The sequence below is a fragment of the Takifugu rubripes genome, chromosome 7 (assembly GCF_901000725.2).
Source record: "Takifugu rubripes chromosome 7, fTakRub1.2, whole genome shotgun sequence".
Lineage (NCBI taxonomy): Eukaryota > Metazoa > Chordata > Actinopteri > Tetraodontiformes > Tetraodontidae > Takifugu > Takifugu rubripes.
In genome coordinates, this window is record NC_042291.1 from 16,552,478 (window position 1) to 16,674,361 (window position 121,884).

The window sequence follows — 121,884 nt, forward strand, 5'->3', positions numbered from 1 at the left end:
TTATCCTCCTGCAGCAGGAAGCTTTCACATCTCGGGTTCTTTCAGTGTGCCGGGTCCACTGGCCGCTATGCTGGCACATCGCTCTTAATCATCTGTGCCGCCTGGCGCATGCGTTGGCAAATTCATTAACATGCACAGGCGCGTGTGCGCACAGACACTTTTATGTGTTAGACTGTGAAAGTGTTAATCCCAAATCTGGACACCGGCGCCAGTGTTTGTTAAAGCATGTGCACTTTCATTCACACTCAATTTGTGTGAGTTAATAGCCTTGCACACACACACACACACACACACACACACACACACACACACACACGCACACACACACACACACAGACTCCCTCCACCTCCTGGCAGCAGGTTTGATCGCCTGGAAAATGAATACTAAATGCAGGGCCAAAAGGCTGGCAGGGATCACCTTGGCTTGCAGCTCTATACAGGCATGAAACTGGAACACCTCAGTGCGTATATCCCCGCTCTGATATTCTGCGGCGAGGTCAGGGTGTCTGTGTTCACTGATATGGTGTTAAAGTGGAAGATAAGAGTGTTTTCACCCCATCTTTCCCCACAGCCTGCTGTTCCTGCTCGCCCATGCAAACACCAGCGTACGATAAAAGCTGGGAATGGCTGAGGTAGAGCCGATGGAGCAGACCGCTATGGACGGGGACAACGGGCACCAAGAATGATGAGCGATGACACTTTTACATCCTGTGGTGATGGTGTGTGAGCTCACAATCATCGTGTTCACTTCCTTTTACCAGTTTCCACTACACACACCTGTTACACACCCTGCGCTGGTCACCGCCCCATCAATCGACCACAGATACCAAAATATACCACGACTTGTGGGTGATGTGTGACGACAACACGAGTGAAAAATGATTTATTGTCTCCGACCGCATGTATTCGTGGGGGATTGTGCGTTTCCCTCTGACTCTGTCAGCAGCCCTTCGCACCACGGGGAAAACACCAACGCACAACTCGCCACTTTAGGTCTCTTCTGTCCTCTCTGGGTTCGTGTGTTTCATGTCGCCGCTAGTAACAGGCACACTGGCGCCGAGTCTTTGGTAGCGGCGCATCTTTAATTTTCCAATTTTCCAAATCTCCTTTTCCACGCGTGTGAGATGAGTCGGAGGCACAGCAGGAGTGTGTTTGTGTCCGGGCGCTGGTGTCTGTCTCTGGCTTTTCTGTTTGCTTCCCTTATCAATCCGTGCCAGATGACAGAAGCTCTTTAGTAGGGAGTTAGTTCAGTTCAGCATGAAGATGAGGTTTGCTTTCCCGTGCACGCTGGAGTGTGTGTGGCCTCCGCGAGGGTGTGTGCGTTGCCTGATGTCAGCTGGTGGCTGTGCGAGTGTGAGCATTAGGTAATCCCATAGCACAATCACTCTGATCTATTCCTGAACCTGTCATTATATATAGCCGTCTCCTCGTCCGCCCACAGCCTCTCCCCATGTCACACATGCTCTGCTTTCTCTCTTTCCCTTTATTTTCCGTCTCTCCTCTCCGGGCCGCTCCTCATCCCTGTCCTCCATCTCCCACTCCCACACTCACTCGCTGGGTTATTATGTGTTCCTGCTTTCTCTTGTTGCTCTCTGATCGCTCAACATTTTCCTTGTCAGCTCTCTCTTTCCCCTCTTCCCTAACCCTCTGCCCCCAAGCCCGACACTCGCCGACATTCCCCTCCTCCCTAGCTGTGCTCTGCCTCTCCCTCCGACGTGTTCATCCTTGCCCTCTTCCTCCTCCTCCTCCTCCTCCTCCTCCTTTTCTGCCCTCAATCACATGCGTGCATGCTGTCAGAGGGGGAGTATTGATTCCACGCTTGGCTGACAGGCACAGTAATGGACGACTTGGTCTGTGTGACAGTGTGTGTGTGTTGATACGTGTGTGCACGTGTTTGTGTGTATGTGCATGCCTGATTGTGTGTTGGTCGGCTGTTTAAAGAACAGTCACGGCAATAATTCATCTGGCCGACTGGATGTCTGCTGGGCGGGCGGGTCAGAGGGCAGGTGGGTCAGAGGGCAGGTGGGTTGGAGGGCAGGTGGGCCTGAGGGCAGGTGGGTCGGAGGGCAGGCGGGTCGGAGGGCAGGTGGGTCGGAGGGCAGGTGGGCAGGTGGGCAAGTGGGCCTCCATTCGTGTGTATTATATATGGCATATGCAGGACAACCGTCATCTTATTGTAGTGAAAAGGAAATCAAATAACATATTGTTACTATATATATAGTAAGTAGTGCATTTGGAGACAAAAAGCCACTGTCTTTACTGCCAACACTCACAGTACACGACACAATGAAATCCAGATAAATAATCAAATGAATGAAATTTAAATTCTCATACATAATTTAGTCCAACTTGCCCTTGATTGAACAACTTGAATGAATGAATCCAAATATAGATGCAAGTTGCGAGACTTTTAAAAAATAGATGCCAACGGTTCTGTGGTAAATTTTAGGCTAAAGCACCAGGATTACTAAATGTATTATGGATGATTCACCAGTGCCTGTTACTCAACACTGGAACAAACAAATGTTAATCTTGTATTAAACGCATAAATATTCCCACAGACGTTGTTTTTAGCGCACGCCGTCTATTATCATAGCGCACGGGGATAGCAGCAACTTAGCATGAGAACGCTGACGGTTCAGATCACCGAATCACTTCATTAAGCTCATCAAGGTTAGACTGTGATCATAAATGTGCACACGCACGCACGCACACACGCACGCGCACACACAGAAACACACTTTGCAGCTGGATCGGTTACAGATGTTTGAAGATCTGCTTTTCTCATGAGGAAGTTCTTTTTATTCTAATTATTGTAATTGTAGTTGTGATTGTTGTGCGCTTGTGTCACACAGTGGCTGTTGGTTGTGTTGTAGCTGCAACAGGAGGCAGCGACCGGGGATGAAGACGCAGGTGAAGCTGCTCAGGTGACGCTCGAGCTTTCCCATAAGATCCGGCATCATTGGGAAAAGCTCCTAAAATATACAAGTAGTGTTCAACCAAAGGTTCCTTCATTTGTCTGGAGCTGAGAGACAGAAGGAACCTGTGGGAGCAGGTTAACAATAATGTCAGAAACACAATTAGCCCAGATGGACACACAAGTGAAATTCTTTTTCACTCAAAAGTGAGGGACGTAAAAGCATATTTCTCTGTTTTCCGACTCTTCCGGCTGCTCCTTCTCCCCCCTCGAGTCATTTGATCACACTGCTAATAGTCTCCTGTTGAGATGAGCGTTTGCAGAGTCACTCGTGTGTGAGGGAATTACACAACACCACCACGAGACATGGAGCATATTCCAGCAGTCAAATGATTTTTACTGAATCTATTTGAATGACACAGTAACTATAAGCCATTAGTTTCTGTGCCATACATCTAAACTGTAATTACCTCCTCAGTTTGAGCTGATTATTATGGGATCCACTTGGCTTAGCAGGGCCAGCAATTCTCAGTTATCAGGCAATTGATAAAACATGAAATGCTGATGTTGGGCTCCGTTTTAAGGGTTTGAGATGTCAGCTGATGTGTGTGAACGAATCTGAATCAAAATAGAGAAAATACACTAAAGAAATCAAAACATTTGACAAAATGGCTCCAAAATGGCTCCAAAATGGCTCCAAGGGTCATTTTTGCAGCCCTTCATGCTTCTGTGCTGCGAACCAGGAGACAAATAGTGAAAACCTTTTTTTTTGTTTTACTTTGAAGCCACGAAATTAAAACCCCGGGGAGAAGAAGGTGTGCTCCCACGTGTTTGGAGCTGTGGCGGGTAAACGTGATGAAATTATTGGATTTACGGTTTATTTCACGCCTCCACACCACAGTGTCGGCTGTTCTACGAGCTAATTCTTAATACGGTCGAGAACATTATTCAAGATTCGTCTTCTGGCTTTTGCAGTTTTGCAGTCGAGCGACTCCCAACCCCCCCCCCATAATAATACCCCCCCCCCCCATCATAAATTACTCCTAAAATTTGGGATCAGTTATGTAACCCAGTGGAATCCAGGATCAGGAACTCTGCTGGACCTTGGAAGCCTTGACATGGTTTAGTTCTTCAAACATGAATCGTATCGAATCACATTTTTGACAACAGATGTTCTTTCCCGGCATCACGAGGGACGAACTCCAATTTGTTGCTTCATTACTGCTGACGCTTGCTGTCATATCGGCACCATCTGGGAGCCGCTTTAAAGTCATTGTTTCCAGAACATTTTCAAGCCTTTTTACCCAAAGGCAGGGGTTCTTCTGTGTGACACCCTCTACCTCTCGCCCATGGGAGACCGGTGAGGGTGAGCGGAGACACTCGGAGCACCTTTTATGTCTGGAACCAGGGAAGCAGCAACCACTTTACTCCTTCTCTACGTGCATAAATTTACTGGCACTTTTGCTGCAGCGTTCCCAGCGATCCAGCGGAGGAACGCCGAACGGTGTCCAGCTCCGCATCCCCGACCCTGAATCTCCGCAGCACTTTTCATTGGCACTAAGCAGGTTTATTTTTATTTGTCTTTGGCTTTTGGGGGTTTTAGTGTTTTTGAGCTTGATCTTCACCTTTACTTCTTCTTGTGGGAACAGGCTTTTCCTGCCACCTCGTTGTTTGTGTTTAGACGTCTTATTTCAAAGTGGTCCAGATCAGTGGTTCATGTCCAATTACGATCCAATCGTGCCCTTGCACTCGCAAAGTTCTTACGCTCTACAAGACTAAAAGTTGAAACAAACTTCACGGACACACTTAAATGTTCTATATGTTCAGCTCTTCGGCGTTCTAACCTCTCTCTGCTCTCAGGCTGCTTTATTCTCCACTCTGCTTTGCTCTTTTCTTTGGAAAAAAAAAAAGAAAAGAAAAACATTTAATAGTCTCCAACCCCCAGAAGCTGAAGTGAGTGTTGTTACTGTGTTATTACAGTGTTATTACTGCACTGTCCTGGTTTGGGTCCAGCCTTGTCTCCATGTTGCTTTGATGGCTGGAAATGATCTCTGAGATGAGTAAAAAAAAAACAATATACCATAAAAAACCCAAGTAAGTGACGACGTTCTGCACGTTTGGACAAAATTTGAATCCAGCTTTGAAGACTCAAACACAACTCTGTCCGATCTTTAGTGGACAATAACAACAATGTCTTGACCTACATATTGAGTTCAGCGCATCGTCACTTTGCATCGTTTGCAGTCGCACAATCGGAGTCTCGCCCGGAGCCGCTGCAGAAGACCGAGCTTTCTGCTGAGCAAATGAATAGAGATGAAAGCAGCGAAACCACGGCGCTAACGCGAGCTCACAAGAGCACTTTGGTGTTTGGAGTGTGTGCTCGTCGTCTTCTCCAAAAACACTCTCTCCATTAACGTGAATGTGTTGGTCTAGTCTCATTACAAGAGGCCAATTTTAGGACTGACTGCTGATTATGAGAGCAGTCAGACATAAACCATCGCCAGGTCATCGCACCCTGGGCCTCCAACAGGAGGGCGCCAGGTCATCGCACCATGGGCCTCCAACAGGAGGGCGCCAGGTCATCGCACCCTGGGCCTCCAACAGGACGGCGCCAGGTCATCGCACCATGGGCCTCCAACAGGACGGCACCAGGTCATCGCACCCTGGGCCTCCAACAGGATGGCGCCAGGTCATCGCACGCTGGGCCTCCAACAGGATGGCGCCAGGTCATCGTACCATGGGCCTCCAACAGGACGGCGCCAGGTCATCGCACCCTGGGCCTCCAACAGGACGGCGCCAGGTCATCGTACCATGGGCCTCCAACAGGATGGCGCCAGGTCATCGAACCATGGGCCTCCACCAGGACGGCACCAGGTCATCGCACGCTGGGCCTCCAACAGGATGGCGCCAGGTCATCGCACCCTGGGCCTCCGACAGGACGGCGCCAGGTCATCGCACCCTGGGCCTCCGACAGGACGGGGCCAGGTCATCGCACCCTGGGCCTCCGACAGGACGGCGCCAGGTCATCGCACCCTGGGCCTCCGACAGGAGGGCGCCAGGTCATCGCACCCTGGGCCTCTGACAGGAGGGCGCCAGGTCATCGCACCCTGGGCCTCTGACAGGAGGGCGCCAGGTCATCGCACCCTGGGCCTCCGACAGGAGGGCGCCAGGTCATCGCACCCTGGGCCTCCGACAGGAGGGCGCCAGGTCATCGCACCCTGGGCCTCCGACAGGAGGGCGCCAGGTCATCGCACCCTGGGCCTCTGACAGGAGGGTGCCAGGTCATCGTACCACTCCACTCCACATGTCACTGCTGCTCCTGCGTCATGACACCAGTCGGTTCCAAATGGCCAAAAGCTTTTTTTAATTCGTCTCCTTTTCTCTCTTCTCAACCTCCTAAATTCCTGGACTCTGTTGCCACGGCAGCAAACCCGGAATATGAGACAGGGAGAGACCAGAGCTCCTGTTGCGTGTGGCTGCATGTGGACGAGCGTGCGGGTGCACAGCAGCAGACGGGCCGGACCCGTCTATTTGTGTCTGTTTTGTTTGTGTGTTGTGTTGTGGGTTGTTGTGTGGGTGTAAGTGGGAGGGCGGCGGAGTCACTACGGAGTCATCGTGCACCAGCAAACGCTCACACGCGCGATTAACGAATATCTTTATGTTGGGAGGCTGAACCGAAAACACCCGATAGCAGCAGTCGTGTTCCATCACTGGAGCGGAACCACGTCAGAGCCGTTGCTAAACGTTAGCGGTCCTTTCCTGGCGCTCAGTAAGAAGCCAAGTTAAGTCCCACAACTGTTCAAAGGTTGAAAAGCTGGGGGGGGAGTAACAATAACACTATTCATAATCTAATTATGTCTGCACGACCACCGTTCTGGGCTCTAAGTTAACCGGTAGTTTGGGTTCATGATGGAAACGAGCTAGCACGCTGTGAGCTGCCAATGTTCCATTCTCATGCACTTGTCGTCCTCTTTGTGTCGTGTGTGCGACGATCTTGCCGCTGCATTTTTGAAGGCATTGTTCTGAATGCAAATTTAAGCTCTTCCAACCAGCCACGGGCGAGAGAGTTCAGGGAGAGCTCCCTAATTGTGATTAAACTGCTGCGCTAACATTAGCCACAGCTGTAACAAATGGGCCCTGCCTCAACAGCAAGTGACACTCAGCACTTAGCTCGTCGTTTTTGAACACCTCCTGCTGATTTATTTCACTTCATTTCATTACACAGTTGCAAACAAAAAAGATACAAAGCAATTCATACGGGACAAAATGAATAAGTAACACTTTTATCGCACCATAAAGATGAGAAATATCAGCGTTGGGGTGTTTAGTCCTCATTGAGTCACCGCATTTTAACAGAGGAGCCGCAACTGGCGTTAAGAATGGCTCTTCAGCACGTTGGCTCTGGAGGAGGCAACCAGCCCGATCAGCTGGTCACGAGATGACTGGGGGGGGGGGGGAGGGGGGTGGGGGGGTTACAGAGAAATGACAGCTGACAGTAGCAGAGAGACAGATTTTCAATTTGACAACACTGATACGGATGGTTGATTAAAATCATTGATCTGTATCATTAAACTGAAGGAATAACTGGTGGGGAGAGGGGGGGAGGGGAGAGAGGGGGAGGGGAGGGAAGGGGGGAGGGAGGAAGGAAGGGAGGGAGAGGGAGAGGGAGAGGGGGGGGGAGAGAAAATGACGGAAGGAGGGAGGGAGGAAGGAAGGGAGGGAGAGGGGGAGGGTCGTAGAAGATAGTTTTCATCCTCATCGAACTTCATTTCATGTTTTATATAACTCTCTGGTCCCTCCACCCTGGTCCCTCCTCCCTGGTCCCTCCACCCTGGTCCTCCACCCTGGTCCCTCCACCCTGGTCCTCCACCCTGGTCCTCCACCCTGGTCCTCCACCCTGGTCCCTCCACCCTGGTCCTCCACCCTGGTCCCTCCACCCTGGTCCTCCACCCTGGTCCTCCACCCTGGTCCCTCCACCCTGGTCCTCCACCCTGGTCCCTCCTCCCTGGTCCTCCACCCTGGTCCCTCCACCCTGGTCCCTCCACCCTGGTTCTCCACCCTGGTCCCTCCTCCCTGGTCCTCCACCCTGGTTCTCCACCCTGGGTCCTCCACCCTGGTCCTCCACCCTGGTCCCTCCACCCTGGTCCCTCCACCCTGGTTCTCCACCCTGGTCCCTCCACCCTGGTCCTCCACCCTGGTCCTCCAACCTGGGTCCTCCACCCTGGTCCTCCACCCTGGTCCCTCCACCCTGGTCCTCCACCCTGGTCCCTCCACCCTGGTCCTCCACCCTGGTTCTCCAACCTGGGTCCTCCACCCTGGTCCTCCACCCTGGTCCCTCCACCCTGGTCCTCCACCCTGGTCCCTCCACCCTGGTCCTCCACCCTGGTCCTCCAACCTGGGTCCTCCACCCTGGTCCTCCACCCTGGTCCCTCCACCCTGGTCCCTCCACCCTGGTCCTCCACCCTGGTCCCTCCACCCTGGGCCCTCCACCCTGGTCCCTCCACCCTGGTCCTCCACCCTGGTCCTCCACCCTGGTCCCTCCACCCTGGTCCCTCCACCCTGGTTCTCCACCCTGGTCCCTCCACCCTCGCTGTGGCCATGTTTATGTCCCTTCTGTCTTTTGGTCTTTTAAAAGACTCGAGGATTGTCGTTCAGGATAAAACTCCTTTTAATCTTGGTTGTGTGGGTTGTGTTGGAGATGTTGTTTTAACATCTTCGTTTGTAGGGTCAGGGTCCGGGTTAGGGTGAGGGTCAGGGTCAGGGTTAGGGTCCGGGTTAGGGTTAGGGTCAGGGTCAGGGTTAGGGTGAGGGTCAGGGTCCGGGTCAGGGTCAGGGTCAGTGTTAGGGTGAGGATCCGGGTCAGGGTTAGGGTCAGTGTTAGGGTCAGGGTTAGGGGTCAGGATTAGGGTCAGGGTCAGTGTTAGGGTCAGGGTCAGGGTCAGGGTTAGGGTCAGGGTCAGTGTTAGGGTCAGTGTTAGGGTTAGGGTTAGGGTGAGGGTCAGGGTTAGGGTCAGGGTCAGGGTCAGTGTTAGGGTCAGGGTCAGTGTTAGGGTCAGGGTTAGGGTCAGGGTCAGTGTCGGGTCAGTGTTAGGGTCAGGGTTAGGGGTCAGGGTTAGGGTCAGGGTCAGTGTTAGGGTGAGGATCCGGGTCAGGGTTAGGGTCAGGGTTAGGGGTCAGGATTAGGGTCAGGGTCAGTGTTAGGGTCAGGGTGAGGGTCAGGGTCAGTGTTAGGGTCAGTGTTAGGGTCAGGGTGAGGGTCAGGGTTAGGGTCAGGGTCAGTGTTAGGGTCAGGATTAGGGGTCAGGATTAGGGTCAGGGTCAGGGTCAGGGTCAGGGTCAGGGTCAGGGTCCCCTGTTGTTGTCTGCACGTGTTGATTGTGTGTTTGTGTGTGACGTTCTCACATGTGTCGATGTCAGGAGCCGTAATCCCCCGAGGAGTCACTGAGGGCCTCTTTGTCAAGGAGAACACTTGGATGAATTTACCCATGACCGGAGGATTGGGGTGGGGAGGGTTAACAAAGTGCACTGTTGAGACTGAAGAGACCTGGGGGGGGGGGGGGGGGGGGGGGTCTGGGCTGTGGAGAGTAGCCCAGAAAGAGAGTCAAAATAGATGGAGGCTGAGAAGACACCCAGAGGAGAGATGAGCTGCCTGACGGACAGGAAGAGGACTTGTTGTGCTCCTGGGAGGCCGTGGTGAACTCCACCCAGACCCAGACCCAGGCTGCACTCGCAGGAACTCCGACGTGCACTTTCACACGTGTAAACAGCCCGCGTGCTTTAAAATAATCAATAAAAGCACGCCAACGTGCACCGTGGATCGTTTGTGGTGCCTTAATTACAGCCCTGTGTGACGGCGTCACGGATTATATTATAGTACATGTTTCAGGAAGTTAGCATGGAGCACGCTTAGCTTAGCTTAGCTTACCGTAGTTTAGCTTAGTTTAGCTGGGAGTCTGTTAAATGTTTCAGTTGTGTTGATAATCAGAGCAGTCTGGAAATGCTGTGTCACACAGTTCATTAAAGATGGGCCCAAACGGTCTCAGAATCTGTAGCAATCCTGCGTCTGTTGCTCAGCTGCGTCTGTGGTCGTCTGTTGCTCTTCCTGAGCCACAGCTGCACTAACGTTGTGAAGCCATGTTGCGTAATTTACGTCATTCAGAAAGGAGCTGCAGCGGTCGGTGCAAAGGAACCCTCCCAATTAACAGTTCCTGGGCGTCACCTTTAAACCTGTTTCTGTTCCGTCTCACGAATTTAACACGCTTTGATTTGGTGTGTAAATGACACGAGTCCACTTATAAAGTTGTCGGTTTTTTCCCCTCCATGGTGTGTGACCATCACCACGTGAAGTTCTCTTCACCAGGAGAGGACGAACAGCTGATTTTACATGCTGATGCAGAACTCCGTTACTCCAAAAATGACCTGGCTCAGTTCCACATCTGGATGCTATTGTTTGACCTTGCTAAACTAAATTAATGAAAATCCTCTGCTTTCACGTTCATGGTCTTTTTTTATTTAGTAATACTGTAAATTATGGTGCATAAAAAAGACATGGATGTGCTAAAAAGGACAAAAGTGTGATTTTCATTAGAGTTTTCGAAGCATCATGGACGTAATGAAAGAGTCTGTCCTCTAAAAATGGGAGAACGGGTCACTTGTGTCAGGCTATATATTATATATATATATATATATATATAATATTATATTATATATATAATATAGTGTATAAGGCTGTTAGAGAAGCTAATCAAGATTAAAGCAGCTCCTGTAGCCCTGCTGCACCCAGCAAAACCATCACACACGAGGCTAAAGAAACATGAGACATTCAAAGTGTTTGTTGTGTTTGTTGTGTTTGCTGTGTTTGTTGTGTTTGTTGTGTTTGCTGTGTTTGTTGTGTTTGTTGTGTTTGTTGTGTTTGCTGTTTCCCTGGGATGATGCCTTTGAGCTCCTTCCACACTCTCTTGGTAGCATTCCTGGAAGTTCCTGTTGTGTCTGTTGGGATGTTCCTTGTCACCTCTTGACCTTTCAGGAGAGTCAAATTTTGAACCTTGAATTCCCTGTTGCGTCCCAGCTGGCGCTGACCCGTTAATCCGAGGTATCGAGGTATCGAGGTATCGAGTGCCGCGGTATCGCGAGTGGGCAGAAAACGGTGGAGGAGACGGTGCGTTTGTGGGAGCTGGGAAAAGGAGAGAGCGGCACAAAATGCAAACGGAGCAAACAGGAAGTGCTGAGTCAGTGCGACCGAGATCACGTGTCGCCGCTGTGATGTTGGATGCGGATATAAAGTCGTCGAGCTTAATCCTGCAAACTGCCACGATTTCCCACTCCCAGCGACGCCGCGCTGATACAAACAGGCGCTCCCGCCGGAATGATCCGGAATGATCCCGCTGACACGTTCAGGGCCGGAGCCCAGCTGTTGCCAGTTGGCCGCTCAAGTCAACAATGACTAATAATAGAGCGACGGATGAGAAGAATAACGCTCTTGACTCATAATGGCCGCCGCTCCGCTCAATCACGAAGCCGCTCCGCTCAATCACGAAGCCGCTCCGCTCAATCGCCAAAGCAAACCCAATTCTGGGAATGAGTTTTCCTAGATGACTGTCAGACTTCCCACTAGCCTACAATAAGGTCAGAAAGGGAAAAAACAACAAACGCAAACATACACAGACGTACACACACACCCCCCCCCCACACACACACCCTCAAGCTACATTTCACCATCCCGATCTTGTTTTGTCATTCACAGCATCCCTCTGTTCCTCCACTCTTCTGCCCTCATCCTGTTTCCTTCGCCTTAGTCTCTGCTCATCCCCCTTGTTTTGTTTTCATTTCCAGCCCCCCTCCCTCCCCCCTCCTGCCCCCCCTCCCGCTCCCTCCCCCCTCCTGCCCCCCCTCTCCCGCTCCCTCCCCCCTCCTGCCCCCCCCTCCCTCCGCTCTTCCTCAGTTTCTCCAGATAATTAAGATCTCGTATTTTACGGTTTTCTCTTTCATAATAGGCGCTGCAGACACTACGAGCAAGCTGCCAAGTCTCTCTCTCTCTCTCTCTCTCTCTCTCTCTCTCACATACGCACACACACACACACACACACACACACACATACACGCTTGCACTAAGATGAATGCAACCACCACGAACAGCTAAATCTCCCAATGAAATGACTGCCCCCCCTCTTTTATATTCTCTATTGCACACACACACACACACACACACACACACACACACACACACACATGGGTACACACGCTGGTTATTTGTCTCTGCTTTTGCATTTTTCTTGGTGGTGCCAGCATGCGGGGTGACTTACAGCGGGGTTCATAAAGGAGCAGGGGGGGGGGGGTCCACTCAGCTCAGACTGACTCCCGACTGCTACGAGGACTCGGCCACGTGTTACTACGGCAACAGTGGTTGTGTCGCCCCTACCCTCACGTCCACATTAAGCCGTATGTAGCAGGACATCAAATGTTAACATACATAAAAAGGTGATAAAAACGCAACAACTGCGTAACAATCTGGTCTTTATTGAGGATAAATCAGGGCAACTTCAGATCTTTGTTATGAAGAAGCACCTAGAATCTTAAAATAGGAAAGATGGGGCCGTATTTATGATGCTGTTAGTCTTCATACGACAACAACTGTTTTTATGCAGCGTTGGAGTAAATGGCCGCTGTTGTTTCCCTCTCAGCTGCGTCTCTCTGCAGAAGCACTTTCCAATCTCTTCTCTCCGTATTCCGTTTTGTTCCTTTATTCCTCGTCCCATTCCCCGTCCCAGTCCCCGTCCCATTCCCCGTCCCAGTCCCCGTCCCAGTCCCCGTCCCATTCCCCGTCCCAGTCCCCGTCCCATTCCCCGTCCCATTCCCCGTCCCAGTCCCCGTCCCATTCCCCGTCCCAGTCCCCGTCCCAGTCCCCGTCCCATTCCCCGTCCCAGTCCCCGTCCCAGTCCCCGTCCCATTCCCCGTCCCAGTCCCCGTCCCATTCCCCGTCCCAGTCCCCGTCCCATTCCCCGTCCCATTCCCCCGTCCCATTCCCCCGTCCCATTCCCCGTCCCAGTCCCCGTCCCATTCCCCCGTCCCATTCCCCCGTCCCATTCCCCGTCCCAGTCCCCGTCCCATTCCCCCGTCCCATTCCCCGTCCCAGTCCCCGTCCCATTCCCCGTCCCAGTCCCCGTCCCATTCCCCCGTCCCATTCCCCGTCCCAGTCCCCGTCCCATTCCCCCGTCCCATTCCCCCGTCCTATTCCCCGTCCCAGTCCCCGTCCCATTCCCCGTCCCAGTCCCCGTCCCATTCCCCGTCCCAGTCCCCGTCCCATTCCCCTCTGCTTCACTTTCCCGCCTCCATTTTTCCGTCCACCTTTCCACCTCCCTGCCTCCTCTTGGAGGATTCATGGATGCTGTCTAATGCCGTCAAAGCTCTCAGTAACACTGGAGCAGCGCCGCTTCCATCCCGCCATCGGTGGCGGCGAACATTCAGTTGGGATCGTATTTGTCATCATGAGGATCGGGTCCTCGGTAGTAGCCAATCAGAAAGGTCCGCGGTGGCTCCTTTCTTTTGCTTGATCCAGCCGGGCCTGATCGATCTGCCAGAGCGTTCATGTGGAGTAAATGTATCAGCGTACATTCCTGGACATCAGCGCACGTACCACGCTCACAAACTGAGTTAATAAGGAGAGGAGCGGTGCTGGGTCCAGCAGGGTCCAGCAGGGTCCAGCAGGGTCCAGCACCAGCACCGGTCCTGACGACTGCCCCCTCCCACAGCTGCTGCTCCATAATACATGTGCAACATCCGCCGCCCTGGCAGCCGCAGCCACCTTTTGATGCACCTCTTCTTCATTGGCACCGTCTGTGGAACATAATGTTGTAAAAACGAGGACTGTCTGATGAAACAATGACTGTGTTCACAGCGACTCCCACCGCGCGCCTGTTATTTTGTGTTGTGTCACACCCGCAGATGGCCCGAGCTGTGGTAACCGTAATGAGAAAAACACCGCCATCTGCACAGCAGGGTCCATGTTGCTGGCGCCGCGTCATTGGCAACGGGCACCAGCACACGCTTGCCACAGCGTCTTCAAAGGAAGACTAATGGGGGGGGGGGGGGGGTACGTGGAGACAGGCAGGGTGTCAGGCGCTTCACCAGCAGGGCAAACAGAAGGAATGTTGATTTATGGGATGTTGGATTCAGAGGTTCGTGCTTGAAACATGGAATAACGATAAACGCTGTAAAATCAAATAAAGTTCCACCAAATATGGTTTTCAAAATAAAGACAAATGGAACGAGTGACAGCAGGCCAAAGAGGTTTCCTCCCAAATATGCTGGCTGGGGTCAAAGGTCGGCCTCCTCCACCTGTTTACAGCTGCGTGGGTCAATTAAAAGGCCCGACTTGGTCTCCAGCTGTCCGTCAGGCTCAGACAGGCTAGCCTTAGAAACAGTGGTGGGTCAGTGGCCCCCGCCACCCCAGCCCCCCCAGCCCCCCCAGTCTCAGCACCCGTCTTCTACACAGCTCCTCACTCCTCACGCTGCGTTCGCCGGTCAAGGCACAAAGACACTTGTTTGGGTGGGAGATAATAACCCACGGCGAGAGTTGTGGAATCCTTTACAGGCGTCTTTGTGGCTGTTTACACGAACAGGTGCAACACAGACGTGATCTGTGATCTGAAGCAAAAATGCTGACACATTCCAGGAAGATGCAACAGCTGTGGGTGACTTTAACAGAAGTGTCTTGTTCTAGGAGAACGTCTGGGTCACGTGCTGTTTGTTCTCCGCTCCTGTAGGTGGCGGTACTGGCGGCCAGCAGACCATTCTCCATGAGGAGCAGTAGAAGATGCCGGCTCTGCCAGCACTGCTGCTGTCAGTACACTTCCTGTCTTTCCTCCTAGTCACCATGGCGCCACGCTCCCTCAGTCAGGCACCTTTACTCTCGTCTGTCCGCATGGGTAAGTGGCCTTTGACCTTCGTCCACAGCTGCATCTGGAGCGGAGAGTTCTACAACTGTAGGTTGTAGCAAACAGAATCAAACTCATTCCTTTGCTGTTCAGACCTGAACTCTCTTCTCACCACATTGTCACCTTTCAGTTAAACAGCATAACAGCAGAACATCAGTGGGTGAAGTTAGAGTGACACGAAACGATCGGCCACAGAAACATCATCCATTAAGACCGGGTCAACGGGACACTTAATGAAGCTTGAAGGTGTTTCGCCTCTCATCTCAGGACAGCAGTGTCAGTTTTAGCCAGAAGAACCTTTGTCAGGTTAGACCATCCATCCTCGGGGGGGGGGGGGGGGGGCTTCAGCAGGCTTCAGCGTAGTCTGTCTGCAATGAGAACGCCTTTCCTCTGCAGATGGGGTCATTTCTACTGTTGTCCGCTTCGCTATGCATCTTCCTGCCGTAACAGTAGGGGGCACAGCATTTTTAGCAGCCTGTTCAGAGGGGCAGCGTTCAGTATTCATATTAATTAGAAAATATACGGCTAGCAAAGACGCAACAGGACATCGCTCAGACAGAGAGTCAGGAAGCACGAGCGGAACAAATCAAACAGACCCAATCTTCCATTTGGTGTTTAACGGGCCTCTATGAGGCTGTTCACTCGGGTGTTGGCGACTCTTCTGACTGGCGGCCTCCTCCAGAGGAATCACTGATGACCCTGAGTTAATGACAGCTATGCCTGAACTAAACTCCTCCACAGCAACCTTCCCCCAGCTGGTCAAACTTAAGCCCCTTGGTTGAGAGGCCAAACATCTCCCAGTTTCTTTCAACAGCCCTGTTGGCTCCTCACTAGCCCATCTGTAGAAACTGGGCCTTCAAGCCTTAATATAAATTTAGGACTTTTACTCTCTGTCACATTCTTTATTTTGAATTCATCTGCGTGCTGAATTTCACCCGATGATGTCACAGCACCTACAAAGCTGATGGGAACCGTGCGTGGTTCCTTTCCTGCTAAAATCGGGTCTCCTCCTGTTTAATGACATACAGCGAATGCTTCATATTCAGTTCATCCAAACTTCTGGATGAACTCTGCTGTTGATATTTCAAGAGACCCGATGAATCAAGCAGTTACGACCCTGCTTGTTTCCACCATCTTCGGACTCTGTCCTCCTCCTTTCCCCGCTTTCACCTGCCTCTTCTTCCATATTTAGCGGCCATCCTAGACGACCAGTCGGTGTGTGGGCGTGGTGAGAGGCTGGCGCTGGCCCTGGCCAGGGAAAACATCAACAGCGTGATGGAGGGCCCGGCCCGGGCCAGAGTGGAGGTGGACATATATGAGCTGCAGAAAGACTCCCAGTACGACACTACTGACACCAGTGAGTGCTGCTGAGACCATAAACACATTATTCACCTTGTCGCTAAAGTCCGGCTCACCGGCCACGCCACCGTACGTAACCGCTGCTGACGTAGAAGAAAAACGCCATATTAGCATTTTCTAAAGAGCCTTTTGATGACTTGAATTCTAAAAACACCAATTAGGAACCAGTAAGGTCTTTTTCTGATTAGTTTACATGTCAGTGGAGAGGAGTAATGGGCCAGTAAGCCCGTCTCATTAAAATTAGTGGTCCAGCGCGCGCTGTAACAGCTCGGCCTGCCTGCTCGGCAGACTTTGACAAAAACAAATCACCAACTTCTCCGTGAATACAGAACAGAGACAACATCACACCACAGAGACGGCGGCGAGATGATTTGTGTTGATAGTGTGGAACGAAGTCGGACCGTTTGTGATGTTCTGATGAGCGCTGAGTTCTGACAGAGGCTCCCTGCTCCAATAGGTCAATGAACCCGCCACAGGCTACTGGCAGAATGTCTACTGTACGTACGCCTGTGACGCGCTGCGCACATATGCGTACACTTTTGTTTCAGGCACTTTGTGTGTCTTTGTGTGTGATTGTCCTTGACCAATGGGCAGGAGACTCTGACAGCTCACAGGGTTTCGGTTTGGAGTTTCTTTTTTCTTTTTTGGTCACTGGACTGGGGAGCTTATCATCTCACAGCTACAGCTGTCGGAGGCATGTTAGCACACACGCTCACACACACACACACACACACACGCTCACACACACACACACGCACACACACACACACAGCCATTCATATGTATTCATATGCACACTAATCCCCTTCACAAGCATAGAGGGCGCTGAACGAGGCCCAAACGGACCTTAAGCACATTTTTTAAATGTGGATTTGATTCACTTTAATGAAAAAGAAAATACCCAAATCTGCCCTTTGTCTTTTAGGATCTATGATCATATTGCATTTGGAGGGGGGGGGGCATGGTTACAAAAAACCCCAAATCAGTGATTAAACCAATAGAACATCATAAATCAACAGATGTACAGTCGTGTCAAATAAATTTGTCCCATTTTCCTGTTTGCACACAGGCTGTCCTGTTTACACAGTGTGCAAACATTGGCTGTAATGGCAGCGCGCTGGTGAACCACAATCACCTGTTAGCAAGAAGCTTTTGCATTTTTCCATGTGGATTTTAGATTCTCGACACGTCTGAGTGTTTTTTCCTTCCACAAAATGCCTCAGTGATACGTGTCTACGTGACTAACTGGTGTGTGTGTCCTGTGTGTGTCCTGTGTGTGTCCTGTGTGTGTCCTGTGTGTGTCCTGTGACGGTGAGCTGTGTGTGTCCTGTGTGTGTCCTGTGTGTGTCCTGTGACGGTGAGCTGTGTGTGTCCTGTGTGTGTCCTGTGTGTGTCCTGTGACGGTGAGCTGTGTGTGTCCTGTGTGTGTCCTGTGTGTGTCCTGTGTGTGTCCTGTGTGTGTCCTGTGACGGTGAGCTGTGTGTGTCCTGTGTGTGTCCTGTGTGTGTCCTGTGACGGTGAGCTGTGTGTGTCCTGTGTGTGTCCTGTGTGTGTCCTGTGACGGTGAGCTGTGTGTGTCCTGTGTGTGTCCTGTGTGTGTCCTGTGTGTGTCCTGTGTGTGTCCTGTGACGGTGAGCTGTGTGTGTCCTGTGACGGTGAGCTGTGTGTGTCCTGTGTGTGTCCTGTGTGTGTCCTGTGACGGTGAGCTGTGTGTGTCCTGTGTGTGTCCTGTGTGTGTCCTGTGACGGTGAGCTGTGTGTGTTTTCTGTTTGTTTTCATTGGACCAGAGGAAAAAAGATTTACAATAATGTAGTTCGAGCTCAACCTGCATGTCTTAAATAACATAAGGTGTCCTGTTCTCCGTGTTCAGTAACTTGCTGTTCTTGCATATGAAATGTCTTCCTGAAATGTCTTCCTCTTCCCTGAGCCGTGCTCTCCGCCAGCTAGCGATGAGGCAGTGTCCAAGTGTGCATCTCTGTAGTCGCTGTTTGTCTCTCTATTCTTTCAGTGTGTCAGATTTTACCCAAAGGCGTCGTCTCGGTGATCGGTCCTGCCTCCAGCCCCGCCTCTGGCTCAACTGTCAGTCACATATGTGGAGAGAAAGAGGTGAGTCTGAGGGATAAAACAGCGCAGACGTGAGATACAAACATCCCTGGGATGTGTGCACGAGGCATCTAGTGCTGCTGCCTCTCTGAAGCTTCTCGGATCATCCCCATGATGAATGAATGCAGAGATTTGCTTTTTTTCTCGCCCATTAAATGAACTCATATCCATTTCTTCACTTTTATCCCCCCTCTTCCAGTAAGTTTTTGTCATTAGTTCTGTTTTCCTCCTCTGTCTTCCTCCTTATCTGCCTGCTCTGCCTGTAGCTGCTGTAATGAATCTTTCTTATTCACTTTTTTCTGTGTGAATTGCTGAAGTGGAGATGAATCATAATGCAGTTATTCTTTTGTTGTTAAATATCTGCATCTCTTCTGCCAGATCCCTCATATAAAAATTGGCCCCGAGGAAACTCCCCGTTTGCCGTACCTGCGCTTCGCCTCTGTCACTCTGTACCCGAGCAACGAAGACCTGAGCCTGGCCATCGGGGCCATTTTACGCTCCTTCAGCTACCCCTCCGCCAGCCTGGTCTGTGCAAAGGCTGAGTGTGAGTACAAATTGTGTTAGAGAGCTACAGTGTGTGTTGGTGTACGCTCAACACTCGGGCTGCAGTTTCACAAGCCAGTTCACATTTGGCTCACTGCATTGAACACCGGAGCTATAAATTTCTCCCTGCTGTCTAGAGTTCGGAAGATGACTTATGCCGTCGCATTCTCCGACGTTCCGCATGTTCTCGTGCACTATCTCAAGCAGTTTTCGAAAGCTTTCCAATACTGGAGGACCCAAGAGGGACATGTGATAGAACTATGCAGGCCCTCACGTATTGTTACACAGGGATTCAGGAGTAGCCACTCGCACACCTTATTTTAATTTTCTGCTGTTGATTTGTGATTGAGATGCAGGAATTACCGAGGTTTAATCACACGACCACTGAAGCTTTGCTAAAAAGAGGAGCCGGGCTGTGCTGTCAAATCTCCATGATTGATTGAATGAATGGTTGATAATGACGTCTGGTGCCGCCGTACGAGCAGCAGTGACACTTCTTTGAACGCTCAGAGCAGAAGAGGGTCGAGAAACGTTCCAGATCATAGAAAATTGATTGTGCCTCAGAGATGCTTTCATGATCACCGCAGCCGTTAAACAACCTCCCTGCGGATCGCTGATAAAAAAGTTGAATTCCTTGTGGCTATCGCTGAGTTACGGAGCTTTGAAAGGGATCAGAGCTCTTCTTTCTTTCTCTGTTTTCATCATTACTTGAATGGGCAGTGAAGAGCCTTGTTGGAATGACAGGAAAAGGCACATCTGCATATCCAGACCAAACAGTGCTGCCAGGCACACATGCACATATGCAGCTGCGCACGTATGTAATATACTTGGTTGAAGGTGATCTATACAAGGTTATCACACTCACAGTCTCTGACCCACTTGGCTGCGCTATCTCTTGCCGTGGAGCTGGTTGCCATGGCTGCAGAATAGTTGCTAACTGCCACTCAACAGGCTTGTTCCACACTCTGAATGACTGTGTGGGTGTGTGATGAATGTGTGTGTATGACAACCTTTTTCTCTGTGCTCAGTTCACTCTATGTGAATGTTTGTGCACTTAGCTGTGTGTGTGTGTGTGTGTGTGTGTGTGTGTGAGAGTACTGCAGCCAGAGTGCACTGTGAGTGGGCACTTGTATTATTTGCTGCAGAGGTTCGACATCAGACGATATTTACCATCGCTGCACTTGTTTTATTCATCCTGTTTCCCCCAGTGTAGAGGTCCTATGTCCAGATAATGCAGACATGCTTTCTTTTTAACAACATGCCAAGTGACGTGTGAAGTCAGGCGCGTTTTATCGACGCACACACACACACTGCACACACACACACCTTTATTAAGTAACACGCAGCATGCAGAGAGCGGTCATTTCTGCTGTTTGCTCTGCAGCTGCGCTCGCTGTGGTGGTTTGCTAAAGGAGAATCAGACAGTTCTCAGGCCTCTCCTGCAACACGTCTTTCTCTACTACGTCTGGGTTAAAACATGCTATCTGAGCTGGACTCCATTATGCAGTTTTCATGAGATGGATGAGGCTAAGGATGGCAAGAGGGAACGACTGATCACAGGCGGGCAGGAGATGGTGGCAGCACGAGAGGGAGATAGAACTCAGGGAGGTAAGTGGGCCACAGGTCTAAAAAGAGACTCAGAGGTTTCAGCTTCTAGGCGAGAAAGAGAGAATGTGTGAAGGAAGCAGACTGAGGAGGAAGAGGAAGCTGTAAAGTGCATTGATCCCCCCCCCACCCTTCCTCAAACTAATTAAAGTTTGGGCCTGCTTCAGTGATTACCCCACTGCTTACAGAGGCTTTCTGCTGCTGAAGGGCTCTATGCACTGCCTCCTCCTCTCTCTCTCTACCCCCCCCCCTTCCGGTCCCCAGATGCTTGCCCCTCCATATATGTACATAGCTGGGGGTGATTTAGCATGGAATTACAATTAGGAAGCAGTGGGGTAAACTTTCTAGGAAAAAGCTCATTACAAATTCCATGTCAAGTGAGTCTCGGCCGCCATTGGTCAGACTCATTTTGAGGTGTGAGGTTTTTTATTTTTGATGCTGATGTTTTTTTATCCCCGTTCTATGTGTGTGTCTTTTCTCCCAAGGCCATTGCAATGCTGCACATGTACTTTATTTTTAATTCTGTTGCATGATGAATAGAAGAACAGATGGTGGAGTAGCATTATACAAGTCTGCAGGATTCTTTTAATGACAAGCCCCAACTGCTCATATCTTTCCCGTCTGTGAAATAAAGACATGAAGATATAACTGGATGTTAACACAGGCCCTAAAAAGACACTCAGAAGAGCTCAGCATCTTCTGGACCTGTCTGACTTTGTCTATGTTTGTGTAGGTGGACTAAAAAAGATCAATGGAGTTTAGTATCAAGTATTCAGGAGGACTTCTGCTCTGCTTTGCTGTATAAGAGCAACAGTGTCCGGACCAGGTTGTGCTGCCTGTGCACGGAGGAGTTCAGTATGCACGGAGCAACCTGTGCACCTCTCTGAGCACTGTGTTCAAACTTCAAGTTATTTCCACTTTGATCGTGGTTCCTGCTGACTTTTCTAGTACAACCGATGACGTGAGGAGTGGACAGGTGACTCACGGAAACGTCGACCCCTCCTGATGCACCTGAATGCAACACACTCCTGCCCTTTACTCAAAGATTTTAACTGTGTAACTGTGCATGAATGTGCTTCTGAAAGACAGACACAATGCCTGAAATACACCAGATCGCCAAGGAAGTGGTGCATTTTAACGCTGAAGGAGCTGGAAGGCTTCACACTGGCACAGATGTGAAGTGACACATCCAGATGTGTTCAGGAACTCGTTGTGGCCTAAACACATCAACCCAGTCTGCGTTTTTTTGGGATGTTTGGAACAGCTGTCAGGAGAAGGTGCAGGAATATGGATGACATCAATGCAGACTTTCTACTTTAGGCTGAAGCTCGATCATCTTTATGACTGTTATTAGCAGCATGCGGTCACACGTCGCCGTGGTTGTTAATAACACATTATTAATATGTAGATCACCTCGGCTAACACTCTCTAGTAGATTCCATCTTGGCGTTAGAGAGCGTGAGAACAGACAGCACGAGAGACTTGGTATGAAATTATTTTTCTTATCAGATGGGATGTGACAAACCACTGATTTATTTTGGTCAAAATGGCTCCAAATATATTGCAATTCAAGGGAAAATCGAGATACGCCACCGGTTCTGCAGCGTAGGGTTTGAAAATATGAGCTGTGTCTTCAGATACAGACGGTGATACGCGGCTCTGCTCTGCTCTGACTCTGCCTCAGGCCTGCTGAGATTGGAGGAACTGGTGCGCCGCTTTCTCATCTCCAGGGAGACGCTGTCAGTCAGGATGCTGGATGACAACCTGGACCCGACGCCACTGCTGAAGGAGATCCGCGATGACAAAGTGGCGACCATCATCATTGACGCCAACGCTTCTGTCTCCTATCTCATCCTGAAGAAGGTCAGCTCTCGCACATGCATGCACGCGTCGGAGCCGCCCACACGTGCACACGTTCTGCAGACGCAGAAACACTTTGGGATTTACACTTTTCGCTTTCATGGGCCCGTTTGGGAAATCAGGATTGTAGCCATGAAGGGCACGGGGAGCTTAACATCTGTAAAATGATCAAACAACTGGCCCAGAGTCCCAGAGGCTGCTCGCCTGTTGTTGCAACACAATCGGGCCTTTTTCAACCTGCTCTGCCCATGAGAGAAGCATGGTGATATTTCATGACTGCCAGTAACAATCACTTAAACTGGAGAAAAGCACATTTGACAAAAAGGTTCCTTGTTTTTCTTTTGGGGGGGGCACATGTTGTTCATCTTGTTGAGGGTTGTTCTGATTCATCACGTGGCCCCCGGTGCCCACAGCGGACGCCGTGACTCACAGTCCGAGAGCATATAGGAGGCGTTCTGGGAGCACTCCGGAGCGCCTTGGTGCCTTTAGCCAAATGTCTGAGCGTTTGCCCGATGATGTAAAACTGGGATTAACATATGCTCCCGCTTGCTCCTGCTCCTCCACGTTCTCTTCTTCCTTGTCCCCCAACTGTCTCTCTGTCTTTCACTAACACTCCTTGTTTGCCCTTTCTTCCTCTCCATCTATTAAGTTTTCACTTTTCCCTTTTTTGTATTCATCCTGTCTACGTTCTCTTTGTCCTGTAGGCATCTGAGCTGGGGATGACATCAGCGTTTTACAAGTACATCCTCACCACCATGGTAAGAGCTACTCCTTCCTCTCTCCCATCCATTTTCTATCGCTCTTCTTTCCTTTTGGAGGTGCACAATGTGAGATGAGGACAAAAGTGACAAAAATAAGGAGAAAGGGGATGATGGATAAGAGGAGGAAAGGGGGAAAAATATGAATCAAGTGTGAAGGAAAAGCAAACAAATGATGATGAAAATAAGCTCCAAGGTAAAGGTGCAGACAGATGACGGCCGTCTTCATCCGTCACCTGACCTGCAGGTTCTTTAGGTTTTTATCTGGTGCTTTGATATGTGTCGCCCACTCCGCTTCTCCTCTTCCTTTGAATTAATGTATCACTTTGTGCTCCAAACTCCAAATCTTTCTCTTCGTTTTCGACCTCGGTGCCAGATTCTCTCTGGTTCTTCAGATGTCTGCTTGCATATTTCCATGCAAGCCTCTTGGAGATTTGACAGCTTCATTTAGAGTGTAATTACAACATTTGACAATCTTTTGTTTATGGACCCCTTAAAACGAAGTCACGATGTTTCCTGTACCTCCGTCACATCCATCAGAGCTTCCCAACTGTCTCACCTCTTCATCTCAGACGTGCACAGTATTTCCCCACATGTGTTGCACAGCCAACATCGTCTCACCCGGACTTCCTGTTTAGGATTTCCCGCTGCTGAGACTGGAGGATATAGTGGATGATCAGTCCAACATTGTTGGCTTTTCCATGTTTAACACCACCCATCCGTTCTACCTGGAGTTCATCCGGAGCCTGAACCTTTCCTGGAGGGAAGGCTGTGATCTGACGTACCCCGGCCCTGCGGTCAGTCTCCCAGACGGCTCATGCTTCATGTTTTGTTGCACTCTGTTTTATTCGCCGCCCTGGATTAACGGGCCAGTTAATGTTTATCAGCCAGTCTTTTTCTTGGATTTAATGGTTATTGATGTGTCCATGTGTGCCCCCACAACCCGCTTTCCCCTCAAAATCTATTCTCCTTCTCCTCTCTTTCTTGACCTCCTTTCTCCATCCCTGCTAACCATCAATCTCCCTGCATCCCTTTTCCCATGACTCTTTGCCTTCCTCCACTTTACCTCCATCTCTCCCCGCTCCTTATCTCTCTGGGGCCCAACGCAGCTGTCGTCGGCGCTGATGTTTGATGCGGTGCATGTGGTGGTGGGGGCAGTGCGGGAATTAAACCGCAGTCAAGAAATCGGAGTGAAGCCGCTCAGCTGTACGTCGCCTCAGATCTGGCAGCACGGGACAAGTCTCATGAACTACCTGCGCATGGTAAACCCCCCTTTGTTGGCACGCTCGCGCAACATTGACACTCATTCATGCATGATTTATATTTGCACTTGATCAAAACTTACGCTGTCCTCTATAAGTCTTTATCATTCAATAATATGGTTATTAAAGGACTGCTAATTAGAAAAGCAAATACATTTGTTAAAAATGAGTTGTCTTCATCTTAAAGTGGAACGGAATGGCCCAAGTACAGAACCCTGAGGAACCCCATGACTCTGTTTATGAAGGGAGAACTAGCGTAGGACTGCTCCCAAAGACATGCTCCGGTCTCCGTAACAACCATCTCCATGGCTGCACTAACATCCAGCAGAAGGAGACATTTCATGATCGTATTCTTAGAACTTGGGTTGATCAGAAACAGAACACACTCAAGAGTGTTAACATGTTGCTCAGAAACCCAGTAATGCATTATTTATATTTTTAGATCATTTAATAGATGGTTTCAGACCTGTTATTCATTTTATTTGTCTTTGCTCTGACATATAAAAAGGAAAGATCTTAAGTATGAGCATTTAAAAATGACATGTTGAAGTTCTCACCCCCTCATCTCACGTCACATGACATTGATTTCTTGTCATCTCCCATCTCTGCTCATCTGCGTCTCATGGCTCCACCACGACCCGTTGAGGAGTCCGCTCCGGTCCCATCCCTCATTGCCATCGGCCCACCAGCCCGACATCCGCCTTTGTTAACCAGCATCACCATGTGCTCCATCTTCTGCTCTGTGCCATTCATCATACAGTTGTGAACCAGCGCCCAAGTTCTGGCGGAGCGTTGGGCCACGAGGTGCATGTGGGAGTCTGGTCAGGAAGCCTTTCCTGCTTCTCTGCCTGAGCCTTTGTCTCGCTCTCATCACCCAATCATTCTAGAGCTTATTAGATTGTCTCAGCATGAAAGGCCCAGAAGATGGACTTCATCTCTTTCTTCATCCATGTTTTTTTAACAAACCTCCCAGGTGGAGTACGATGGTCTGACGGGGCGAGTGGAGTTTAACAGCAAAGGTCAGAGGACCAACTACACCCTGCGGATCCTGGAAAAACACAGAGGAGGCCACAAAGAGGTCAGAGGTCACAGGCTATGATACAGTAGCCAAGGTCATGCTAGCGTAGCCTTTTGATTAGAAATAGTCACTTTACGTCCACGCTCCCCACTGTTCGTCATGGACTAGATTTATTCCTGCAGGATCATGTTTGCATCATTTTCAAAAATTCTGTTTTATTAATGTTTTTTCAAAACCCACATTTATTTGCTAGAATCTGTGACTGGAAATGTCCTGGAGCCGAGAGAACGTAAAGCTGCTGCGTCTGGGCTCGGCTGCATCTCACATTTGGCTCTGTGTGACCGTATATCGTAGTGATTTAGTGGAGCGGATTGTTGTCTGGGAGTCTTTTTATGTCCTTTTAAATGTGTGTGCAGAAGCAAGAAAGCCGACAAAATCTCAGCAGTGGTTAAAGATTGCTGGCCAACATGGAAAAATGCTGAATTTGCATCAATCCTGGCACTTTATGAAGAACAAAACAGTTTCTTTCTTTCTTTTTTTATTATTATTTATTTTGTGTACTTTGTATAGAAATTTGGAGTTTTCCAAAAGAGTCATGAAAATGAAAGAAATCCAGAACTGTAATGAAGATGGCTACAGATCCCTGCTGAGGGTTCAGGGCTCAGCAGCTGTGATGTGATGGTTATTGGTTCTGCTCCAACCACCACAGCAAAGATCAGATGTTCCCCAGCGACTCTTAAGTGTTTAAATTCATGGTCAGGCAGTTTTCAATGTTATCATAAAGATTTTTAAATTTTAAATTAAGGACAATTATTCATTAGAAGAAGGAGGACTTTTGTCATTTCCACCTTGAATTACTGCACTTTTAACATTTTATCTGTCTCCTTTATTGCTTTCTTACCTGATCTATATGGTTGAGATTTAAACATTTTGTCCAGAGGTTTTAGACAGAAATGACTTTTATAACGTTTTATTCTTGACTTCTGTGTATGAACAGTGTTTGCTGATGGTGAATGAAAGGTGAACAGAAGCTTTTCACATAAACTTTGAGTTAATCTAGCTGAAGTGGGAAGTAACGGGCAGAAGGGTGGAATGGTGGTGGACTGAGGAACCTTTCCGCTCTCCCTTCCTCCACTTCCTCTGAAAGCCAAAAGCCTCGCTGACGTACTTTAGTGGCCGTAATCGCTGCAGAAGCGCTTGGAAACCCTCCGACAGTGTTTGTGCAGTGTCACTGTCACAAACCTCACGTCTGAAGAGAAAAGAGGGCCGATCCTGTGGCTCCATCAGAGGATCATTACCTCCTCTCTGACCTGTAGAAGATGCACAGCAATAAAGGAAAAGCCTGTGTGAGCGCCGCTTCCGTGCCAGCGCGTTGCTTTGGTCATGATCACACACTTAAGAGCCTCAGCCACTTTATTGTCTCCATAAAATGGAAATTAGATGTGCAAGCTCTTTCTTTATGCAATTTAGAAAATGTATTAGTGAAGGGAAATAGATCTGGCCATGAAACTTTGATCAGGATTACTTTTTCGCCTTGTCCTGGCTCTTGTCGCGCTTGTAACAGCATTTTATTTTTGCACATTACTACAGCTTTGGCAATTAAAAATCGCACTTTTACAAGGCCCGTGTGGAAGAATGTGGAGACCAAAGCAAAGCTGTGAATGGCGTCTGTAAAATACACCAACAGTGTTAATGGGCTCACATAAATACTCGTGTACTACACAGACTGTCTGTGCCGCAGTAAAGAAGAAGAAATCAATACTCCGTTTATCCCGCTGCAGCTCACGATGGGCTCCTGTGTTGTTTCTCCTGTTAGATTGGGATCTGGTACTCCAACAACACCTTGGCCATGAACTCCACCAGTCTGGACATTAATGTCTCAGAGACGCTGGCCAACAAAACGCTCATCGTCACCACCATCCTGGTAAGCTGCTCGGGTCTGAGAGTTCTGGGCTGGGTTGGTGACACAGCTCCGGCTGTGTTGGGATCTGTCTCTGCCGGTTCTGCTGTGACTGTAGCTGTCATAGCAACTGACAGAACACCGGATTGGGCGCCATTTGATTCTGGCTTTCTTCAAAAGGCACGTGCCTTCCAAGCCTTTTTGAGAGCCTCCAAATCAACCATGAATTCACAATATCTGGGCAGGTCAGATGAGTAAGAAGCCGTATTTTCATCTGTCCTGGTGGAGAGATGCTGCTGCCATTAAACAGCTTCATCCTCTGCCTCTCTCTACCCACCCATCGTAAACACACCCGACTCCTGCCGTGCACGCTGCCCCTCTCTTTTCACACCTCCAGTTCACACTTGTGAGGCAGCAGAATTAAATCTACAGTAACGTTTCTTCTCGCTAATGAATAAATAAAATAAAATGAGGGTTACGGTACCAACTGTGATAGGGGCCTTCACAACATGGCTCAAATAGCTCTAAACACCATCAGAACTATTGTTAAATCCCCCCAGTCTTTCATTTCCATGCATGTGACGTGCGCGGCATGTGAATATGAAAGGTAGATGTCTCTCACTCACTTGTTTAAACTGCAGGCTTTTAGGAGTGGATGCACCAAATTACAGGCTTTGTGACTGCAGTCAGCTGCTTGGAGAGGAAGCCGCTCTGCATACAAATAAACTGTGATTCATGTGCAAATCTGGAGGATTTCTTTAAAGCCGTTGTGTTTATCTTGAGCCGAATACACTCTACAAGCACTAGCATAGCAGAGTAATATTTGGAAGTCCATGTACACGCATCTGCACTGCAGGTGAGACAGTGGTGTTAGCATTCAACAGATTAGCCCTCCCATATTAGCATCTTCTTGGCTAGCCCTGCAGGCAAACGTGTGTTCTTGGTTCAATCTCCCCCATGTGCAGGAGAACCCGTATGTGATGCGCAAAGACAACTACCAGGACTTTCAGGGCAACGACCAATACGAGGGCTTCTGCGTGGACATGCTGAGAGAGGTGGCAGACATCTTGAAATTCTCCTTCAGGATTAAGCTGGTGGATGATGGGCTGTACGGGGCTCCGGAACCGAACGGATCTTGGACCGGCATGGTTGGAGAGCTGATCAACAGGGTGAGAAAACTCCCTCAGCCTGTGTCTGTCTCACCGTTGACGCGCTACAAAATGCTGCAATGATCTGCAGGCAGAGGAATCCTCCCAAAAACACCAACCAGGAGGCTGCTGCAACCTCCAGGATCTCAAATTGCCCTCAGAGGGGAGTAAAACTGTTATCTGGGACAAAAGCTGAATTTGTGCCTAAAATATTCAGCCTTTTCTGGCAGTAGCCCCTGTCCTTCCCTACCCGCTCACAGCCCACTGCCCCACGCTCCCTGTCCAGACATCGTGCTCCTCTGACAGACACTTTGGTTGAGGCAGGCTAATGAGAGCCCCTTTTAGCTTAATTACCATACGGTATACTTCAATTACTAGAATGTGGTCCCTGTGTGGGGCCTGCCACACTGTTGCTCCCCAAGCTCTCCACACCCCCTCTCCCCCCTCACCCTCCACATTGCCTGATCACTCAGCTCTAATTAGCAGTCCATGTTCATCAATTAGCTTTTAATGGAAGAGACGGAGGGAAGCAGAGCGACCAGAGACCCGATGGTCTTTACACAGGTGGGAAAACCAGCCACCCAGTGCTTAATTGTAATTAGCCTCATTTGGATAGTGGCTAAAGTGTGAAAAGTGGGCCGAGTGCACAAGTGTACGTTTTTGCACATGTTGTGCCTCGTCCAACGTTTCATTTTTGAATAAGAGTCTGCATTTTATGCAAACACTCTCCCTGTGGCAGCCTCAGGCGTCCCCATTTTAGCAAAGCTACTTGACCACATGACTTTTTTTTCAGTTCTGCAACTATTTCCAGACCTATCCTCTCGATCCTACAGAAAGCAGACCTGGCCGCAGCAGCCTTCACCATCACCTCGGAGCGAGAGAAAGTCATCGACTTCTCTAAGCCGTTCATGACCCTTGGGATCAGCATCTTATACAGAGTTCAACTGGTGAGGCTTTTAAATGGGCTTGTGGGCAACTGATTCCAGTTCTTGCACTGCTGTTAATGTTGGCAGACTTGTTATCCGAATCTCAAAGAATCAGATGTAATATTACGCAACACATTAGCAGCAGGGTCGTGTTTGTGTAGCTGCACGGTGCTGTAGCCACAGGGAAATGGAGAGGTGCAGTTTAAACTGCTCAATAACTCAGGGGTGTGTCGCCAGCTAACAGTTAATGTGATAATTAGGCTTTGAGACTCTGCCAGGTATGATTCAGCCATAGTCATTGTGAAACGCAGCATTTATGGATCGTGGCGTTAGAGTCAAAGCACTGCAGAGCCAGACTACAGCGAGGGACACTGCCCCCCTGTGGTGAACAGGGGTCATAGCATCTCTGCTCAGACATGACACCTTGTTCTTTAACGCCCTCCTGTCTGTCTGTCTGTCTGTCTGTCTGTCTGTCTGTCTGTGTCCATCTGCCGCGTTGCTCCATGTCTGCTCCAGGGCCGGAAGCCGGGCTACTTCTCCTTCCTCGACCCCTTCTCTCCAGCTGTCTGGCTCTTCATGCTGCTCGCCTACCTGGCTGTCAGCTGTGTTCTCTTCCTGGCTGCAAGGTCCATACATTACATCACACACTGTAATGATAGTCCGCCGCTCGCATCCATGTTCGGTCGCCATTTATCTTGTCGAGCACGCGTCACCTGTCACATGACTTGCACAAGCTGCTGCTGACAGTTTGACACGGACCCGGTGACTGATCTGTGGTGACTAGGATAATATGACACGAGTAAATGACGACGCAGCAGTTTGACCTCAAAGTCAAATCGTTGTTGTTTCCCCGCCAGGCTGAGCCCGTATGAGTGGTATAACCCTCACCCGTGTCTGCGGGAGAACAGGGACATGTTGGAAAACCAGTACACCCTGGGAAACAGCCTGTGGTTCCCTGTGGGGGGCTTCATGCAGCAAGGGTCCGAGATAATGCCCAGAGCCTTGTCCACCAGATGTGTTAGCGGTGTGTGGTAAGTTAGAAATCTGTGTGTGTGACATCAAAGTCTTCAAAACAGACATTTTTTAAAAAGCATCATTGCTGCAATATTTTCCATGTAGAATTTTAAATGCATGAAATGATGAACCAACTGTGAACCTCCAGCTCAGCCAGCCATTACGCAGAATTTCCATGTATTTATTATTCATGTTGACGTAAGGCGCCACATTAGCTGCAGCTCCCTTCTTTAGACATGTGTTCCAGGCTAATTTCCTCCCCGAGAAAACCTTTTTTTTGCCTTTGTCCTTTCTTTTCCTGCTTGTCTGCCATGTGAGATAATGACATTTACATTTTCAATTTTGAAGCGTGCTGCAGTTCCTGCCCCTGAGCTCAGGCATTTCCACACAACAATAAAGAAATGCTAAAGTTCCACTGTGGACTACAATAGCCTCCTGATATTCCTGGCCCCAAAAAAATGTCATTGCTGAGAGCTAAAGTGATAAAGAGGAAGGCAGGGGGAGGAAATGACATCGGGTTCAGCAATGAAGGGGATGGGGACCGGTATTAAGTGTAATAGGTGAATGAGATCCCTCTTAGAGGAATCTTTTAGATAGGAGAGCCAATCCCTGCGTTTGAGTCAGGACTATTGTCTGGGAAAGGATTACGGATTTCTGGATGATGGAAGAGCTTGCCTGAATTTTCTCTCCGATGTTTCCTTCCTCGCAGGTGGGCCTTCACCCTCATCATCATCTCCTCCTACACGGCGAACCTGGCAGCTTTCCTGACCGTCCAGAGGATGGAGGTTCCCATCGAGTCTCCGGACGACCTCGCCGACCAGACCAACATTGAGTACGGCACCATCCACGGGGGGAGCACCATGACCTTCTTCATGGTGGGTCACGGTGGGGCGGGCTCAGCCTGCAGCCGCGTCGCCTCTGTGTCGCCCACTTTGCACGCGTCATCCCGTGCGTTGTTTTCCAGGGTTGCCGGTGAGGGCTGGTCCCTGTATCTGCCGCCGTGTCTCCGAGACCCGCTGTCACTTCCTTTATGGCTGTTTGTGTTGGCGTTAAGTGGCCGACTGCCCGTGTTTGCGTATGAGAGTGCTGCCGGCATCTGTGTCGGCATCTGTGTTTGTCATAGCGCATGTGTGTGCGCGCATGTTTCCGTGTGGAGGTGCGTTTGCATGTCGCGCAGCGCTCGGCGGCGTCTCAAATGGCTTCATGCCAAAGTGTAAGTGCTTTAGTTTGTTTCTATATTGAATATATAATAGAGAGGAACGTTGTTTTACCAGCAAATGACTTTAATCAGGGTGTAATCTGTGCACACACACACACACACACACGTGCACGCTGCTGGTTTCCACACATACGCATGTTGATCTAAACTGTAACCGCCTCATCTTGAAGCTCCTCTGTGCGATTTACTGTCGACATGAAAGCAGCTGCAGCGGCGCCGCTCTGGGCCGATGATCCGCTGCCTCCTCACATCACGTTTCTTCACTCGCCTTTTCCCTCCACTTATCCCGTATTTTCCATTGATCTTTCACTCCGCTTGTAATTATTCACATGGGACTTCCACCTCCAATGTTTGTCGAAGCTGCGTCTCTCTCTCTTCTGCCCCCCCCCCCCGAGTTTCTAGCAACCTCCATTTGATTTTGCTTCAAAGACAGATGCTGAACATCTGCAGTCGGTGTTTCATCCCCACCGTTCTGTCTGCTGCTCTGCAGAACTCCCGCTACCAGACCTACCAGCGGATGTGGAACTACATGAAATCCAAGCAGCCCGGTGTTTTTGTGAAAAGCACCGAGGAGGGCATCGCCCGGGTGGTGAACTCCAAGTACGCCTTCCTGATGGAGAGCACCATGAACGAGTACCACCGAGGGCTCAACTGTAACCTGACACAGATCGGAGGCCTGCTGGACACCAAGGGCTACGGCATCGGCATGCCTCTGGGTAAGAACGACCACGGGCAAGAATACAAAGGAAATGAGTAAAGCCTGAAGGTTGTGAGGAACCTTGATCTCCACAGACCTGGAGGTCCGGCCTTTTTATACGGACGGTGGCAGAAATGCTGTGAACGACTTCGGGATTCTGAAAACGATCCTGCAGATGCTGCGGATCCCAAATCAGATCCTGTCTAATTTCTGTGGTTCGAGCTCGTTATTAAAATGTTTATTGATTGTTTATCGTACTTCACTTCAAGCAGTGTTTAATGTCCCCCCCAAATTCTTCTGCCACAAATATGCAGAGCAGAAAAAGCAGCAGGAAACGGGCGAATGGAGTCGACATCAATAGTGATGCGATGAGTCAAAAGTCTGCAGATACGTTCAGCCTCCACAGGGGTGAAAGGTCATTCCACATCAAAGGCATCTCCGACCATCCTGTGATTGGATGAAACATTAGAGAAGGATGGATTAAAAATCACAGTCCACAGGGATGAAGAACAAACTAGATTTACAACAGATTAAAACAGATTTCATAATTAAAATCACGTGATTTCAAACTCAGGACAAGAACATTCTAAAGCGTTTCCTAAGTTCCTCTAAAATGGGTTTAAAGGTTTCGAGACAGAAATGAAGCAGCTTCATATTAACCACCAGTGACACTCGCTCATTATTTATCTGCCGCTTTAGAGATAAAAAAAAGAAAAAACCAATTAGCCAGTTTTTCACACCTCAAAAACATTATCTCCTTTCCCCCCCAAACTTTGTGGAACACCTGCGTGAGATCAATTATGCTAAAGAGAATCATGTCGTACCACCAGTGGACAGATTAGATCTTAAAAACGTCTTGTACGGCTGACTTATTTTGATCTGGGGGATTAGCTTTTCAACTGGAAGCTAAGAACAAGCAGCTAATTGCTTTTCCACACGTGTGCCTGCTCGGCTGAGCACCTTCTCCAGCACCAGGAGATGGTGTCAGCCGATCGGACAGGAGGAGGAGGCGGCTTCATCCTCCTCCGTGCACAGCTGTGGCGCCGTATATTTGATAAGGACGAACGACTTGTGCAGCGTCCTGATTCACACCGTTGGAAGCAGAGATCCTCAGATCCTGACGTGCAGGAGCTCACCAGTGACCATTTCTGGTTCATCTACTCTTACAGAGTCAACTACGGGTAGTTGGAGTTGTGGCCCTTTAAATCCTTTGATTCTTTCCAGTTGTATTACACTTGCAACAATCCTTGAAGGTTCTCTGCAGCAGACGTCCCACCAGCTCGGTCTGGGTTTAATCTCACTCTTCATCACTCGCTAATCCTCTCGTTATTCCCACAGTAATCACTCGTAGCCATCTCAGGACGACAGTGGCCAGTTTCTTCCTTTCATGTGTGCCTTCTCTTGTCCTTTTCTCACATCACATGGTCTGATCTTGTTTGGGGCTCTCCTGCTGCCCTGTTTTCTGTCCTCCACCAGCTGATTTTTATCCGGTCCTCCTTGTCAGGGTCTCCGTTCCGAGATGAGATCACGCTGGCCGTCCTCCAGCTGCAGGAGAATAACAGACTGGAAATATTGAAGAGGAGGTGGTGGGAGGGAGGCCAGTGTCCCAAAGAGGAGGACCACCGTGCCAAAGGTGAGCTGAGTGCAGCAGTCGGTCTCCTCTCGCTCCTTTTCTTTAATGTCCCCAGTAATCGTCCAGCTGTTGCCTGATGCTGAAGCTAATGTCCTTGTGGAGGCTGCTAAGCACAATCGACGTCCCCAGTTGTCATTGTGTTTGTCTCAGGGAGTCAATAATGGGATTTTTATTCGAGCGAGTGGCCTTCTCCTGAGTCTGTGTGGGACAGATGCCTGTTCGTAAATGTCCCGTCAGTTAGTCCCTCTTAAAAAAGATGTTCCGAGATGAACACAAGGATTTCACGTCCTGAGAATTATACCGCTGCTCGTTTCGAGGGTCTATAAATCTGCCATTAGCTCAGCCATTTTATCACCATTGATTTTCCCCGTTATTCCACTGAGAGCGAACAGTGATAGATTGTCTTTATTACGTAAGAGGAAATGTCAGAAATGTTGTAGACGTAGAGAAAATCTAAAATTTCAGTCTCAGCTTCTGAATCCGCCCAGCAGGTTGTTAAAAAGCTGCTCAATGCACGAGACTCAATGCACCCTAACCCTAACACTGGAAGAAGAAACATGTCACTGTTTTTGTTCTTCTAATGTTAAAGATTAAAGCTGGATCGTATATTATTGTATTGCTGCATTAACTCCAGGTTGCTGCGTGTAATTAGCATTTTTCCTTCTTAGCTGCTACATCTGGAAGCAGTGGCTTCACTTTCTAGCCTCTCGTTTGTCTAATCTCATCTGACACACACACACACACACACACACACACACACACACACACACACACACACACCTCCCCACAGTGCTGGACATCGCTGCCCTGACTTGAGCGGGTCCATAAAGGGGTGTTTTTGTTTTCAGGTCTGGGCATGGAGAACATCGGAGGCATCTTTGTGGTCCTCATCTGCGGCCTCATTATTGCCGTGTTTGTGGCCATTATGGAGTTTGTGTGGTCCACACGTCGCTCAGCAGAGCCCGATGAGGTGTGCCCTCATACCTGCCCTCGCCGGACCCACAGACACACCCCAGTAGGTTCCCGTGGCCTCCGGCCATCCCTTTTGATGGTGTTTTGTGTGTGTCCGTGTGTGTGTCCGTGTGTGTGTCCGCGTGTGTGTCCGCGTGTGTGTCCGCGTGTGTGTCCGCGTGTGTGTCCGCGTGTGTGTCCGTGTGTGTGTCCGTGTGTGTGTCCGTGTGTGGGAGTGGTGGATGTTCCGCTTGTGCCTTCCTTCTGTGTGCAGGAACACCGGTACTTGCATGCAGGATGACAGGAATGTTTACCAAATGTGGCACTGAGCTGATGTCCCGTCCAGAATTAGAACAAACGAGAGGATTTGATTTCACTCTGCACGTTTTGCCTGTTTTATTGGTGTTTTTTTTAAATCTCTGTGCCCTTTTTTATTGTTTGGTGTCTAATAGAAATGCATTAAGTGTTTGTGAGCTAAATTTGATGGTCCGTAGAAGCAATATTGAGAAATGGCAATATTTGCTTGCATTAAAAAGGAGCGTGATCTTATTCCCTGGCATTAAACGTCACGATATATCTTCTTTTACATGCCTCACATGTACGCTGGTATTCTTCGTTTCCATTCTGGGATCTCTCCTCATCTGTCGTGCCGTGTGCCTCCTCTCTCTGTCTCTGTCCAACACTCACGCGTCCTCTCATCAGTGTCTGCCCTCTGAGAATGAGTCCTGTTTCTGTCTGTGTGAGCACTTGACTTTGATTATGATTACACCAACAATGTCCTTTTGTCTGACCATCTTGCATTTTCTCCGTCGTCCTGCGTGCAACCTGTAGTGGCCGTGCTAGAATGGTCCAATTGAGGGTCGCTATTGTGTGTGCAGATGTGCGCAGCTGCTCTGCGTGTGTGAGTGTGCTGCTGTGTCTGTGCAGGGCTGTGCTGCCTGCTCATTTGTGCATAGTTCCATACTGAGGTGCCCATGAACTAAACAGCATTTGGTGTTTTGTGTGTTGGGATTGTAATAACTCTCTCTGCTCCTTGGATATTCTCCTGTGTCTGTCCGTCTCCTCGTCCTCTCCCATCTCCTTTTCCTTCTCCTTTCCAACCATTCTGTGCCCTCCTCTTTCTTCCATCTTCCATGCATCTCTGTGCTTTTCCTTAACCGTCCTCCTCTGTTGCCTTTTTTTGTTCAAATTCCTTGGTTTTTTCCGCTCTCCTGTTTATGTACCACTGTCTTGTTTTGCTGCCTGCCTCCTTTGGGTCTGCCTCCTTCCCTTCTGTCCTCCCTCTTTCCTTCCTCCTCCCCTCTGTCCTTTAGGCATCTGTCTGTCAGGAGATGATCACAGAGTTCCGAAACGCCGTCTCCTGTAAGAAGAGCTCCCGTATACGTCGACGCCGTCCCCTCAGTGGCTCTGGAGCCCTGCGCCACCCCCCTCGCATCGCTCTGGGGGCCCCGCGGCCGCTGCGTCTGGTGCGGGAGATGCGCCTCAGCAATGGAAAGCTCTACAGTGGATCTGGCCCCCTGACGTGTGGAGTTGGAGGAACAGGGGGTTCAGATCTGGGCCCTGGGCCGCAGCGGATCCTAGATGATTCCCTGGGGGCCAACACCACCCCTCCTCCACCAGCTCCGACCCCCGTGATGCTTCCCAGCCGCAGCTGCACCCACGTGAGGATCTGCCAGGAGTGTCGGAGGATCCAGAACCTGAAACCAGCCAGCAGTATAGGATCAACTACAACCAGAATTCCGCCATCCTCGGCCCCCCTGCCCAGGCTCCCCCCACCTCCACCACCATCTTCATCCAACACAGACAGTGAGGGCGGAGGGGGGCCCAGCCCGAGGCGGAAGCACCACAGCCCTCCGCCTCATACTTCCCGATCCATCCCACCACCACAGAGCAAAACAGACCTACTGGGCAGCCAGGAATGAAACAGAAGATCGGGGGGGGGGCAAACTTGTTTATAGCTGTGACTTTCTTTAACTAAAAGAGAGATAAAACGTGCTGGAATGACGAGAACTTGGATCCTGTTTTTCAGCTGAGAACAGGTGAGGAGCCCACGGTTCAAACTCAGAGGAAACGGCTCCAGTTTGGACCAACCTGAGCAGACCTGAAGAGCGGTTCTGCTGGGCCTCGTTCCTCGCTCCCGTTTCACCACCTGGCCAGAGGGGGCAGTTTTCCTTCCCTGTCCCTGGAAGTAAACTTCTGCACCCTTCCTCAGTGTGGGAGGACAAAGTATGTGTTTTAAAATAAGGATCTTAAAGACGTTGAGATAATTATTTCCTGTCGGTTCCTTATTTCTTTTGTTGTCTTTCTTGTTTTGTTACTATTGATCATGGTGGGTATTATTAAATACAGACTACATGTGACATTATGGTGGACTTTAACACACTGAGAACCTTGACTGTGGATAATCGCTTGTTCAGAGTTTTGTGTCCCTCCCTGCAGGTGACAGCTGATGTTGGGGTGGAATCAGGGAAAAACCAAGATAATGCAAACAGTAGCAGGAAGTTGTTAGTCTGCCTTTTATTTTGTGTTAAGTGTGTGTTGACACCAAGAGAGAGAGAGAGAGAGAGAGAGAGATCCACAGCAACAGCAGCCTTTCCTCCAACATTTCCTAGCCAGAGAACCACGAGATGAGTGAGAGCTTAGAAATGTGAAATTAATGCCCCTTGTTATCCAGGCTAAAGCTCGCCCAGCTTTTCCTCCTTCCTCACCTCTATTCACACGACTGGAAGAGACAGAGAGAACAGATGAGGCCGAGACGGGGACGGGAGATAGAGACAAGCGGAAGAGACAGATCTGGGATGAGAGAGAAAATGATACTGCTGAATTTGAATGAGAAATCCCTCACTGAACTGGTTCCATTATTAGATCTGCCCTGATCTGTTAATTCCAGGCATCTTTTAAGGGGCTCGTTAATGTGCCAGCAGGCTGGAGCTGCGGCTTCCTCCCGTCTTCCATTTTAACAGACAGATTTGGCTGAGCGCAGTTGAGGCGCCTGCCAGAGTGATAGACTCAGCACAGCCTCGTCAATACTGTCTCAATCTTTTGATCGGCTAATTACTACCCTTGTGGTTGGGGGACTCGCTGAGGGAGGTGTTGAACCTGCGAAAACATGCTGATAAATAGGTTTAAATAAGACGCGTGAGTGGCAGTTCCAGCCATGCTGCCGTCCTCAGGTCCCTTCAAATCTGGAGTAACGAGGCTGCACAGAGAAGAAGGGAAAATCTGCCTGTTTCTCTCATTTTTGGAATCGATATTTTACTTGATGGAGTTCATTAATTCATTAATAAATTGAAATTTGCAGCAGCTTTGCTGAATATTACTCCCGATTTTTATATGGAGTAACTGTGGGCGAAGGGAGGATGTGGCTGGTCCCAGTTCTGTCGTTTTGTTCTTTTTCTCCACTGATTTCAGAAACGCATAAAAAAAACACGCAGATTTATGTCACTTCCTGTTTACATGAACACAGCAAACGTTTCTACGGCAACCATCCCAGAGGACGAGCTGCTAGGCAGGAGGAAGGAGTTCTGTTTACTTGACTCTTAAATGAAGTGTGATTACAGTGATGCGGAGTAATGCTGCAGCCACACGCCACCGCGGCGAGGGCGAGGGCGGGCGAGGGCAGGCGAGGGCGGGCGAGGGCAGGCGAGGGCGAGGGCGGGCGAGGGCAGGCGAGGGCAGGCGAGGGCGAGGGCGGGCGAGGGCAGGCGAGGGCGGGCGAGGGCGGGCGCGTCCTCACAGTAAATGTTACGAATAACAATGTCTAGCAGTCGGTTCTGAATTCTGCTGAAACCAGTGTTTCACAGCTACTTACACTGTGGTCATGAGACCCGGGGACGATGGGCGAAATCAAGCGCCACTGTTGCAGAATATGGTGCTAACCAGCAAGTGCGAGTTCTCCATTTTCTCCAGAGGTCCAGACATCGGCCCGTCAGTTCCTCTTCCTGCATTTCCTCCTTTTGACCACAGGCCGTTGGGCACTAACCAGTAGAGGAAGACTGGGACTGGCAGTTATTGGAGTTAGTTCTAATAGTTCCTGAAAAAACAACCCGTTCCTGTCATCTAACCCACCAACAAAGGTTATTCTGAAAAGCTGGTTCAGTTTAAAATGTCAGTTTCCTCATTTCCAGGACAGACCATAATTGTCTCACATCTGATGTGAGCAGGTGGCAGCTCGCCACCACGATTCCTCCCTTCACATTCAGCAGTGTCAGAGCTGTTTGAATCGTAGCGCTGTCGTGGACGTTTCTGGGGTCACCAAATTAAGCCGGAGGAGCTTTTGATGTCTTTTCCTACAGTTTTCATCACCATGGCGACGCGCCAGGAGCCAAACCCTGCAAAGTGTCACCGCCACGGGACAGAAGCGTCTGCAGGGTCTCTTCTATGTCTGTTTACCAGTTCTTGGAGCGTCCACACACCTTCAACCCCTAAATAGAAGAGGGGAGAGGGGGGGGGGGGGGTCACAAAACAGGGTGTTGGATGGTGGATCCACAAAACAAACCTTCATGTTACCTTTTATGTTCTTTTCTTTGTTCTTTTTTCATATTTCTATACTAGTGCTCAATGGAGTATTGAAACTGATGAATATTATGATTAAACTTGTTATTATTCCGACTGAAGAGCAGAATGTTCTGTAGCGTGATCGCTGGTGAGGCTGGAGGAGGCAGGTGGAGGTGATGGTGCTCAGAGATCGCCCTGTTGTTCAAACTGACAGAAAAAAACAACTTTTGGAATAAAAAATATCCAGAATGTCTTGCAAAAACCTGTTTCTTGTTTCTTGGTCTCCCTCCCCCTCTCTCTTGCCCCCCCCCTCTCCTCCCTCTCTCCCCTCCCCTCCTCCCTCTCTCTCCCTCTCCTCTCCCCCCTTTCTCGCCCCCCTCTCCTCCCTCCCTCCTCTCCCTCCCTCCTCTCCCTCTCGCTCTCCTCCCTCCCTCTCTCCCTCTCTCTCTCCTCCCTCCCTCTCTCCCTCTCTCTCTCCTCCCTCTCTCCTCCCTCCTCTCCCTCTCTCTCTCCTCCCTCCCTCCCTCCCTCCTCTCCCCGTCCTCTCCCTCCTCCCTCCCTCCCTCTCTCTTCTCCCTCTCTCTCTCCTCCCTCTCTCCATCCTCTCCCTCCCTCTCTCCATCCTCTCCCTCCTCCCTCTCTCCTCCCTCTCCCTCCCTCTCTCCTCCCTCCTCCCTCCCTCTCTCTCTCCTCCCTCCCTCCCTCCTCCCTCCCTCCCTCCCTCCTCTCCCTCTCTTCCCTCCCTCCCTCCCTCTCTCCGTCCTCTCCCTCCTCCCTCCCTCTCTCCTCTCCTCTCCCTCTCTCTCTCCTCCCTCTCTCCTCCCTCCCTCCCTCTCTCCATCCTCTCCCTCCTCCCTCCCTCCCTCCTCTCCCTCTCTTCCCTCCCTCTCTCCGTCCTCTCCCTCCTCCCTCCCTCTCTCCTCTCCTCTCCCTCTCTCTCTCCTCCCTCTCTCCTCCCTCCCTCCCTCTCTCCATCCTCTCCCTCCTCCCTCCCTCTCTCCCCCCTCTCCCTCCTCTCTCTCCTCCCTCCTCCATGGCTGTCTGGCTATGTGGGAACTTCAACATTTTCATTTGAAGTATCATTTGATAGATTTGTAGCAGATTTAATGCATTGACCCATTCCTCTGGTTCCCCTGGTTCCCTTGGTTCCCCTGGTTCCCCTGGTTCCCCTGGTTCCTCTGGTTCCCCTGGTTCCCCTGGTTCCTCTGGTTCCCCTGGTTCCCCTGGTTCCTCTGGTTCCCCTGGTTCCCCTGGTTCCTTGGAGTCTGTAAACTGAGCATTAATTCTCCGTTTAAACAGAGACTTAAATGATGAAAAGGGTCTGTTGGGGTGAACCTGCACTGAATCACATGTTAAGCTGCTGCTTTTGTTGGATTTTATATAAAGACATTTGAAGAATAAGGTGTAATGTGACACTTGTGAGGAAGTGCGGCCCGGTTGGTGCCAGATGAGAACTTAAATGAATCCGATTTATTAAACATGTCTCGTGTTGACACGAGTGCAGCAGGTGTTCGGCAGCTGTAAAAGATTTTAGGGAACATTCGCTGCTCAGACTCGAGTCTGGTAAAAAAAAAAGCCAGAACTCTGACTCAACACGGTTCTGACAGTAAGAAATGTGTTATTTTGAATAGTTTTACTTTGTCACCAACTTCAAACACACACCTTCACTTACACACTCCTTCTCTTTTCTTAAGGTCATTAAGTTACTTGATACACTGTAAAACAAAATGATGCGTCGCACATTAAAACGTGAGACGATGGAGAGAAATACGGATGTGAAAAAATGGGGCAATAATGTGATGCAAGAGGAAAAGGAGCAGCCTGCAAACGGAGCGCCGTGACTGTTCCAAGGCTCCATATTTCCTGCTGGGAGGGAGCGGCGATCCGCCCGGAAACGGCCGTTTCCGGCCGGGACGGCGCTCCCACAACTCTTCATCCGTGACAAACACATTTCTGATGTCATTAGGCTTTATTAGACCATCAAGTTCTGCTCTGAAGCCAAGTTAGGTGAATTTGTTTAAGATTATATTCCGTGTTTTAATCCAACTTCTTTGGCTGCTGATAAAAGAGCCACAGGAAGGAAATATCTCAGGCATTCCAGTGATTGTAATCAAGATGGACCTTAATTTTAAAATAAGCAAACCCGAGCCCGTTAGAAATGAGGCAGTCGTTCTGTGTACAGATGTGGAGAAAGAAGCTCCTAAACCACCTCACAAATCACCTCAAAAACCATTTCTGCTAGACAGTTTTTCAGGGATGCTCCCTGCCGTCCCTGGGCTGGACTCCTGCGCCACAGTTTGACAGGTGCGGCGCCGCCGCCGCCGCCCTCCGCCCGCCACTGTGGTCACCTCACAGCATGAAGGTCGGCCTTCCATCCAGCCCCAGCTCAGACCTCCATATGTTGAATTAGTGTGTAGCCTTAAAGGAAGGGAGATGATGGAAGAGAGGGTGGATTTGTGATTTCAGTGTCTCCGTGTCGGTGCTGCAGAAACGCCAAGCGAGCGTTTCCGTGACAACAAGCATGGAATCGTATCGGTCACCTTGTTCGCTTCCTTCCCTGATGACAGCATAATAACATTCACCTCGCTCTCTGCTCCGCTTTTGTGGGATTTTAGCGACGCCGCTGAACATGGTTCTTCACCTCAGAAGCTTTAAGGATTTAAACCTCTGACACTTATTTTTCCACTGCTGCAAGATTACAATCAATTGAGGCAGAGGCCAGCGTGCTGCCTTCAGGACGCGCAGTAATCCCCAATCATAGCCCAACATAAAGGCTGCAACTGGAGCTTCGTTTCACCAGAGGTGTTTATTGATTTGAGTCCTGCTAATTGTCCGGATCACATTGCTGCCTCAGCTTCTTTGGACCACATGAACACGCTCCAGGTTATAAGCCCAGTCACAAGAGGATATTCTTTATTCTGGAATAGGTTTATTAGGAGTTGGATTGCTGCTGCAAAACCAAAACCTCGGCGTATGTGACGTCCTCGGAAGCTGCCGTGTCGGCACATTTGTGACTGGAGGACGATGGAGCATCTGCAGACCGTTTGATCTTGATGTCAGAATAAACCAGGTCCGGAGGGGAAACTGCTGCTGGTCCACGTGTATCTGAAACACCGATCAGCTTTAGCTCAGGTGACTGAAGCACTCAGCCAAATATCAACATTTTTAAAGCGGAAAAAAGAGGAAATGTTGTTCTTCTCACCGACTTGGAGGCAGCACCTGGCTGAAGACTCAAGCCTGAGCAGAGTGACAACAGTGTTGGACTGAAGTTGGATAGAAATAGCTGTTCTTTCTAGGTTGGTTTCACACTTTCTATTATTATTTAAGTGTCAGTTCCTCTGACTGAAAATCACATCTGTCTGCAAACACATATTCAGATTCTGATGTTTTCGTTTTACCCTATTTTAATCGTTATTTAGTGAACACTAGGATATGGCCTAACCCTAACTTTAACCCTAACCCTAACCCAACCCTAACCCTAACCCTAACCCTGACCCTGACCCTAACCCTAACCCTGACCCTGACCCTGACCCTAACCCAACCCTAACCCTGACCCTGACCCTAACCCAACCCTAACCCTGACCCTGACCCTAACCCTAACCCTAACCCTGACCCTAACCCTAACCCCAACCCTGACCCTGACCCTGACCCTAACCCAACCCTAACCCTAACCCTAACCCTAACCCTGACCCTGACCCTAACCCAACCCTAACCCTAACCCCAACCCTGACCCTGACCCTGACCCTAACCCAACCCTAACCCTAACCCTAACCCTAACCCTGACCCTAACCCTAACCCTGACCCTGACCCTAACCCAACCCTATCCCTAACCCTATAACCACCATAACCAGGGGATCTGATCAAACCCACCAAAAAGACCAACATGGAACCCAGGCAGCTCGTCGAGGGAAAAGAAGTAAACTGATGTAACTATTTCTTAAGACTGAAAACCAAAATAGCAGAAAAGGCTCTCATGCATATTTATATATTATATATATGATAAAACCTGTATCTAAATAAGCAGCTTGAGTGATTCTGAACGTTAATATGATCATCACACACCTTCTGAAGAACATGAAGTACACAACGGTTGCCATGAGCAACAGTAACAAGACAGCAATGACAATAGCGGAAACCTCGGCCGATGACAACAGCAGCTGCTCTGCTTGAGGAAACATGACACAATCGCCTCGTTATTTGCACATTCGTCTCACCGGCGCACGATCAGCTGTCACAGCTGAGAGCTGAAGGTGCTGCTCACCTTCAACGAGGAGCTGGATGGATGCTCCAAACGAGCCGCCTGGAAAGGCAGAGATCCTGCAGGTGTACGCGCCCGCGTCTCGCTCTTCAAGGTGGCTGATGATCAAAGCCTGTTCTTTGATTGCCACTTTGTCCTTCAGGAACGTGTCGTGAATTTTGATTCCTAACTCCTGATTAGAAACGAGGATGATGGTTTCATTCCGTTCATTCTCTTTGAATCCCCACTGAACTTGGTTGATTTGGTCGTTCGTTGGTCCCGGGATGAATTTGCATGGCAAGGAGACGTTTTGCCGGAGGTATCCAGTCACAACGGCCGGAGACACGATTCTCTGGGCCGGAGAAACTGCCCAGAAACGTAGGCATCAAAATCACCTTCAAAGGGTCCAAAGTGATGAACAATTTTCAAATTTTGCACAGAGCTACAAAGTTCTTTAGATCATAATTTTAAGGATCTTTGTGTCACCTGGGAGTAAAGAGATGTACATCAAGTTCAGCAACATCAGCGGTCGTCTGCGTGTTCTCTCAACACAAACCTGCAGCTGGGACGAAAAGAGAAGAGAACCCAAGAAAATCCGAACTTGCAACTTGTGATACGATTTCCAAGGATTCAAAAAAGGCTGCATTGTTTACGTTATCAGTGTAAACATATTAAAGTCACATAAGAAAGTTCCTGATACAATCCCATCAATAACTTCACTTTATTCAGCCAATAGTGCAGATATGTATGCAAGATAAAGGTATTTTCCACATTCACCCACCCACCACAAGATTTCTAGATAAGAAAGAATTTTAGGGCTTTAGGGAATTTTAAGCAAACTATGACCACTAACAGAAAAGATTTCATGAATTACTTTTGAGTCTAAAACAAACTTATTTTACACAAACCTTAAGAACATAATTGAAGAAGCATTTTTGCACTGAAATAATGAACTTACCAAAGAAAATGGAGATGCTGTCAGAAGCATAATTAATATCATAAAATACTTTTAAATACTTTTTACCCAAAGTGTCCCTTATGCCCGCGTCTCTGGCTCCAGAATGAAGCATGAAGACTGAAGAATGAAGAATGTTCTCCCATGGGTCTTCCGGAGTCGGAGCCTGCGGCGTCGACTCTAGCGCGACCCCTGGTGGTCATGTTGAGAATGACCGAAATACTCCATCCATTCATCCATCCATCCATCATCCGTGAGACCAGACACAGAAGTGGAACACTTGCATTATCTGCTCCCCCCCGAACTGCATCTACAAATGGTGACATAATTGTCTTTGATCTAAAGCATCCTCAGGTCCATCAGGGTACAGACGCTACTCTTTGCCTGTTCTACTTGGTTGAACACAGCTGGTTGTCTGCATATAAATCACTGGTCTGCAGGAGTAATAACTCAAAGATGTCTCGCCTCTCATCCAAGAGGCTTTAGAACTGAAGATGCCTCTTGGATAAGAGGCGAGACGTCTTTGAAAGGCAGAAGTCCAGTTAAATTCTCTTAAACCCGGATTCTCTTTGACCTGCAACATTTCCAGACAGCAGCAGAAATGGAATTAGCCTTTCAAAGAGATGAAAGACGGTGCAGCGGTTTATGTTGCAGCCTTATTTGAGGCTTCTTCATAGGCAGAAGTGAAAATAAATGGTGGTGAAACAGCTGTGTTTGTGACCTTTGAGATGTTGGAAGTATTTATTTTTTTAAAAGTATTTTAAACGCGATGGATTAGAAACTGAAAGTTCTAGTTTCAGGACACACACCTTTGATGCTAAGTAGGTCTCTTCTTCACAGAATCTTTATTCATCACATCTTTATGTCACTGCTGTCACACTTGTTGGTCATTACAGTAACTTTAGGTTCATGATTTTATCAGATTCTGGCCTTGACTTTACATGGATTACAAAGGTGTAATTACAAAGAATTACAAAGGTGTGGATGGGGACACATGAGACAGGAAGTCATCACACAACTGACCAACAATTCAATTAAAAAAAGAAAAAAGTCACCATGAACGTCACAACAATGTTATTTCCTCTTCATTTTTCATACATGGAGCATGAGTTAAAATGCAAACAAGCAAATTTGATTCATTCTCCTAATTTACAAAATAAAAGCATCTATGTCATATGCTTTTATTTTGTCTATAAATTTGCGCTTTGGGAATTTTCTGTACTGCAAAGTCCCGCGTTTCTACTGCATCTTCAACTCTAGCGAACACATTATGTTAATCTTAAATTACTCCTGTATGAGCGGCGGCGTTAAATATCTTCATCTTCCATTTAACGTGGGTTCAGCTGGTCAGTTTAGCGATGACACCCCTGTTATTTAAAATGTCACATGGTCCAAAAGGCTTTTGATCGTCCAACATTCAGCATTTGATGCCAGAGTTCTGCGTTATGAAGAAAACAGCAAAGACAAAGAAGACAATTTAACCCCAACATGAGTAATAACTGATGTAAAAGAAGTAATACCTGATGTAAAAGCAGTAATAACTAATGTAAAAGCAATAATAACTGATGTAAGAGCAGTAATAACTGATGTAAAAGCAGTAATAACTGATGTAAAAGCAGTAATAACTGATGTAAGAGCAGTAATAACTGATGTAAAAGCAGTAATAACTGATGTAAAAGCAGTAATAACTGATGTAAAAGCAGTAATAACTGATGTAAAATAAGTAATAACTGATTTAAAAGCAGTAATAACTGATGTAAGAGCAGTAATACCTGATGTAAAAGCAGTAATAACTGATGTAAAAGCAGTAATAACTGATGTAAGAGCAGTAATAACTGATGTAAAAGCAGTAATAACTGATGTAAAAGCAGTAATAACTGATGTAAAATAAGTAATAACTGATTTAAAAGCAGTAATAACTGATGTAAGAGCAGTAATAACTGATGTAAAAGAATCACCTGTTCACATGAGCCCTCTGAGCATCAGGGTGCAGGTCAGTAGTGCCCCACCTGACCAGGTGAGGGCGGTGCAGGAAGCTTCAATGGGATTTTTTAAAACAAGGAATGATTATTTTTAAATGCTCAGGGAAACGATACAAATTTTGCTTGGTCTCTTCTTCACCTCTTAAGTTAAAAACGGTGGCGTTTTCCTTCATCGTCACCATGTTTGTGGCGGTGCAGGTGTAGTTCCCCAGGTCCTCGGCCTCCATCCTCTCGATGACGTAGACGGAGTCATGGACCTGCGTCACATTGTTGTTGACGGTCCAGCTGACGTTTGCTGCTGGCACAGAGTCCATCCTGCACTGCAGCGCCACCCGCTGGCCCGGCGCCGCTGCCGCTGGGCCCAGGATGCTCATGTCGTGTGGCCCGTCTGCTCGCAGGAGAGATCAGAAACAAACTCAGGCAGAGTGAGGAACGTCTGCGAGTTCGGTCGACTTTACGCACAGTTGACGGTCAGATTGTAGACGGCCGTCATGGCGCTGACGGGGTTGCTGACCCGGCACTGGTAGGTGCCGTGGTTGGACCTGTGGACGGGCCGTATGGACACGCTCCCGTTGCCCACAGAGAAGGTGGTCCTGTTGTCCTCCCGCAGGAGCCGCCCCCCCTTCAGCCACTCCCTGCTGACGATGGAGCCCGAGGCCTCGCAGCGGAGGTCGGTGGAGCTCAGGTCTTCGATCAGGACGGCCGCGGGGCCGCGGATGACGGCGCCGGATATCGATGCTGGAGCGGCAATTCGGTGGCAACCGCACAAACACAGAGGGAGGAAGGAAAGTGTGAAGCTATTTTTGTTGGACACGACCAGATGTGTGTTTCGCTTGAACGACCAGGAGAAGTGAAAGCAGGTTTGGAGAGCGGCAGGAGTTTCGTGCACGTTCCGAACATCCTGTGTGTGTGTGTGTGTGTGTGTGTCTGTGTGTGTGTGTGTGTGTGTGTGTGTGTGTGTGTGTGTGTTCACATGTAACAAAAGCCAAGCAGCATGAATATATATGATAAGCCTTAACAGAATCTATACATCGACGCACCGTACACGTCCAGCTTGACGGCTCCGTGCTTCTGCAGGTCCCGGTCCGGAATGATGGTGATGGAATACTCCCCGCTGTCAGCCAGCACCAGGTTCCTGAGCTCCAGGGAGCCTGTGGCCCGGTCCAGTGTGATTCTGCTGCTGTAGGCAGGGTTGGTGACGTTCACGCTGGTGGACGTGATGATGTTGGTGCCTTTGAAGCTCCAGCTGACCGACAGGAAGGACACCTGTGTGGGAGCGAGGCTGGAGGTGAACCTCACGGTGCCTCCCAAGGCTCCGCTCAGGGGCCCCGTGGGCAGAACGCCCTCGCCCGCACACACGCCTGGTTACAGAGGAAAGTTAGACATTCCTGTGGGGACCGCAGCCGCACAGAAGCTTTCTAGAGTGGTTTCCTTTACCTGCCAAGGCCAGAATCCAGACGGCAGCTGTCCTGAGCATCATCTCACCTGTGACGGGGTCTCAGGGAGCAGCGGGCGCTTCGGCGCTTTTATGGCCCCCACGTGCGTAAAGCTCCAGCCTCACCCAGTAACGAGGGGCCGCGGATGTTTGCGCTGCCACTGTGTACACAGCTGAAGAATGCCGGCGTGGATCTGATCACCTGGGCTCGTTTAGGCCTCATGGCACAGGTGATCGGATCCACGTGGGCTCGTTTGGCCGTGCGACGAGGCCGTTTAGACACCTTTAAAACACCGATACAGGCAACTTTGGAAAAAAGAGCCTTTGGAGCGCACGTCACCAGCGTCCACAGGTGGACGCACATTTACAGCGTGGCGGTTTTATGGGCGCCTCTTCTGGAGCGCTCTGGGATGGTGCGAGGATCAAAGGACTCCAGGGAACACTCAACCTGCCGGCGCCACGGTCCGCTGGACCACTAAAAGGAAACCGCCCACGATGGTTGCGAAAGCTCGACGTCAGTTTCCCAGGTCGTGTGAGAGGAGCAGAAATTCCATAACGTGATGTTTCCTAAAGTTGTGATAAAAGTGACGATCCGAAGCTCCCGGCCGTCGTCTGTTGAAACTCATTTCATAGTTTGGCTGCTTCGGGGAGCAAATGTTGTGACTCGGGAATGAAAGAGTGAGGTTCGGACCGCAGACAGGCGCCGACGCCGCGTGTCTGAAACCAGTTTAATGGAGGAACCAAAGGGGTCGTTGACACAAGGTCGGCGGTTCTAACGCGACTTACTGTAAAAACAGGCGGGTTCAGTCGGCCGAACCCTCTTGTTCAACATTTGCCACATTTAATTGCATGAACGAGGTCAGGGAAACAGGAAAGAAGCTAAAATGGGATGTTGACTGTTAGCATCTTGATCTCTCGTCCATGCTGACCCCCCCCCCCCACCCCCCCCATTCTAAAGCATTTACGAGTTGTTAATATTTGACATCTCAGGGAACCACTGACTCGCGGCTCACAAAATCTTTACACTTTACTCATTTTAAACATGTTTCTTGACAGAATCATCTTTATTTTTTTTCCTCAAACAAACATATTTGTTTGTTTGTTTGTTTCAAGTGTGATTTCACATCCAGATATTTGGAATCTGAGCAATAAAAGGTTTCATGAAAATGTGAAATCTTTCCCAGTAAAGCTAATTTTGCTCTTTTACCAGCTGGAGCTGCTTTGGGTCAGGACGGACCGGTTCAGCTCGTTAACAAATGAAAGGCAGGAAACCTTTTGGGCCAAGCGGAGCGCAGCTACGGCGGTTGCTGAGGCAACGACCCGGGCATGGGAAGAGCTCAGTGAGGCCATGGAGAACGACTTTCGGACGGTTCTGGACCACCATCCGGCGTCGGGGGGGGGGGGGCAGTGCACTGTCAGCGCTGTATAGTGGTGATGGTCACCTGACCTCAACTCGGGATGTTGTGGATCGGTGAAGGAATACTTCAAGGACCTCCTCAATCCCACCAAGGCGCAGGGCCTGGGGACCTGGGGGCCTGGGGGCCTGGGGACCTGGGGACCTGGGGGCCTGGGGGCCTGGGGACCTGGGGACAGGCTCTCGTATCTCCGGGGCTGAAGTTGCCGAGGTTGTCAAAAAACTCCTCGGTGGCAAAGCCCCGGTGGTGGATGAGATCCACCTGGAGTTCCTTAAGGTTCTGGATGTTGTAGGGCTGTCGTGGTGGTGGTGGATGGATGGATGATGGATGGATGATGGATGGATGATGGATGGATGGATGGGTGGGTGGATGGATGGATGGATGGATGATGGATGGATGGATGGATGGGTGGATGGATGGATGGATGGATGATGGATGGATGGATGATGGATGGATGATGGATGGATGATGGATGGATGGATGGATGGATGATGGATGGATGGATGGATGGGTGGATGGATGGATGGATGATGGATGGATGGATGGATGGATGATGGATGGATGGATGGATGGATGGATGGATGGATGGATGGATGGATGATGGATGGGTGGATGGATGATGGATGGATGATGGATGGGTGGATGGATGATGGATGGATGATGGATGATGGATGGATGGATGATGGATGGAAGAGTGGAGCAACTGAGCAGCTACTCTCTCTGTTTATTAATGCTCATTACTGTGATATCACAACATGTAATATTGATTAAAAGCATTAAAACCTGCCTTAATTACTCCTGACTGGGCCAAAGAGTCCTGGCAGCATTATTTGTGCTGTTGGATGATCCAATGATGCTCTAAATATGAGGAGAACCGAGATCAGGATGATAAAAGGCTTGAAAGGGTCACGAAGCACAAATGGAGACAAAACAGATACAAACGTTGATAAAGCAGCCAAAACGGAGACGGCAGCTGCAGCACTCCTCCTCTTCCTCCTCCTCTTCCTCCTCCTCCTCTTCCTCCTCCTCTTCCTCCTCCTCCTCTTCCTCCTCCTCTCAGGACTTCCAATACCTCTATATACCTTTATAAAGGTTCCCGTATTCTGCATCTGCATTCTGGGGTCCTCAACAAACATCGTCTTTCTGACCGCTAGCAGTTGCTAGCACTAACCCTTGTAGCTAGCACTAACCCTTGTAGCTAGCACTAACCCTTGTTGCCAGCACTAACCCTTGTTGCTAGCTCTAACCCTTGTTGCCAGCACTAACCCTTGTTGCTAGCACTAACCCTTGTTGCTAGCTCTAACCCTTGTTGCCAGCACTAACCCTTGTTGCCAGCACTAACCCTTGTTGCTAGCACTAACCCTTGTAGCTAGCACTAACCCTTGTTGCCAGCACTAACCCTTGTAGCTAGCACTAACCCTTGTTGCTAGCACTAACCCTTGTAGCCAGCACTAACCCTTGTTGCTAGCACTAACCCTTGTTGCTAGCACTAACCCTTGTAGCTAGCACTAACCCTTGTTGCTAGCACTAACCCTTGTAGCCAGCACTAACCCTTGTAGCCAGCACTAACCCTTGTTGCTAGCACTAACCCTTGTAGCCAGCACTAACCCTTGTAGCTAGCACTAACCCTTGTTGCTAGCACTAACCCTTGTTGCCAGCACTAACCCTTGTTGCTAGCACTAACCCTTGTAGCTAGCACTAACCCTTGTTGCCAGCACTAACCCTTGTAGCTAGCACTAACCCTTGTAGCTAGCACTAACCCTTGTAGCTAGCACTAACCCTTGTTGCTAGCACTAACCCTTGTTGCTAGCACTAACCCTTGTAGCTAGCACTAACCCTTGTCTCCCAAACACAATGTGTATAATGATCGCTAGGATTTGACTTCATCAACAGCTTTTCTTATCTATCAGTTCTCTACTGTGATTATTTTATTAGCCCCACAGATCACATTTTTGAGATATAACCCACCATTAAGTGATATAGGATCCCATTATCTCTGCTCACACTTGAGCAGCTTGGACGACTTCTGCAGATGTTTGTAACCTCGTCGGAGATCTGGGATCTGAACCCTCCCACAACTGTTTTATTGGGCACCATGTGGACGTTACATCCAGAAATGACTTCAAACTCCACCGACGCCTCGAGTGATCGTCGAACTGACATGAGGACACGTTTGAAAACAGATTACATAATCAATAAATGACCAAAAGCGAATGTTTTATCGCTTTCTGGTGAATATTCGAGGAATGATCAGCAGAACTGGCCCCATGTAGGATCTATGGCTGGATCACAGTGGCCTTTTTTAGCCATTCTGACAACTCTTTTATGCCTAAATGGGTCAGGATTCTTTCAAATGTTCATCCAGAAACGTCAGGTCAACCATTCCCATGAGCTCAAACCTGAACTAGATTTCAGTTCTGGCACCAACAGTTTGAGTTAAAAACAAGCAAGAAAAACCACACAAAAGATTTCTTAAATAGAAAATGTGGTACGAGCAAAGACAACATTTTCTTTTATCTTTAATTCTACTCGAAAGAACACTAAAAACATTTTGATCCTGAAACTATTCGGTTACTCGAGGTTACTCATCAGTTTGAACACAGCAGACAAATTAAAACAGAACCAAAGGGATCAGAATTTTTCGGACTGAAAATCCTGCAGCTTCCTCGAGGTTTCAGCCTCCTTCTGGTAGTTACTGTAATTACTGACTGCATGAGATGAAAGAAACAAAAGGTTAAAACCTGTCTTTGATCATTATAGAAGTCACCTGCCCACCTGTTTGACTGGGCCGGTTCATTTAACCCACCTTCATAGGGGTACAGCTGCTTCTGTGCTGCCTCTGAGATCTTATATATGTCAGACTGGTTCCGCTTCACACCGCCTTTGTCTTTTTTAAGGGGGTCAAAAGATCCTTTTGTTAGCGTTTTACACTTTTGTGATCCAAAATAGTCTTTGTATGAGGGAGAATCTGATGAAAACCAACCTTTGAGCTGCGTTGCATATGTCTGATTCACTCTGGGAAAGTCATAAAAGGCCATCATTTAGTTGTCTCCTGCCTTTATGTCTCATTATCCAAACTCACAGTGAGTTTTTACCTTTTCCGCCGCCGTATCAGGCAAAACGAAAGGACCACACTTGTGACAACAATGAAAATACAACATCCAGCTGTTGTGATGATCGCCATGGCAACAATATCAGAGCAGTGACACTCAGGGACGTCTGGAGAAGAAGAGAATCTATAGAAAGTATCTGGTTGAGCTGTGTGTTTGGTGCCTGGTTTCCTCACATACCTGCAACAGCTACGGCGTGGCTGGCGCTGCGGTGGCGCCCTGTAGCCGCGTTGACAGCCGTGCAGCCGTACGTGCCCCCGTCAGACGGGCTGACACGGGGCAGCACCAGCACGGCCTCGGACACCTCGGTCGCTTCCCCTTCAAACGTCCACAGGATTGTTGCCGGCGGTGCAGACGGAGCAGAGCAATGGAGCACGGCGAAGTCCCCAGGGTGTAACGCTGGAGGTGCTGTGATGATGGTCTGGTCTGGTCCATCTATGGCACAAATATCAGACTCACCTGGTGGTTCTGCTCTTCTTTAATGGGGATCACCCACAAGCATCTCAATTATAGTGGCTGTTTTAGGCACAATGTCAGTTCCTTCAGCTGAGGGGGTCGAAGAGCTGCTCACGATAAGAGGAGGCATGTTGTGCGTGCACGTGCACTCACACAGTATGTTGAGACTGAAGGGCCGACTGATCTCACTGTTAACACCGTTGGACACGCGGCACCTGAAGGGTCCCTGGTCGTAGCGGGTCACGTTGCTGATGACCAGGGTGGATCCTCCATCAGTGGTGTGGACTCTGTCACTGGCTGTGACCTCAGAGCTGCTGTTGAGCCAGAGGAAGGAGAGGGAGGAACCGGAGGAGGAGCAGGACAGCCGGACCGAGCTGCTGGACTCCACCAGGTCTGTGGCGTTGGGGGTGATGACGACGTTGGAGACCGCAGCTGCGAGAAGGTGCGAGAACAGTCAAGAGTCAAAGTACAACATGAAACGCCTTCTAATTAGAATCAAACACAAAAGAGAACATTGACTCCTGAAACAAACTCGTTAGAGCTTTATTATGTATAATGATGTCTTTAAATGTGCTCGGACTTAAAACTTTTTATATGCATTTTTAATAAAATGCCTCAAAAATATTCAGCGCAACTTCTTTTCTATCACAATAAAACTGGAAATATCTCAGAAAGTGGAGCTGCAGGTCCTGACTAGACCCACAAGCAAGTCTTTCTCTCCTCTCGGACTCAGTCTAGGACACTGCAGAGAAATGTTGGATTATAAATTCCAGCGCTTTAAAACGGACCTCTCACGACCACAACTGCTGCGGACTCTGATGTCTGATGTCTCAGAGTTCTGTTGTTGAAGGCCCGGCAGCTGTAGTTTCCAGTCTGACTCGTGCGAATGTCCGTCAGTCGGAGTTCTGCTCCGGTTCCCGACAGCTGGACTCCACTGAGAAACCACAGGATCAGTGCAGGAGGTCCAGAGTCCGCCGAGCAGGCCAGCGTCAGGTCGGACCCTTCATCGTAGTGTTCTTGTGATGGAGATATGGTCAGGTTGATGTTTTCAGGCCCATCTGTGAGAAGAAACACCAAAAGAATGATCAGAACCAAGTAAAGATCAGATAAAGAGATCAAGAATGATCAATACAAACAATAAGCTCACAGAGGACTGAGAGGTCGACCGGATCGCTGGTGCCGGTACTGACGGGGTTGGACACGCGGCACCTGAAGGGTCCCTGGTCGTAGCGGGTCACGTTCCTGATGACCAGGGTGGATCCTCCATCAGTGGTGTGGACTCGGTCACTGGCTGTGACCTCAGAGCTGCTGTTGAGCCAGAGGAAGGAGAGGGAGGAACCGGAGGAGGAGCAGGACAGCCGGACCGAGCTGTTGGACTCAAACACGTCTGCCGTGCTCACGTTCACCTTCACTCCAGAAACTGGTGCTGTTGGACATGAAAAGAGATGCAAATACGCATCATTCGGAGGATTTGGTCCAATCACGTCCCCCTCGTTCTTCTTTTGGAGCCACCTCCACCTCTTTAGAAGTTACATCGGGAGATCAAGCAGTAGATTTACTGTGGTGATCTCCCCCCTGACCGTGGTGATCTCCCCCCGACCGTGGTGATCTCCCCCCTGACCGTGGTGATCTCCCCCCTGACCATCTCCCCCCTGTCCGTGGTGATCTCCCCCCTGACCGTGGTGATCTCCCCCTTGACCGTGGTGATCTCCCCCCTGACTGTGGTGATCTCCCCCCTGACCGTGGTGATCTCCCCCCCGACCGTGGTGATCTCCCCCCTGACTGTGGTGATCTCCCCCTGACCGTAGTGATCTCCCCCTGACCGTGGTGATCTCCCCCCTGTCCGTGGTGATCTCCCCCCTGACCGATCTCCCCCCTGACCGTGGTGATCTCCCCCCTGACCGTGGTGATCTCCCCCCTGGCCGTGGTGATCTCCCCCCTGACCGTGGTGATCTCCCCCCTGACCATCTCCCCCCTGACCGTGGTGATCTCCCCCCTGACCGTGGTGATCTCCCCCCTGACTGTGGTGATCTCCCCCCTGTCAGGATCAGGTGACGATCGACTGGTATTCTACAGTTTCTTTCAGATACTACTGCAGGAGGAGGGAGCCGGGAACAGGCCTAGACTGGAGCGGTCCTATTTTGTGTCACCACTTCCTTCCCAACCTACCCAGAACATTTACGGCTGCACTCTGAGACGCTTCGTATCTCAGAGTTCTGTTGTTGAAGGCCTGACAGCTGTAGTTTCCACTCTGATTCATCTGAATGTCCATCAGCCTGAGTTCTGCTCCAGTTCCAGGATGCACGGCTCCATTGTGAAACCAGTGGAACGAGGCGGCAGGTCTGGAGCTGGCGGAGCAGGTAAGGACGACCTCTGACCCTTCCGCGTAGTATCCTTGCAAAGGAGACGTCAGATTCACTTTCTCAGGTCCATCTGCAATTAGACGACACCAATAAGAGGAAAAGTAAAAGACCTTGAAATAAAGCTGACGTCAGAGTAGCTCACAGTTGATGGTCAGGTCGACCGGACCGCTGGTGCCGTTACTGACGGGGTTGGACACGCGGCACCTGAAGGGTCCCTGGTCGTAGCGGGTCACGTTGCTGATGACCAGGGTGGATCCTCCATCAGTGGTGTGGACTCGGTCACTGGCTGTGACCTCAGAGCTGCTGTTGAGCCAGAGGAAGGAGAGGGAGGAACCGGAGGAGGAGCAGGACAGCCGGACCGAGCTGCTGGACTCCACCAGGTCCAAGCTGTGAGATGTTACCACCACTCCAGAAACAGGTTCTGGAGGTTGGAACAATGAACTGTATCACAGAAATGTAGTGATTGGACCACAAACAAGCGGGTGTCACAAAGACAGAGAGCAACAGAATAGTTATCGATTTATCGATTTCAAAAACCCACTGTTAATTGTTAATGGCTCCCTGTTTATCAGCTTTTATTGAGCTGATAACGATGTTAAGAAGAGGCTGTTAGGATTCCATATACTTGTGATATGACCTGGTACACATAAACTAACAAGGGAGACGGTGAATCTTCTGTCTGTGCTGTTTTATTTATATACTGTCGCCGAGGCCTGAAATTCATGCTGGAACTGAAAGAGTCCAACGATGCCCAACGATGGGGTAAATCTCCGGTGTGTCCCAAGGTCACCTCAGTAGGTCGGGACGAGGGTTCAGCACGGCCCCTCATGTATTAAAGCTGCTGTGCAGATTCGAGCATCCCCACAGATATTTCTGAAGCACCCAGGCGTCAGTGGTGCCGAGAGCTTCACCTTCAACGTGAGGCCACATTAACGAAGCGACTTTTATGGCATTAAGTTGCACGTCAGCTCACCGTGGACGCTCAGTACGCAGCTTCCTGTCAGCGCTGCGGCTCCATCTGGTATAATCGTGACTGTGTATTTTCCACCGTCAGCAAGCGTCAGATTTCTGAGCTCCAGAGATCCAGTGGATCTGAGCAGGGTGATCCTGCCTGCATAGGTCGCGCCCGTTGTGTCCACGTCACCAGATGTTATGATATTATTCCCTGCGAAGCTCCATGCTACGACCACAAACGGTCTTTCTGGGGGCGCCAGTGTAGTGGTGAAGGTCGTTGTCCCAGCAGCAGCTGCAGTAAGACGGTCTGGAAGCACGCCGTCGCCACGGCCGGAACCTGAGGAGAACGTTGCAAATGTGGTTACTTCCAGGCATTTGAGCGTGGCTGGAGCTGAGCTACAGGAGCTGACCTGCGATGGCTCCCAGGACGACCAGCAGGATCACTGATGTCTCCATCATGTCCCCGCGTGTCCACAGGATCAGGCGTTTTCAGAGAGGAGGCGTTGGGACGCCGGCGTGCGCTCCCAGGGCGGCGCTGTGCACTTGCTCACCCCGGCCTTTACTGCTCCTGGTGACCCTCGCTCTCACCAATCAGACCCACGGCTGCTGCGGTTGGAACCAGGCCAAGCTCAGACGCTCTCAGCCCCACGCTGCAAGAAAGGATGACAAATCAAAACATTTAAATGTTTACACTCAAATTACAGACGTCATTGCTTATTGGAGAATATGTAAATATAAATATATATATCCTATATATATATCCTATAAATATGTGCATTAGAACTAGCATGTTTAATGGACACCTTTAATCTGTACCAACATTGGTTTTTCTTTTGATTTGATTTTCCATATATTTACATCGATTAGCTCTCATGCTTTCATGAAAGGTCCACCCCAATCAAGGTCTTGTCATGTGAAGTATTAAATCTATTAATACATACCTGTAGGTACCTGTAGGTACCTGTACATACCTCTACGTACCTGTAGGTACCTGTGTGTAGCAGCAGATCAGTATAAACGAGAGGAATTTAAGTTTACTCCATGAGGCTCAGTATCAGCATCAGCTGCCTTATCACGTGCACGGCCTGATACTCTTATCATTCACATTTATCATCTAAAGAAACTTGATAAGACGTTTGTAATGGCCTGTGTGACTGAAGACAGAAGTGGAGCCACGCGGCCCCGTGGAGCGAGCGTTTATGGCCGCCACCATCCGATAAGAGCGTCAACACACTGAATTATGTCATAAAGACAGGATCAAAGCAAAGGTTGGTTCTGGAGGGTGAAGAGACGAACTGGAATTCATGACTTATGTTTGATATTTAACATGTTCTGACCTCCAGGTGACCTTCAGGAAAGGAAAATCTATCGCTTCTTTTTCTTTAATTACAACTTTAATACAAGTGCATCTTTAAATGTGTTTATTTTTCATTAACACAGAAATCTTTTGATTTATGGATGATTGATTTTTCACTTGTTTTACCTTTTCAAGAACATATAAAAGTATCATTTAATCTGCTTTTATGTCCATCCAGTCTTAATTAAAGTTCATTTAACCTGATTTATCTGGGGGCGGGTTTGACTTTTACTGAAGTCATTTTTCACTCGGCTGCTGCTTCACTTTTTGTTTCCTTCTGAACAACGATGACGGCCCAGTGGCTCGTTAGCAGCCACAAACTTGGTGAGGATTTGATTAGATCCCATCTATCGAAGCATTTTAACGGATTTATGGTCTGATTTCATTAATGATCAATACTTTCCAGAAAAGGGAGCTGCAGGGCAACAGGTGCATCACAGTCGTTAGGGTTAGGGTTAGTTAAGGTTAGGGTTAGGGTTTGGTTAGGTCAGGGTTAGGGTTAGGGTTAGGGTTAGTTAAGGTTAGGGTTAGATTAGGGTTAGTTGGGGTTGGGAGGGTTAAATTAGGTTAGGTTAGGGTTAGGGTTAGGTTAGGTTAGGGTTAGGTTAGGTTAGGTTAGGGTTAGGGTTAGGGTTAGAGTTAGGGTTAGTTAGGTTAGGGTTAGGTTAGGGTTAGGGTTAGGGTTAAATTAGGTTAGGTTAGGGTTCGGGTTAGGGTTAGGGTTAGGTTAGATTAGGTTAGGTTAGGGTTAGGGTTAGGGTTAGGTTAGGTTAGGTTAGGGTTAGGGTTAGGGTTAGGTTAGGTTAGGGTTAGGGTTAGGGTTAGAGTTAGGGTTAGTTAGGTTAGGGTTAGGTTAGGGTTAGGGTTAGGGTTAAATTAGGTTAGGTTAGGGTTCGGGTTAGGGTTAGGGTTAGGTTAGATTAGGTTAGGGTTCGGGTTAGGGTTAGGGTTAGGTTAGATTAGGTTAGGGTTAGGGTTAGGGTTAGGTTAGGTTAGGTTAGGGTTAGGGTTAGGGTTAGTTAACCCTTTTTCCTGCGGTTTTGTGCAGGTTCCCTGTTCTCCATGAGTCGACGTGGCCCAAGAACATGAACATTTGGTTGCTTAGAGACTCTAAATGGGCCCGACCTCCGCCCGGTTCACCTGGTGCATTCTGGGATATGCTCGTCTGTTGGCTTCTTGCCTTCACCCGTCTCCTCCTCATGTTCTGTTCTTCTGTTTTATTACGACTGCTTGGATTATTGACCCGATTCTCTGCTGGACTGGACTTGTGGTCCTTCGCGCCTTCAAACCTTTGTGTCTAAACCTTGAAACCTTAAGAGCGTCTGTCCTGCATCTGCAGTGGGGAGATCTAATTAAATGTGAGGCCCATTATGTTGTTCATTAACACAACCAGCTCCTGATAGTGTGTTTTATTAAACTTTATCTGCTTGATAGGATATCAGACTTCATTTCTCCTCTCTTTGAACAGCAGGTCACACAGGTGTCAGCGGTACCTGGTCCCAATGAACCTTATTAATTAAAGCAAAATATTTAAGAAATGATGGACACAAAAACAAATGCTTTGTGATTTCATTATATGTCGGTAGTTTTATTTTTCGTAAAGATGACATATGCGTTAATGATTTTAAAATGCGCCTGGCTATTCTAGTATTTAGTATTTAGCCCCATCTGACTCCCAGCAAGGTGAGGAGCGTGCAAACCAACATGGCCATAGAAGCACTGATGGAAGCAGACGAGTCTGGATCAGAAGAAAAGAACAATTATTCTGTCTTTCCTGCACTAATCTTTAATTACCAGCTGGGATGGAGAAAGGGAGCTCATCTACCACGCAGCCTGTGGGACACCAAGGCTTCCCGGCCCGTGACAGCATTTCTGGCGGTGCAGGTGTACCTCCCCAGGTGTTCCTCTTCCAGCTCATCAATGTGATAGACGTGACTGCGTATTGTTGTGGACTTGAAGGTCCAGTAGAATGTTGCTTCAGGCAGGGAGTCTGCAGAACAGATGAGCCTGACTCGCTCTTCCAACTCTGCCTTGGCGGGCAGCTGGAGGACAGTGGGGGTGTCAGGTCCATCTTAAAGGAGAAGCAGAGGCTGATGTGGTTAAATGTCCCATATTAAAGAGTGTAGCGGCAGACGGGCGCACTAACAATAGATGTGCAGGTTGCATTTGTCTGACTCGGAGCTTAAATCGTTGCTGACGGAGCAGGTGAACTCTCCCGAGTCTCTGCGGTCCAGAGGACTGATGGACAACACTCTGTTGCCGTCGTGGAAGCTGAACCTGTCTCCAGACACCACGGCTTTGCCATCTTTTGTCCACACTCTGGACACAAAGCTGTCCGCATCACAGGTGAGCTTCACAGACTGGCCTTCTATTAGGACTGGATCGGGACAGGACACACTGGGCTTGGACACAAGAGCTGGACACAGAACATGAAAATGTTCCATTAAGTTAAAAACCAACCCTCTGACATCACACTCAGGCATTAACACAGTTATGAACGGGAGCAAGAGCATTATTATTATTATTAGTTTTGTAGATGTTACTTACTCAACACCTTAAGTGTAGCTGAGCCTTGGAGCTGCTGTCCTCCGTACGGGAAGATTGTTAATTCATATTCTCCGCTGTCCTCTTCAGTCAGATTACTGAGCACCAGTGACCCCGTCTGTTTGTTCAGGGCGATCCTGCTCTCGTAGCCTTTGCCCACCACATCAGTGCTGGTGGAGGTTATGATGTTGGTGGTCCTGTTGAAGCTCCATGTCAGGGCCAGGAATGATTCCGCGCTGGGTTCTAGAGACGTGGCGAAGGTAACAGACTCCCCCTTTACCCCCCTAACATCCTCACCAGTGATTATACCAGCTGCACTGCAAAAACCTGCGGAAATATGCACAATCTGTCAACATTTCATGACCTGGCTGCAGTGAAAACGCACTAATCCTAAATCTTCTACCTGATGCGTGGATGAAGAGCAGCGCTGCCCTCAGAAATGTGTGTTTCATGATGGGATGCAGCTCTTCTAACAGGCCTCCTGTTGTCTCGCAAGTATGTCTGAGTAGATCTGCGCTAAATGAAATATGACATGAAGGCGTGTTTAATTATTAACAGCATGCATATTCATTTTAGGTGTCACTGTATATTTCACAGACTGAGCAGCAGCTTCTGCTTGGAGCCTTGTTTGTGACTAATGAAAAAAGAAAAGGTAAATGATGCGATCAGAGGTTTCTCAGTTATCAGGGAATTTGTGTTTGCTACAACTACCACGACACCTCCAACGTTGGAGGCGCAACAGAGAGAAACCTTCATGTCTCATGATCAGTAAATGGTTTGAGGCTGTCTCACATTGCTCACAGTATCACTAACAAATGTTTACTAAATGGGTTTAATCCTTTATTGAGGCTAAAAGTGCCTTTAAAAAAACCAAAAATTGTGCAGCTGCTTATTTATTATGTGAGTGTAAATGAAATGAGGAACTGAAACGCGTACCATACAATTAAAATCATCCAACTAGCTTAAGAATGTTAACAAACCAATTAATTTTCCTTAGTTAACATATTTTAGTAAAACGCTTGAGCCAAAGGATCATGAATGTTGCTACTTAGAACTACCACCAGAGGGCAGCATAGATATGAAGATTGAGAGACATCTTACTTAATTAAACCGAATTGCACTTAAATTATTCCTATTAATCAACCCTGACCGCCTTCCTTTACTTGAGGTATGTTTCAACTTGCTACATGTAAAGAATTTAAAAGTTATGGTATCTCCCACGTGAAACAGGCATACTAAATACATGGTGGAGGGCAGATGCAGCCGGTACTGAGTAAAAACACTCAGCCCTTCTGTGCCAAATAGGAACTAACTTTTAATCTGCCACTAACAACAGGAAGGTGACAGCAGGCAGCTCCAGTCTGTTGGGTCCACCTGGTTTCTGCTGTTGCTCCAGGAGGTAATGAGTAACTCAGGTAATGTTTGATGATCTCTGTTTTAGTGGGCTCTTTACAGCCGGCTCTCCCTGTCAGCTCCCTCGGTAACCATGGCACTTTCTGCTGTTTACCTTCATTTAGGTAAAAAATCCATGGAGATAGCTTTATTTTGTATCATCCCTGTGGCTTTTACAGGTAAGATATGTGAATTCATTTGTAGGTTGAACCAAGGAATTAGTGAAACTAAAAGAACGGTTTTAATGCTCGGCAGCCTTAGCGTTTGTCTTGTGTAGTTCATTCTCATTATGTTTTTCAGGTCTAATTAAAGGAGAAGGTGTGCTGCCACATGATTCTCTGAACGCTTCTGTGGGAATGTCTGTCACCTTTTCTACAACCTTAACTGCCCAAGAAGCACCATTCAGTATAATCAATTGGAAATTTAATGGCACAACAATCATCTATTTTAACGAGGTGATCAACACCACACCAGGGTATGAAGGCAAGGTCAATATCTCCGTGGATACTGGATCTCTGGAGCTCAGAAACCTGACTGTTAATGACAGTGGCCAGTACAGGGTGATTATCATACCGAAACAACAATCTGCTCAGGAAGGAGCCACAACCCTGAACGTTTACGGTGAGTAAACGCTGAGCGTGTTGGGTCAAACTCTGTTCTTAGGAGAAATGAGGAGCAAAAAACATTGGGCCAGATTCACGAAGTGTTCTTACGAACAAATTTGTTCTTAAGTCCCACTTACGAACAGTTTACGAAGATTGTGGCATTCACCAATTTCTTCTTATCCTGGATTTATGCGTAGGTAAGAACAAATCCTACGAACACTCAGGAGTACTCTTGCGCACATTTCAGTGCCGACATGTTGGCATGGTTGGGTTTTCTTCTCTTGTGCAGTTCAATAAAATTCAATATTACAATGATAATTCTGTCATATTTATTTATTTATTTGTTTATTTCCTATTTTTGGTGATTTACGGAGAATTTTAAAATTACGTAAATGTGCCAATGACTTAACATTAATCAACCAAATTGGAAACCATGCCAAAACTGTCTTTTTATTTGATTTTATCTTGATTTATTTTATTAGGGGATCGAGGATATGCCCTGGTTGTTGACACCACTGACCAACCCTCAGACTCCACAGGAGTTTTATTCAATCAGATGCATGCGCGCAGTCGCTCCACCATTGAACGCACCATCGGCATGTTAAAGGGCCCCTGGATGTGTTTGGACACAGAGCCACGACCTCGTGAGGATGTGCGTCCTGACGCAATGATGGGGCCAGACTGCAGGCACGCGGTTCACGTTCGAGCGCGATTAATTGCCCGTTTGTGAATCAAATGCATTATTGTCACAATCCGAGCACAGCTTTTACACGTTTATTTTTTTTACATTCTCGTTGATTTCTTTAAGCGTGTTGGCTATAGTCATCAGGGTTGAGGCAATTTTATCAAGCGTGTTAGCCATCCTTTCTTGATTGTTCAACACGGCGTCAGAAATCAGGCGTGGAGAGTGTTGGATCGCAATACCTCCTGTATGTAGCTGCCGATCCGCGTGTTCGTTGAATGAAGACTTCGAGAAGTAAAGTACCAATTTCAAAATGTATTTAACAATAGAATCAATTCCAGACACAAATATTACAGAGCTCCGGGCCAGTTCATAACCCTAGCAACAACAGAGTCAATTGTCAGGGCATGAAGTCTGACAACCTAACTGTCCCTTGGCCCAATACTTTATAGTCACACACATGCAAATTCACAATGTCCATGCAATCCACTTCAGATCCCCCGCTGAGATGTCCTCGTCTTCTTCCTCCAGTCCCTTTGGTGTTGGTAGAGTTCTTCTTTTCCATTGTTTTCCCAGATGGCCAGATCCCCATCTTCATGCAAATGTGATCATCATCAACCCCCCTGATGTCCTGTTTACAATGAGTGTTTGACACCCCCTGCCTGACTGGCTCCTGAGATAACAGTAGATCAAACAACAATCCTGCAAATGTCTCTGTTCTTAATTACATTTAGTCTACCTTGCCTAACTTCTAAGGGAAGACAGGAACATATGGTGAAACACATAACAACAAGATAAAGACAATTCTCAACAATCCCCCTTTTGGCCTAGCCTAAGCTAGGCCAATACAACAATTCATTGACAACTCCTCTTGATGTAATGAAGAATAATAGACGTTTAATCATGGTGCCATCGTCTTTAGATGTTCCTCGATCCGTCCAAGCGTTCTCTGTGAATTATCTGCTGGGGTACATTGATTACAGTAATACCAGTGTTAGGGTTAATGTGTTAGGATGTTAGTATGTTAGGGTTAGGGTTAACATGTAATGTTCGCTCTGCAACTTCAAAGTGGCCCGTCCACCTGTGCTCTGACCACTCTGCTTGATGACTCTCAGAAGAACCCACTCAGCTGTGTGTGAAATTCCTGGATCCTTACTGACTGGTTACAGAGGTTGCCTGTTGGGAGAGAACTTAGAGATTCGTTTTTAGTTGAACAAAATAAAATCTACATTTCATGAAAGTACCGGGCTGGCCTATGGTTTGTAAATCTCTATTCTTAAAATGAGTTCCATTGTCAAATCTAATTTATTTGGGGAAACCATGTGTCAGATTAATCAAAAATTTAATAACACTTTTTGGCTCTTCTATTTTCACGGGAACCGCCTCTGGCCAGCCAGTGTATGCATCCACTGCGACCAAGAGGTATCGGAACCCATTGACCCTATCTAACATATCAGTGCAATCTATAATTTTCTTGCCCTGCCATGGGGCAACTGGAAACTTCGAATTGTGGTCGAATTGTTAATTTTACCTTAAAGTGTGTACATATTGAGCATTCTCTGCATCATTCGTGGTTCCCGCAGTGTGTCAGGCCGTGGGCCTCTTCCAGAGCGGCATCTAACAGACCGGGCGGGAGAACAGGTCTGCCGTCTGGGACCCGCCAAATTCCTTCAACTTTCACAGCCCCCCTTTTCCTTCCAAACTGTTTTTTTTTCATGTGGAGGAGCTTCTTCTTGATCACAACCAAGTCTTTCCCTGTCGTATCTTGTAAGCATTTCATGAACCGTTTTCTCTACCAACAACAAACTGTCACTTGGTTTATAACCTGCTGCCTTCGTTGCTGCCTGATCTGCCGCCTCATTACTTTTTCCCTCTAAAAAGTTCTCCTTGCTGTGACCTTTGCATTGTACAACTGCGACCTCCGCTGGTTCCACGAGTGCCTGTGTCAGTTGCCTCATCTCTACTTTATGTTTTATAGGTGAGCCTGATGCTGTGTTAAACCCTGCCCTATTTATCCCTTCATGTGTGTGTGTTATGTGTGGTGCAGTTAAAATCTTGTCCATCCTGGTCTGTCTATCGGCTCCGGTGATAAATTCCATGAGATGGTGGAACACTGCCTGGTACCTCCGGGTGGTTGCGATATGGACAGTCCCTTTGCCAATGACCATACCCTTTGCAGGCATGACACTGATCTCGGCCTAAGTACCCGCCTATCAAGCCATATCCCTGCCTACCACGTCTCCCACGCATGCCTCCTCTAGGGACAAAATCTTGCTGCGGACTTAACGGATCTGGCTGCATCTGCCGAAAAAAACCGCCGACCCATCTGTTTCTCTTCCCTTCGTTTATCATTAAGCTTTTTCCGTGCCTCATCTAACTGCATTCTTAGGAGCTGTTCCTGCGCTGTCACCACCCCCTCTTTCTTTCCCTGTTGTTTAGCTTTATATATGTTAATGTGGTGAGAGAAATGTCTCTCCCAGACTTCCGCTGTGCTACCTGGGAGGTCAGGATTTCCTTCCATAGCTTCTTTTACTGATTGTGGAAGTCCTAAAGTTATGGCCTGACGGAATAAAGTGGTATGCAAATTATCTGAGCCGGGATGGCACCCTGTGGCACACATCCATTCCTCTTTACACCTCGTAAGGAACCCATGTGCCAACTCACTTTCCTCCCACAATTCTAACTCACAATTTCCCGTACTTGAACCCTGATCCTTTTCATATAATTCTGTCTGAGGATGAACCTGCTCTGGAAGCTCCAATTCTCCAATAAATGTAGCCGGAATTTTGTATGTATCTATCTTATTCTCACTCTCCTCTTTATCACTGCCATAAATCAATCTTGCCTTCTCCTCCCTGCGCTCAGCCCTGGCAAAACCTCCTGAGGGATCAACTCTTTTCACTTGTTTTATTTGATTGCTAGGTGTTTTAAAAATATCTAAAGTAGATTTTTGACTATCCTGTTTTTTAAATGTAGTTTGTTGGGAGATTTTAGGGCGAACCACCTGAGCTTCCTCTCTAAATTCATTTTTTCCTACGTTATCTTCAATCTCTTCCTGTCCCTGTTTCATTCTGCTGACCTGTCTCCAAAGTTCACACACTGTCTCACGTAACTCCTGCAGTTCTTTATCTCTGTCCACATCTAACTGACCACTGTTAACAGTCAAAACTGGCAATTGATATGGGGGTGGGGAAGAGGTAGTAGGTAATGATGGATAAAGAGTGGTGTTAAGTGTCAATGTCTGATTTAAATCTTCTAATGGAGGCTTCTCAACATTAGGCACTCGTGTGACCCCTTTAGATCTGCAATTGTGCACCGCTGCACATGCCACAGCCACAACATGTATCCTTCTGCGCTTATCTTCTAACTCCTTACCCTGTTTCTGCCATGCTTTCCCTGCTATAAACCCTAATTTTGGATTATCAAGATGCTCCTGTAATATAGTATGAATTTCTGACTCCCACTTACACAATGCTTCAGTTAAGTTAACCTTCACCTCTGGAGAAGGAAGAATCTTTTGCTTCTGAGCATCCTTCCACAACTTTTTTATTGCATCCAATTCTCTTTCCCTGACTTCTTTCATGTCACTCACCACCTGATCAAGAGTCCACTTCCACTGTTCTTCCACAGACTGAGGATAGGGAGAACATTCTCCCTGATCCCAACACGCTTTACCACACTCCAGTTCCATCTTTAACTATGCTCCCAAGTGAGATTGAATGTGAATGACTCCAGCGGTCAACTCAATGCCTCAGTGAAACAAGCTTCTAGATCAAACGTCTTTGATCCGGTTCCACTCTGGGGGTTAATTCCCAAGGACAAAGAGCCTTTTAATTCACGTTCACTCTGGCACTTTTCCACCCCACACAAAAACACAAATCTCGGGCGTCGGGAGTGTCCGTCCCGTCAACTGCGCTCCGAGTCCCAACCCAAATCTTTATGATATACAGTGCACTGCATACAGCAATACAGCACTGTACTAGTTCCGGTTTACTCTAACCGTTACAGCACTGTACTAGTTACGGTTTACTCTAACCGTCTATTCCCTGTTTTTCAACAGTACTTCCCTGTGTATTTCAACAGTACTTCCCTGTATATTTCAACAGTACTTCCCTGTATATTTCAACAGTACTTCCCTGTATATTTCAACAGTACTTCCCTGTATATTTCAACAGTACTTCCTGCAGTCAATATTTTTATATTTGTATCTGGAATTTATAACTAGGACACTTCAATTGACAGTGACGACAAATTTTTGGAAATAGCCAATCTGCAGAGCTTGATTAAACAGGTGTCTGCTTACCTTTTTATTAGGGATCCCTTGTCGTCAGTTGTCCTCCGAAGTGACCGTTGTTGAATTCCTTGCCTCAGATGACTTCTCTCTTCATCACGTCGGGGTCACCAAATTGTTGGATCGCAATACCTCCTGTATGTAGCTGCCGATCCGCGTGTTCGTTGAATGAAGACTTCGAGAAGTAAAGTACCAATTTCAAAATGTATTTAACAATAGAATCAATTCCAGACACAAATATTACAGAGCTCCGGGCCAGTTCATAACCCTAGCAACAACAGAGTCAATTGTCAGGGCATGAAGTCTGACAACCTAACTGTCCCTTGGCCCAATACTTTATAGTCACACACATGCAAATTCACAATGTCCATGCAATCCACTTCAGATCCCCCGCTGAGATGTCCTCGTCTTCTTCCTCCAGTCCCTTTGGTGTTGGTAGAGTTCTTCTTTTCCATTGTTTTCCCAGATGGCCAGATCCCCATCTTCATGCAAATGTGATCATCATCAACCCCCCTGATGTCCTGTTTACAATGAGTGTTTGACACCCCCTGCCTGACTGGCTCCTGAGATAACAGTAGATCAAACAACAATCCTGCAAATGTCTCTGTTCTTAATTACATTTAGTCTACCTTGCCTAACTTCTAAGGGAAGACAGGAACATATGGTGAAACACATAACAACAAGATAAAGACAATTCTCAACAAGAGGCAAGCTTTGGGCATTTGGCTTTGGGCATTTGGCTTTGGGCATTTGGCTTTGGGCATTTGGCTGCTTTTTGCTCCGTCTACAGGGTCCTGCTGCAGTTCCTTTTATGGGCATTAGTGGGCGGTGACTTATGCTAATCGTATGTTAATTAGACTCACCTGGCACGCGCTTTCAACTTACGAACAGATGGCATTCATCAATCTAAGAACACAGCTGCGAACAATTCTGAGGCTTCCGAACGCGTTGACGAATCCGACGTAGGGTTTTCTTAAAAAACTTCTTAAGGACAACTTAAGAAAGAATCTAAGAAGATTCGTAAGAACATATTGGTGAATCGGGCCCATTGTTTAAGGACATTTGGAGTAAAACGTTGCTCAAGTGGGAAAATGATGCATTTACTGAGCGAATTTGATTAGAATGAACTATAAATCACATTTCTGAATTCCAAATATAAAAAACATTGGGCCAGATTCACCAATATGTTCTTAAGAATCTTCTTAGATTCTTTCTTATTGTTCGCAGCTGACTTAAGAACAAATTTGTTCGTAAGAACGCTTCGTGAATATGGCCCATTGTTATTATCATTGAAGCTTAAAATGACCGTTGTCATTAAGGCTTCAGTTATTATGTTGTCATATTTTTATTCACAAATGTGATGTTTTTCTAACCAATAGTTCCAGTCTCAGGCGTCGTGGTGTCGAACCCGGATGGAGACCTGGTGGAGTCCAACAGCTCGGTCCGGCTGTCCTGCTCCTCCTCCGGTTCCTCCCTCTCCTTCCTCTGGCTCAACAGCAGCACTGGGGTCACAGCCAGTGACAGAGTCCACACCACTGATGGAGGATCCACCCTGGTCATCAGCAACGTGACCCGCTACGACCAGGGACCCTTCAGGTGCCACGTGTCCAACCCCGTCAGTAACGGCACCAGCGGTCCGGTCGACCTGACCATCAACTGTGAGTGAACCAACTGCAGTTTTACTGTCTGTGTTGACACACAAGAGAATCACTTGATTTGGAGCACCGTGGCAGGACATATTTATTATTATTATATTCATTATCTATGTTTAGATGGTCCAGAAAATACCTTTGTGCAGCCCACAAATGAATATTACGAAACTGGGTCGTACATCACCCTGAACTGCTCGACCATCTCAATGCCTCCGGCACTTGTGAACTGGTTCAGGAATGAAGTTCGGCTGTCTGAGACTGGACCACACCTCGAGCTCAATAACGTGCAGGAAAATCAGAGCGGAAACTACAGCTGCCAAGCCTTCAATAACAAAACTCTGAGATACGACATGTCGCAGATGCTAGCTTTAAATATTCTGGGTAAGAGTGAATGAAAATATTAGGAAATCCACAGTTAACGCAGCTGCAGAAACAGACAGTAACCAACTATTGTCCCACAGAGCGAATATACAACGTTTCTCTCGTGCCATCATCAACTACGCCGATGGAGGAGAGGTCGCTCAACCTGACCTGTGATGCTGGCGGCTCCGTATTCGCCCGACTTTGGTCGAAAGATGGGGTCCGGTTTAACCTCACGGACAACATGACACTTTCCAGCAGCAGCAGGGTGCTGACTTTTACCAGTCTGGACAAAAGAGACAGCGGGAAATATGTGTGTGAAGTTAGCAACCCCATCGGCACAAGTGACGCCACGTACACACTGGATGTCTCATGTATGGAACTAAACGTCTACGTTTGCTTTCAGAATGATTCCTGACTTTCCAAAGGTTTTTCTAATGGATGTACTGTTGGTCCTGTCCTGTAGATGGTCCAGAGAACATTAAAATCGCAGGTCCAGATCAGATCCAGGTTGGACAGAGTTTAACGATGACTTGCTCGACTGCGTCCAAACCACTGGCGAGTTACAAGTGGACCCTGAACGAGACTGCGTTGAGTAACTCGTCTGAGTTCTCCTTTGTGGTCCAGCGTTCTTCTGACGGAGGCAACTACAGTTGTCACGCTGTGAATTCTGTGACCGGAAGAACACTGTCAGCAGTTCATGCAGTGTCTGTAGCACAAAAACGTATGTTGGTGTTAATGTACGGCAGGATATTTACGTCTGACTTCAGACGTTGAGGAAAGACTCAAGACAAGCTGAGGTCATCATGTGCTGCAGAACTTCACACATCTATAAATTTTTCTCCTTTCCATCTTAGCGGATTCTGGTCCTGCTTGTTCTGGCGGCTGCATCGCAGCAATAAGTGTGAGCTGTGTCGTCCTTGTGGGAGCGGCCATTGGAGGGTGCGTTTATTACAGAACGTAAGTGTGAAACAAATCAGTTCATTCCGAAAAAGCTACAAATGTTTGGAGAAACAATAAAAGGAAGCAACAAATTCAATACATCCGCATTTGGTAATCCAGCAAGGGGGCGGGGGGGTTGGAAGTTTACTACATGTTAGATGATGTGCAGTTTAAATCAGTTAAATCTGTGCACCTATGAGGAAACACAGTGCACATTTCAACCAATACAGAAGAGGAAGAAGCTGTTCAGAATGTTCCAGAACTGGTATGTCAGATAGGAACAGACTGCTTTATGGTATCCAGGCTTTTGCCACTGCAGCTTCTCAATCATCCAGGTCATAGTCATCCGAAGTAAGATCTCTGCGTAGTAAGACTGGACTTGTTAAGGGTCGTCGGCAGGGTTATTGGGAGGGTCATTGGTTGGGTCATTGACAGGGTTGTTGTCAGGGTCTTTGGCAGGGTCATTTTGAGGGTCATTGGGGGGGTCATCAATCTTTATTTATCAATCAATCTTTATTTATATAGCGTCTTATACAATCAAAATTGTGTCAAGGCGCTTTCCAGAATCCCAGGGCCTGACCCCAGACAAGCAACAGTGGCAGGAAAAACTCCCCTTTAACAGGAAGAAACCTTGAGCAGGACCAGGCTCATGTAGGGGGACCCTCCTGCTGATGGCCGGCTGGGTAAAGAGAGAGGAGAGGAGGGAGGACAGGTAGAGGATAGGATAGGTAGGAGAGGAGAGGGGTAGAGGAGAGGAGAGGTAGAGTGAAGGGGAGGTAGAGGAGAGGAGAAGGAGGAGGAGGGGAAAGAGGAGAGGAAAGAAGAGGAGAGGGGAGGAGAGGAGAGGAGAGGAGAGGAGAGGAGAGGAGAGGGACAGGAGAGGAGAGGGAGAGGAGAGGGAAAGGAGAGGCACAGAGCACAGAAACACACACAAAAAATATGATATACAATCACTTCAGCGGGGCCAGAGGTCATTATGCAGCTCCGAGGGCGCCGATACCTGTAAATAAATAGAGGGGGGGGGGGAGCAGAAAAACTACACAAGAATCAGCTTAACTAGTCTGCTTGATGAGGAGAGGAAAGGAGAGGAAACCATGACCCAGTGGAGTGACAGAGGCCTGTCAGGTGATCATGTTTCCGGACCCCGGCAGCCTCGGCCTATAGCAGCATAACTAAGATGTGACCTAACGATTAGACGACCCCCTAAGTATGATAATTTGTCTGTCTATGATAGTAACTGGAACTACTGAATTAGTAACAATAAGCTTTTTCAAAGAGGTAGGTTTTGAGTCTGATCTTAAAAGTAGCGATGGAGTCAGCCTCCCGTACCTGGACAGGGAGCTGTTTCCATAGCAGGGGGGCCTGGTAGCTAAATGCTCGGCCCCCCATTCTACTCCTGGAAACTCTGGGAACCACAAGTAGACCAGCATTCTGAGAGCGGAGCAGTCTATTGGGCTGATAAGGTATCACTAGCTCCTCCAGGTAGGATGGAGCTAGGCCTCTGAGGACCTTGTAGGTCAAAAGAAGGGTTTTAAAAATTATTCTAAATTTAACGGGCAGCCAATGAAGCGACGCCAGTACAGGAGTCATTAGCAGGGTTGTTGGCAGGTTCATTGGTAGGGTCGTCGGCAGGGTAATTGATAGGGTTTTTGGCAGGGTCATTGGTAGGGTTGATGGTAGGGTTTTTGGCAGGGTCATTGGTAGGGTTGATGGTAGGGTTTTTGGCAGGGTCATTGGCAGGGTCATTGGCAGGGTCATTGGTAGGGTTATTGGCAGGGTCATTGATAGGGTCATTGGCAGGGTCATTGGCAGGGTCATTGGCAGGGTCATTGGTAGGGTCATTGGTAGGGTCATTGGTAGGGTCGTTGGCAGGGTCATTGGCAGGGTCATTGGTAGGGTCATTGATAGGGTCATTGGTAGGGTCGTTGGCAGGGTCATTGGCAGGGTCATTGGTAGGGTCATTGATAGGGTCATTGGTAGGGTCGTTGATAGGGTCATTGGTAGGGTCGTTGGCAGGGTCATTGGCAGGGTTGTTGGCAGGGTCATTGGCAGGGTCATTGGTAGGGTTGTTGGCAGGGTCATTGGTAGGGTTTTTGGCAGGGTCGTTGCCAGGGTCATGCTGTTGGCAGGGTTCGTTCAGCTAGTGAATCACCAGGTCTCATGAAACAGTGTGAACTTTTGGATTGCTGGTGGACATAGCCGAGAACTGCGTTGTATGTGACAGGAAGTGCCTTCACCCACCACCTCTGTTTAAGGATGGTTTTTCCATTTTAACATGGATGGCTCCTTGACACCCCTCTCAAACCAGTGATCTTCTCTGGCCAGTACCCGTACTTGACTGTCCTCAAAGGGGTGTCCACTTTCCTATAGGTGCAGGTGTACTGCTGACTCCTGACCCGAAGAGGTGGTACGTCTGCGTTGGGCCTCGTTTATGGAGGGGCTGTTTAGTTTAACCAATGTACAGTACCCTGAATTCCCCCTGGTACTTTACAGCATAGACAACATTGCTTTGTTTTTGTCTTGATGTCCTGTCCTTTGGGTGTACTAGTTTTTGTCGGTGTGTTGGACTACACTGGAATGTTGTGTTGCTGGAGGATTCTCCTGAATTTTTCTGAAACTCCAGACAGGTAGGGGATAGAAATGCTGCGGCGTTTGTTTCTCTCCTCTTCTTTACTGGGGCCTCACTTTTTAGAGGTCTTTGTGAAGGCCCAGTTTGGGTAACCACATGTTTTGAGTGCTGTTTCCAGATGATCCCACATATACCAGCTTTTATTTTCTGCTTGTCAAATGTCCAATTGAAATGCTGTGAACTTCTTATTTTCCTTGGCAGACAATTCCATAAAAAACCTGAAGGCAAGAGTGGTGCAACAACAGGTAAACCAGTGCGTTCAATAACCTACACAAATGATGGTTGCTGTGTTCTATATATTATTATTATTTATTTATTCTAACCCTTGTCCTCTGTTGTGTTACAGAAAGAGAATATCAAGACAATGCAGCGTACTCGGGAAGTCAGGTAAAATGAGTTCTGGTTTAAGTTCTGGTTTGACGCACGCCTTCCTGTTCTGCTCTAAGTCCCATCTTTGTTTTTACAAAGAGTGATTAGATTTAATGACAGTTGCAAATATTCCCTCCACAATGCTACGGTTACAGTGCTCTTATGCTGGGTTTGACTGGGCCCTGACAGTTGAGCAGCAGTTGCCACAGAGGTGTAGATAACAGGGAAAAGCTGTTTGCATGTGTTGCTTCTATGAGCACAGTAAAGGTACCCGGCTCCTGATTAGATGATTACATCATTAGCACCCTAAAGTTTATAACTCCAACACAACTCCTCCCTTTGCTTTGCTTTTAGGAGCTGACGTATTCAAATATTGCTTGGTCACAAAACAAAGATGCCGCGACCCCCCAGCTGGAGTTACAGAAAGAAACGCAGTATGCTCAGATCAGAGCGAATAATTGTCCTCCTCTTCCATCCGAGCCTCCAACCTACGACGTCCACATGCAGCGGATGCAAAGTAGGAAGCTCAACTGAACTGTAACTGTAGCGCAATTATCAACTCAGGGGTGAGAAATATTAGCTCAGTAAGTTGCAACTTGTGCGTGTAAAGCAGAAGTGCTGCTGCACACCTGTGGGAAGGGAGCCCTGTGGGAAGGGAGCCCTGTGGGAGCCCTGTGGGAATGCTGGGAACAAACAAGGGCTTGAGTTGATTTAGTGAAAGCACTTTAGCAGAGGTTAATTATAAACCTGATCTGACACTCATTACAGTGACTATTCAAAAGGGCATGTTTGACTTTGACCTGTTTACACGTTTCATACGTTTCCTGTATCATCAGAGTGAACTTCAACAGATCTAAATCTTCTATTCAGTCATGTGGATATAAATACTTGCTTGAACTCCATTAGTTGGAATCATGATTTGCACAGATTCAATCTCAATCTTTATTTATATAGCGTTTTACAATCAGAATTGTCTCTAGACCCTCTCCAGAACCCCAGGGCCTGACCCCCAACAAGCAACAGTGGCAGGAAAAACTCCCCTTTAACAGGAAGAAACCTGGAGCAGGACCAGGCTCATGTAGGGGGACCCTCCTGATGATGGGGGGGGGGCTGGGTAGAGAGAGAGGGGGGGGGGAGAGAAGGGGGAGGACAGGTACAGGAGAGAACAGGTAGAACATAGAGATACATTATATTAATAAAAATAAGCTGTCGGTAGAGACGATTTGAGAGGGTCAGCGGGGTCGGAGGTCAGTAGGTCAGTAAATGGCTTATGGAGGCGGCGATACCTGTAGATGACCTGAACTAAGATGTTAACCTAATAATTAGACGACCCCCTAAGTGTGATAATTTGTCTGTCTATGATAGTAACTGGAACTACAGAATTAGTGATAATAAGCTTTTTCAAAGAGGAAGCTTTTAATGTGTTTAAATGTTTAATGTGTTCTCTTATTCTGGTACTATAGCATAGGAAGAGCTGCCTTTGCCAAAACAGGCATCATTTGTGTTCGTTTCACTCCGCTATGTTAGTTAAGTTATTTTTTAGTTAAAGAGGTGACATTTAACCCTGTATTTTATTTTTTTATTTTTAAATTTTTGCTACACATTTTGCATTTGTACCATTTTAGTTTTAGACATTTTACTAATAGAAAATTGGCATATAAAAATATATATGTATATACTTTAAAGAAAAATTAGACAAGTCAGAGGAGCTGGTGATGCTTATGATTGTACTGAAATGTACTTTTTAATATGTTATTTTATAATGAATTGCCTTGTGCCACTTGAATGTTCATCAGTTTGTATAAGAATTGGATCGTTGACTTAAGTTGAGCTTTTTTCATTAATCATTCGATAACTTTATAAAACAACTTGCATGATAGATCATTAAAAACCTAACTGATCTGATTGACTGTACAATGAAAATAATTAGAATAAATGACAGGAACTCCTATTACTGTCGTTTCATTTGCTTAAACACGAACTGTCATGTTTGTGAGCAGAAGCTGTTTAATGTTGATGAGGTCACGATAATGGCGAGTCCATCAAACACTGAACTAACCGGGGTTTGGCGCCACCTGGCGTCCAAACTGCGGCTCAGCATAAAAACTGCTGTTGTTTGTTTGTTTGTTTGAACTTAGCCTGTATTATAATAAAGAGTATGTGTTTTTATTGATTCCAAACTGTCGGGAACTCTAACCCTAACCAGCAAAAGTGCATCTTTCATTGATGAGATTTTAGCCCGTTTGCTGATGTTCAAACTTGTTGATTCCAGATCCTCTCGGTTCTGGAATAGGACAAATTTCCCGTCTTGCATAATGTTCAAGATGAGTAATTCAGGATTGTGTTCTTCTTTGTGGGCGTGAGTTCGCACAGGAAAACGACCCTGGAATGTTCTTTCTTTTTTTTGAAAGCTCACTTTTTGTGTTCGGTTTCCCGTCGATCCTTGATTTCGTAATCAAGAAAAATCCCCTATTGAATCATTACGTGTGGAAATGGAGGATACTTTCCAATAAAACTCCCATTTTCCTACTATACCAAAAGTCTGAATCCAAACTGGGCGAGAACGTTGTCATGAAGCTTCGCTGGGACCAGTTTACCTGCGTGATCCTGGTGGTTCTGGGTAAGTGTCCTTCCTGAATTCATGCATGTGGTAAACCTGTTTATTGATGTTAAATGCCTTCCAGGTCACTAGGTGGGACAACGTGTTGTTTACTGTTCGGGAAATTTCTTGTGTAGAAGAAACTAGAGCGGAAGTTAGCTATACCTGTGTGCTGACCGAAATCAATGCTACCTGTTCGAGTTCCCGAAATAAAATAAATTCTTCAGTAAGAAGAAGCCTCCTGCAAGTTACTACATAAATGGCGACGAGGATAAAGTCACCACAGATGCCTCGGATGGATACAGAGGAATGAAAGCGGCTGCTGAGTGGCTAAGTAAACCTTGCAGACCGGACTCTGTGGCTGTGGAAAAAAGAACATGGCGGCTATGATTGGAAGCACCGCTCCTTTTGATGGTCAATCCCAGAAGTGGGAAGAATATTGTGAAGTACTCCACCATTTTTTCAGAGCTAATGGGATCGGCGATGCAGGTAGACGTAAAGATATTTTGCTGAGTGCAGTGGGCAGTCAGACTTACAGTCTCATGAGGAACTTAGTCAGCCCCGCCAAACCGGGTGACAAGACTTTTGATGAACTGGTGAAGTTGTTGAAGGATCATTTCAACCCAAAACCGAGCGAGATTGTGCAACGTTGTAAGTTTAACTCCAGATACAGGAAGCAGGGGGAGACAGTTATGGAGTTTGTAGCTGTGCTGAGGAAACTGGCTCAAGACTGCAACTACGGGGACAAGCTGTCGGAAATGATCCGGGATAGGCTGGTTTGTGGCATCGTGGATGATCGCATACAGCGCAGACTGCTTTCGGAGCCGGATTTGACCTTCGACAAGGCGCTGAAGTTGGCGCAGGCCATTGAGACGGCGTGCAAAGATGTGAAGGACTTGCAGTCTCCGGAGTTCGTGCCCCAGTACATGAGGGCACCCCAGGCGGTGCATAAGGTGTATTCAAAGCAGACCCCATATACCCAGCAGAACCAGCGTAAAGTTTGCTACAGGTGTGGTAGTGACCAGCACATGGCTGGGGACTGTAGATTTATTAAGGAAACTTGTCACAAGTGTGGGAAAGTTGGCCACATTCAAAAAGTGTGTAGGTTTAAGGGCTCAGCAAAGAACTTGAGGGCCAAAGGAGGTGTAGTGCAGACAGGCAAACAGGGGAGAGCTCAGGGAGCAAATTATGTCAGCCAGGGGGAAGGCGAAAAAGATAACATAGACTCAGAGGAAGTCATGTACACATTGTACAAATTGGACGAACTTGACATACCAGCAGAAGCTCCATTTATAGAGACTTTGACAGTAAATGGGACAGACACACAGTTTGAAATGGATTCAGGTTGTGGTGTTACAGTAGTTAACTACTCAGTTTTCAAAACTCTCAGGGGAAAAGGAACACCAAAGTTATGCCCATGTCGAGTCAGGCTCAAAACATATACAGGGCACAAGGTAAAAGTCTTAGGAGCCGCTGTAGTTAAGGTGCAGAACCAAGGGCGAGCCCTAGACTTACCTGTGGTTGTGGTAGGAGGTGCAGGCCCCAGTTTGGTAGGCAGGTACTGGATTAGGAGGCTAGGTTTACAGTGGAGAGAAACACCCCAGGTCCATCACGTCCGGGTAGAGACTGCAGAGGAAGTCCAGATGAGACCCGAAACCCAAATCCACAATGTGGCAGAAGAGACGTTGGATGAGGTACTGGGGGAGTATGGAGAAGTGTTTAAGGATGAACTTGGAAGATTTAAAGGCCCCCCAGCGAAAATATATGTAGACAAGGAAGCAGCCCCCAGGTTTTTTAAAGCCCGACCTGTACCATATGCCATGAGAGGAAGAGTAGAGGCGGAGCTTGACAGACTCCTTGCACAGAAAATCATAGAACCTGTGAAACATTCAGAGTGGGCTACTCCAGTGGTTCCCGTGTTGAAACCTGATGATACAGTAAGGCTATGTGGAGATTATAAACTGACGGTAAACCAGATCTCAAAGTTGGAGCAGTACCCAATTCCCAAAATTGAGGATCTGTTTGCCACACTGTCAGGTGGACAGAAATTCTCAAAATTGGATCTCAGTCATGCATACCACCAGATTTCCTTGGACGAAGAAGCAAAGAAGTATGTGACCATAAATACTCACAAGGGGTTATTCACCTACAGGGTGCTACCTTTTGGGGTTTCATCAAGCCCAGCAATATTTCAACGAACAATGGAGGGACTGTTACAGGGCATCCCTCAGGTGACCATTTTTTTGGATGACATCCTCCTCACAGGGAAAGACGACCGGGAGCACCTGCAGACATTGGCTAGGGTGTTGAAACGGCTACAAGAAGCAGGTCTCAGACTCAAAAGAAGCAAGTGCCTGTTCATGAATGAGGAAGTGATGTTCCTAGGTCATAAGGTGGACGCGACAGGACTGCACCCAGTACATGAGAAGGTACAAGCAATCAAAGAGGCACCCACACCTTCAAATGTAACAGAGTTGAAGGCGTACCTGGGACTGTTAAACTATTATAACAAGTTTCTGCCCAATATCTCAACTGTACTTGCACCAGTACACAAACTGTTACAAAAGGAGACAAGGTGGCATTGGGGTGATGCTCAACAAGCTGCTTTTGACAAGTCAAAGGAATTGATGCAGTCTGCCGAGGTTCTTGTGCACTATGACCCAGAAAAGGACCTTGTATTGTCATGTGACGCATCACCTTATGGAGTAGGTGCTGTGTTGTCGCATTTTATGCCGGACGGAACCGAGAGACCCATTGGATTCACCTCAAGAACACTAAACCCAGCAGAAAAAAAATATTCCCAGCTGGACAAGGAAGGACTAGCTGTGATGTTTGGAATAAAGAGATTCCACAAGTACATTTATGGAAGGAAATTCACTATTGTGACAGATCACAAGCCTTTGTTGGGACTCTTCAGTGAGATGCGAGCTGTGCCACAAATGGCTTCACCCAGAATACAGAGGTGGGCGGTAACCTTGAGAGCCTACGAATACACAATAGTGTATAAAGAAGGAAGGTATCACTGTAATGCAGATGCCTTAAGTCGCCTTCCTTTACCAGAGGTAACAGAGGAGGAGCTGGAAGAGAGGGTTCTCATGTTGGAGAGCTCTGACATCACACTGGTGACAGCTGACCAAGTGAAAGCATGGACAGACGCAGATCCAGTACTTTCAAGAGTGCGGGAGATGGTACAAAACGGCTGGTCATCAAAAGAAAAAAGGGAGGAGTTTGGCCCCTATGAGGTGAGAAAATATGAACTCAGCATCAAAGATGGATGTGTGCTATGGGGTTCAAGGGTGGTTGTGCCAAAAGCAGGACAAGAAAATGTCATGAGACAGCTTCATCAGTGCCACCCAGGAGTGTCCCGAATGAAAGCATTGGCGAGGAGTTATGTGTGGTGGCCAAAGCTGGACAAAGAGGTGGAGGATACTGTTAAGAGCTGCATGACCTGTCTAGAATACCGCAACGTCCCTGCACCTGCCCCATTACACCCGTGGGACTGGCCAGACAAACCCTGGAGCCGCATTCATGTGGATTATGCTGGACCGTTTATGGAGAAGATGTTTTTTGTGCTCATTGATGCACATTCCAAGTGGATGGATGTGTATCCCGTGAACTCTGCAACATCAACCACCACAATTGAGTGCCTGCGTACCAGCTTTAGTAACCATGGACTGCCGGAATTGATAGTGTCTGATAATGGCACTTGTTTCACCAGTACAGAATTCAAAGAATTTTTGAAAAAAAATGGTATTCGTCATGTGACCTCTGCACCCTATCATGCTGCCAGTAATGGGTTAGCAGAGAGGGCTGTACAAACTTTCAAGAGAATGATGAAAAAATGCCCCGAGGGAACACTGACAGCTAAAGTAGCCAGAGTATTATTTAGCTACAGAGTGACTCCTCACACCACTACTGGGTTATCACCTGCAGAGCTACTTCTTGGGAGGAAGCTTCGTTGCACCCTGGACTCGATTCACCCAAATCTAAGCAGAAAAGTGATGAAAAAACAAGAACAACAGACAAAAGATCACAACAAAAAGGCGAAGGAACGCTGGTTCAAAACAGGAGACTCAGTGCTGATCCAGAACTTCAGTTTCGGACCAAAGTGGATCCCAGGACTCATTGAGTCAGTGACAGGACCAGTGTCATACAAAGTGATGCTAGGTGATGGGAGAGTGGTGAGGAGACATGTGGATCAGATTCACACACACCACCGGAGACCAGAAGTACGCAACAACCTTCCACAGACGGCCTCTATGACACTCAGTCAGACGGATCAAGGAAGTGAAGCCTGGCTGGAAGCTGAGGAGGTGGTACTCAGTGAGGAGAAGTTGGAGGAGCCTGCAACTACTGAAGCTGTAGGAAGTTCTGAGACAGAACAAAGAACTGTCACAACCCCAACTCCACTGAGGCGACATTCAAGAAGGGAAATCAAGTTGCCCAGTTACTTGAAGGACTTTAAATTGGATTAAGAAAAAAAAAAAAAGTCCATAATGTCCTATTGAAGGGTGTAGAAAACACTTAAGGGGGGAAGGGTGTGGTAAACCTGTTTATTGATGTTAAATGCCTTCCAGGTCACTAGGTGGGACAACGTGTTGTTTACTGTTCGGGAAATTTCTTGTGTAGAAGAAACTAGAGCGGAAGTTAGCTATACCTGTGTGCTGACCGAAATCAATGCTACCTGTTCGAGTTCCCGAAATAAAATAAATTCTTCAGTAAGAAGAAGCCTCCTGCAAGTTACTACAATGCAACAAGATGTTTAAATGTCCTTTGAGAGGAAAATAAGTCCAGGAAAAGGTGAGAAAAGGAAAATACGTTTTGTTGCTATTGAATTTAATCATTTAAGATCCGGTTATGACCAATTACGTGATTTTGTTTTAAATAACTTCGTGTTGTAACTAACTAAAGGTAAACTGTAAACTCGTAAAGTAAAACCGAAGGAATCCCCCCCACACACACACGCACACACACACACACACACACACACACACACTCACGCAGCGCTGCTGCGCCCGTTCACTCACTCCCCAACAGACTGTGTTCAGCGTTCTAAACAGCCCCCCCTCCCCGACCCACCGGATCATTAAATAGCCTCTAACCCACCGCTAACGTGCCTGTTTCAACCACTCGGAAATGACTGATATTGACGCAGAGACATTCAAAGTATTTGTGCGAATCTGTGTGTTTCAAATGTGCAGCAGCCTCAACTAACGAGCTGTGCAGCCTCGTCAGCACCAAACTGCTGATTACAAGCACAGAATTCAGCATATTTACAGAATTCAGCATATTTACAGAATTCATCATATTTAAATGCCGATTTCCACTCCTGAGCCGTGGCAGATTTTGTTTTTTGTGGGTTTGTCAGACTTTGAAATATTGGAGTGTGAATTGTCTCCTCCTTCTCCTCTTCTCCACAGGTGTGGAGGCCTGGCAGGAGGTGTCCTGGATCGGTCCGGTGAAGGCAGGTTTCAGCACCACCTTCACATGCTCCTCTACTTGTTCCCCAAACTGCACCTACACCTGGTTCCTCAAGAACCAGACCCACACTGGGAGCACGTTAATGTGGACCCCAGACGGGCGAGACAGTAAAGTCGACCTGCGGTGCACAGTCTTAAGGATGCCAGAGGCCAGCCTCTTCAGTACCATTACATCTATTGTAGAAATCACGAGTAAGTTTATGCAGCAATTCATGGATCCAAAGTGCTGCGTTGAGTCACTTCCTTTCTGATGGGGTCCTACAGATCCTATTTCTGTGCAACCCAGTCCACAAAACACCTTCCCAGCTCTCAACCTGTCATTGGATCTGGAGTGCCATGATGACAGTGGATCAGGTCTCCTGTCAGACCCATCACAGCTGGTGCTTTGGTACAAAGATGGACAGGAAATGATGCTGGATAAACAGAACGGCTCGCTTCACTTTGACTCACTACTGCCCTCCGATGGTGGCTTTTACCAGTGCGAGGCTTTCGTCTCCAGACAGACGAGCGTGTTCAGCCGAGGTTATCTACTGAGCTGTGAGTAGTCCGAGACACAGATGACTGTGAATGCTCCCGTACTGACCCAAACATTCTGATCCTCCATAGTTAATCCGTGGGACGTCAGCATCCGCGGACCTAACGTCACCTTTCCGGGCCGATTGAGTATATTCACCTGTGTGGTGAGCTGTAATTTAAACATAGACTGCACTGTGAGATGGCAGTTCAGGGAAGGGTTCCCCCTGGGCATCCACCTTTCAGTCCACGAAACTGAGCTGAAGTGGACCCCTTCCAAACCCGGTACTTTCCAGAACCTCACCTGTGTTGCAGAAAATGTAGCTGCGGGACGTTCTGCAGAGGCCACCAAAGAGGTGGAAGTAAAAGGTCCTGGAGTATTTGGGGATTCGAGTCCTTTAACATGTTCAAGTGTTTTTCTACTATTTAAATTCATTTTGCTTTGCTCCTCACAGGCACACCCCTCTCTGGCTCAGAACAGGTGCAGCTGAATGGACTTCTGCTCATCTCCTTTCTCATCGTGTCCTTTGATTTATCCAGATTTCACCCAGTTTATTAACAAGTGTATTCATGTTTTCTATGTTCTGCTTTAGCACATGCAGATACAACGCAAGGGCTAAATATTTAAAAATTAGGCATATGTTCTGTTGAAATACTGTCAGGTTGCACAAAGGTGTGTAAATTCAGTTGAGAGTACAAGAAACACACACACACACACACACACACACACACACACACACACTAAATAAATACTGTGACCAAATTTACCAACCAGATGTCTCTGATGGATAATTATGAACTCCAAACTCGGCACCATGAAGTTCTTTCTCCTCTGAAGGTATCATCACCTTCAGGTGTGGTTGACCTCCGTCCAGACTGTTACTGATTCACCTGGGGGCCGGAGGGAGGGTTCTCTGGGGGCCGGAGGGAGGGTTCTCTGGGGGCCAGAGGGAGGGTTCTCTGGGGGCCGGAGGGAGGGTTCTCTGGGGGCCAGAGGGAGGGTTCTCTGGGGGCCGGAGGGAGGGTTCCCTGGGGGCCGGAGGGAGGGTTCTCTGCAGTCAGCATCAGTCGAAACAGAACCAAAGTCTCCTCGTTCATGTCTTCCTTTTTCTCTTGTTGGCCTCCTGAACCTGCACAAACAAGAGCGATAAAAATAATCTCATTAAACAAACAGATATGGGGACACAAGCCTGGAGTGTGTGAGGCTTCTGTTTCCTGACGGGTCATTGTAACCAGCCATTTACCAGCCAGAGTAAAGACCTGTTCACTCAGGTGAACCACACATTTACTTTACATGTGCGTCTATCTTAAACACGTAAAAGATTTTTTGATTTCTTGATATTTTCTTCCTCGTTAAGCTGATAGATGAATGTTTCATGAGGAAATTTGGTTATGAAGCTGTAATTAATTGCATTACATTAACACAATGCAAGATTATAGTCTTTTTAATAAGAGTGCAACTAAAAAGGAGGAAAAATCTCTATCAGTTAGAGCCTGGATTGCTCATGATATAAAATTTAAAAAAACAACTATGCTCATATATTCTCAAGTCAGCAAATTAAGAGAATGGAAAAATCAATTTGCAATCAGTCATTTCATCAACTGTACAACTAGATGCACCGAACTGCAAAGGATCATAAATATGGACTCTGAGCTCCAACAGGAAGTGCCTTTCCCAGGAAGCGCTCCTGCACCGAGTGGAAAAGATATAAAAGATATGTAGTGGAAGTAATTCGGTCTTTAATATTAAATTGGTCATGTCTTAAATTGAAAGAGGTCCCCATCCTGGAGACAAGCTTGCTGGCCCAAACCTGTGAGCAGCTAAAGAGGTTTTAACCACACGGTGACATCTGCCGTCTCAATCTGCCTTCTGCTTTTGAAAAGGTTAAAAGGACAAAAACAAATTAAACTTTTTCTCACTTGATCAATGGTTTTGTACTTTATGATTGGACCTGGAACGGGACCATCAAAATCTGGACATTTGTCCATCATTCAGGTCACATGGTTCAACACGTCAACTCTTCTACTTCTTCTCTCCTTTCTTCAATAATAATAATAGTTTCTTCAATAGTATACCCCCCCCCCCCCACACACACACACATCCAGACACACACACACACACACACACACATCCAGACACACACACATATACAGACACACACACATATACAGACACACATACACACACACATACAGACATATACAGACACACACACATACAGACACACACATATACACACACACACACATATACAGACACACACATACAGACACACATACAGACACACACCTACAGACACACACACCCACACACACACATATACAGACACACACCCACACACCCACACACAGACTGTCGGTGGTGCAACTGCAGCTGTGGTTGCATTGTGTTGAGGCTTTATAAAAACTGCTCATTCATTGTTTCTTGTTTGCTTCCCAAACCTGAACAAATATGAGAGATAAGACGATCTCATTAAGCAAACACACGGAGGCGTCGAGTGTGTGACACGTCTACTGTTGCCTAATGAGTCATTTCCACCAGCTATTTATACCATAACAGCCACAAATATGTGAAAGAGGACCAGAGCGCATCGTTACACAAGTTTGAATGTTTTGGTTCTTGCACAGTCTTACATCTTCTTTTTAACGTGTCGATTTCTAATGACTGATATGTTAACGGACACTCCTTCATTCCCCTGTAATCATGGGCCACATACCTACTGTCATAATTGATCATTCTGCTCTGGTGACGCCTATAGAATCTCCAGGAATGGCAAACAGAAAAAAAAACCCTTAAAACTACCTTGTGCCTTTTGTTGTGAGCTCCAATACTCAAGAGACATGTGTAGATAAGAACGGGGGTGTCTGTTATATATGTGCTAACGTAGGACAGGTGTCCAGACGTCCACACACCACTGACGCATGATGGAGAAGACGAGAGAAGAAATATGTGTTGCGCTGCTGCTTTTACTCACAAGTAAGTTTTGCTATGATGATTTTTCATGTTGTTTTGAATGTCTCACAGTAAAATTAAAGGCCCATTGTCCCATTTGTATTCCAAAAGGTAAAAGCCATTATTGTCTTCACCAGGTGTTCCGGCCTCAGCTTCTGTAGAGGTCCAGCCATCCGCCAACACTGCCACGGTTGGGGACACGGTGACGCTGTCTCTGGTTCCCCCCACGGCTCTGAGGAGCGGCAGCTGGGCAGTGGGAGACGCCCTCATCATCGCCTGGCTGGGCGAGCAACAGGCCGTCTTTCCCAGCCACAGTGGCAGAGCGTCGGTGGACATCGGCAGCGGCGCCCTCACAATAAGCGCCGTCACGGTGGCGGATTCAGGAGTGTATGTGGTGCAGGGCTCGGACCCCCCGCTGAGGGCCTCTGCTGCCATTACAGTCGTGGGTAAGAGGGAATATACTCTTTAGTTGAATCACATTACAGGAAATGGAATTCATCATTTTACCATATGCTACCCATAATCAAGATTTTAATACTAAATACTTCCTTAATCACTGACCTTTTAGTTACACAAGCTGACAACTGTTTATAATAACCAGACACGGAGTAAAGACACAAAGGAAAATGCTGATGCTCCTATTTACGCTACAGTGTTACTGGAACTGGGTCTTTTCCCTAAACAATGATGTTGTTTTACAGGAATGAAACCAGGCATCTGCTTGGTTTTTGTCTCGTTCTGTTAGTTTGTGGCCTCAACGTGCTTCTTTTGGAATATCAAACTTCTGATTCAGGGTGCAGAAGAAATTTAGGATAATCTTCATTTGTCATCTTTTAAATTTAAACTTCTTTCAAATGCTGATTAAACTCACCCTCACACTGTAACCCGTACACAGTTGCACAGTAGCTACGGTGATTTGGGGTTAAAGATCTTTTCGGTTCTGCGTCTATGATGAATAAAGGGATTTACGTAGATTCCGATTATTCGCAGACTTGTGTTTGCCTGATTAATTTTGGGCTTAATTGTGTGAACCCAATTAAGTATGTGAGGTGTTTTAAAGGTAGTCATCAGTCAGAACCACTGTTCTACTGCACCAAAGTGATTAATCATGTCAAGGTGTGTTTTTCAGTTCATTAATAATTAATGGAACGCCCCTAATTTTGTTCCACTATATTTAACATCTCTCCTTGTTATAACAGGTGTTCTTGTTTTTCCATTAATACCTGAATAGTTAAAAACCTTTGATGAACATGTTAATCTTCCACTGGCTCATCGCTCATTATGACCGATCAAATGTTGAACGAGCTCTTTATGAAGTGCAAACAAATGAAATAAAAGTGTGAGCTTATAAAATATTTGTAAGAAATACTCCATTGTGCAAACAAGTGGAACCTTTTGTGCATTCAGCTACAAAAATGTGTGAATTGTCATTTTTACTTATTTGTTCTACAACAATGTAGAAAGCTTGTTTAAAGTCAATATTAAGAAAAGGTTGGAGCCACTTTACGGATGTTTCAAAGCATTCCGATAATAAATAGTTCTGTCTTGTAACCAAAGCTGCAATATTAAATATAACAAACACATTCTGAAATATTAACAAATGTTTTAAATATGGCTGGAATGTCTCATTGTTTTAATAAACTGTCTGATCCTCATCGTCCTGCACAGAGATTGTTTCAAATGTGACATTAAGCGTGAACCAAACGGCCCTGACCGAAGCGAAGAGTTCAGCTATCCTGAGGTGTTCCGTCTCCTCCGGTTCCTCCCTCTCCTTCCTCTGGCTCAACAGCAGCTCTGAGGTCACAGCCAGTGACAGAGTCCACACCACTGATGAAGGATCCACCCTCATCATCATCGGTGTGACCCGCTATGACCAGGGACCCTTCAGGTGTCATGCGTTTAATCCTGTCAGTAACGGCACCAGCGACCCGGTGAACTTTGTTATCAGCTGTGAGTATAACAAAGTTATAACGACTGTTATAACTGCAGCCTGGCAGAGCCCTCTCTGATGTGTTGTCTCTTCCTCAGATGGTCCAGATAACATGGCCCTCACAGTGAATGGGAACAGCACGACTTCCTTTCCCTCAGGATCAAACCTGACCATGCTCTGCTCAGCACACTCCAGTCCTCCTGCCGAGCTTGGTTGGGCCATAAGAGGAGAGTTTGTGAGCAAAGGGCCACTTTTGGAGGTCTTTGGTGTCACCGAGGAGCAGACCGGCCCTTACACCTGTCAGGCTTTCAACAATCACACCAACCTGAGCAGCACTATCACCAAACACATCCTGATTGGGGGTGAGTTTCTCCAGGATGAGCTCAGTCTGCTCATGTGAGATGCATTCCATCTTTTCATTCATCTTAAATTAATCTCCACAGACGTGTCAGGAGCTGAGCAGCAAACTGTCTGTGTGTGGTTCCTGCCTATGCTGCTACTGTCTGGACTCCTATAGCTGAAAAAGCTTTATCCTTTTATTCACTCTAAAATAAAATCTTCAGAGTTGTGAGTTTAAATCTGCCAAATGAAAATATTTGAAGCATGTTATCTGTTGATCTGCACTTGTATGTTGTCCTTATTGGTGTTGTAGATTTTAATGTGTTCCTAGTTGTATGATTAAAAAGAAATGACAAAGGCAGCAATAAATTATTTACGGCAATGGCAGCTACTGCACCCCGGTTCATGGAGATCCACTGCACCTACTATATCCTCAGAGGCTGGCAGGTGATTTGCAAACACCAGAGCCAATGTGTGGAGAACCAGAAATGCCATGGGAAGCCTGAATCATCCCAGAATGGGGAATGGGGATGACCCACCCTCAGCTAGGCATTCGACGAAAAGACAGTTAGACCAACAAGTTAGATTTCTGGGTTACTGGAGTAACTGGAGTTGTTCAGTTATAGTTGTGGAAAACCATATGAAATCATTGGTTCTGATTTCCAAAGTGGAACCAAGGAGATGCAAGAGGCCTTCAAGGACAATGAGCCAATATTGCAGCAATATTTATCTGGTCAGAAGATATCTTTCCATTTTACTGGGGGGATCGAGGTAGAGGTATGAGCAATTAAGCCAGCACTTTAATAGATCTACAAGTGAAGTTATTCTAAATGCAATGATTGAAGTAGAAGGCATACTTCATTCACATTTTCTTGGCTATACCTCATTAGATAGGGCTGACCTTATATTGCCAATTCTGCTGTTAGTTGTGTGGCTGATGTCTCCCTCTGTCATCTGGTTTAAGGCTCAAGCAACCTACCGGGCAGCAGGAGATGAACCAAAGTCAATCTTTATTTATATCTGCCACAATTAAAAGTGTCTTTAGGTGCTTTACAGAATGCCAGGGAATGACCCCCAGAAAGCAACAGAGTCCGGAAAAACTTCCCTTTAACAGGCAGAAAGAAAGGAGAAAGTCAAATCATTGCTGATCAGTTCTGGAACGAGTTCTTTCCAGGCCTTCAACTGAGACAGATGTGGTGCAACATGACAACTGACATACCACGGATCCAAGTGGCCATGACAGCGGACTCTCCTAGACCTAGAGACATCAGTCTTTTGACCAAGTTGCTCCCAGAAGAAGGCGGTAGAGTTTGATCTCCTTAGTACAGATAACACAACCATTCTTAAGTTAACTCATGGGCCATGTGCGAGGGATCATATGGCCAAACTTGCCATTTCCATCACACTTGTTCTGTTACGGTTCTGACGAAAACACAAGGCGGGACCCAAGAAGACAGACAAGAAGGCAACTTCGGTGAACTAACAGTAAGATTTACACCAGTGAAGAAGAGTGAGCTTGCTATATGTGGAGACGATGGTGAACAAAGTGTCAAGCCAAAAAAAGTGTTCGTCAGAACGGGAAGAGGTGGTGACTTACAGACAAAGACGTGATAAGCTTCAAGAAACCAATGCATGGAACACTCAGATTCCCACTGACAAAATGATCTGACACCTGGCAGCTGGTGATGGCTGCTTAAAAAGCCTACCAATCACCCAGATTAGCTGCAGGTGTGGGGGCAGCCAGCACAACAGAGGGGTCACCCATGCCCCCTAGTGGACAATCAGAGCACAAAGAAAACCAAAACACACAGACCAGAGATGGATCATAACATGTTCTTTTTTTTTGCGCATAGAGTCTTGTCAGTATCCTGGTCTGCTCCAGACTCCAGAAACACTGATAAGGCAGGTGGCTTCCCATGTTTTAGTTGTGTTTAACAAAGCTACGTAATCTCGCAAACATCTGTTTGGTTTTATGGCTGGAAGCTGTTAACTTCTGTGGTTTCAGATCCCATGACTGTGAGTGGTAGTTTCTGTTATCGTTTCTGAATTCAGCTCAGCGGGAGGTTTGAGCTGTACCATTTTATCCAAACTTGCGATCAAGGCTCACACAGTCACTGCTATAATGGTGAAGTCCACTCCAGTGTTGAATGGGGGCCAAGTCCATGCGCTCTTGGTACCATGTGTTGTTTCTGGGTGAGAGAACTAGATGGTGTGAAGCATTCAAAATTAAGCCTTCTTTTAGCTTCAAAACTGGTGACGGCGTCCTGCTGTCTGTACGCCTCTCTAGTGCTTGTGCCCTTCTATGGGTCCAACGCCAACAACCGTAGTCACTTGACACATTAAAAAAAAAAACTGAAAGACATCACATTGGCCACCCGGAAACTCTAGTCAAGGTGATTGGAAACTTGCAGAGCTGTCTGTTTACAGTAAATGGACACTCCTTGGTTGAAAACCCTGGCAAAACAAGTTGTCTCAAGGAGTGGATCGTAACCTGGCACCGAGTAGACAAAGCTGGGCTCATTCTGTGCAAATGTTTGCTTATAGAAAGGTGGATTTATATTGATCACACCCACTCGTGTCCTTCTAGCATCTGACCATAAAGAACGTTGTTGGGAAAATGCTGCCTACGGCGTTGCTCTTAATTCTGCTGAAGCTTATATTTGAAACAGGTAAGGTTGAATTCATTTCAGCAGGAACCATCATGACGACAGAGCTTTCAATTAGAATCAAAAAGCTGCAAATGTGCTTTGAAAGTAAATTGATAATCATACTCGCAGATGAATACAGTCTGTTTCTTGTCTCTTGTCTTTCTAGGACCTGCATATAGCCAGACTTTATATGCTTCTAAAAACCCCGTTCCAGTCGGCAGCAATGTCACACTTTCTGTCCAGGGTGTCGTCACCACAGGAGCTTGGATTTTTAACAATTCAATGATTGTGATGATGTATCCAGGAAATCACATCATATCTACCAACTGGAAGGACAAGGTAACATTAAACCTCACCTCAAATCAAACATCACTCACCATAAATTCGCTGTGGCTCCAAGACTCTGGAGAATACGTCCTACAAGACTTGGAGGGCGTTTTAGATCGGTCTAGTGTTCAGCTGTCAGTCCAAGGTGAGACTATTTCATTTAATATTCACATTCTTTAAGTCTGTATTAAGTGAAAATCATTTCCTGTAGTGTTTTTCAATGTTTAAGTGTTGATATATGAAAGGAGGGGGGGGGGGGGGGGGGGGGGAGGGCGTAGAGGCCAGTTTAGAACTGTGAAGGAACACCAGGCTGTTATGGCCATAAACACCAGGCCGGGATCATTTTGCTGAATCACTTTGATGAAATACACATTACGTAGGACTGAATGAAACCCTCAGTACACAACACAGTAATATGGGCTTTCATTACTCGTCTCATGGAAAGTTCTGACAGAAACAGATTAATGGACTAATTTCACTTGTAGCAATCTGAACAGATTTTAATCAGACTAACGCTGAAGAGATGTCGACGACCTCCCAGTGTTGCTGTAACATCCTCACTCTTATTTCCCTCTTGAACAGAACCCATTTCAAATGTCACTCTAAAGGCTCAGGCCACCGACCTTGTGGAGCTCAATGACTCAGCAGTTTTCACGTGCTCTGCGTCCAGTGGCACGTCCGTGTCGTATGCCTGGTTGAACGGCAGCAGCGTGATCACTGGCAGCGAGAGCGCCCAGCTCAGTGATGGAGGCGCCAAACTCACTATTGTGGTGACCCGCTATGATCAGGGACCTTTCTCCTGCAACATGTCCAATGGCATCAGCCATGAAGTCAGTTCTTTGGTGTATCTGAAGATAAGCTGTGAGTTTTAATGTGGGAGTACCTTGAGACCACGTACACATGTTTAAAATGCTGGGCTTTGACCTCTGAAGTGATGCTTGATTTCATCAGATGGGCCAAGTAACGCGATGATGACTCTCCTGCCGATGAAGCTCGCCTATAGAACAGGAGATAACATCACACTGTCCTGCTCTGCGGACTCCAGCCCAGCAGCGAGGATCTGGTGGATGTTTGATGGGATGGACTTGGATAAGACTGGACCACAGCTGCATTTACAGAACGTTACAGAGAGCAACTCTGGAAATTACACCTGCATGCTTCACAACAATGTGACATCCAGATTTAGCAGTGAAAGTAAAATGATCAGGATTCTGAGTAAGTGACTTAATGACTTTCTTTCATACATTGCTTAGATTTTGGGGGTGATTCTTTCACGTCAAGCTCAGGGACCATTTTAACCTGATATTTCAGTTATATAGTGAATATATTGACAAGTGTATTGGGGTTTTACTGATATGTCGAAATAGGTCAAAGAGCATTTTTGTTTCCTGAATCTATACTAGGCTAGGCTAATTTTAGCCAGTAGCCATGACGCACTGCCGCATTTCTGCTAACAGACAGAAGTATTCAATTTAAGCAGCAAGACAATAACTCTCAACCCAGAACAACAGTACTACAAAGATGATTAAAGCTCTCTCTGTTTACACCAGGAGCTTGTGTAAAGGCAGGTTTTCTGCTGCACAGCCAGGCTTTTTCCTCCGAGTTGCGTTGCTGAATGATGGCTGGCACTTCTTCCATAAAACTGTCCACTCAGTCTTTCAGAAATACTCCTTTACTTTTCTTCTATTCAGTGTGTGCTTGGTCTGTTCTTCAGGTCCCGTGACTGAAGCGTCAGTGCACATCGTTGGTTCTCAGCCAATCCTGAACAACTCTTTCACACTGACCTGTCGGACAACAGGAACAGTTGAGTCAATTACCTGGATGCACAACTGGTCCCCGTTGTACTCTGACGAGACACGAGTCCTCTCCATGGACAATGCAACCCTCACTTTTAGTTCTGTCATGTTGTCTGACAATGGGAACTATTCATGCATGGCTTCAAACGCCGTCAGTAACATTAGCAGCCAATGGTTCATGCTGGATATTTTCTGTGAGTATCTAAAAGACAAGTTTTAAACTACGTTTCATACATTAGAATGTGGACGTTGTGCTAACTCACTTGTTAAAACCAAAAAAAGCTTCTTGAGCCCAGTTTTGCTGCAACATGTCTGGTCTGTGTGGTTTAAGATGGACCTGAGAAACCATGGATCTTAGGACCAGTAACAGCAACAATTGGAGACAACGTGACACTCATCTGTCACGCACCATCAAACCCCCCCAGTAGCTACAAATGGATCTTTAATGGTTCTGTAGTAGCTGATACCTTCACGTATGTGACGCCACCATTTACCGCAGAGATGAACGGGACGTACACCTGCATGGCCCACAACAACATCACTGGGAAGAACAGCACAGCACACAAGATGATCACTGCTCTTTGTGAGTCTCAGCTTTTATTTTTGCTTTAAAAATGTGTCTCTGTCAAACATTGCAGTCTGGAATGTGCTGTATTTTCAGATCCAATAACAGATGTGCAGGTAGAAGCACCAAAGAAAGAAGCTGTTGAAGGTCAACTTTATACTCTAACGTGTAATGTGACTGGACCTCCTGACCTTTTGACCGTTGACCTGAACTGGTTTAAAAATGGTCATTGGCTACAAGTAGACAACCAAACTACTTTCTTCACTGATCACAAGAACATCATGTTCAACCCACTACAGAAGAATCATAGTGGACAATACCATTGCAGTGCAATGAATGCGGTTTCAGCAGTGGCCAGCCCGCCTTACCTGCTCCTGGTCAAGTGTGAGTAACAATATATCACAGGGCTAGTGGGTAGCACAGAGGGTTTTTTGATGCGTTGTTGGAGAAATTCTGAAAATAACCGTGGTGTCCTACTGGATCTGTTGCTCTTAGTTGGACCAGAAACACCAGTCATTACAGGACCAGAATTTGCCGAGATAGGAACCACAGCACACTTCAATTGTTCTGCCAACTCCTATCCTCCCAGCACGTTCACGTGGTGGTTCAATGGTTCAGAGGTGGCCAATTCATCGATGTTAACAACTGCCCCTTTATCGTTCAATATGAGTGGAGCGTACACTTGTGTGGCCCACAATGATGTGACAGGAGGGAACCGCTCCACCACCGTGGTGCTAACAGTTGTTGGTAAGAGTGACAATAACTCCACTGTTGCACAGGAATGCTGTTGAAAAGCCACAATTAATGCAGTGTGTGTGTGTGTGTGTGTGTGCGCGTGTGCAGAGGCTATAGAGTTGGTGATCACAAACAGCAGTGTTCCGATCCAACACGAGAACTTCACCCTGACCTGTGAGGTCACGGGACCTTATGAGCAGATCTACTGGTTAAAAGATGACATGCATCTCAACGCAAACACCTCCACAACAAACGGATCAATGTCCAATGACATAATGTCCAATGACACAATGTCCAATGACACAATGTCCAATGACACAATGTCCAATGACACAATGTCCAATGACACAATGTCCTACCACATTGAAAACAACACGCTACACTTCACTCCAGTGACACTATACGATGATGGCGTGTACAAGTGTGTCGCCAGCAGTCAGGTGGGCGAACATCCAAGTGCCCCGTTCAGCCTCCTGGTGAACTGTGAGTATTCAACTGGAGCGTTTCATTAAACACGTCACTAGCTCAGATGGTGTTCTCCAGTATGATACTTAGTTAAATGATTCATGAGACAAAAATAGCCTGAGGAAAGTGATCATTGTGAGGTCATCACTGTATTTGCAGATGGTCCTCTGAGCGTGCACATCTCCGGTCCAGGATCAGCACACATGGGCAGCATGGTGACACTGGTGTGCTCTGCTTCTTCGCGACCCGACTGTGACTTCTACTGGTACGTCAACAACCAGGCCTCCATCCTGTCCACAGGTCCTGCCATCACCTTCCCTGCATTAAAGCCACATGAGGGGAACTACACTTGTGTGGCGAGGAACCCTGTGACCGACATCACCCTGCACCAGTCCACACGCTTTGTTGTTGTTGGTGAGCGAGCGAGCGAGCGAGCGACCTTTGTGCTGCCTCAGCAGCCTCTTTCTAACAATGTCAGAACAGTGCCTGACTTTTCCCTAAAAATATGGTTATATTTCTCTTTCAGGAAAAAGTGCTGTGCTGCAGGTTCCGTCCTACGGAGCTTTGCTGCTGAGTGTGTTTGCTCTCAGCCTCACGACGTTCCTCCATGGAGGAGGGCTGCCAGCCTGAAAGGCCCTTTGCTTCTCTACATTGAGCACTTTCTCTGTGCATGATTGCACCGTTATATCTTTAATCTGTCATTTAAAACGTGTATATGTAATTTAGTAAGCACTGTTGAAATGTCCTCAGGAAAAATATATTCCTACACTTGCACAATGGAAATGGCACTATTTCTGCTTATGAACTCTTATTCTGCAATCTGAATGAAACTTCTAATTAACCACGGTTTGAAAAAGTTGTAGCATTTCTGATGTTCATCATAGTCAATAAAAAGAAGATAGTTGACTATTTGTGACTTCACTAAAGAGGTTCATAAGTTCATAATCATTCCACCCACGTAAATATCAAACTGAATCCAATAATACGCGACCGAAGTCCTCCCCTCCCTGAACTGGATCGAGGCTCTGCCACACACACACACACACACACACACACACACACACACACACACACACACACACACACACACACACACACACTGTAACAGGAAGCTACCAAAACGACCAACCTCACCTGAGTAGCATTTGGGAATGTGGGGACATGTGGCGCCCGCGGTGCCTTCCAGTGGGAGACGGAGACGCCGGAAACAAGTGGGGCAAGGAGGGAAAGCATCGATTAAAGTCTGAGGACGGTGTCCTGAGGAGAGACTCACAGTGGCTCCCAACTAATCACACCAATTAGCCGAAGGTGTGGAGGCAGCCAGCACGTGAGATGGGTCAACTACGCCCCCTCGTGGAAAAGCAGAACACCACAAACCAAACAGCCATGGTGGTGTTAAGGTTGATCATTTTAAAGCAAAGGTCTCACTGCAGAAACATCATGTTGTAACCACATGATTGATACAAGACTAAAACTCATCTGATCAAAACCTTCTTCTCACCCTTTCAAACACACACACACCCCCACACACACATGCGCTGCCACAGTTGGGGACACCGTGTCTCTGGTTCCCCCCACGGCTCTGAGGAGCAGCAGCTGGGCAGTGGGAGACTCTGCTGCCATTACAGTCGTGGGTAAGAGGGAATATACTCTTTAGTTGAATCACATTACAGGAAATGGAATTCATCATTTTACCATATGCTACCCATAATCAAGATTTTAATACTAAATACTTCCTTAATCACTGACCTTTTAGTTACACAAGCTGACAACTGTTTATAATAACCAGACATGGAGTAAAGACACAAAGGAAAGTGCTGATGCTCCTATTTACGCTACAGTGTTACTGGAACTGGGTCTTTTCCCTAAACAATGATGTTGTTTTACAGGAATGAAACCAGGCATCTGCTTGGTTCTGTCTCGTTCTGTTAGTTTGTGGCCTCAACATGGTTCTTTTGGAATATCAAACTTCTGATTCAGGGTGCAGAAGAATTCTAGGATAATCTTCATTTGTCATCTTTTAAATATATACTTTATTTCCATTGTCCTCAATAAAAATGCCTCTATGCATGTGCACACCACAATAAAGAGGAGACTTAATCTGCAATCCGAACACAATTTATGATCAGTCGTGGTTAGAAAAGGCACATTTGATATTTGTCTTTGTCAGTAAAAGAATTGACTATTTATCTATTATGACTTTACTCCTTCAGAAGATTAATATCTAACCAGTATCAGATGATAATCAGGCTGGTGTGTTCCATCACAGGATCAGGAAACATTAGACCTCAAGTATTAGCTGCATTTTTAGGGAATCTGTAGGTTTTTTGTACTTTTATGCATCTTAAAATGATTTTTTTAAACTCACCTTTTGTATACATCTTGCAGGGGGCACCAAGTGCTATAAATGTCCCACTCGTGTGTGTGAGGCTGCCAGGAATTGAAGCCTTTTAATGCAATAATGGAGCTCAGCATGACTGAGCATCACTGTCTCCAACGGCCAACTCAAAATCAAAGGGAGACGCAGCGAAAGGTTTTGTTTTCATATTTAATGCATCATTCATCACTTGCACAACCTGAAGTCCTGTTTCATCTGTGGAATTATGTTGGAATTCTCTCTGAAGCATTTTAACAAGTAAAGCTTTATAGGTGGTCTCATGGACCCGTGTTTTGGAACTAATTCAAAGCACAAGTACATTTGAAACTATGTATCAGTTTAAAACCTATACGGATGCGTATACTGTCTGTATTTGCCTATGACACAATACCTACCAACATCACAACTGTTGTAATAGGCCAAACAAATGACGTGCAACAATTAGAAACCACTTTTAAAAAAAGACGGAGAAACATTTGGTCATTTAAATGAATACAGGACACAAAATACCAGAGTAACATAAAGCAATTGTAGCATATGTGGCTTGAAGATTTTGAGAAATAAAGATTACAAATGGACAGATTGCAGCAATTATTAAGGGGATGTTTTATATTTTAAACCACCTAAATAATCTGATGAACAACTGTAATTAATTGCCCTTTCAGCTGCTTCCTGAGCAAGAATCATCAGACAAACAGGACATTTGCAAATAAACCATGTCTTCAGGACAAATGCAGATATTCTATCATTCAGGCTTGATCAATTCACAAGAGCTGCAGCTCACGCAGTGGTATGTGGGGCAAACACTTCTGACCTTTAAGGGGGGCAGTGCAATTGTGACCTACAGCAGATCTGTAAAACCCCAGTGCATTTCCTTAAATCCATTAAGCATAACTGGATACATCAAAACAGTGTTGCTGCGTGTCATCTCATGTCACTGTCTTCAAGTAGAGTCACAATATAATGTGGCAGAGAAATCACAAAATCCTGCTGATGAACAAGGAACATGCGAACAGAATAGATGCTCACTGAGAACTGAAGCAAGAGCTGCACATTTAATTTCAAACTGTATCATATGTACAAGATTTATGGTCCCATAACAGCGGTCACCAACTATAGCCCTTAAAAATGGATTCCATGGGTCAGAGGACATGTAAAGATATTTAGTGTGATGCTCTCGAGAAAGAGGCTTGATAACCACTTCAAATGTGCTGCAGCTGCTCAGTTCTCAGATGGCTCATCAAGCATGGACTTCAGCTGAGCGTGCAGGGGCTCACACACAGCCTGGTAGCCTCGGGGGGTCAGGTGAAGGTAATCGTACATGTCTTGATGAGAGATGCTGCCGCTGGAATGGACAAAGCCCGGATCTACACTGAGGAAAGAGGCGTGAGGGAGGGATGATACAGCCTCCTGGACCAGTTGGTTCACCTTGGCGTTACGCTCCCGCAGTGGGTTTGGCATTTTACCTCGAGGCAGCAAACCCTTGAAAACAGAAGACATTTTATGGTGGGATGTCCGGCAAAAATGTATGCATCAATGAACACGCGTTAGCAATGCAAAACAAGTTGTTTCTACGGGTTCATATAACTGAGGACATAGTCATGAGCTCATTATCATGTGCAGACTAATGATTTATATATTTCAGACCAACAGGCATTACAGGATGGATCACAAGAACCCTACCAGCACAAGCGTCTGTGCATTAGGGAGCTTGTTCTTGATGACTTGAATTATGGCCAGGATGCCGTTGCAGATCTGCTCAGGATTGTGGCCATGATTGTTTGTGCCTACCCACAGCACAACAACCTAGAAAATCAGCAAAATTAGAACAGAATTTACTTTAGAATCTTGTGGATGATATAGTCTTGTGTGTATAGCACAATCTTCCAAAATGCAAACAAACATCACATCATTTTGATTCATATATTCAATAATGATAAAGACCTTTGGGCTGATATTATCCAGTTCACCATTGCTCAGTCGCCAGAGCACGTGCTGTGTTGCGTCACCACCCACACCGAAATTTAGGGCATGAAGTGGAGAGAACAGCTGTCGCCATATCTGCGAGCAACAACAAGGAATCATGCACTGTGCACACCAACACCACAAACAGCACAATGTGTCGTCTGTTTACCCCAAACTGGTGCATGAGCTGAATCAGAGAGTCTCCAACAAACAGGACTTCAGGTTCTTTGTCTTTGCTATCAGACACAAAACGCTGGTGCTATAAATACACGGGAAGAAGAAAAGAGTGAGACATGTGAGGCACATGTGCTGGACTTTCAGGGGAAATTAAAAAGCAATTGTACTCATTCATTTTGCTAGATTGGGGAGGGGGGACAGAAATGAGAGAGTACATTAAATCAAGGCATTAATAGTGCACAAAAAGTGCACAGTGGATCCACAATCTGTGCACAGAAGCGAACCAGATCAAAAGAAACTGACAAATAAACGCACAAACAATAAACACAAAATTAAGTCTGCATTAGCAGAGCCATTTATAAAGCCTAGATGCTCTTATTCGAAGCCATTAACACACGACAGGCATAAATAGGCACCGACTCTGAGTAATAACGTTTATTATACACACCAAAGACATCCATCGTCCATCTCCCTGGATGTCCTCGCATGGGGTAGGTGTGGCAGCTGGATTTGGATCTTCTGCATTCATGACTTGCCTTTACCTAGTCACCTAGCTGCTTTTTAAGCAGGAAAAATAATCAAGAAACCAAAAGCTTGCAACTGAAATTTGTGGTTATGTTTAATTCTTTAAGAAGTCAATGAATCAAGTTAGCTACCGAAGCTAGCGTACTTGCTGCAACAAAAGATTGATGCACTTTTAGGTACCGCTCAACTAATAACACCGAATATCAACGGAATTAATTTTTGCAAACATACTCGTATGTGGTAAAACTATTCAAGAATTTACATTCAGAAATATTTAGAATAATTATGAAATGCTCAATACCACACAATCAAAATATCGCCTTCTCCCTTTCAGATTCAGGAAGTAACGTAACCGTTTACGAAAGTACCATTACCTATGGTCGACCAGGGAATTCTACGGTTTCCGAATAATTATGATTTAATACTTTGATTGAGATTCAGTGTTAAATAATTATATGAGTGTAAAAATACATATACAAGGAGAGCTGGCCGTTTTTGTTCTGTAATCGGTAAATATCAAATGGATCTCTTTACACCCCTACTACACGCATATGTGGATTCGTCCTGATTAGTGTTCGTGGGAGTCAATGTTGCGCAAAGATCCCCCATTGCTGCGCGTTGCTGAGCAACAACTGCTGCACGACAAAGGAATAATTACGAAAGGTAAGTTCAGTTTTAAATTTATGAACTTATATGTGATAATATTTGACGGATTCAACGGTGGTATTGAATAATAGTAGTTAATGTGAAGATTATCGAGCATGCTTTATGTAAATTCCAACGAAATGTCACATTAGGAAACATCTGCGCTGATAATGAAACACATCAGGTGTTTGTTGTTAACGTTACAGATTGTTCAATCATCTTGCTGCTTCTTTTTACGATTATGTGAAGAAAGCCTTAAAATAATGTCTGTTGTATGGGATGTCGGGCGGATTTTGTCAGTTTTAAATACTTCATGCTCGTGTTTTTGTTTGTGTGTTTTCCATCTTTGAGGCTTTTTTGACACAACTGGCGGCCAACTGGTTATTTTATTACCCCAAAATTGATAATAAAAATCCAAATGTAATATACGTGCTGTACTTTTACTTCTGGTGGTGTGGATCCTGTCAGCATTTCTACTGTGGGGTAAAGTCTGCATTATGGTCCAGCTCTGGTTGAAGATATTTCCTCAGATTCTAGTTTTTGCAATGTCCCTTTAAAGCTGCTTATTGTAAATTTCATTGCCTGGAAAGCCGCAAAAGCTAAGGAAATGGTGTGATCTACGTCTGTACTCATGTATGATTATGTGCTCTGAAATGTCTTTGCTTCCTTGAAAATGCAGTTTGCAAAAGGCCTTAGATTGGAAAGATGTCACAGCACAAAAGAAAGCAACCCTCAAAACATCTGTAGCTGAAGCTTTTTAGTCAACCTACCATTTACACTTGCTGACGGTTATGTTAGTTCATTCATTTTAACTTTGACTACAAGTTGCAAATGTCCACGTAGTGATGAACTGTAAAGAAATAGTTGAATTATATGAAGCAAGCCAAGGTCATGGGTCACATTGCAACAACTAGCTTTTCTTCTAAACCAATGCAGGTTAGTTACTATCCATTATTTCTTTCCCACAGCACTTCAGGACTGCATATAGTCTTTAGACAACCAACTGCAGCACAAACAAATGTGCAAATGACTTCCTCAGAGAAACAAAAGTACAATATTTTCAACAAGCAATTCAAAAATACAGAAAAGTCAACATTTAAAGATGGCAAGCATTTTTCCAACTTCCACAACATGCATGAATGCCGCAAACTGAAGCGCCTGAAAAGCCACAGAGAGAGGAATCGGATCAGAGGCTGTGGCAAAAAAGCCCCAAAATTCTGTTCACCGCATCGACAGTGTCGCCATCGGAGCAGCAAGGACATGGCGTATTTTCACAGCTGCTGTCATCACTCGTCAAGGAGAAACGCGCCTTCCTCCTGTACGGCTGCTGTCACGAAGGAGCCAAGTGTCATCACAGAAAGTCGCCTGATTGGACATCAGGGCCTCTTCAATCACGAGGTGAAGTCTATTGACATCGAACGCTTGTTAAGTGAGCAACGGAAAATGGAGAGAAGCAAATTAGCAGAAAGCACCGCGCCGCATTGGTCTTCAGCCTCTCGTGGGAGCATGGCTGGAGACACGGAGAAGTTGGTGCTGTTTGAGCATAAAGACGTTGGAGCTTCAAAGTCTCACGATGAGCTCTGTGACAAAGAAAAAGGCAAAAGTCAAAGGTTAGCACCCACACTTGAGGACAGACCGCACCAGGTTCCTCCAGAACCGTCATCTGAAAGCTGCAAGAGTCCCTCCTCAGCCAACCACAGCGACCAGGTCAAGGTCAGAAGGGTCAAACTCAGGCAAGCCCAACATCTCACATCTGTAAAGGACAGAGAGACACAGCTACTGTCCACTGCTCAAAGACAGGAAACTAAGACATCCGACAGGAATGCAAATGAAACGGTTTCTTCTGAGGAGTGCACACCAAAGAACCAGGAGTGTGCTGGCCTCCATAGCCAAACGTACAGCCTCAGCCCAGTCCGACCCCCCAGCTCCAGGTCGGCCGAGAACGTTGACTTGCACCACACAAGCGGAGAGCCTGGCTGCAGTGTAGCTCCGTCCGTGGGGACGCTGGCGGCAGCGTTGTGTCACCGTCTCAAGTTCCCATTTCTGAAACAGAGGAGTCTGGTGGAAGAGAGCAGGCAGGTCCTGTTGAACGCCCTGCAGGAGCGGGACGGCCCCCAGGTCCAGGAGAACCTTCTGCAGGGCTGGACTTGCTATAGCTTTGATTCCAGTGGGGAAAAAGCTGCTCTGCACCAGGAGGAAGCCACTGCAGATCAAGATGAGGCAAAAGGCCCCAAAGGTATGCTCGTGCATTCCAGTAAATAGTGCACGTAAACAATACAGTTCATAGAAATTATGCAATGTATAGAAATCTGTGAATCACAGTATTAACATTGTAAATTAGAATTCATGGTATGCCTACATTGTATTGGTACATGTTGACTTGTGTGTGTCATATTTGGAAGGTTCTAGCCTTTCGAAGCTTTTTTGTATGAATTTGTGACATTTTCAGTCCGTAACCCTTTTTTTGCAGAGGTGTTTGCATCGTTAATCCCTGAAAGTCCTCCGTGCTTTGAAAGTCCAGCTAACGCAACACTGAAAACGAGGAGAAGCAGGCATTTCAGCTGGAAGTCCAGCCCTCACTTAGCCTGCAACACAAACCAGGTAGGAGTTGTTTATTCTTATTCTTCATTTGCATTTTTTTGTTTTATTCTTTTTCTGTAATACTGAAATGAGTTTTCTGTGTGATGCAAAGGTCAGGCCAGTGGAAACCTTCGGCTTTCTGGATAATATCTTCAGCTGCACACATTCTCCTGAACTCTGTATGAACTTTGAACCATTCGGAAGTCCAGCCAGGGAGCATTTGTTCACTCAATCTCCTGCTTCATCCTGGAGAGAAAAGCCACCAGCATCTCCACACTGGGGAGACACATTCAACTGGCCAAGGAGCAGAGAAAACATCCGATTTGACTCCTTGAGCCAAACCAGAATATTCGGCGAGAGCAGAAGCAGCAGGTCTCACTACAGCAAGTCGCCTTTCTTTCTCGACCAACCAGGGCCACAGCCCGTACACCGGCCCGCCAACTGTCTTCAAGATCAAGTCCCTTTTGACATTGAAACATACTCTTTAGTTGCCAACTCTGCTCAGTTTAAGCATCAGCAGCAGGAACGTCACTTCCAGGCTTTCCACCAAACCCTCCCACCTTTAAGTTGCTTTCCCCACACGTCTCGCCTCACTGACATGGATATTTACCCCCCTTCATGTGTGCTTGATAAAGAAGCCCCGCCATATTCCACAAGCCTGGAGCCATGGTCTTTCCCTCCAATGAGACTTTACTGAAGGGTCGTAAAACCTGTGATACTCTGTAATAGAATAAAATAAATGCACAGTTTTTTTAAAGGCATAAGTTTTCATGAACAGAAGCACTATAATGGAAATGTCAGAAAAACATCTTTAGTCAGTAAATTAGTTTTCAAAATTCATATTATTTTGTTACAAACCTTATGCGATGATTACTAAATGCACAAATATACTGTACATGCTCAGTAGAAACAAATGCTTTCACATTATTAAATATATGCTCAAATCAAAAATAACATTTCCTGATCCTCTTCCTGGAATTCTTTCCATTCATTAAACATGCAGTTAAGCTTCACAGCATCAAAGATTGTTAAAGAAGCAAGAACAAGTTTTCATCACACATGATTGTCTGATGCGTCAGCGTCCTCTTTATTAGCCACACGTGTCCCCTTTTCTTCAGTTTCAATTCTGCTGGTCGTTCCTATCGCCCTGCGCAGCTGACTCCAGAACAGGCCCTGTGCCTGCGGGGGGTTGGTGCACTCAGAGCCAGGCCATTGCAGATAAGTCTTTTTCAACATTACTTTCCTCATTCGGTGATAAGACGACAGCTGCCTCTCTGAGATTGGCTCTAGGAGCACAAGCAGGAGGACGTCCCGGTGCTCATCGAACAGTCGGTAGCTGGCCAGCTGAATCTCCAAAGAACACCATTCGCTGCTCAGGAAGTTCCTGCTCACCACACAAATGGTTTTGCGGCTGCTGTACACAGCAGACACGATGTTGTCGATGATGTAACGACCCGGCTCAAAGTCTCTGTGGTGTAGGCAGATTTTAAAAGATGATCCATTTCCTTCAAGGTTGGGCAGCAGCTCGTTCATTACCCACAGCTCATCAGAGGAGTTGTAGGAAATGAAGGCATCGTATTTGCAGTTTTCTTCCTTCTCCCTGAGCCTGCGCCACTGCTCACTGAACCAGGAGCGGAACACGTAGTAGCTGTACTTGATCTTCCAGTAGAGTTTAACATAAAGCAACGGCCAGACTGTGAAGAGAAAGATCCACGGCGCCGTGCAGAAGAACAGGTACTGCCCAAGATCGATGTTGCAAACGCTGGTGTCAAAGTTGAAGAATTTGACTTTTGGATCATGTGGGCAGGGCAGACTGTACAGGTAGATCATCTGGACCTTCTGGTTGTTTACGGTCCAGTTTCTCAACAAGCTGTTCTCACAGGTGCAGCTGAGAGGAACGTTGCGGATGTCAAGGTACTGGAGCTTGGTCAGACTTTGCAGCACAGTGACAGGAAAGGTCTGCATTACGTTGTGATTTAGTTGAATCTTTTTTAGCTGTGAAATGTTCCCAAAAACCTCAGTAGAGAGGTTCTGGATGCCCATGTTTTCTACAGTCAGGATGGTCAGGTTTGTCAGATCTTTAAAGATTCCTGCTGGCAAATGGGTGGGGCCAACACAGCAGTTGTCCAGTGACAGGAAGTTTAAGTGTTTCAGATCCCTGAAAACATCAGCAGCAAGATAAGAGATCATGTTGTTTTTGACATACAGCGACCTGAGGGAGTATAGGCCCCGGAACAAGGTACGGGGTAAAATGTGAAGGCCATAAGGCTTCTGCTCATCCAACTTCAGGTCCTCGAGTTTTGTTAGATTCACAAACGGAGAAAAGTTCACGTCCTCCTCGAAATGAATCATGTTTTGTCGTAAATCAAGAGTAGTGAGTGTGTTTTGAAATATGTGATAGGCGGAACTGTCTATTGTTTGTAGATTGTTTCCATCAAGGTAGAGTTTGGACAGACGTTCCAATCCACAAAGACCAGATGGTTCAAAATGGGTAATTTTGTTGCCGCCGAGGTCCAGAGTAGTCAGATTTTTGAGATTCCGGAAGGTGTTGTTGAAAATGACAGAAATTCGATTGTTGCGGAGGTTCAGGATGTTGAGGTTGAAGAGGTCTTCAAAGGTGTCTGCGAACAAATCGCTCAAGAGGTTATTGTCCAGACGGAGAGTAGAGAGTTGCCGGAGTCCGCTGAGAGCTTTTTGATGAAGAAACGCGATGGTATTTATGTTGAGCCAGAGTGTTTTGAGATTTGGTGTGTGATGGAAAGCGTGAGAGTTGACAGAGAGGATTCTGTTGTAACGGTACCTCAACTCTTCAAGCTGCCTAAAGGGGTCTTCATCTTCACAGGTCGGGAGGGAGGAGTAGTGGTTATGCTCGGCGATAAACGTTGTTATCTGTCTCTGCTCCTTTAGAAACTGAAGACAATCAGACTTTTTCTGTCCAACTTTGGAAAGATCCAAGGTCTTTGTGATATTGGGACAGTGGGCGAGTGTGTTAGCCGTTAGAGTCTCAATCTTGTTACCAACCAGGGTCAGTTTGGTTATCCTGCTCAGCTTTCTTTTTAACAACTTGCAGAGTTCGACGAGTTTGGCTTCGGTGTTTAGATGTGTGCTCGTGAAATCAACGTGCCCCGCATGGATGTCGCTGTTTTGGATGAACTCCACTATGTTGACCTTCGTGGAACGCAACCGCAGATAATTTATTCTTCTTAAATTCACCCCTTCTAATGCTTTTGTTGGCAGCTCAGAATTGTAGGACAAATCCAGGATCTCAATGGATCCAAGAAAGCTGGGCTCACATCCCAGCGTGGAGAGGTTGTTTCTGCATAAGTACAGCCTGTTGAGAGACTCGGGGAGAGACACGTTCGAGTGGCTGAGTGACGTCAGTCTGTTAAAGCAGAGATCGAGCAAAGTCAGATTCTTCAGAGAGGACACAGCCATGGCGATTTCAGAAAAGTTTGTTAGGTAGTTTTGTTTTATGATTAAAGTATTAAGATTAAAGAGATGACTGAATATTCCGTGAGGGAGACGCTTTAAACTGTTGTTTGTCAAAGACAGGAAGGTTAAGTTGTGCAGGTCGTCGAACACAGACGTGCTGAGCTCTGGGATGTAGTTGAAGGACAGATTTAGAGACTTGAGTTGATGCAGCCCCTGGAAAGCAAACTGATCGATGACCCCCAGGTGGTTGTGATCCAGTCTGAGTTGTTGAAGGTTCCGCAGATGAATGAAGCTCCTGTCAGGAATGTGCGACACGGGGTTAACGGCGATGGTCAAGTCGAGGGTAGAGTGAGGCAGGTCTTTTATGATGTCACCAAGGATATATTGGTTTCGATGGATGCATTTGAACGTCTTTCCTTTTGAAAATTCGATGCAGTTGTGGAAGCTGTAGCCGCCGACGAGCCGCGTAGCACAAAGAAGAACTGTGACTGACAACAGCGGGAAACTAAGACTCCACATTTTGTTCCGACGTCGTCCACAGGAAGTATTGCTCAACGCTTTTGCTGCTTGTTTAAAGATGGAAAAGAGAAATCCACCAATGTTCAGTATGAGACTGTAACCTGAGGACAGAGGGCAGAATACCAGGTTACCAGGGTTCTGGTCAAATGCCTGTTTAACAATGTGTCACTTCCCACTTTCTTAAAATTTAAGAGAAAAAGTGTGGGCTCCTGTAAATTAGGTGATAGAAACCAAAGTGTTTTTTTGTCAAAAACATCAAACTAAATGTTTTAGCAAAATTCTTTCTGTAGTTATTGGCAACATCAACAGAAACTTGTGTTATCGTACAGGATTCTCTGGTGAAAAAGACTGTCTTGAGGATTCACTGGTAAATATTCCTTGAGTTTCGAAGCAATTTCACTTGGTTTTATTGAGATGAAAAACGTAAGCGTTGACTAAATGCTGTAACTGTTAGACTTTATTGTAGATTAGAGATTAAATAAATATGATGGACTTGCCTGTGTCAACGGCGTATTTCTTGTGACATTTCCCTCCAGTGAGCTTCTTGTTCCAGCGATAAAATAAACCCTGACTGTAAAAGAGGAACATATGTTTCTGTTTCTCTTCCTAACATTTTCAGCAGGAGCCAACTAAAAAAAATGTGAATTTAAAAAGAAAAACAACTGGAAATACAACAGAAGAGTGTTCCTTAAAACGAAGAGGGGAATAGTGAAACCTGTTTTTGCAGAAGCAACATAAAAAGGGACACATCAGGTTTACCAGCATATTCTCTATGACTTTAATATGTGTTTATTTAACAATATTGGGTACAAAAACAAGTGTTGATGTCAGGAAACGTCGCTCACCTATGATGAAATGAAAAAACAGATTTAACATGAGCATTTTTACCACCAGGCCACAAAGCAGGAGTCCTTCAATCATCCCCAAACAGGCACTATAATTAAAGACAACAAGTTTTAGGCATTCTTTAGCGTTTCCTGAAATGAATAGAGCGAGATCGTTAGGTGACTTTTCTCATACTTGGCTAGATCCCCACTGTCATCCAGAAAGCAAACGAACATAACACCAAAACATCTTGTGTGTCTTGAATAAAAGTTTTAAATGAAGTGAATCATGCCAGTCATTACAAATATGGTGCACGTCTTAGGAACAACACGTGGATTATTCCATACGTGTGTGTGGAGAGAGGCTGTGTTTGACAGCTAGTTTCCACATGTCCAAGGTTTGTTTATGGAAGTTGGCAAACTCAACCTGCAGTTTACGTGAGCTAAAGTTACATGACAGCATCAACTTTACACCACATTTATTATTGCAAAGCGGTGAAAAACTATTGATTTTGAATATAATATTGATATCCGACAACAGCAAGAGCCAGTTTCCTTTTCCGTTAGCAGTAGCGGCAGCTGAGGAGGAGCCAGTCGAGATGAAGAGCGACGCCAGCGACGCCTTTCATCACGAAGGAGGACTTTGACTAGCTCAGGAGGATCATCAAACTTTGGTTGATGACAAATCTTCTTGGGGGATAAATATTAACAGAATAACCGGTTGTGTAACTAGTAACTAGTAACAGACTTGAGCAGAAATCTCAGAATTGCTCTCAGACTTCTTCTCAATCTCCAAGTGTTCTCTTCAGGTGAGAGAAGCTTGTCAAAACTCACAATCATTCAAACCAATAGGCAAGAAAGGACTAATGACAGAATGTTCAGCTTGAGAAACATTTCTCCAAGAGAGAGAATCTCCAGGTCTTCTTCTATAGATAGCTCATTCCTAGAACTAAAACCAGAACTGATTTAAGATGGAAGACAAAGGCTTTAAAGGCCTTCGCTCACATGACATACACATCTTCATTTCCAGTCTATAGGTTTCACATTTCCTTCCATAGCTCACCCAATAGGGCTCAGTTCTTCTTCAGTTAGAAGCAGGAACTGGGGCGGGAGTGCCACGTGTCTGGCACGTCTTGTCTCCACGACCAGAGGTCGACCCCCACTTATACATGCAAATGTACAATGTGTCTAAATTTCACTGCCAACATTGCTCAGTTTTCTGGAAACCAAGACAAGCTGTAATGTGTGTTTACAGAATAATAGGCCAACTAAAATATGATTACACGATGGATTAAACTCTGTTTGAATGTCAAAATGTTGGTTCTCTCGTTAAAACTTGTTGTTGCTTATTTTAATAGGATACAATCATCTCCGGGCTGAAACTGCTCACTTCTTTCTGCCCACATCGGAGAAGGTGGAAGTAAAACCTGTGCCTACGGTCTTGGGCTCCCAAATGCCTAAAAATGATGCTCACAACTTCTGTTTGAAAACCATAAGAGAAGTTTATGGCGTTTACACTGTGCAGTTATTTCAGAGTTTCTAATACAAACAAGAAGCTCAGTAAGTCTGAGAAAATTACCCCAAAACACTAGAAAAGGCAGAAACCTGTGTCATTTCTACTCTTCTAAATGCTTTATGCTACCAGATACACCTCCTGTTATGCTGCTGATTTACACTTTGTGTTCATAAATATCGGTAATAATAAAAGTTTTAATGAAGTCATTTGCATCAGAAGAACATCTTTTATTCTGTTAGGTGCATTTTTACAGATCAGCGTCATCACATCAAATCAGTTTGCTAAAGATCCTAAAAGGCTGTTGTGTAAGATGATACAACGAAACAAGTCTGTTCGCTGTTAAGTTTATTTCTGTTACAATAACATCAAGATACGTAATACAGTGAAGAAAACTCAAATTCTTGTCCGTTCAGCACTTCCACTTCTTGTTTAGTCCATCTAGTTAAAAAGCTGCTTCTGTTCCCATATAACGTAAAGTTTACACCAAATAAAGCAAACCTCCCATTTTTGTGTTCTCGTGATCCAGGTGAGCCTTTTTCTAGCCTCTCTGGAAGAGAAGCGAGGTCTTTTAAAAATAAATCAATAAATCACAGTCACACGTTCCACTGCTGTGTTTTATTGTCTGGAACCTGCAAAGATTCAGTTCCTGAAATTCTAACTTCTTCTTTCTTCTGCACTCATCTTGTAGATGTGCGGCACCGATGGACTCAAAATAAAGGATGTTAGTGTAACGTGTAGATGCCGTGCTGCCGTGACTGCGAGCGTTTCAGCTGAATCCTCCACATCTCCAATTAATATGGAGGAAATGACACTGAGCACAGATTACTTGGTGAGTAGACGCAGGAACTGTGCACACACGTGCACATCATTTCTGAACAATGATTTGTGATTGTTAATTATATTTAATTATATTTATATTATTGTTAATTATAATTGCGATTGATAATTTGTGATACACAATTAGAAATGTTTATCTCACTGTATACTAAGTATCACTTACAGTCATTTAAAACATCGGATATTATGGATATGATGACATATGTGCAGTATAATATAATGTGATTGTGAAATAACTGAACATTTGTCCAGAGGAAGCAGTTGAAGAAAATAACATCCTGATATTTTAAATCATTCACATACTGACTGCAGTGAAAGTGACAGAATAACTGGTAATTCAGCAGTTTATTGGATAAACAAGTTCTCCGACCAAATGAAGTCAGCCAAGTGCTGCTCCTGTATAAAAGTGGGAATGGACACCACTTTATTTTTGTACAGGCTGAAGCCTTCAGGGGAGAGGGGGACACATCCTGAACAAGTCGCCCGCTAACAGCACACCGATGATTAGAAAACACATATTCTTTCTTATTTTGGACTCTGATCAATCTGTTTAGCCTTTAAGGCTAGAAGGCTGAGAATTTATGGGATTGGTTGGGTGCATTTCCACTGCAGGAAACAGTTCCTGTAAAGTTTCTGTCCTCAGATAACGCACCTAATGATATCTGCAAGATCCAAGCTAACAAAAAGAGTTTTTGTTCTCTGAAGGAATAAACAGGAGGTGATTCTCTCAATATTGTGCAATAAATGTGGAAAAGCTCGTTGTACATTAACCTGCTATTAAACCCATGGATGGATGGATGGATGGATGGATGGATGGATGGATGATGGATGATGGATGGAGGGGATGGATGGATGGATGGATGGATGATGGATGGATGGATGGATGGATGATGGATGGATGATGGATGGATGGATGATGGATGGATGATGGAGGGTGAGCACACAGGTATCTCCACTCCCGTGTGCTCCTCTGGCTGGAGGATCTGACAGGCTTCTCCTTCTGGATGCTGATCTTTCCTCTTGTCCCGTCTGGTTTTGTTGTTATTTTTTTTCTACATGTTAAAATCAAGAATCAGTTTCGTTCATAAATCCGAGCAACGCTTTTGTTAAATTCCCATTTTCCTCTTGGAACGTGCCTTTTCCTTCTCCCAACAGCACGACTATGTGGGCTATGGGGACTATGAGGACTATGGGGACTATGGGGACTATGGGGACTACGGGAACGCCACTCCGTCCTCTGACTCCAGCCACATGGCGCCCTGCCCCCAACAGGACATCTACAGCTTTGCGCAGAAGTTCTCCCCAGCCGTTTACGGTCTGCTCTTCCTGCTGGCCGTCGTGGGCAACGTGCTGGTGCTGTGTGTGATCCGACGCTACCGGAGCTCTCAGCGAGGACGGGGAGGTGGCTTCTCCCTGACCGACACCTTCCTCCTCCACCTGGCCGTCTCTGACCTGCTGCTGGCCTTCACGCTGCCCCTGTTTGCCGTGCAGTGGGCCCATCAGTGGGTCTTTGGTTCGACGATGTGCAAGATCTCTGGCGCTCTCTTCTCGCTGAACCGCTACAGCGGCATCCTCTTCCTGGCTTGCATTAGCTTCGACCGATACCTGGCCATCGTTCACGCCGTCAGCTCGGGGTGGAAGCGCAGCACCTGTCACGCCCAGGCGGCATGTGCGCTCATCTGGGCTGGGTGCCTGGTCTTGAGTGGCGTGGACATTGCTTTCAAGCAGGTGGTGGACCCAGCCGCCCTGGGCCATCATCAGGGGCTGCTCTGCCAGGTGTGGATCCCTAGGAACGCCATTCACTGGCAGGTGACCCTGCAAATGATCAGTGTGGTTCTGGGGTTTGGATTACCCGTGTTCATCATGCTCTACTGCTACATCCGCATCTTCAGATCTCTCTGCACTGCCAGCCGCCGCCAGAAGCGCAAGTCCCTCCACCTCATCATCTCGATAGTGTCGGTGTTTGTCCTGTGCTGGGCGCCGTACAACGGCTTCCAGCTGGCGGACAGCCTCCAGCTGTTCGGTGTGGTGGACGGGGGCTGCCTGTACGGCCGCGTGTTGGACATCGGTATTCTGGTGACGGAGAGTCTGGGGCTGTCACACTGCGCCCTCAACCCGCTTCTTTACGGCTTCGTGGGGGTGAAGTTCAGAAGAGAGCTGGCCAAAATGTGTAAGGAGCTGCTGGGGAGGAGAGGTGTGCTGGGGCAGGAGGAGTGGAGGGAGCGGAGGCTGAGGAAGACAACCAGCTCTTTCTCCTCTCCAGAAATGGACACGTCTCACTCAGTCATGGTGTGAACTCTAAATCGGACTCTTTCTGCGACGACAGGATGTTCCTCCGATGCCTGCAGGCCTGTATGGGCGAAAGGTGCAGCTTACCACACATATGCTCATGTTTTGCTCTTTTGGTTTAAAGTGTGTAAAATAAAGTGCTGATCCGCTCATGTACCCGATTTATAAAGATGATCTGCTATCTTGTGAAACATGTGGATCCGGGGAAGAGCTTCGTCAGCGGTTGAGGCGTTGCACGGCGCCTTCTCCAGCACGCTCACACGTTATCGAGCAGAGGAAACGGTGGTTTCGAAGTTCTGTCGCTTCTGTCGGGCCTCTTTCATGACTGACGCAGTTCTCAGTGGAGGGTTTAACATTTCCTGTCTTCAATTCCAAAAAAGAGGAAATTAAACAGACTCACTTCGAGTCTCAAATTATACAGACGTTTTTCTAATAAAGTTGTTTTTGGAAGAAAAACTAGATTGTGTGTTGGTGCTCTCATTAAATGTGAATGTGTAGATAAAGAAACACGATTGTGTGAAATAAGGGATTCACATTCATGATTAACTATATTGGAAACAAAAGAGTTGTGTTGCAGTCAGGGGTCCATTATACTGTCCACCACACACTGTCAGTCATAAGTAAAATGAATAAAACTTACTTTAAATTCAAAAGTTCTCAATGAGATGACACACGATAATCTAATTAATCTAATTATTGTGTACAATACTGTAGAAAAGGTCACATAAAGCTGAGATGTGGGGAAATGTATTAAAAGGGGAACAAACTTGAATGTTGCAACTTACAGGGGCCCACACACACACACACACACAGACTCACACACACACCATTTGCTGGTGGGGACTTTCAGGGGGAACTAACTCGGTGGGACTTGGCTCCACAGACAACTGAGTCAGCAGCTCAGACCAAAGAGCTTTTTATCAGATATTAATCTGGCTTCAGTTCCAGGCTGCCTGGTCTTTCTCCAGGTTGGCTCCTAAGGTCCAGGCTGCTGGAGGACTTCCTGTGATGCACTGACCACACACTCCTCTACCGCTGGGTCACGTGTTTCTTTCCCTCCTCCCGATCCTCAACCTGGAGATGTTCATTATTTACAGCTACTCTTCCAGCCTGGGCCTGATGGCTGCATCACCTCTTCTGCCTCATCACCTTTACTCAGTTACTCTGGAAGACCATGTGGCCTTCTTCCATGGCTCCAGAGTCCGATCATCACGGAAGCCTTTTTCCTGATTGGTATTACTGGTTTTCGTACACAGCTGTTCAGTCCCAATCCCGTGTGTGGAAATGTGCTTACTTTCACTATTAAACAAAGTTCTACTGTTGTCCTCCTACAGTCTGATGATGTTTCAGTGATCGCCCACCACGATCCTTCAGGATTTCTTTCTGACCACTTTTCATTTCCTCAAAGGAGATGGTTCCCCACAATCCCTCCAGTTTTTAATGTTTCTAGTTCTTAACCTGACTTTAGTTATTTCTACAATCTCTTTCGACACAGACATCACCAACAGGATGATGGGTTCCACAGGTTTACTGACTGACTGACCGACTGACTGACTGACTGACTGAATACACACGCCCCCTCTAGCGGAATGCAGGTGTCAGTGCAGCCACCAGGCTTTTGCCTTGCGCCTCCTCCGCCGCGTCATTTGAGAAAATAGACACGCGGGTTTTGAGCGATATGACCGCCAAAATAAAGCAACTGCGATGTAAAATAATTATCTAAAACATTCCCGTCGGTGTCATCTCGTGTCCCGTGTTAGTTCATCGGAAACAAAGTGTGATGATCATCCTCCCAAACTTTATCGTTATTCTACTCTCTCACGAGTTACTTTTATATTAGAAGACGCATTTTATTTTGAAAAGAGGCTCATCCATAGCACCATTTCTTTTGTCATCTGGCAGTCGCAGTGTGTGTTCAGCCAAGTGTGCCTGATCTCCGTGTTGTTGGGGATGTCCGCCTTTGTTGACTTTGGTTCTCCTCGCCCAGTCGGGAGGGTGGAGAAGTGAGCGAGTTGGTCCTCCTGCGTCCGTGTTGGGAACTAATTTAGGCGTCGGTGGTCGCATCATTTTGTTGCTTCGGATTTGTACTTCAGGTGTGTTCCCAAATCTTTAAACCTGCGCCTGCTGCTGACGGCTTAAAGTGGCTGAAGAGGCCGCATGAGAAAACTTTCTTTCTTTTGCTGCAAGATTTGGGAAGCGCTCGACAGCTGCGGCGCGTCGCCGTGCGTCGGTCGGTCGGTCGGTCGGTCGCTTCCTCCCTGCGCTGCTGTTCGCGACCACAGACACTACAGACTCCTGTCAGTGCTGGTGGTGGAGAAGAAGGCGCGGACAGGCTGCGTTTACAAGAAACGTGGACTTTTATGGTAAGCGAGAGTGAAAGTGCGCAACCGTCAGAAGTCCAAATTGTTTTACAACGTCTAATGACGACAAATGGTTAATGAGCCACTGGTTAACTGTGGGGCACCTTGAGAACTAGTTAGAGACAGTGTTTCAGATCTTTGCAGCACAGTGCATGTATCAGCGCACAGAAATGCGCGTGATCGTTGAACACGCTAAACTGTTGCCTTGGTGGCGCGTTCCCACCGATATTACGTAAGCAGAGCCTGCTGCTATTTAAAGTATGTGCGTGACCCCAGGACCTAGGGTGGTTCCCCTTCAGGCGCACTCCGATATTGCCTCACCGAGTGAAGCTACATATAAAGCCTGGTCACCGGTTGAAGTGGACACACAGGAACTATTGAGCGCTGGTCTCCAATTCTCTGTTTCATTCCTGCTCTTTATTCGGTTGTTTTTTTTCCTCACAGATGGATTTTGAAGTGGATGGTGATGGATTATTCAAGCACAATGACACCTACGAGTATGATAGCAACTATGAGTATAAAGATGAGGTTGCGGTCGGGGAGGTTCCTGCGGTGGTGCTCCCTCTCCTGTACTCGGCGGTGCTGCTTGTGGGTCTGCTGGGGAATGGACTGGTCCTGACCACTCTGTTCCGAAAGAGGCGCTCCTGGAGCATGTCGGACACCTTTGTCCTCCACCTCTGCATCGCAGACGTGCTGCTCCTGTTGACGCTCCCTCTCCGGACTGCTCAGGCTCTTCAGCACAGTCGGTCGGAGTTTGGAATAATTGCTTGCAAGATCAGCACCGTTCTTTTCTATGTAAGTCTTTATCTTTCTCACGTCTCCATGACGGGAGACAGTGGGAATGCTTTTGGCTTTTCTCCATGTAATCGTTTGGCCGACTGAGGCCGTTGTTCTTCATACTGTTGAGTAAAGATTGCAACATTTCTGGGAAGAGGAGAAAGTGAAAGTGATTTTGAGAAGATGGCCTTGAGTCTAAGCCTGCTTTCTTTCTCGTAGGTCAACTTCTACTGTGGGATCTTTCTGCTGGGCTGCATCGTTCTGGATTGCTACCTGTCCTGCTGTCGTGCCACCAAATTCTACTCAGCTGGCAGACCCATCCTCGCTCATGTGACCTGTCTGTGTGTCTGGATCTGCTCCCTCCTCCTAGTTACCCCCAAGTGGATTTTTGTGGCGGCTTCGAATGGTCCCGGCAACGATAAAACGTTGTGTTTTGAGACCTATTCTGCATCGTCCAGTGTCGGGCAGCTGGTGTCGCGCCTGTTCCACCACATGCTGGGGTTCCTGCTGCCCGCCGCCGTCCTGATCATCTGCTGCTCTTGTGTGGCGCTGCGACTGCACAGCAGCTCCGCAGAGCTCCAGAAGCAGAGGGCCTTCACGGTCATCTCGTGCTTGGTGGCCGTCTTCCTCCTCTGCTGGACGCCTTACAATATCACGCTCATGGTCGACACTCTTAGAGGCAGATCTGAGGAAACTGGGAATTCCCAGGAAACGCCTGTGATGGTCACGTCTGAGTTTGGCTACATCCACACCTGCCTCAGGCCGCTGGTGTATTTGAGCCTGAGCGCAGACTTCAGGACACAGGCGGTGGCCCTGCTGAGGTGCACGCCTGCTGAGCCTGTGGCCTCGCTGTGGCGTTTGGGAGTGGGCGAGGAGGACCAAACGCAGCAGAATCACAAGGACGGGGAGCAGGCGCAGATGACGAGCGGTGATCATCAGATGCAGTCGAGCCAATGTTGAGGAATGTGAAAGGAAATGAAATGGGATGACACATCATCATCATGTGTTTGATGACTTCATTCTGTTAAATACTGAGAAACCTATTTTTATAATGATGACTTCACAACATTTTTATGAAAGAGTCAAATCATGGTACTGTTTAACTGTTGTTTTAGATGCTATTAATATGTGAACCATGACTGTTGCTATTGTATTACGGTACTATAGAATATTTTCCTCAGTGGGTTCGATATTTCTACTAAATGAATATGCTATTTTTCAAAATGACCTTAAACAATCAACAGAGTTTCTAACCTTGTGTTTGCACATTATCGTCCGTCACAAGAGGACATAAATTCCCTAGATTGCGAGGTACCCGCGTGCTCATGTGTTGCAACTGACAGAACTTCCCCTGAAGAATCCCACAAAGGCTTTTTGTATCGTCAGTGTGTGTGTGTGTGCGCATGTGTGCAGGGTGATCCACAGTATGACACAGGCAGGTGGTGATGTCATCAGTCAGGTGACAGTGGAGTGGGAGGAGTCTGACCTGCTAGTCTGCTTGGCTGGATTCAGTAGCAGAGTGATTGTTTTCAGAGTGACGAGGATAAAAGCTGCTACTGTGCACAGCCTGCAACAAGTTTTTGATGAGTCTATAATTAACACGCGTGACGCAGGTTCTCTGAAAGTATGACGCATTGTGGGATTGGCCTTTAGAATACTGTGATCATGTTGAACGGAAGAACGCCACTGTGCCATAATTAGACTTGCCTGTGAAAGCTGATGGCTCTTTTTTCATTTATTTTCTTCCTTAAATATCATGTTTTGCTGGTGCAAAAGGGAATAAATGCATTTTGAAAGCATCGTAACATAATTGTAATTATATTGTATTGTAATTAACCCTAACCCTATCCTTTAGTATTAACTCCTGCATATTTCATTATTAAGGTTGTTAAACCGCCTCATTTGGATGAAATTGCAACAGCTGTGCTCTTTACTTCTCACCCTCTCTGCAGGTGTGTGTCATGGCCTGTGTGTTTGGGGCCTTTTGTTTGGGGTTTCTTTTCCTGGTTCTCTCACTAGGGGGCGTCATTGATTCACCTTGGTACCAGCGGCTGGTGACGTCACGCCTGCTGCTGGTTACCAATCAACACTCTTCAACTGCCGCTGCCTCCCGATGACGAGCGTCTGATCGTTTTTCTGTAGTAAACGAGGGTCAGTGGTATTTCGTCGTGTTCCGTCCCTTCAAGTAACTTTTCCCGTTTTTCTGACGTCTTCCTCGGTCACCACGCGCTCCTCATCATCATCTCAACATCCTGCCTTAAATGTGAACGATTCTGCTGAAAGCGCTTCGGTGTGCAGTGCATATATAATAAATCCTATAACCTACACGGTTTAAGACTGTTCATCCATCTATATGATGTCTGACATTCCCTGAAGTGTGTGTCTGTGTGTTAAGTGACCTCATTATTGTGTTCATGTAAAAAGAGCAGGAAGGCTCCAGGTACCCGTCAGTGTACGAATGTGCAATACACGCTAATATTTGAGAAAATTCTTATCTTATAAATTATTTATTTTGCACATAAATTCCAAAGCGAAACATTAATGCGTCATATTGTAAAGAATAGAAAAACAGGGAAAATAAGGCCAGGACCTGCTCAAACAAAGCTTTGCTCACATTTACAGCTGTTTCCCAATGACATGAGAGCAACAGAAAACTGGAAGCAAGCAGCCACATCTTACAGGACTCTCCAGGAGAGCAACCACCGTCCATCTCCATCTTTCTCTCCTCTCTTTCAAACAGCCACGGTGGAGGTTTCGGCAGACTCGGACCAAATGGAACTTCTCCTGCTGCTGACAGTGGACTGGAGCCTGCTGGTCTTCACCCTGCAGCCCAGAGCGCTCAGGAGCGCCAGGAGCTGACGCCTGAACTTCACTCCCACGAATGCGTAGAGGATGGGGTTGAGGCTGCAGTGCAGGTAACCCACAGTAGAGGTCACCGTCATGGCTTTCCCCAGAGACATCTTCATTCCACACTCAGTGTTGCTACGGGAAGATTGAAGCGTGTCCACCATGAGGGTGATGTTGTACGGCGTCCAGCAGAGGAAAAACACTGCGACCACAGTGACGATCACCCGGATCGCCCTTTGCTTTTGGAGGCCCTGGGAGCCGCATCGCAGCCGACGCAGGATGCCGGAGTAGCAGAAGACCATGACGGCTGATGGCAGCAGGAACCCCACCAGGTGGTAGGTCAGCCGTGAAGCCAGCCACCACCGACTCTGCTGCTTAGGTCCATCTCCGGTGGAATCATCGGACCAATAACCAGACAAATAGTTGCGAACGCACTTGGTTGTCTTCTGCCGGTTGTCCACCACCGCCTCCAGAAAGATCATGTCTGAAATGGAGAGCAGTAAAGAGAAGAGCCAGGCCACCAGGCAGCTGGTGTGGACCACCCAGGGCTTCCTGCGCGAGTACATCTGGGTGGCGTGGACGATGGACAGGTACCGGTCCAAACTGATGCAGCCCAGGAGAAAAATCCCACAGTAGAAGTTGATCTGATGATACAGAAAACAGACTTTATGCGTTTAATGTTTTATGAATGCATCTATCACTGAAGATGCAACAGGACGTTCTCCTGCATCGCCCTGCTGAACATCTCCTACCATAAAAACAGATCCAGTGATCTTGCAGAGAGGGGTGCCGAAGGTCCAACCGTCGGCTTGGGCAGCCTGCGCGGCCCACATGGGCAGAGTCACCAGCAGCAGCACATCCGTCAAAGCCAGGTGAAGAATGAAGGTATCGGTCACACTCCAGGTCCTCCTGCTCTGGACCAGAACCCCCAGCAGCAGTACGTTCCCCAGGACCCCGACAACAAATGTCAGCGAGTACAGAACCACGATGAATGTGGCCTCGAATTCCTGGCTGTCTGTCAGGTCACACACTTGACCCACGGGGCAACAGTCCTCATAAGCCGTGCCGTTGCCAGAGAGGTTCTGGAATATATCCAAAAAGTCAGAGAGCTCTCCAGGACTCAGCTTCTCAACGTCCCCCATCAGTAGCTTCTACACAGGAGAGGGAACATGAACAGAACCTTAATTTAGTGTGTGTACATTGGCTACATCCACTTTAAATTCACTATGTGCCACCATGTGGCTTAGCAAGGCATTTTCCTTTAATGTCTGTTGGATAGTAGAAAAGGTAACCAGGTGACCAGGTAACCAGGTAACCAGGTGACCAGGTAACCAGGTAACCAGGTAACCAGGTAACCAGGTGACCAGGTGACCAGGTGACCAGGTAACCAGGTGAAACGACTGATGCAGGACCAGTGAAGGAGAAGTTGGAGAGTAGCCAGAGCGCGACCTTTAACCTGTGAACAGATGTGACGGTGAACGTGTGACGGTGAACGTGTGCAGGTGAACGTGTGCCGGTGAACGCGTGCAGGTGAACGTGTGACGTGTGACGTGAACGCGTGCCGGTGAACGTGTGCAGGTGAACGTGTGCAGGTGAACGTGTGCAGGTGAACGTGTGCAGGTGAACGCGTGCCGGTGAACGCGTGCAGGTGAACGCGTGCAGGTGAACGTGTGACGTGAACGTGTGATGGTGAACGTGTGACGGTGAACATCTTCTGAGCTGTACCCTCGTATCACTTCTGATGGTGGCTGAGTGTCGTGCTTCCTGCTTCCTGCGCTGTGTCATTGATGCTTCTCGCCCTGGCCAGAAGAGGGCGCTAGTGGACCTAGTTTAGGCATTTACGCTACTGGCACATGATAGCTGATGGCTGATTTAAATGAAGCTATTCTTTTTCTTTTTTAATGTCTGTGTAGGTTCTCAATCATCCAGGTCATCGTATCCAAGGTAGTTTTCTATGTCAACTGGACTGGGTTTCTTCTCTTGAAGACGTTTCGCCTTCTGTTGACATAGGAAACTACCTTGGATACGATGACCTGGATGATTGAGAACCTACACAGACATCTTGCATCACATTTTGGGAAAGATACCCTTCGTTTCTTTTTTAATGTTTCCTCGGTTGTGCATCTCATCATTATTAATATTATTAATCTTGTTATGATCAGAAGCAGAAGCAAGAACACAGATCTGGTAAATACTGTTATTAGTCAACCACTACCTGTAACCCTGAGCCAAACATCGGTGAGCCGAGGGTAGAAACTCAAACACCACATAAAAGCGTCCTGGACTGAAGATTTGATAACCTGGATCCTGCACAAGAGTGACGCCTGCAGCCTCAAACCGCCTTTTCTGTCACCTTTCCATCAGATCGCAAACTAGCATCAATGAAACCGTGCGCTATGAGAAGAAGCTCATGATTACAACTGTTGACATTTAAAGAATAAATTCTAATTTAATTTTGGTGCCCTTCCTTTCATCAAACCAAAAAACAGCCTCATGGCAGCAGTGCTGAGTTCAGCAGAAGTTAGAGCACGGTCATTATCAAGGTGATTTAATCTCACTGTTTTATCTTTAATGAACTGAACATTTTAAAAAATCCGATACATCAAAGCTACAAACGACACAGAGATGAAATGATGTTTGAATCAACACGTACCAAAAGTGGAATCTTCTTCTGTCGTGAACAGGTTTCAGCGAGCTGCCGGTCGAGGTAAAACTGTTAGTTTCTTATGACACATGCACACGCGCGCGCCCACACACACACACACACACACACACACACACACACACACACACACACACACTATTCATACTTGCTGCAGAAACGCCGTCATTACAAGATGATGTGAAAGCGGAGCGACACGAGCCTTTGACATTTCAGGAATTGTGCAGGTGGGGGGGAATTAAGCGGAATTAGGAGGAATTAAGCACACAAACGCACAAAGTTGTGGCTTTTCTTTCTATTCTATAGAGTACGGATGTTCTCGCTGATCCTGGGTGGGTCATATGTGATCGATAGGAAACCTTTCCTGTGTGTGTGTGTGTGTGTGTGTGTGTGTGTGTGTGTGTGTGTGTGTGTGTGTGTCTCCTGTGATGGGCTGGTGGCCTGTCCAGTCCTCCTTTGTGTCCTCTATAATCACACGTCATCTGTTTCTATCCTGTCTGCTTTTATAGTTGTTTTTTTTATCATTTCAGAGTTGCTCTTCATTCTCTGATGTTCTGGTGTCAGAGAGTCGACGTCGTCCCTCCAGGAGATGCTGCCTGCTCACTTCATGACAACCACATTCGTGCGCTGCTTCTCCTAAACCGGCCTTTAATGCAGAAAATGTCCAGTAGTTTTTCCATATTTTCCACATGTCAACTTAATGTGGTATTTAATTGCTTTAATGCCTCGAATTATTCAGTCTTCTCTCGACCTCTGTGTCCTGATCTGCTCTCACACAAAAAGGTTTAGGAAGGTCTTAAATTACAAATGTATTTTTACTCAGCTGTGTTCTGAAAGTGCCTGACAGGCTGGTCCCAGTCGACAGGAATTTGTTTTTCCCATCCCGTTCTGGGAGCGTCGGACACCCGAGCACGTGTCAAAGAGCGACGAGGTCGTCATGGCATCAACAGGAAACTGGCTCAGCTGCTTTTTTAAACTGTAGTATCTGACCCGCTCTGTGCAGGCCTTTACGTCTGAAAGGCCGCATTGTGTTGAGCAGGCAGCCCAAGCACCATAGCAGGACACGCTCCACATGTGTGGAGATGACACAGGAGCCTGTGGGCCCCTGGTTGTTCTCCATATGAGGATGTGTAGCATGAAGCCTTTTCAACATTTCCTTTTTTGGTACTAACTGAACGCTATACCATTGGGTTGGCCATACTGTATATCGTGAGGTCATCAGAAAAGAATGTGTTTACTTGGCTGTATAAGGAGGTGTCGATGAAGACACCTCGGAGTTCTTCACCATCGGGACCACGAAACCTCCCTCGGACACCTGCAGCGTCCGATTGATACCTGACTGTTCTCTCCGATAAACATCTTTGATAACCAAGTCGGTGTCTGCGAAGCTTCCTTCCTCATCAACACACCTCGGCAACCACCAGGAGAAGATTCACAACAAAACTTTTATTTAAGAATAGAATCAGGTAGAAAGCTGCTCAGCACATGAATGAAAAGTCTAAAACGACCCTTAACTGAGCACCAATAACAGCACAGTTGTTAGACTTTAAACTACGGGTGTTTGTTGATGTCAGCTTTTCCTCATCACACCTTTAACACATTACTCAGTCTGTATTTCATGCAAAATGACACCTGCGGCTGTTTGTTTCTTCTTCAGACGTTTCTCCTCAGCTACACTCATTTCATGTTCCTGTTTTTTTTCACACCTTTTTTTTCTCCGCTTCCATTTTTCACAGTCTTGCTGCACCGTGCTGGCGGAGGGCGAACATCTGTGGACTCATTGTTTTCAGAATGTGTTTTTATTGCGTTTTTAAATTTAAATCTTTTATTTCACTCTTAACATTTTGTACTTTTCTCAGGCTGCAGAGATTTACAAACCATGAAACCCTGGACGGTATCATTTTATTTCAGTTGCCACCTGTATGCACCAAACACCAGAAACTACAGGAGGCTGTCGCGGGAGGAAGTGGTGAAGCTAAATGAAAATGAAAAACTTTGCTTGTCTTGATTTGAAGTCCCAGTGTTCTTCTTTTAAAGAGCAACCACTAAGCTGCCCCCCACCCCAAAAACACAATGTACTACATCAGTGGTTCCTAACCCGGCTCGATCGAACCCCAGGGGTTCGGTGA

General features: G+C 47.0%; 13 protein-coding genes and 1 long non-coding RNA gene across 39 annotated transcripts in view; 7 read left to right on the forward strand and 7 right to left on the reverse strand.

The window, feature by feature from the left end:
* The window catches only part of grik5 (glutamate receptor, ionotropic, kainate 5), a 64,745-nt gene extending 26,596 nt beyond the window's left edge, over positions 1-38,149 (forward strand). For 3 of the 6 annotated variants that reach the window (XM_029838779.1, XM_029838778.1, XM_011605954.2), the window contains 19 exons: positions 14,680-14,841; positions 16,043-16,207; positions 18,218-18,315; positions 18,691-18,856; positions 22,145-22,323; positions 23,025-23,078; positions 23,717-23,875; positions 24,188-24,340; positions 25,314-25,418; positions 27,175-27,282; positions 28,224-28,427; positions 29,240-29,353; positions 29,849-29,958; positions 30,190-30,363; positions 31,056-31,221; positions 32,056-32,281; positions 33,767-33,895; positions 34,744-34,910; positions 36,160-38,149. In XM_029838779.1, coding sequence (XP_029694639.1) covers positions 14,730-14,841; positions 16,043-16,207; positions 18,218-18,315; positions 18,691-18,856; positions 22,145-22,323; positions 23,025-23,078; positions 23,717-23,875; positions 24,188-24,340; positions 25,314-25,418; positions 27,175-27,282; positions 28,224-28,427; positions 29,240-29,353; positions 29,849-29,958; positions 30,190-30,363; positions 31,056-31,221; positions 32,056-32,281; positions 33,767-33,895; positions 34,744-34,910; positions 36,160-36,768 — 3,198 coding nt within the window. In that variant the 5' untranslated portion in view covers positions 14,680-14,729 and the 3' untranslated portion in view covers positions 36,769-38,149. Of the gene's footprint in view, positions 1-571; positions 720-14,679; positions 14,842-16,042; positions 16,208-18,217; positions 18,316-18,690; positions 18,857-22,144; positions 22,324-23,024; positions 23,079-23,716; positions 23,876-24,187; positions 24,341-25,313; positions 25,419-27,174; positions 27,283-28,223; positions 28,428-29,239; positions 29,354-29,848; positions 29,959-30,189; positions 30,364-31,055; positions 31,222-32,055; positions 32,282-33,766; positions 33,896-34,743; positions 34,911-35,548; positions 36,045-36,159 lie in introns of those variants that run through there. The other 3 variants (XM_029838782.1, XM_029838780.1, XM_029838781.1) reach the window with 3 other exon arrangements.
* Positions 38,150-38,970: 821 nt separating this feature from the next.
* Positions 38,971-39,630, reverse strand: LOC115250400 (uncharacterized). Its single transcript, XR_003888953.1, has 2 exons — positions 39,356-39,630; positions 38,971-39,270 (listed from the first exon to the last, which is right to left on the reverse strand). It is a non-coding gene; the product is annotated as an uncharacterized lncRNA (long non-coding RNA).
* Positions 39,631-42,130: 2,500 nt separating this feature from the next.
* Positions 42,131-45,111, reverse strand: LOC105416742 (nectin-4-like). Of its 8 annotated transcripts, none has more exons than XR_003888952.1 (6): positions 44,605-45,111; positions 44,067-44,142; positions 43,605-43,975; positions 43,406-43,505; positions 42,546-42,580; positions 42,131-42,448 (listed from the first exon to the last, which is right to left on the reverse strand). XR_003888952.1 is itself a non-coding variant. In XM_029838785.1 (6 exons), exons 1-6 carry the CDS (start codon positions 44,578-44,580, stop codon positions 42,276-42,278), a joined length of 771 nt encoding a protein of 256 aa, XP_029694645.1. In that variant the 5' UTR covers positions 44,581-45,111; the 3' UTR covers positions 42,131-42,275. The 8 variants fall into 8 exon arrangements, 5 of the variants coding, with proteins under 5 accessions (XP_029694645.1, XP_029694647.1, XP_029694643.1 ...); XR_003888951.1 differs by having other exon boundaries at positions 44,539-45,109; XM_029838785.1 differs by having other exon boundaries at positions 43,406-43,508; positions 43,605-43,946; positions 44,539-45,111.
* Positions 45,112-45,606: 495 nt separating this feature from the next.
* Positions 45,607-56,799, reverse strand: LOC101061788 (carcinoembryonic antigen-related cell adhesion molecule 5-like). Its single transcript, XM_029838580.1, has 19 exons — positions 56,661-56,799; positions 56,270-56,587; positions 55,631-55,717; positions 55,439-55,582; positions 55,103-55,366; positions 54,081-54,359; positions 53,722-53,991; positions 53,087-53,365; positions 52,658-52,912; positions 52,463-52,586; positions 52,351-52,382; positions 52,174-52,254; positions 52,015-52,075; positions 51,372-51,445; positions 47,558-47,878; positions 46,980-47,255; positions 46,657-46,905; positions 46,494-46,571; positions 45,607-45,973 (listed from the first exon to the last, which is right to left on the reverse strand). The coding sequence occupies exons 1-18, from the start codon at positions 56,707-56,709 to the stop codon at positions 46,498-46,500; spliced, it is 3,237 nt and encodes a 1,078-aa protein (XP_029694440.1). The 5' UTR covers positions 56,710-56,799; the 3' UTR covers positions 45,607-45,973; positions 46,494-46,497.
* A 2,377-nt stretch (positions 56,800-59,176) lies between these two features.
* On the reverse strand, positions 59,177-68,632 carry LOC105416743 (carcinoembryonic antigen-related cell adhesion molecule 1-like). The gene is made up of 6 exons (XM_029838904.1): positions 68,495-68,632; positions 60,555-60,667; positions 60,155-60,478; positions 59,754-60,023; positions 59,433-59,678; positions 59,177-59,345 (listed from the first exon to the last, which is right to left on the reverse strand). Exons 2-6 carry the CDS (start codon positions 60,601-60,603, stop codon positions 59,266-59,268), a joined length of 969 nt encoding a protein of 322 aa, XP_029694764.1. The 5' UTR covers positions 60,604-60,667; positions 68,495-68,632; the 3' UTR covers positions 59,177-59,265.
* Positions 61,443-74,130, forward strand: LOC105416740 (carcinoembryonic antigen-related cell adhesion molecule 5-like). Of its 5 annotated transcripts, none has more exons than XM_029838898.1 (11): positions 61,443-61,566; positions 61,669-61,722; positions 61,844-62,164; positions 68,501-68,779; positions 68,894-69,154; positions 69,235-69,507; positions 69,600-69,857; positions 69,991-70,093; positions 72,906-72,949; positions 73,051-73,091; positions 73,428-74,130. In XM_029838898.1, exons 1-11 carry the CDS (start codon positions 61,554-61,556, stop codon positions 73,605-73,607), a joined length of 1,827 nt encoding a protein of 608 aa, XP_029694758.1. In that variant the 5' UTR covers positions 61,443-61,553; the 3' UTR covers positions 73,608-74,130. The 5 variants fall into 5 exon arrangements, with proteins under 5 accessions (XP_029694758.1, XP_029694759.1, XP_029694757.1 ...); XM_029838899.1 differs by having other exon boundaries at positions 61,479-61,550; XM_029838897.1 differs by lacking the exon at positions 61,443-61,566 and having other exon boundaries at positions 61,582-61,722; positions 73,428-73,617; positions 73,651-74,130.
* A 1,573-nt stretch (positions 74,131-75,703) lies between these two features.
* On the forward strand, positions 75,704-78,285 carry LOC115250414 (uncharacterized). The gene is made up of 2 exons (XM_029838901.1): positions 75,704-77,230; positions 78,102-78,285. The coding sequence occupies exons 1-2, from the start codon at positions 76,050-76,052 to the stop codon at positions 78,139-78,141; spliced, it is 1,221 nt and encodes a 406-aa protein (XP_029694761.1). The 5' UTR covers positions 75,704-76,049; the 3' UTR covers positions 78,142-78,285.
* Positions 78,286-84,496: 6,211 nt separating this feature from the next.
* Positions 84,497-94,342, forward strand: LOC101061566 (carcinoembryonic antigen-related cell adhesion molecule 5-like). The gene is made up of 14 exons (XM_029838581.1): positions 84,497-84,642; positions 84,756-85,064; positions 86,287-86,568; positions 86,647-86,910; positions 89,702-90,007; positions 90,445-90,723; positions 90,814-91,077; positions 91,577-91,852; positions 91,990-92,241; positions 92,320-92,607; positions 92,719-92,970; positions 93,067-93,441; positions 93,583-93,837; positions 93,950-94,342. The coding sequence occupies exons 1-14, from the start codon at positions 84,588-84,590 to the stop codon at positions 94,051-94,053; spliced, it is 3,561 nt and encodes a 1,186-aa protein (XP_029694441.1). The 5' UTR covers positions 84,497-84,587; the 3' UTR covers positions 94,054-94,342.
* Positions 94,343-95,951: 1,609 nt separating this feature from the next.
* On the reverse strand, positions 95,952-98,978 carry pafah1b3 (platelet-activating factor acetylhydrolase, isoform Ib, gamma subunit). Of its 5 annotated transcripts, none has more exons than XM_011605943.2 (6): positions 98,842-98,978; positions 98,391-98,496; positions 97,935-98,024; positions 97,745-97,861; positions 97,484-97,606; positions 95,952-97,282 (listed from the first exon to the last, which is right to left on the reverse strand). In XM_011605943.2, exons 2-6 carry the CDS (start codon positions 98,469-98,471, stop codon positions 97,022-97,024), a joined length of 672 nt encoding a protein of 223 aa, XP_011604245.1. In that variant the 5' UTR covers positions 98,472-98,496; positions 98,842-98,978; the 3' UTR covers positions 95,952-97,021. The 5 variants fall into 5 exon arrangements, with proteins under 5 accessions (XP_011604245.1, XP_011604246.1, XP_003966390.1 ...); XM_011605944.2 differs by having other exon boundaries at positions 98,391-98,499; XM_003966341.3 differs by having other exon boundaries at positions 98,391-98,499; positions 98,769-98,906.
* Positions 98,979-98,997: 19 nt separating this feature from the next.
* Positions 98,998-102,646, forward strand: prr19 (proline rich 19). Of its 2 annotated transcripts, XM_011605938.2 has the most exons (4): positions 98,998-99,130; positions 100,081-101,348; positions 101,583-101,713; positions 101,805-102,646. In XM_011605938.2, exons 2-4 carry the CDS (start codon positions 100,139-100,141, stop codon positions 102,387-102,389), a joined length of 1,926 nt encoding a protein of 641 aa, XP_011604240.2. In that variant the 5' UTR covers positions 98,998-99,130; positions 100,081-100,138; the 3' UTR covers positions 102,390-102,646. The 2 variants fall into 2 exon arrangements, with proteins under 2 accessions (XP_011604240.2, XP_029694755.1); XM_029838895.1 differs by lacking the exon at positions 98,998-99,130 and having other exon boundaries at positions 99,177-101,348.
* tlr21 (toll-like receptor 21) lies at positions 100,561-106,540 on the reverse strand. Of its 4 annotated transcripts, XR_003888855.1 has the most exons (4): positions 106,141-106,540; positions 102,752-105,744; positions 102,303-102,412; positions 100,663-100,692 (listed from the first exon to the last, which is right to left on the reverse strand). XR_003888855.1 is itself a non-coding variant. In XM_029838166.1 (3 exons), exons 1-3 carry the CDS (start codon positions 106,229-106,231, stop codon positions 100,681-100,683), a joined length of 3,096 nt encoding a protein of 1,031 aa, XP_029694026.1. In that variant the 5' UTR covers positions 106,232-106,540; the 3' UTR covers positions 100,561-100,680.
* Positions 103,411-111,571, forward strand: cxcr3.2 (chemokine (C-X-C motif) receptor 3, tandem duplicate 2). Of its 2 annotated transcripts, none has more exons than XM_029838900.1 (3): positions 103,411-103,426; positions 108,672-108,812; positions 109,976-111,571. In XM_029838900.1, the coding sequence occupies exons 2-3, from the start codon at positions 108,672-108,674 to the stop codon at positions 111,113-111,115; spliced, it is 1,281 nt and encodes a 426-aa protein (XP_029694760.1). In that variant the 5' UTR covers positions 103,411-103,426; the 3' UTR covers positions 111,116-111,571. The 2 variants fall into 2 exon arrangements, with proteins under 2 accessions (XP_029694760.1, XP_003966389.2); XM_003966340.3 differs by lacking the exon at positions 103,411-103,426 and adding an exon at positions 108,493-108,509.
* Positions 111,572-112,989: 1,418 nt separating this feature from the next.
* LOC101079894 (C-X-C chemokine receptor type 3-like) lies at positions 112,990-116,568 on the forward strand. The gene is made up of 4 exons (XM_029838903.1): positions 112,990-113,202; positions 113,297-113,472; positions 113,914-114,264; positions 114,466-116,568. Exons 2-4 carry the CDS (start codon positions 113,470-113,472, stop codon positions 115,204-115,206), a joined length of 1,095 nt encoding a protein of 364 aa, XP_029694763.1. The 5' UTR covers positions 112,990-113,202; positions 113,297-113,469; the 3' UTR covers positions 115,207-116,568.
* An 85-nt stretch (positions 116,569-116,653) lies between these two features.
* Positions 116,654-119,900, reverse strand: cxcr3.1 (chemokine (C-X-C motif) receptor 3, tandem duplicate 1). The gene is made up of 3 exons (XM_003966338.3): positions 119,747-119,900; positions 117,846-118,244; positions 116,654-117,737 (listed from the first exon to the last, which is right to left on the reverse strand). Exons 2-3 carry the CDS (start codon positions 118,233-118,235, stop codon positions 116,979-116,981), a joined length of 1,149 nt encoding a protein of 382 aa, XP_003966387.1. The 5' UTR covers positions 118,236-118,244; positions 119,747-119,900; the 3' UTR covers positions 116,654-116,978.
* Positions 119,901-121,884: the final 1,984 nt, after the last annotated feature.

Coding starts and splice junctions, on each gene's coding strand:
- prr19 (XM_029838895.1), top strand. CDS start 99,986: ATGAAGCAAGCCAAGGTCATGGGTCACATTGCAACAACTAGCTTTTCT. Junction 101,349..101,582: donor TGAGGCAAAAGGCCCCAAAG/GTATGCTCGTGC, acceptor CTTTTTTTGCAG/AGGTGTTTGCATCGTTAATC. Junction 101,714..101,804: donor TAGCCTGCAACACAAACCAG/GTAGGAGTTGTT, acceptor TGTGATGCAAAG/GTCAGGCCAGTGGAAACCTT.
- cxcr3.1 (XM_003966338.3), bottom strand. CDS start 118,235: ATGGGGGACGTTGAGAAGCTGAGTCCTGGAGAGCTCTCTGACTTTTTG. Junction 117,738..117,845: donor TCACTGGATCTGTTTTTATG/GTAGGAGATGTT, acceptor CTGTATCATCAG/ATCAACTTCTACTGTGGGAT.
- cxcr3.2 (XM_029838900.1), top strand. CDS start 108,672: ATGTGCGGCACCGATGGACTCAAAATAAAGGATGTTAGTGTAACGTGT. Junction 108,813..109,975: donor CACTGAGCACAGATTACTTG/GTGAGTAGACGC, acceptor TTCTCCCAACAG/CACGACTATGTGGGCTATGG.
- LOC105416740 (XM_029838896.1), top strand. CDS start 61,638: ATGGCACTTTCTGCTGTTTACCTTCATTTAGGTAAAAAATCCATGGAG. Junction 69,858..69,990: donor AGTGTCTGTAGCACAAAAAC/GTATGTTGGTGT, acceptor TTTCCATCTTAG/CGGATTCTGGTCCTGCTTGT. Junction 72,950..73,050: donor CAAGAGTGGTGCAACAACAG/GTAAACCAGTGC, acceptor GTTGTGTTACAG/AAAGAGAATATCAAGACAAT.
- LOC105416743 (XM_029838904.1), bottom strand. CDS start 60,603: ATGAAACACACATTTCTGAGGGCAGCGCTGCTCTTCATCCACGCATCA. Junction 60,479..60,554: donor GCTCTTCATCCACGCATCAG/GTAGAAGATTTA, acceptor ATATTTCCGCAG/GTTTTTGCAGTGCAGCTGGT. Junction 59,346..59,432: donor GGTGTCCCACAGGCTGCGTG/GTAGATGAGCTC, acceptor CTTCTGATCCAG/ACTCGTCTGCTTCCATCAGT.
- LOC101061788 (XM_029838580.1), bottom strand. CDS start 56,709: ATGATGGAGACATCAGTGATCCTGCTGGTCGTCCTGGGAGCCATCGCA. Junction 55,583..55,630: donor GCTGTCCTGCTCCTCCTCCG/GTTCCTCCCTCT, acceptor CTGAGGTCACAG/CCAGTGACCGAGTCCACACC. Junction 55,367..55,438: donor GGTCGACCTGACCATCAACT/GTGAGCTACTCT, acceptor GTCTAATTGCAG/ATGGACCTGAGAAAGTGAAT.
- LOC115250414 (XM_029838901.1), top strand. CDS start 76,050: ATGGCGGCTATGATTGGAAGCACCGCTCCTTTTGATGGTCAATCCCAG. Junction 77,231..78,101: donor GGCCCCAGTTTGGTAGGCAG/GTACTGGATTAG, acceptor GTACATGAGAAG/GTACAAGCAATCAAAGAGGC.
- LOC101079894 (XM_029838903.1), top strand. Junction 114,265..114,465: donor TCAGCACCGTTCTTTTCTAT/GTAAGTCTTTAT, acceptor TCTTTCTCGTAG/GTCAACTTCTACTGTGGGAT.
- LOC101061566 (XM_029838581.1), top strand. CDS start 84,588: ATGATGGAGAAGACGAGAGAAGAAATATGTGTTGCGCTGCTGCTTTTA. Junction 90,724..90,813: donor GGTGTATCTGAAGATAAGCT/GTGAGTTTTAAT, acceptor TGATTTCATCAG/ATGGGCCAAGTAACGCGATG. Junction 93,838..93,949: donor CACACGCTTTGTTGTTGTTG/GTGAGCGAGCGA, acceptor TTTCTCTTTCAG/GAAAAAGTGCTGTGCTGCAG.
- pafah1b3 (XM_011605943.2), bottom strand. CDS start 98,471: ATGAATGCAGAAGATCCAAATCCAGCTGCCACACCTACCCCATGCGAG. Junction 98,025..98,390: donor ATGGACGATGGATGTCTTTG/GTGTGTATAATA, acceptor GTGTATTTATAG/CACCAGCGTTTTGTGTCTGA. Junction 97,862..97,934: donor AGCTCATGCACCAGTTTGGG/GTAAACAGACGA, acceptor TGTTGCTCGCAG/ATATGGCGACAGCTGTTCTC.
- LOC105416742 (XM_029838783.1), bottom strand. CDS start 44,226: ATGCAGCCTTTTTTGAATCCTTGGAAATCGTATCACAAGTTGCAAGTT. Junction 42,581..43,405: donor TACTTCATGTTCTTCAGAAG/GTGTGTGATGAT, acceptor CACTCTGCTCAG/GCTTGAGTCTTCAGCCAGGT. Junction 42,449..42,545: donor CAGGTGCTGCCTCCAAGTCG/GTGAGAAGAACA, acceptor TCGGTGTTTCAG/ATACACGTGGACCAGCAGCA.
- tlr21 (XM_029838165.1), bottom strand. CDS start 106,231: ATGTTCCTCTTTTACAGTCAGGGTTTATTTTATCGCTGGAACAAGAAG. Junction 105,745..106,140: donor GAAATACGCCGTTGACACAG/GCAAGTCCATCA, acceptor CTCTGTCCTCAG/GTTACAGTCTCATACTGAAC. Junction 102,413..102,751: donor CTGACGCATCAGACAATCAT/GTGTGATGAAAA, acceptor ATTCTATTACAG/AGTATCACAGGTTTTACGAC.